Genomic DNA, 144,179 nt, shown 5'->3' with positions numbered 1-144,179 from the left:
TTTGAAAACGCCCCTTATTTACATGGATGTTGCAAAAAGGACACGGGCTTGCAAAACATAGTTGGAAACAAAGTGTACTTGTTTGTTCATGTGGGTGTGTACATGTGTATGGGAGATTGAGAAGTATATGTGTGGTAATCATTTCTTTAACAGACAACAGGTGCTCCTGGTTCTAACAGTTCTAATTATTCCATGTTCTTGTGCTATCTCCTGTCAAGTGGCTGCCACGTTATCTAGGGTAAAGCAAAGCATTTCTTTATTGGAAGCAGATTTATGATAATTATATTCACAATTATTCCTACACCGTGCCTGCATTGGTTATTTGTGCACACTCCGGTTTCCTCCCACATCCCAAAAACACGCACCATTAATTGGACACTCTAAATTGCCCCTGGGTGTGATTGTGAGTGCAGCTGTTTGTCTCGATATGCCCTGCAATTGGCTGGCAACCAGTTTTAGGTGTACCCTGCCTCCTGCCCGTTGCCAGCTGGAATAGGCTCCAGCACTCCTGGGCCCCTCGTGATGATAAGCAGCTAAGAAAATGTATGGATAGATTGAGCAGAAAACCTTTTGAAATTTTCCCATCGAGAAATATTTTCAGTGTGGCAATTTTAAATGAATAAAAATAAATACAACAAATTAGTCTGACTCGTTTTTGGTGAGTGTTTGAGTCCGCCAAGGCTACCCTTTGCCACAGATTTGGTTCATCACTTTTATGAACAGAATCTGTAGATGCAGTCAAAGCATATAGGGGGTTGGGTTTGCTGGGCAGAGTACTGCATTTCTGCTTTTTGCAAATATGGTTCTGTAGGCTTCATCAAGCTGTGATCTCCAACTCTCAGTGGAGCAGTTGCTGGGATGAGAATCAGCACCTCTAAATTTGAGACCATGGTCCACAGTCCGAAAAGGGTGGCATGTCCTCTCCAGGTCGTGGATGAGATCCTGCCCCAAGTAGAAGAGTTCAATTCTCTTGGTCTTGTTCACAAGTGAGGGAAGTAGGGGGCGGGAGATGGACAAGCAGATTGGTGCAGTGCTGTGTATGTATTGATCTGTTGTGGTAAAGAGTGAGCTTAGTCGAAAGGCAAAGCTCTCAATTTACTGGTCGATCTACGTTTCTTCCCTCACCTATGGTCACAAGCTGTGAGTTATGACCGAAAAAACGAGATCCTGTATACAAGCAGCTGAAAAGACTTTTCTCTGCAGCTGGAGCTGAGATTTGAGCTGCTGCTCCTCCACATTGAGAGGAGCCAGATGAGGTGGCTAGGGCATATGATTCAGATGCCTCCCTGGCGAGGTGTTCCGGGCATGTCCCATTGTAAAAAGACCCCAGGGACGACCAAGGGCACGCTCAACAGACTACATCTCTGGGCTGGCCTGGGAACGCCTTGTGATTCCCCCAAGAAGAGGTGGTCGAAGTGGCTGGGGAACGGGAAGTCTGGGCATCCCTGCTAAAGCCGCTGCCTCCGTGACCTGTGGAAGAAGATGGATGGATATTTGTTTTATACAATAAGCCTGCAAAACTACAAATGTCCTCTCTCTGGTCTCACTATGTCCCAAGGTATTTACAAAAGTGCCTTTCAGGAAAGAAAATGTTGTTGTGGAGTACAGAGAATTAATATTTTCTGATGAATTCCATAAGAGAAAGATACACCATGGAAGAGGCACTGTCTTTATGTTTGACTTCCACTGGCAAGAAAAAATTTGGTGGTGAGTCTGAGGTTGAATTATTGTCTTTTAATTAAAGCTTTTTCAAATTGCATACAAATGTGATTGAATAATACTTCTTCAAGCAAAAAGTAACGATTACTTTTGATGCGTTCAGTTTTGCATCTGTACAAGTGAAAATATATGGAATAAGGTCTATAACACACAAGATATCAATAAGGTCTGTTTATGAAAGAAAATTGTTGATCAAAAGATGCATTAATTTTGCATTTCTTTTTAAAATGTTGTATGTAGTTTTAAAGTAATATAAAATGTGACATTCTATAACTGTTTTTAAAATATATTTTTAAGTGTTGATGGAACTCCAGAAGATGGCACTTTCAGAAGACCCAACTGAAACCCAACTGTAAAATGAAGAAGATAGTGACAGCGGGCAAGCCACACCTTTGTCTGTTTGCTCTTCGAGACAATATATATATATATATATATATATATATAATATATATATATATTATATATATATATATATATATATATATATATATATAAAACTTGTGATTATGGACCAGCTGAGTGGCCTTGGAGAGCGCAGGTTCGTCAATACTTTTAAAAAGGAAGACGATAGAGATCACCTGGGGTGTTCTGGTGATGTGGGTTCCAGCCATGTTATTAGTTTAGTTATCTAAAAAATGGGCTTGTATGGTTTATCTACCAGTCAAGAATGTTGTCTGGGAGACTTAAGTCTACGGCATTCTCTCAGGTTCTTTATTATCCATCTTAATTATTAATCATTTCCACCAACTCATTGTTGAGTGTAGTCCTAACTAATCTTATTTAATCTAATCTGTCTAATGAAACTTGTCAGATGAGAAGCAAAGCATATTCTAAGAGAAAAAGAAAACACCAGTAATGTAAAAATACCATAAGTGGCATGTGTCCTTACTGTGTTATTCAAGAATCTAATAGCCACTTCATCTGTCGAAAGGGGAGACTTTGGGGTATCTTGTGCTGCATTACCCGCTTTGTTTTTTGGTAGAAACCATATACTTTATTTTCAATACCATAAGGCGCACCGCATTAAAAGGTGCAACCTCAGTTACGGGGGCTATTTCTGTATTTAACAGATACATAAGTCACACTGTATTATTGGGTGCGGCCATGGTAAAACATAGTATATTAAGCTACACCAAATGGGTTCATCTGGTTTCTGAAACTTGTTTTGGTATGGGGACCAAATTTTTAAAATGTGAAAATGCAGATTCGTTTTGTGTAGCTGAATAAATGCTCAACTTATTAGGATGGAGGACTATCGATTCTGACTCAATCTTCTGAGGTTGAGATCCCCAGGACCACTGAAGAGCCTCCTCACGGTTCTACAGACTCAGATCTGGAGGTACACATCCTGTGTGATCATCCTGTCTGGTTTATGAGTTGAAGCTTTAGTTTCATAGACCTGTGATGATAATTTAGCAGATAGGGTCGTCAGTTAAGGTGTGTGTCTGCTTTAAGGCTCTGTCAAGGTTTTCTTGGTGTTGCTGTCCACTTCAGTGTTTCGCCATCTGATAACAAACATACTTGTCAGGTTTACAGTGTTTGTGGGGTCCCCGTAAAATAATTTAAGTTGTTGATTAAAAAAAATTATGCCTTATAACCTAACCCTAACCCTAACCCTTTTCATATTTATCATGTAAAAATACCACGAAAGCTGTATGTGTCCTCACTGCATGAAGATTGAAGAATCTACCACTGGCTCCAGCTGTCTGACTCGGAGACTTTACGCTGTCCTCTGCACTAGTGCCCCTGTCGTAGCTTTTAATAGACACCATGTAAATTCATTTTTGAAATTGCTTTTGGTGTCAAAGTTTTAAAATTTGTAAAAATCTAATGATTATCATTTAATCTCATAAATCCATTCTCTACTTGTTTATCAAGACAGATGGACATCGACTGTGATGGAATCTTCTGAGGTTGAGCTCTCCAGGACCACTGAGGAGCCTCCTTGTGGATCTAGACTCAGATCTGGAGGTACACATCCTGTGTGATAATCCTGTCTGGTTTAAGTGTTGAAGCTGCAGTTTCATAGACCTGTGATGATGATGTAAGTTGTAGGGTAGTTAAGGTGTGTCTGCTTTAAGGCTATGTCAGTTTTTTTCTGGTGTTGTTGTCCACTTCAGTGTTTCGCCATCTGACAAACATACTTGCCAGGTTTAGAGTGTTTGTGGGGTACCCATAAAGTCGTTTAAGTTGTTTACAAAAATTATGCTTTATATCCTTTTTCATCTTTATCATGTAAAAACACCATGAAACCTGTATGTGTCCTCACTGTATGAAGATTGAAGAATCCACCTCTTGCTTTAACACTTCAGGTTACGCTAAGCTGTCCTGTGCTCCGTTGCCCCGTTGTGGTTTTCAATTTCATTACGTGACTGAATTGGCATGTTGTTTCGAGTACATGATTTAGCATAAGCTAAACGAAGTGTATTGTTTAGTGTGCCTTTTTTTTTCAACCAACTTATCAGGTTTTCAAAATGTTTTTGTGGTGATTGTCAATGCGGAATTGGACCATTGAGCTGATTTTCTTGGCCACGACGTCAGGGTACATCGGCAGTACTTCCCGAGGGTACCCTCCGGCTTGCTAAAATAAGTAAAGTTCTTATAGCCCTGAGAAGGGTTGCGTCAGGAAGGGCATCCGGCGTAAAAATTGTGCCAAACATATGTGCGTTCATCTGAGATGACACGCTGTGGCGACCCCGAAAGGGACAAGCCGAAAGAAACTTACTTTTTCTTATAGCATTGGAGAAAGAAGGTCTGTTAGAGTTCAAAGGAAAGAAGTTGGATGAAATCAGCATTGACCCTGAGGGTACTATTACTTTGTCTAGTCTCAATAAATTAAAAAAAAAAATCTCTAAGTGCACTTTTCTAGAATTATAATTTTAAGGCATTTTTCAACATCAAAATCAGATGACGGTGAAGTCATTTTCCATCATTTTCATACAGTGTGTGTGGACCCTGACAATGAAACTGACGAAGTGTGTGAGTCAATCTGAAGGTTAGAATTTACTTAACATTTTAAATTTGGCCTCTGCTGCATATATGACAAAAGGCAACCATTTAATTATGATAAAATTAACAACAGGGTTGATAGCTGGTGTGACATGCCATACAATCCGCGAGAAACAATGACAGTGGCCACAATAGTAAACTGTTTTTTTTTTTTTTTTTTCAATCAAATGCAGAGGATGTCTAGTGACCTTTGGTAGACTTCCATGGTTTTACGTATATATTTTTATGCTCCGTTCTAGGGAGTAAAGTTACATCTATTCAGAGAGAAGACAATTCATTGTATGCCCCTTGATGATGCATCACCACAGCAGAGCGCATCACAACAGAATATACATAAACAAAGGCCACTCAAAAAGGAAAGAGGGTCAGGAGAGTGTTCTTAAATCAGCTTTATATATGCTTTGGTTGTCAGTGTGTTTTCTTGGCATGTGCCGTCAATTGGATTGTGGAGTGGACACACACGTTTGTGATTTTTTTTTATTTTTTTTGGGGGGGGGGAATTCGGGAACAGTGTTCATGCACTTTTGTTACTCAGTTTATTTAAATGTCTTCTAAACACCTTTAACATTTCTTTGGAATGTGCGACACACACAACAGATTAGAACTCAAGATGACGCAAGCTCGACTGCATACTGTATATGATGCAAGTATGTTCAAATACAGTATGCTTGCTAATGATTACATTGTGATTTAACAGGAATTACCCTGTAGCTTATTTACGCTAGTTTGTGTCATTAAAGGGGAAATCCACTGGTTTGCATTAACAATGTATCCAATAGGTCATGTAATATGTACTCTACTTTGCCAATGTGATGTTAAATCTTCTCTCATTTAATAATGTTTCAATGAGATTTTTATCGGCAATTAATGAGATTTTTATCGGCAATTACGTCCCCGAGCAACAAGATGGGCACTACACCCGCAGCGTGCACCACTGTGGCATGGCGCTAGATTCTCGCGTAGCAATAGCACGTATACAATGAATGTGTTGGGTGATGGTGGACTGCGCCAATCTCAGTACAGTGTGAAAAGGCCTTGGATAACTTCTTGCATTTGAAATGATTTATTTTGTGTTTTTTAAAGGTCGTCAGCCTGTTAAAAAGAGGCCTTGGGGATAAAGAGATCCATGTCGTTGAGAAAGATATGATGTCCTTCATCACCAGATGCTGTGTTCCATGGAAGAGCGACTGTGATAAATACCTTGAACAGGAAAAAGCACTCAGCAAAAGGAATTGGGCTGCTATTAAATTTTACGTTCTAAACCGAATCGCAGCTCTCAAGAAGAACATTTTGAAGGATCAGAAGTTGTCTGTTGACAGTTGGAGGAGGGGTGCATCATTTTTGACATCTTTTACTGTACTAGTTAATCTGTTTGACAGAGTTCAGGCTGTTTGGATTTGGCTATGATATTCAGCCCTGATGTAGCTCTTTGCTCCCCCTCTATTGTGTTCTTATTAGCATAATCCATTCTGGTCATCTTGTTCCCATCTCACAATTTCTGTTTTGTTTTTTTTCCCCCATTGGATCCTCTTTTAGGTGTACCGGGCATTAAAAAGGTACCATCATTTCCGGCCAATAAATCGAGACTTTTTTCACACGCTCTCAACCCTGCGGTTTACGCGGTGATGCGGCTAATTTGTGCATTTTTTTCTTACGGCCGCAAGGGATCACTTGAGCGAAAAAGGCAAGAGTGAGACCAGTGGAATGTATGTGCCGAGGAAGTGACTTTTACCGGCATGCTTTTTTTAAACCAGCCTTGTTAGCGCTGCGCTAGCGTTACCGCTGTGCTACTGTCTTTCTACTGTGTCTCTGATATTTACCGGTATGTTTTTTTTGTTTTTTTAACCGCTGTGCAAGCATGTTGCTACTGTGTTACTGCTGCGTCTCTGTGATTTTTACTGGTATGTTTTTGTTTTTTGTCTTGTTTTTTTTCAAACCTGCCCTGTTCATCCTACCGTGTTGTTGCTATGTTAAGGTAAGATAAGGTATTAAAACTTTGAAAACTCTCTTTGTATACCGTCTTTCTTTGTAAATATCTTGTGTTTCAATGTGGGTTTCAATGTGGGCACTTGCGGCTTATTTATGTACCAAATGGTATTTCTTTTACAAATGTACTGGGTGAGGCTGAGCGCTGTGCGCTCTGCAGGATGGAAATTATGGTAATTGAAGCAAACCAAGGCTGCCATAATCTTTTTTTTTTTTTTTAACAATACTCAACTCTGTTATAATGTCTTGAGCCGAAGCTGGTGTTGTTAAATACCGATAAAGTAAGTAATCTATTGATTGTCCATGCAAACTTAATTTTACTGTACTGAAGTTAATTGGTTCACAGTAATTTCTTGGAGTGACAAGTGTGGAGTGGTTCCACAATGCAGGTCAAATCTGATGTTGTGTATGTAGTACCCAGTAAGAGGAAAGAACCAGAATTTGTGCTTGGCTAATGACCCCAGAAATGACAAAAACCAGACAAAGTCACCAGAAAATGGTCTGTAGTCAGGTCAAGACCTTATACTTAGTCTAATGGGTAAATTGATGTGATTTTTGGATTTACCGAAATTCCAGGGTATTTCTATAATTTTTTTTAGGGCTGGATGACTTTCAGAAAGGTTGGTTCCCACAATGTATGTTCTAGTCAGGTGGCCAAACAATTGCATAAAAACAAGGCTGTGTGTGTGTCTTGTTTGTTTATGTGGTTTATGGGGAAATTGCACCTGAATACACACCACACTATAAGAACATTTTGAATTATGAGGACATGCCAATAGTCCTCATGATTCGGACAATGCAGAAGTGTTGGTCGGTCCTCAGAATGCTAAAAGTCTAAATTTCAGAACGCCCTCATAAACCAAATAACCCTGAATACTGCGTATTGCAGTTTATTTGACAACTGCCCCTGTAGCCATGAAGTGGTATTGCACCCCGAATTAAATATTCACAACAGTGGAAATCTTACAGCTTCTGATTGGCTGACAGTCAACTGTCCCTATAATTACAACTTATCCCCATAATGTAGGTTTTTGTCTTGCTTGGTGTAAAATAGTGATACCGGTCTCATAAATTTCACAGCTTCTGGTTGGCTGACTGTCAACTGTCCCCATAATTACGACATGTCTCCATAATTTATTTTTTTGTCTAGCTTTGTGTAAAATTGACCAACCTATTTCACTATTGAGTAAGAAAAGTGTATTTTTATATAAAAAATGGTGTACAAAAACAATCAAAATAGAAATCCTACAAATTCCCTTTCAAACATTGCCTGATGCCACAGATTCTTCCATGCCGAGGTTAAAGTCCATATTGACCACCCTACTATGCCATATCAATAAAGGCATGTCATGATATTATACTGGTTCTTGCAGAATTCACGAAGGGTATGGTTAGTGTTTTCAGTCACCTCAAAGCAGCATTCGAACAGGTGCTTGGTGAACAACCTTTTGAAAATAGATATGACCTGTTGGTCCATCGGCTGGAAGATAGATATTGAACCTGAATGAATTTAAATTATACGGAAATGTCTTCTTTCATGTCCGGTGGGTCAGCCGGGGCGTTGTCAAGAACAAGAAGGACTTGCAGAGGCAGACTTTTCTTGCGAACGTATTTCTTGACGGCAGGACCAAAGACCAGGTTTACCCTGTCCACAAAAAATCTGCCTGGTGACCCACACCCTTGGGTTTGCCCTGCACTTAATCTATGTCTTTCTTTTGAAATTTTATGTGTTTTGAAGTTTCTGGGATTTTCCAGGTGATATACGAGCAGTGGTTTCATTTTGAAATCGCGACTCGCATTCGCAAACAACATGAGAGTTACAGTAATTGGTCTTTCATGGGCCTGTGGACTATCATCTTTGTCTCCTCGGCTTTGTATGTCCTCCACGGCGTTCTCTTCCAAAACAACCCAATTTCTTTGCAATTGAAGACTTACTGGGGAATGTATCCTTTGGCTTTGAGTTCTGAAAAATTTGTCTCTGTCATGACCACAACACGAGGCTGAAGAGGCAGGGTCATCAATGACGCAGGGTTCAGTACACAGACCATCAAGGAGTTGCAGGAACGTGACATGAAAGTACAACGATCTGGCAAGGACCAGACCACATGCGTGGCAATATATCCAGATCGTAATTAACGAGATGAAAACAAAGTGGGCGCATCTGCAGGTGCGCACTGGGCAGAGGGTGGACACACCCATGACAGTCACTTATTCCTCAGCTGCATTTACATCAGCGCAAGCAGCCTCACCATATCTGCAGATGGAGTGTATCCAGGTGTTTTTTCTAAAATTTTCAAACCATCCTTTAAAAGGTTCACGAGATGCCTCCAGAATGTCCATTGATGTGCCTGGGCTCTGCTGCACCAAATCCAAGTAGATCAGGGGTGTCAAATTGAAATTCCCAGAGGACCAAAATTAAAAACTCAAAATAAGTGGCGGCCAAACTTTCTTGAATATGATCAACATTTGCATGTTTTCTCTTCTTTTAACAGATGTAAGGTTGAACTTTTTCTTATGATAATACATTTTTAATAACTTTGGTTGGACTCATTCTAGAAGAAGCATTAACAAATAATAAAGTAAAATATTCAATACATTATTTCTCTACAGTTTTAAATTTTTTTCACAAGCTAACTAGTCAAAAAAATAACTTGCTTCAGTGAAAATCCAATGTTTCGACTACAAACAATCCAAAATTAACCAAAGAAAATAATCCACATTAAGCTTGCTACAGGCTAAACAAATCATACGGATTCTGAAACTGCAGACCAAATTCCCTTCTCCCGAAAGAGTTCTTGTGGTTTTGCAACAGGTGTTCGTTGCGGTCGGTCGAGTTCACTAGTGGAGCGTTTGCGGTCGACTTGCTGGTGTTCTGGCTCGCACATCGGCAGGGTTCACCTTCCTCCTCCTCCAAAGTGCTTCCTCAAAATAGTCGATGACACATTTTTCCTCCCCGCAGTGTCACCAGGAGTCCTCCGTGAGTTTGGGTACGTTAGACCGACACCTTGAGTTGTGTTACCTCTACAGGAACAATTAAATCCATTTATTCACACTTGTTAAGTCATATAAAATAGTGTGATTTCTTGTCATTGAACCAGCAATCATTCGCTGAATTTCGGGTGTGGTTTGGACTCAAGTTTCCCAATTTTCACTGCGCACTTTGACGTCATCACGAGGCGACCAAACTGGCTTCTCTGGCCAGCATTAGCATAGTTTACTGTCCACACCGCTATACAGTATAGAGAGCAGAGAAAAGAGAAAGCAGGCAAAGTCAAAAGGATACATGAACAATTGTCCTCACCTCTCACAAAATTAACTCTTTAATTCTTGGAGTTCATTCTGCCCTTCCTGAACGATTTCAACATATTATTTCATTCAGGAGAAACAAATATTGTTATGATGGCAGATGAAATGGTCAGACTGTTGGGAAATTAATGGTTAAATGTGTCAAAATGTGCCATGTTCGAGGTCAGAGTTTGCAGCAAATTCAATTTCAGGACCGAAGCTTACAACATGACAACCAATTGATTGCTGTTGGTATGAAAACTAGACAGACACTTTGTCAGCTGGAGGAAAATGGGATAGACCTTCAAGTCAAAGCCACATTCTTTCAAAGCATCCAAAGTTTTTATGCGGCACTGTTGAAAAAAATGATCACAAAGTTTCCCTGGGAAAACCAAACCATCAAGGACCTTATAGTGTTGAATCCAAGAAAAAGACATGATCTCAACTACACTGTCATAACAAGATTGGGAGAAAAATTTGTCCAAGACCATGACTCAGGAGAACTCAAGGATGAATTTGAGGAGTTTCAACTTTTGAATGATGAGGACATCAAATGTACAAATGATGATAGCACAGCAAAGGCAGTGGATCAAATTTGGTTATCTGTTATTTTGACATACAATTTGCTTCGGTATGTTACAAGGATTTTTTGCTCTCTATTAGGATTTTTTTTGGTAGTTTATACAGGTTGGCGCTCTGAAAAGTTGACCAGTATGGAGTTCAATCCCAGCCCTCCCTGTGTGGGGTTTACATGTTCTCCCTGTGCCTGCATGGATTTTCTACAGGCACTCAGGTTTCCTCCCACATCCCAAAAACATGCAACATGAATTGGACACTCTAAATTGCCCCTAGGTGTGATTGTGAGTGCGTCTGTTTGTCTCAATGTGCCCTGCAATTGGCTGGCAACCAGTTCAGGGTGTACCTTACCTCATGCCTGTTGACAGGTGGGATAGGTTCCAGCACTCCCGTGACCCTTGTGAAGAAAAGCGGCTAAGAAAATGGATAGATAGATATCTAGCTACACTGTGATTTACTCTGATGCATCTGAGTGTAAACAAGATACTTGGCACCTCTTCTTAGATCCAAGTTAATCAAACTCTGGGGTCAGACTTCTTTTCCTTTTGGCTTGTCCCGTTAGCCTATCTCATGCATTTTCCTCTCTAACACCCACTGTCCTCATGTCTTCCGTCACGACATCCATCAACCTTTTGTTTGGTCTTCTTCTCGCTCTTTTGCCTGGCAGTTCCATCCTCAGCACCCTTCTACCAATATACTCACTAAACTCTGGGGATGGACTAAGCTGAAGAAATCCTCATTACTAAATTAAGGTTCTTGTCACTAAAACTACTCCTGTATAGGGTTTTGCTTTTCTTCATCAATGATAAAGTTGTTTGCAGAGATACATGTTGCCGAACATTGACAGCATTTCAGCAGCCTGTGCAGAGTTGGAGCCGTGTGTCGGATTTGTGTGACCTGCACAGCACCGACAGAGTCATACTTTGACTTGAGAGTGTCATTACACTGGAGCTCAATAAGCTCCACTTGGAGGTTGGTTTGAGCGCTTGTCACGTCAACTGCAAATGAATTGCTGAGTTGTTCAAATCTGCATTTCTTGGCTTTAAAGTCTGACAATCATCGGGAAACGTCTGCACAAAGTACGCTTAGTTTTTCACTCTGCACTGGGCAACATGGGAGGTGAGATCTGTGCTTTCATAATTTGGCTACACAGAAAATGAGCCACGTTTCCCTGCCGAATCTGAGTGACCCACAAGAACAACTTGGTTCTAAAACCCCACACCACACTTTACATGTCTGTGATGACGTGCCCCATCCCTGAAGCTGCAGGTATAGCGCATCAAGATGGCTCACAATGTCACACAAGAATGACAACTTAGAGTGAAACTTTAAATACCTCTGAAAGCTCTGTTGTTTTTCTGCCTTTGCTCTCCCTAAAAAGAAATATTTCAAAACACACCTCAAAGCATCTTTTAAGTACTTTTCCTCGGCTAACCCATCGTACCCATGTGTGATCGGGCACGCCTCCATATTCAGAGCCTAACTCCTCCACAAAGGACTTGAAGTGGTGGTGATTTAAACCTTATGAAGTTAACTACAGTACTCGAGTGACATTGTTCATAATATGTTCCATTTTCAAGGCTTTGCCACGCAACACTTCCTGGTGGATTATGCAGTGGTAAACTGTAAACTTCCCTGCATGATTCTCCTGCATCTTCTCCCGAACGCTGCCCACCAGTCCAGTTTTCTGACCACACGCCACAGATGCACAATCTGTCATTAGTCCTGCCAGTTTATCCTAAGGCAGCATCATTTCATTGAGACATTTGGACACCTTGAAGATTTATTTTTCTTTGGTTGTGCCATATATGGATTTAAATCTTAAAAGTTCCTCTGTAACAGTTTCATGTCCATTCCAAGGATGAATATTGATAGCTGGGCAGTATCTGAAGTGTCACTGCTGTCGTCTATAACAAGTATGCCATAAAATCTTTCCCCTTGTCCTTCAGTTGTTCTTATACATTAGTAGCAAAATCACAAGTATGCACAACCACAGTGTTTCTGCTCAAGCTTACATTTAAAAGTGCTTGTTTTTTATCTAGGCAAATGACTTTGCAAACTTTGAGCAGGCATTTTTTTTTAACAAACTGGGCATCCATAAAGGGCCTTGTTAATTTGGCGATCTCTGTGGGCACAATAAAACTAGCCTTTACAGCAGCCTCAATTTGGGATGTTACTTCGGTGAACATAGTTTGCTGTGAAACCAGATTTCATGTCCTCCAACTTCTGGAGGTTTTGCCTCGTGTTCAGATCCTCATACCTGTCCTCATGTTTTGTTTCATAGTGGTGTCGTATGTTATATTCTTTAACTACAGACGCTGGCTCCACATACAAGAGAAACAGGTTAGTCTTCTGAAATGATCAACATTTAGTCTGCCTCTCAGCTGTCTTGAAAGGTCCTGTTTTTTGTCTTTTGTTTGGTTGTTTTCCGCCAGTGTCATGAGTGTGTCCTTCTTCTAGCTGGCTCTGCTTCTAGCTGCCGTTAAGGCTCTTGAAAAAAAAAAAAAAACAGGGCCGGATGCTTCTATGCTACCAAGCTATATAGAATATAGACCCATCTCAAATCTCCTTTTCATAGCCAAAATTGTTGAGAAAGCTATTCTGATCAAGTAAATGTTAGGTTTAAACCTAACCACTGGATGAATTATGCAAATGAAGGGACAAGAGAGGTCTTCAATTTGGCTTTAAGAAAAGGGTTTGACTGACCAGCTGCAACTCCAAACCACTTTCTGAGTCAGCCTCACCGGCATCCCCCTTTTTATTAGTTTCTCAGAACAAAAGGTCACCAGATTACAAAACAAATGGAGGAACAGATGGCAATACCAACACAATGATGAATACTTAAGTAAACATTTCTTCAAAGCTACAGCAATGTCCTGATAAAAGATATCAGCAGGTTTCTGATTTACTGCGTATTTATGGTGTTGAGGAGCATCTGCTTTGAAGTCAGCAAGGAGGTGCATAACGCCCCAGATGTCACTGGGTCACACTTCGGGTCACACAGCCACTCGGAAGGAGAATGATTCGGGCAAGGATGATACAAACAAATGCATGACAAAATAACAAATCTAATATTTCCCTCCAGTTTATAATGCATTTGCACAAATTCTCTATCATCTATTATCTATCATCATTCGCTATCATATAGTATGAAAATCTTTTTTTTTTCCTGAAAACAATTACACATACACAGAGGAAAAAGGGTTTTACTCAATCTAGATCTACAAACAAGTTTAATGGAAAATTATCAACATTGTCACTCCATCAACATTCTTCATCATTAAAGGATACATCTCCACCACCTGTTCCTTTGTGGGAAACTGTTGAGTTTTACAAATGAGAACACAAAGAATACAACAGCATGTGGATGCTGTTGTATTCTTTGTGTCCTCATGGTCAAGGTCAATATTGCTGCAAAAACAGTGACATACCAAATTGAGGACACCAGGGATTTGTATTTTCCACAGGCACTCATCCAGGAGTCCCACACGGAATCATCAACACCAAAATGTTTTTGACATTTCACCATTAAGGGTTCGGAGACTCTCTAATGGTGTTGGTGTGTGACTTCAGCTGTAATGTTTGGCGAGAAGTGCAACATTGTTCTCCGAACATAGCACAGAGTTCCCCTCTTTCAGCCAACATGTCAACAGCGACTCCACTTTGGAATGCCAGAAATTAAGTAGCAGATAACTGCTTGTGCACAGATTCAAATCCTCTTTGTGTCCTATTGCCCAATTTTATTTTTTTTTTGTATGTTGTAATGAATGTAGTTGATTCGATCTACATTTTTGTCCTTAGGACTCAAATCCTGCAACCAATTCATCAGCCAATTTATACTTACTTGGAACATCGGTGGCTTTGATCTATGTTGAAACACTTTTGTTGTTCCCATTCCTCTGCTCTTTCGCCTATGCCAGTGTTTGGTAAACTGCATGTACAGTAGATGTTAATTCATAAACAGATATCATATGAACAGATAAGACAATAGTGTTATCAACACACAACAACCTATCTCTTTCTTATTCCAATTTCTCCCAAAGCCTGTTACCTCTGCATCAACAACAGATGTCCTGACGCGACAATGACTTAAATTTACACCTCAAAGTTGATACATTTCTTAATTTGCTTCCAGTTCTTATCAATTTCATGCATGTGAAATTACCCAGTGCTATGTCATTAGAAAACATGTTTTTTTTTTTAATTCTCAAAAGAAGTTAGTGAAAATGAAATCCCATTTTTTACATTCATTATCAGGTAGTGTTCCACTCCAAATTTAAAGGTACAATCATTTGGTAATAGTAATAGAGTAGAATCTGTAAAAAATGTCATGCAAACACAATCTTTTGATAAGGATTTTCTGCTCATTCTAATATCTATCCATTCATTTTCTTAGCCGCTCATCCTCAAAAGAGTCACGGGAGTGCTGGAGCCCATCCCTGCCACCACCAGGCAGGAGGCAAGGCACCCTCAAACCAGCTTCCAGTCAACTGCAGGGAACATAGAGACAGACAACAGCCACACTCACAATCACACTTAGGGGTAATTTAAAGTGTCCAATTAATGTTGCCTGTTTTTGGGATGCAGGAGGAAACCGGAGTGCCTGGAGAAAACTCACCCAGGCACTGGGTCAACATGCAACTCCACACAGGCGGGGCCGGGATTTGAACCCCAGTCCTCAGAACTGTGAGACCAACACTCTACAACTGTCCCACTGTGCCAACTTTGTTTTACCATAGGAAAACAATTATTATTTTTTCCAAAAATGCCTGTCCCAATTTAAAACTAGACACCAGCCTCTAGTTTTTGGATCACTTTTACTTTGGTTAATTTTGATTTAGAAGAAGGTGTACTAGTAGTTATCTCTGTGGCCTTGAGACTATTCTTGCCTTCGCAAAGAAGCAAGGTGCAGTACGTATATTTGCTTCTTCATAAGAAGCTGGGTTCAAAGGTACTTTGGTGGTGCTCAAAATGATTTGGAGTGTCAAAGGTTTTTCATAGGAGGACAGCCTTCTGATAATGCACAGATGTGTTATAAGCAGGAAGAATGCTATCATGGTTGCGACCACACCACTGCATCCTAAATTGTGACTTACTCACTTTTAGGGTAGGCATTTCATCTAGGTTTCCCTAATAGGTTAGTTCTCTTTTAATGTCTTCTCTGACTTTTGGCTATTTTTAGACACTATAAGTCTACACCCAGCCTCGAGTCAGCTTTCCGCTCAACTAAACAAATGGATCCTAGATTGAAATGACCTTTTTACAATGTGCCATATTAACCTAAATGTAGTTTTCTATTTTATTTATTTTTTAAGCTGTTGACATTGTCGGTAAATTAAGAGCGCCAATGCTCCTTCCTCACACCTCTCACAAGCACCCAGCCTCACATCTCCACTAATTTGGCCTCCTGCTGAGAACTTGGAAGATGCTTATCACTTGGTGCTTGTGTGTGTCCCTATCCTTTTAACATGTTTTCCTCATATAGTCAACAAAATTCAAATCATCATTAGTTTCATATTGGCTTTCTAAACAATGTTTCATGCAGTTTTTTAGGCCTGAAATAGTCGTAATGTTGATGTAGCATTTAACAAAATGTAAACTTTGTCTGTTTCCTCCATACACTTTTTAATCTGTTTGCAGATAAGTGCAATGATGTTTTAAATCAATATGAAACATTTTTCCCTATTTGTCAATGTGTTTTTTTTTTTTTTATTTACAAAACGCGTTCCATTGTCACTGTTAATTTGCTTTTGGAATACCATAGCATGTATTATGTCCTAATACATTACAGTAATACATTTGTTACTGCTAGACCATCAAAGTGTTTTGTTGGAAATAACTATTCATTTGGAGAATGTTTCTGTAATGGCCAAACAGTATTTTTTTCTTCACTTCAATCAAATTCAATAAAATCTATATATATTCTTTGAAAGGGATAAGTAAGTGTCGGAAATCTCCCCCTTTTTGGTCTGTTTAGCACAGATCAAACATGCTTAATATTTTTTTTTCCATAAATTGGATAATGTATCTCTTCATTTCCCTCCTGTTGAGGCATGTAAAAAGCATGGCTCAAAATGGCCTCCCATTTATATAATGTTTTTTGTACAATGGGTTTTTGTTCTGTGCTAACATAAACTCCATCTTTTTTATTTATTTATTCCCCCTCATTTGTGTCAATTTTCCTGTTCTTGCATTGAGCTTTGTTGTTGCATAACCATAGGTGTTTGGTTATCTAAATGTTGTTGTGACACTGTCTCTTTTAGTCCCAGAAACGGTGTTGAAGACTTCTTCCTTGACCTTTCTATCTGAAAAATAATTTCCTCTTGAGACTAAGTCTATTTACTGTGTGTGCGTAGGACATTTGCATACAACTGAGGTCTGTGGCCGCTGCACTGGTCCTAGTGTTTCTGATAGTTCTGCATGTGGAGCTGATTTGCCTGTTATCATACTTCTATTCTTTCAATATTGCGCAAAGGTGTGTACTGTAGCAAATACAGATTATTTGTGTAAACAGCAACATTCTTAGTTCATGATTTTACACATTTCTTTTAATACTACAAATGCTGCTGGCTAAACAGTTTAATGTTCACAGCTCATCTTTTTATTGCAGTGTCTCTATGTTAAGATGAGGTCGTAAATTGACCTCTACAACCATCTAGATAAGTTGTTTGGTGTTATCTGGCAAGGTTCCTGCCGTGATTGACACTAAAACTTATATTTCACAAAGGACTTTTTCCCGCTCCAGCTTTTTTTTTTTTAACAATTATCTCACTTTTAAGTCTATATATATACATATATTATTAAACTCAGTGCATAATTTGGAACTCAGATTATGGAATAACTTGTTAGGGCTAAAAATGACATCTTTTCTATGCAGCTTCCTTTAGTATTCTATCAGCGAAAGCATTTCCCAATGAAATCATATATTTATTGGATGTATGTGCTAGGCACCTGCATACAGTAACAGTTTTTGATTTTTGTTTGTTTTTGGCAGTTGTATTGCATTTAGTAAATCAACTAACAATTTTGGATGTGTTACTTTTGTTTTGGATTAAATCCTCCCCGTATTTTTACCAGCACTGTGCAAAAACGTGCACTGTTGCAAAGCCATATTGGCTGTCTATACCATGCATTTCTTAGATGAGCCATCTACAAATAACACCTCTTCTTTCGAAAGGCTGAACTCTCAGGCCACTTCTGCTTTTGGCTCATATTTCTGCTAACTTTTGACAATCATATTTTGCACCATCCTTATGACATGATCTTAAAATGAGAGGATGGATTAAAACTATGGTTGAACTTGTTTCTTACAGCAATACATGTCACAAAAACTGCTCTTACACACTGGGGTAATGCACACGCTACGCTGAGTCTCTATGTTGTTGCACTTAAAACTTGGGCCATAAAATGACCTTTACAATCTACTATCTGCATAAAGGATTTTGCAATAATTTGACACTAGTTCCTCCTTTATCTCACAGAAAGCTTTTTCTGAGTCTTCTGTCCATTTTAACAATGACGTCCTTTTGAGGTCTTCCTCATAAATTAATTTGGACAAAAGTGCATTTGAAGAGTTTGTTTTCAAAACGAGACATAGGCATTTTTTTCAGATTTACGAAACTCGCGCCAAAATTATCCAGCTCCGAATGGAAAATTTTGGCGTGAGTTTCGTAAATCTGAAAAAAATGCCTAAGTCTCGTTTTGAAAACAAACTCTTCATTTATTGTTGCATAATTTGTTTGTGGTTTTGGTGCATTAAGTACAAATAGTTTTCGATCTAAAAATTGCTTCCTGCGCTAAGGTTGTGTCCCAAGTTCTTGACTTGTTTACACATTTGTAGCTTATTTTCACTCACTTTGTGCCCTTGTTCAACCAGATGTCAATTATGCTACTTATGCTCAGTGAGCGTTTAAGTCTCAGCTTTGCTGAGAATCCACCTTGGTAAACCCCTCCTGTCCTTCATCTTGATAAAAGTTAACTGTAGACCTCTGTTTCTCTTTTTTTTCCCTTTTATTATTTTGCTTGTTTTTCTCTTTTTAGTATGCAGGATGTGATTTACATACTCCTCCAATGTGCCTGCCACCTGCTGTTAGTCTTTAATACAGTGATCATTTTCACTCTGTATTCCTCAAAAGGCTCATCTTTTTGTTTTACTATTCTTGTTTAATTTGCTTAATTTGCTCTATGTCTAAAATGCTTAGTTCCTCTGAATTTTCAAATTTACTGCAGATTTATTTTTGTCGGCTTTGTGTGAAGTAATGACTTACACACCATTTTTGACATAATTCTTAGTTCAAGCCTTATATACTAAAATAGTCAAGTCGGCACCATTTCAAGTCAGTCCCGTTTGATCTAGTCATTCTGTGTGGTGTTGCCTCATAATGTGAAGGCAGTAGTAAGTCAGTGTTTTTTTTTTCTTTTTTTTCTACTACCTCTCATCTTTTTGTGTCCACTGTCCTTTATACTGGTCCTGTCTCATCGTCTTCCTTTCTATGGAACAACAGATCTTTATGCCTAACACTTTGTTCTTCCTGTCCACTTTCTTGATCTTTCTTTTTCTGACTCCTTCTGAACATTTTATTATCTCACTGATCTGTACTGCTACATGGATCATCTCTCCTGAGGTCAAAGGGAGTATTTGCGAGGGCAGCAGCCGCTGCCCCACATGCTGAGAGAGCTTTTTGTCATTTACATTACTAGTAATCACTAGTAATCTCTCTGCCCTGGGCACTTTTCTTCCAATTCAAATTATCAATTTTCTTTTCCCCCATTGAATTTTATCCCTTTAACACATTACATGTTTGGCAACCCTTTTAACCCATTTGCTAAATTCAGGAGAAGAGTGAACCACATACAATACTACTTTTAAATCTCTTTCTCTCTCTTTCTATTTATCTACTTTTTTTTCTTTTGCATTCATCATTGGGTATCGTCATACCCATCTTAGGCCATTTAATTAACGTCACCTATTATTTCTACAATTTATTTCATCTCTCAGATGGATTATTATTATTATCATCATGTCTTTTATTTTAGTTATTTGCTTATTTATATAGATTACTTTCCAAATTAGGCTGGCCAGCAAAATTGTATTTTTCTAATCCATTTATCTAAATATTTTAGCTTATCTGGGCTTTGTGCCTCAACAAGTTTCCAATCCTTGCAAGTTAATTTATTTCTTCCTTTTCTGTACTGCTATTATTCCCCATTTTGAGAATTTGAACCCAACACACTACACCTATCGTGTACTAAGGTCGGCTTTTGTATTAGAGAGGGTGACTGTTGAAAATTCTCACTTGGTATTTCTCAAGCTTCTACCCAGCAGGGCGGAGAAATCTTGCCTGTGCTTCCAAACGAGCTGTCACTTTAAATCCTGTCTCTCACTCAATCATTTAAACCAGACATGTCCAAAGTCCGGCCCACGGGCCGTCCGGCCCCCGGGCCAATTGCGGCCCGTGGACAAATTTTTACCGGCCCGCGGCCTCTATCATGAAATCAATAATATGCGGCCCGCCAGCACTGTTGACCACACTATAAAATACATGTGTACAAAAAGCTATTTTTCATATTTTTCATTTCACCAGAAGATGGCAGTAGCCCTGTGGCCGCACTCTGGCCGCCGTGACCCTTGACCTTGCGTGATCGTTTCAGCCCAGCCCATTTCTGACATGGCGTCTGTAAACAAAAAAAGGAAAGTTGACCGCGAGGGCCGCCGCTTCCAGGACAAGTGGAAATTTGAGTATTTTTTCACTGAAATACGAAACAACTGTGTCTGCCTAATTTGCCAAGAGACTGTGGCTGTTTTCAAGGAATTCAACATCAAGAGGCACTACCAGACGAAACATGCTAGCTACGACAAGCTAACTGGGAACAAACGCGGTGAAAAAGTGAAGCAACTGGAAGCTGTTTTAACGGCAGAGCAAAGCTTTTTCACAAGAGTCCGTGAGTCAAATGAAAATGCCACAAAGGCAAGCTACGAAGTGGCAACGCTGATTGCAAAGCACTGCAAACCTTTCACTGAGGGTGAATTTATTAAAGACTGTGTAATGAAAATGGTTGAGAAAATTTGTCCCGCGAAGAAGCAAGAGTTTGCCAATATTTGCCTGGCTCGTAATACTGTGGTACGGAGAATTGAAGACGTTTCATTAGATATTAAGAGACAGTTAGAGGCAAAAGGAACTGAGTTTGACTTTTTCTCGTTAGCGTGCGATGAAAGCACGGATGCGTCCGACACCGCTCAGTTACTGATCTTTTTAAGAGGAGTGGACAATGACATGAACGTGAGTGAAGAGCTTCTGGACCTCCAGAGTCTGAAGGGCCAAACAAGAGGAACGGATTTATTTGTTTCTGTTTGTTCCACCGTAGATGACATGAAACTACAGTGGAATAAAGTCACCGGGATTATTACGGACGGCGCACCTGCCATGGCTGGCGAGCGGAGTGGATTATCAAGCCTTGTCTGTAACAAAGTCAGCGAAGAAGGAGGCAGTGCTATTAAACTCCATTGTATTATTCATCAAGAAGTTCTCTGTGCCAAATATATGAAATATGATAATGTTATGAAACCGGTGATAAAGACTATTAATTATATTTGCTCCAAAGCGCTGTGCCACCGCCAGTTTCAACAGTTTCTTCTCGACATCCAGGCTGAATACGGAGATGTTTTGTATCACACCGACGTAAGGTGGCTCAGTCGGGGGTCTGCGCTGCAGCGCTTCTTCTCTCTCAGGGAGGAAATTGGACAATTCTTGACTAAAAAGGGACAACCCATGCCACAATGAAATGATCCTGTTTGGCTGGCTGATTTGGGATTTTTAGTTGACATAACGCGACATCTGAATGCGCTGAACACAAGCCTTCAAGGGCAAAATGCAGTGGTAAGCCAACTGTATTCACACATCAAAGCCTTTCGGACCAAGCTGCTACTTTTCCAAAGACACCTGTCACAGGCGCAGCCCAATACCGCACATTTCCCGTCGCTGCAGGAAATTGTGACCAGTTTCCCACAGATCAATATCAGTGCGCAAATGACAAAGTATGCAGCAGACATCTCATCTCTGGTTGAGGAGTTTCAGCAGCGCTTTCGGGACTTTGCAGCTATTGAAAAGGAGATCACGCTTTTTTCCTCTCCTTTCTCCGTGGACCCTGATGACGCTCCAGACCACCTGCAACTGGAGCTCATTGAGCTGCAGTGTGACGCCGAGCATCGCAGTCGGCACCAACAGCTCCCTCTTGTCAACTTCTACCGCCAGCTGGATGAAGGCAGGTTCCAAGCAATTCGGACATTTGCTAAGAAAATGCTGAGCTTGTTTGGCTCCACATACATGTGCGAGAAGACATTCTCCGTTATGAACATTAACAAGAGCCGCATGAGGACGAGACTGAGTGACTCTCACCTGCGTGACGTCTTGCGCATCAAAACCACTGCTCTTGAGCCAGACATGGACTACATATACTGCAGTCAAGATCCCAGTATCACCCTTCACATTAGTGCAGGCAAGACATTTGTTAAGTCCTCTGAGTTGAATAAATTCTTAAATCTCAGTTAATTAATTTTTTTGTGATGGTCAAAATCACAGTTTGAATATGCAGTGATCATTGTTTTGTTTTCAGCACTTTTCCTACAGTGAGCATATAATAGTGAATAATATGTAATGTTTCACATGAACTTAGATATCCTTTATAGTTTTCTTAATTTTTTGTGGTTTGTGATTTCGGTAAAAACCTAAATGTAAAAAAAAATATAAAAGTAAAAGTATGCCATTTGTAATTAAATTAAAAAAAATCCCAAAAAGTTAATTTGTATTTAATGTTAATGGTTCAAAGAATGTCAGGCTAAATAGTCGGCCCCCACACATTTTCACTTACCAAATCTGGCCCTCTTTGCAAAAAGTTTGGACACCCCTGATTTAAACAGACACACGTGCTTCTTTTTGTTTCTCTTTTCTTTTCTGTTACGGCAGTTTTATTTGATGTTATTGTGTGTGTGTTTCTTTCGGCTTGTCCCTTTCGGGGTCGCCACAGCACATATATATGTTTGGCACAATTTTTACGCCGGATGCCCTTCCTGACGCAACCCTTCTCAGGGAGTGGAGGCCCCAGTGGGATACGAACCCACAACCCCTGGTTTACCAAACGCTCTAACCACTGAGCTACGGGGCCTCCATGATTTGATGTTATTGTATTGTATCGAATTATTATTGACGTACTAAAGTATTGTTTAACATGGCATTTAACTCTGCAACCCGAGTCCTTCCTTGCATATTTCTTTGCTGTTTTGTTGGATGTTATGAAATTAGATCGATGTGTTATGTACGTATTGAATTATTGTTTAATACGGAATTTAAGTGCGCACCCCAAGTCCGTCCTCCCATATTTCCACAGAATTTGTCGGACTCCGCCGTCCATCAGCTTGCAATTGACTAGTATTCCCAAGGCTTCTCCTACACAGCACCTTTGTGTAGACTGCGACAGTGCCTTCGCGTAGATTTTATGTCGACACTCACTCGTTCAAACCCCACAAGGAAAATTATTCTTACCAAGACGTATTCTTGTCCCTCGGATTTCCGCCAACCTTCAGATCCCAGTTTGAGAGCTCAGGGACCAGTCCCTTAACGGGTCTGTGTTGTCGTGGCCGTGGTCTTCCTGGAGGTCGACTCTGCAGCTGGGATCCTCAGGTATGTTGGAATTTGGCTCGAAGGAGCAAGTAAATGTTGAGTTTAAACCCAACCGCTGGATGAATTATGCAAATTAAGGGACAAGAGAGGTCTTCAAATTGGCTCTAGAGGAGAAACGAGTTTCACTGACCAGCTGCAACTCCAAACCACGTTCAGAGTCAGCCTTACCGGTGTCCCCCTTTTTATTAGTTTCTCAAAACAAAGGGTCACAAGATTACAAAAAAAATGAAGGAACAGATGGCAATACCAACACAAAGATGAAGACTTAAGTAAACATTTCTTCAAAGCTGCAACATTGTCCTGATAAAACTGCTAGGGATCAGCAGGTTTCTGATTTACAGCATGTTGATGGTGTTGGGGAACATCTGCTTTGAAGTCAGCATGGGGGTGCATCACCCCCCCAGATGTCGCTGCATCACACTTCGGGTCACACAGCTGCTCGACAGGAGAATGATTCGGGCAAGGATGATATAAACAAAGGCATGATAAAATAATAAATCTAACACAAAGCTATTTCTTGAAATTAGTCTACTTTGTGAAAATTTTTTACCGGCTTCCGAACTCATCACAGAACAGATACAATACTATTGAACAGGTTGAATACAACGAAGTCTGGAACCTTGGTGTTCTGATAGATTCAGAGCTGCGTTTCAAGAGTTATACCCAATGCCGGTCCAGAGCAAGGTACTTGGCCGAGCAGTTCAGGAGGTCGGCTAGGGCGCCGAGCACCAGAGACCACTCAGGCGGATGTCTACGAGAATAATCCCATAGGCCAAGCAAGATCCAGTAACCAGGAACAGATGAATGGTGGTGGTTAACGGCCAACCCAGGAGTGTGAAGACTCCACCGCAGTTAAAGCTCCGCTAGGGCAGGAGCAAGATGCGGTGGATGCAAAGCCTGCACCACCTGAACAGGAGGCAGACATGGAGCACACCACCAGGGCAAGAGCAGGATCCAGGTGGTGCGCCAGTACAAGTGTGGAAGACTGCAATGAGTCAGGTGCCTCCAGAACATGAGCAGGCATGAAAGGCGGCGATGATAGGTCAGTAAATCTCAACCATCTGAACATTTTTATGAGATCCGTCATCGCATGAGCAGATTTGGAAGGCAGATGCACATCACACATCGCCCTGGCATGAGCACACTTAGAGGTCGGCCACGGGTCACGCATTACTGTAGCAAGAGTAGGCTTGGAAGGCAGACGCAGATCGAGCGCCGCCAGAACTGTAGGCATGGTGGCATGAGGCCGCTGCCAGGGAGCCGCCACGGGGGCATGAGTTCATTGAGTTGTGGGAGTGGAAAGGACAGAAGGACAGAGTGCATGGGGACTGAGAAGAATGGGACGAGGTGGCTTGGGAGCCAGGTTGTCTTTGTGTGACTTAAGAGTGGAGCGTTAGGATGAAAACTGGGCTCTACTGGAGCACCTTTGCTGGCCACCATGCAGAGGACCCGAACAGATGACCAACCAGTTGCTCTGGAACATGGCGGAAGTAAACGACTTAGGCTATGGGTCATGGGAGCCACAGAAAGGGAGACATGACCAAAAAAAAAAATCTAGGGCTGGCTAACGTAACTATGGAAGGGGTAAAAAAAAAATAAATTATCATCTCGGTCAAGAGGAATCGGCAAGAATTGTCAAATCTGGGACGGTGATTCACACTAAATGATGACAAAGAAAATGAGCTTTTTTGTTGCACATCTCCAGTACATTGACCTTTGCAACTTTTTCTGTCAGGACAGAGACAACCTGGCAACTTAAGGAACCCGCTGTGGCCACACATGGTATGGTCCTCTATCCCACCACACAAGCAAATTATTTTGGGTGAAAACACTGCCACTGATTGTTGGATAACTTTAAAATAATTCCATTCACAGATGATCCTGCAGAGGAATGAACATCTAGAGGTATGATGAGGAATGTCCTTGTCAGGACAGTGCTGTTTGGCAATATGAACACTAAAGGAATATAAGAGTTTGAGCTTAAAGTAGTTCATTAGATGTTGCTGCATCCTGTGTATGAAAGTATGAGACTGTAAAGTGCTGAGCGTGTGACTGGTGGAACGAAACAGGGTATGTGGTGCAAGAATGGAATGTTTTAGAACAGACGGTGCTAACTGCAAGGAGGATGCGGAGAGAGAGGACTCAGAGGCAGTTGGTGGAAAAACTACTGTCAGGAAACCACCACCAGGAGGAGCCAGCACGCGAGTCTGCAGGGGAGGAGTCGGGCGAACATCCTGCGGGCCAAAGGAGACCAATGAGAGAGCGCCAAGGATACGTGAAGGAGACACAGAACCAATAGTGAATCAGTAGATTGTACTTTAAAATTGTTCTGGGAAACTCGGATGTAGGGTACGTCTGCTGGTGGCAACAGAGACGTACAGGGTTGTAATGAGAGGGACCCGAGACCCAGGTGTGTGTTGAAGGAATAAATCCACTCGTGTGTGAAAATGCCGGCTTCCTGATACCTTTCTAATGCAGAACGAGCGCGCATATTGTTGGATGAGTGGCAGTTGGGTAAGGTCACAAATTGGAGTCAGATTACTAACTTAAGTTTATGATGATTTAGAAATAAAATATCCAACAACACTAATGCTTAAAACTAAGCCTGAACCTGAAGCGCAAGATTTGCTGTTCAAGCATGCCAGTTTTAAACAAGCCAATTATTATTATTATTATTATTCTCATCCACCTGCTTCTGAAAGAAAAAAAAAATGATTTGCTTTGAGTGTTGTTTTTCAGTGTAGGAAAATTGAATATATTGGATGTCCAGGTTACATCAATGTTGATACTGCCCACCCTCCTTTTTCCAGCAAAACAGTTAAGTGAGGAGTTAGGGCGAGATAAACCAATATCAAAGATGTATACATGACAAATACACATTCAGGTAAATCTTATATTCAATTAGATGTCGGGTCAAATAATTGTCATTTACACATACATTAACATTTTATTAAGCAATGAAGAATGTATTTTGGGGCTTGTTGTTGGTATTTCAAATGTATTGCTTTTGTTTACTTTTACAGAGAACAACAAGGCCAAAAAGCCCAGAAGGAAACCAAAGCCACAAGGACATGGCAAGTCACACAAAGAGAATACCACTTATTTATGCCGTAACAAGGGTGAGGAAGTATAGTAATTCTAATGCGGCATTTGCTTTGTGTATATTACCCGCCTTAATAATTCCCAGTTAAATGCTGAATTAAGCAGAAGATATATTGTCAAATCTCAGGGTCAAAGTTCTAAGTACCATTTTAAATGTGAAAAAAATCAATTGCTGTTGTACAGTTTGTATATCTATTAACTCTGCTTTCTCTAAAATTTAGTTCCAGATCTTTGGAGACAACAAAAACAACCTTGGTCTCCTGCTGAAGTTGCTGCTGTCATGAGACATTTTCAAGGGTTGACCAGCAACAAAATTGCAGTGTGATCAGTGTAAGACTGCTGAGCATCCTACTTTAGCAAATCGCACGACACAGAACATCAGAGACTTTGTCAGGAATTGTGGCATTTCTTTAAAAAATGAAATGCAACAACTGAACATGTCATTTTTGTTAGGAGGTTCAAGAGTTCATGAACATTTCAAGTTTGTAAGTGCGTCAGGAAGGGCATCCGGCGTAAAAATTGTGCCAAACATATGTGCGTTCATCTGAGATGACACGCTGTGGCGACCCCGAAAGGGACAAGCCGAAAGAAACTTACTTTTTACAGGTTGTAGTTATCTTGGTCAAAGCATGAAAATAAAAATTATGTGTTCAATGACAGGTCTACATCTTTTTTTCTATTATCCATTTTAGAGCTGTTACTTAATGTAGGTATCGCGTGCAAATAATAGTATTATTTTAGTCATTAGCCTTTATCAGCCAAGTGTCATCCTCAAGGATCACGTGCGGCTTTGGATTTCACGGGATTGTTTTCTAAAACAGTTTGTCCTCATATGAGGTGAGTCTTTTAATTTACAATGTATTTTTATTGTAGGTGAAAAGCCAAGTCACACGAAATCATGTTGAGACTCTTATCACTTAAATGACATGTTTGTGTTTGGAAAACCACTGTCCCTATAATCCAATCCTGTCGGGCCTTACAATTACTATTTTTCTCATCGGTGTGGCTTATGCAGCTCATTATCTGTTCCTAAGAATTAAGCATTTTGTCAGTTGTTTATATATTTGTTTGTGTTACGTGTATTGAAGTTCTGAAGCCAGATTGTTAAAGTAGAATTTAAAACAAAATTTTTGATCTACACCACGTCTTTGTAGGGCTAACGGAAAGGGCTGTCCATCTAATACACCATAATGCAGATCATGAGCTGAATGTCCTTATAGTACACATCGGGAAGTATGTGTGTGTGTGTGTGTGTGTGTGTGTGTGTGTGTGTGTGTGTGTGTGTGTGTGTGTGTTAGGGTTAGAAAGTGGTACTACAGACACACACAGTTACACAGTTGACTCAATTTCCAAGGGAGTCCCCACAATGCACGAAAACTAACGTTTTAGTGTACGCTCAGTGCTACGACCTTTGAGAGAAATAGTACTGCAGCCACAGACACTTATATCCCTCTCAACCAACAGCTTTCACTTGTGGCGCCACTGACAACAAAATATACACTTCAAAATGGGTATTATTGTCACAAGTAAATATTATATTAATCACTTTGATTATAATACGAGTTGGAAAAAGTGAGCTGGGAGCATTTTATTAAAGCGCAAAATTGCCAAAGTATCACTCGACATCCTAGTTGTGGCATACTGTCTGTTATGTCCTGTGAGGTCTCGTGCAGGCATCACATTGGGGCAGTTGCCATTGACAACACGCTGCACCAAATGCAATGGCAGATGAACAAGAGCGATTTTCGGATTTTTCTGACACACCATTGGCGATACGTGCACCAAATTGCGAACACGTATGACCTTCCCAAGTATGAAAGGTCACCGACATTATGGCCATTTTAAAGATTAATTCTCAATATCTCATGAATGCATTGAGCCAGAGGCCTGAAAATGGAGATTGTGCATCGACACATCATTTGCGATACGTGTTCCGAATTGCAAATGGGTGCGACTTTCACAAGTATGAAGGTCAACGCCACTAGTCACGATTTTTAAGCAGAATTCTCAATATCTCATGAAACTATTGAGCTATAGAGGCCTGAAAATGGAGATCGTGCACTGACACATCATGTGCGATAAGCGTTCCGAATTGTGAACGCATCTGATCTTCCCAAGTATGAAAGGTCACCGCCATTAAGACCCTGTTTTTAAGCATAATTCTCAATATCTCATGAACACATTGAGCTAGAGGCCTGAAAATGGAGATTGTGTATTGACACATCATCCACAATGAGTGTTCCAAATCGCAAGCATGTGTGATTTTCTCAAGTATGAAGGTCAACGCCACTAGGCCCTTTTTTTCAGCATAATTCTCAATATCTGATGAACGCATTGAGCTAGAGGCCTGAAAATGGAGATTGTGCACTGACACATCATGCGCGATAAGCGTTCCGAATTGTGAATGCACGTGACCTTCCCAAGTATGAGAGTTCACCGCCATTAAGACCCTGTTTTTAAGCATAATACTCAATATCTCATGAACACATTGAGCTAGAGGCCTGAAAACGGAGATTGTGTATAGACACATCATGTGCAATAAGTGTTCTGAATTGCGAATGCGTCTGACCTTCCCAAGTGTAAAGGTCAACGCCACAAGGACTGTTTTTTAAGCGTAATTCTCAATATCTCATAATTGCATTGAGGTACAAGCCTGAATTGCTAATGCGTCTGACCTTCCCAAGTATGAAAGTCAATGCCACTAGATCCATTTATTTAAGCGTAATTCTCAATAACTCATGAACATATTGATTTTGAGGTCTGAAAGAGATTGTGCATTGACGCATCATGCGCAATAAGAGTTCCAAATTCCAAAACGCACCAGATATCCTACCAGTAATCTCTCTAGATAGCGCTCGTCTCCATTACACGTTCCCCAGCCACATCGAAGCACCATATTTCATATTTGGACAGCATGGGCGGCGTTCAAAAAATAACGCTCACTGATTGGTCAAAATGGAGCTGTCAATCATTCTCATGGATGAGATTTTGATTTGCAACCTCACAAAACAAGTCATCATGACCTTGCGGACTACAACATTATCGACAAGATCAAGCCACCCATACTAAACATGAAACTCAGTTTTCGCCTCAAAGTCACAAAGTTCACAATGTGATGAATCAAGGAAACAGTAGAGCTCTGACAAATAATAGATCTTGAGTGGAGATGAAACTCGGAATGAAGACTAGGGACGTAAGGGAGACCAATGACTTATATGGCAGACTGATGGTCCTGAATAGGTCCGGTAGAGACAAAGAGCCCACTACGAACCAAAAATTACTCCAACAACAAGAGCCCTATTTCGCCCAGATGACTGGGATTTGTGCCAATACCCCCACGACCCTTGGGAGGATAGGCGGCTCATAAAATGGATGGATGGATGGAATCCCATAAATGAGCAGATAACTGTTCACGCAGAGTTACAAACCCTCTCTGTGTCCAGTTGCCCAATTCTTGTACGTTGTGATGAATGGAGTTGGTTCTGTTTATGCTTTCGTTGGTTGTAAGCCAACAAACTGAAGACTTAAATCCTGCTGCCAAATTGATCAGCCAATTTATACTCACTTGGAACATCAGTGGCGTCGATGTATGTTAAAACACTTGTCGTTCCCATACCGCTTCTCCTCCGACCAAGGGTAAAACTGCATGTACAGTAGATGTTAATTCATTAACAGACATAGGATGAACAGACAAATGGCAATAATCTAGTTATAGAAACACAGTAACCTGTTGCTTTTTTTTTTGTTTTTTTTTTTCAAATTATACCTCCGCATCACCATCAGATGTCTGTGTGTAGCAATTACTTAGACAACAGTCGCACTCATAATCACACCTAGGGACACTCCAAAGTGTTCAATCAATGTTGCACGCTCCTGGGACGTGGGAGGGAACTGGAGCACTCGAAGGAAACCTACACAGGCATTGGGGAAACATGCAATTCCATACAGGAATCACTGTGACACCTTTTTTCTACCATGAGAACCCAATTATTATTTTGAAATGCCTGTTGCAATTTGAAACCAATTTTCTACATCTAACTTACTATGTATTTGAATTAACTCAAATTCCCTTTTTTTCCTATGCAGTTATCAAATTTGTTTTCTAGGACCTTGGGTGGTTCCCACAGGTACCACTCGAGCAGAAAAAATTAAATCCAACACCCAAGAAAAAATTTAACTGTTTAGTTGCCATTATGATATCAGACTCAATCCCCTAAATGCCTCAGTCGGGGTGTTTTCTTCACCGGAGTTGAGACGGAAGGGTTCTAAATACCAGGACCCCCTTTGTAACCGGACTACAGCGACTTTCGCAGTGGGAATGAGAACAGCTATCTTACAAATGGTCAACAAACAATTTAGTCTTTGGTATTAACAAAGTTTTCAAAATCAAAAACCTTCTTAGAATGAGACAAATTAACTCAAGTATTCCTTACTGCTATTTTTAAAGCTGTTGGCATGTTTGGTTGGAAAGAGTTCTATCTATTTTGAAAAGGTATCTATAATGACCAAACCCTTTTTTCCCCTTCACTTTTAATTCAATAGACTCATGGATAGTTTTTAAACAGATATTGTGGTGAAAGGAACAGTCCTCTACTTTGGCTCAAATCACCTTGTGGATTATGTCTTGCACATGTCAAACATGTCCTACATTTTTTTTAAATACAAATTGAATCCATAAATTGTGTTATGTTGATTGTATAGACTCATATCCCTCCTGTTTGAGATATGTGACAAAATCTTAGCTCAAAATGGTCGCCTATTTATAGGATAGGTTTGTTGTTTGGTCTTACACAGATGTCTTTTAGTAATGTTGCACTTCTTCTTTTCCTTTCGGCTTGTCCCGTTAGGGGTTGCCACAGCGTGCCATCTTTTTCCATCTGAGCCCATCTCATGCATCCTCCTCTCTAACACCCACTGTCTTCATGTCCTCCCTCAGCACATCCTCAGCACCCTTCTACTTGCACATATGTACTTAATGTGTCCTTTATCTAAATTTGTTATTTATCTTTGTTTTTTTTAATGCAGCTTCCGTTAGTATTCTATCAGCAAAAGCATTTCCCAATGAAATCATATCTTTGTTTCATGTATGTGTAAGGCATTTGCATACAGTAACAATTTTTTGGCATTTGCAGTGCAACAATTAAATCAACTAACAATTTCGCATGTGTTACTTTGGCTGTGGATGAATTCATCCCCCTATTTTTTTTCTTCCCGTGCTGCGCAAAAACATGCACTGTTGCAAATGCATATTGGCTGTCTATACCATGCATTTCATTGATGAGCCATCTACAAATAGCACTTCTTTCTAAAAGCTGATCTCTCAGGCCACTTCTATCTTTGGCTCATATTTCCGCTAACTTTTGACAATCATGTTTTGCACTATCCTCATGACTTTCTCATGACGTGGTAAAAAATTGTTGCTGGGTTGGACGTTGCTTTTTTGTTTCAGTACGCAGTGCAGTGACTTCATGTGGTACTCTTTAGAATCAGAGGAGAGCAAAACTATGGTTGAACTTGTTTCTACAGCAATAGATGTAACAATAACTGGTCTTACATACTGGGGTAATGCACATGCTACGCTGAGTCTCTATGTTGCACTAAAACAGAGGTCATAAAATGACCTTTACAATCTAGTATCTACACAAAGGATGTGCTATAATCTGACATTAGTTCCTTCTTTATCTCACAGAAAATTTTTTTGATTCTTCTGTCCATTTTAACAATGATGTCATTTTGAGGTCTTCCTCATACATTAATTTGGACAAAGGTGCAGTTATTGCTGCATAGTTGGTTTGAGGTTTTGGTACATTAAGTACAACTTTTTTTCTGTCACCCATATTTGTTGAACGAGGGCTGGCAGTAGGCACAAGTTTAGCCAACAGTTCCATTAATGCATAAAACTGAATAATGCTTTTTTTTTTTCTTTATACAATCAATAAAGCCTTCCCTGAGACACAGGAAATCCCCAAGACAGGATGCAATTGAGCATGCTATCAATGGTCTAGACAAGACAGTAGAGTTGGAAGTGAAATTGATCAACTCTTTCAAAGGTATGTAGTGAAAAATGAAAATAGTTACAATTTAAATATTTTAGTATTACTGTATTCAACATGACATGTTTTAAGTGTTCAAGTGTTGTCTCCAAACCAACATTTTTACTACACACCCTGAACTGTTTGCCAGCCAATCGCGGGACACATGGAGACAGACAACAGTTACACTCACAATCACAATCACACTGACGAGCAATTTAGAGTGTCCAATTAATGCATGTTTTTGGAGATGTGGGAGGGAACCGGAGTTCCTGGAGAAAACCCACGCAGGCACGGGGAGGACATGAAAACTCTACATAGGTGGACCCGGGATCTCAGTACTGTGAGGACAATGCTTTACAGCTGCACCAGAAATAAACATAAACTAAACAATTGAGGCGGCACGGTGGCTCAGTCATTTGAGGAACTAGGGACCTCTTTGGCACACCCTTTGCAGCAAAGCATGCTGGGAGTACTTTAATAGTGCATATTTTGTGTCAATTACTACTTCAATTAATCTTTATTTGTTGTATTATTTGGTAGTTATGCTATTCTGCTTGCTGTGGTGTGATCATTTTAGTTTTGATGTGACACCATGAATGTAAACCTCTTGTTTCACGACTTCCCCCACACTGGCTGCATGTGGTAAGCTTATGCTTACAAATGTGAAGTTGCAATAGTTTCTCACTCCTTTGAGAGCACTATTTATATGGCAACTTGCATACATGCTAACAAAGTGACTAGTTGTTTGAGGTGTACAGTACTTTATTGCCACACAACTTTTGCAGATTTTGAAACACTGAAAATGTGGCATCCTGTTTATTACAGGAAATAAGACTTTGAAGTGCACCTTATGGTTGCAAAAATATGGTTCAGATTGTACATTGGTACTTGAATAGTTTGTCCATTTTTCACGGATTTTCAGTATATGCGGGTTGGGTAATGAATGTAATCCCCGCATGTAACAGGAGAACACTGTAGTTTTGGTTCTTCTGTGAGCTACAGGGCCTTGAAGACCACTGTGGTGTACATTAGGCTGACCAAGGACCAGTTTGCTATCCTGTGCTATGCTGTATCATTTTTGATGTAACTTTTTTGTTAAAAATGCTCATTTCTAACCACGTCACACTATAGCTTACATGTCACTCCACCACAGTTTTTAGAGAGAAATAGTCCGGCACTAGCTCTCCAATGGGACCCGGCAAGATATCACAGCAGTCTAGGCCAGAAATGTTTCAATTCTTGCATGCCAAGCTGCAGGTGTAGTGCCCATCTTGTGCACCACAGACTCCAGTGACATACGCTATATTCTCGCGCTGAAGTAGCACATGAACGATGAATATGTTGGGTGACGGCGGACTGCGCCAATCTCAGTACAGTGTGAAAAGGCCTTGAATAACTTTATTATTATTTTTATTTTGTGTTTTGTAAAGGTTGTGAGCCTGTTAAAAAGAGGCCTTGGAATAAAGAGGAGATCCAGGCTTTTGAAAAACACATGATGTCCTTCATTACCAGATGCCGTGTTAGGAAGAGCGACTGTGATAAGTGCCTTGAACAGGAAAAAGCACTGGGAAACAGGAATTGGTCTGCCATTAAATTTTATGTTAAAAACCATATCACAGCTCTCAAGAATAAAATTTAGCAGGATCAGAAGTTGTCTGACAGTTGGAGGAGGGGCACATCATATTGGACATTTTACTGTACTTGTTAATCTGTTTTTAGAGTTCAGGCTGTTTCCAATAGGCTGCGATATTCAGCCCTGATGTAGCTCCTTGTTCCCCCTATATTGTGTTCATTATTATTAGCATAATCCATTCTGGTCCTCTTGTGTCATCTTTCCCATCTCAACTTCCGTTTGGAGTATTTTTTTTCTCCTTTGGATCCCCTTTTTATTTGTACTGAGTATTAAAAAGGTAATTGAAGCAAACGAGGCTGGCAAATATTATAATTTTTTTTTACAGTACTCAAGTCTGATATAATATCTTGAGCCAAAGCTTGTGCTTTTTAATACTGATAAAGTAATCTACTGATTGTCCACGCAAAGTTAATTTTACTGTACTGAAGTTAATTGGTTCACAGTACTTTGAGTGACAAGTGTGGAGTGGGTCCACAATGTCGGAAAAATCTGAAGTTGTGTATGTGGTACCCAGGAAGAGGGAAAAACCAAAATCTGTGCTTAGATACTGACCCCAGAACTGATGAAAACCAGACAAAGTCCACACAAGATGGTCTCTAGTCAGGTGAAGAACCTATACTTCCTCTAATGGGTAAGTTGATGTGATTTTTGTATTTACCTTAATTCCAGGATATTTCAAAAAATAAAAATTTCAGGGCTGTACGACCTTCATAAAGGCTGGTTCCCACAATGCATGTTCTGGTCAGGTGGCCCAACAAAGGTGGAAAAACAAGGAGGTGTGTGTGTGTGTGAGAGAGAGAGGGTGGGAGGGGAGGCAGACGGTGCAAGAAGATGGTTTCGTTGTGGAAAGAAGGGACATTTGGTAGACATCAGATCAGAGACTGTGCGGGGAGAATAGGGGAAAAAGGCTGGGAGTGGGGGACCCATTTCGTCTGACCTGTGGCTGACTTCTGGCGGCCTCAAAGACAGAGCTACGCTTTACTGGTGATTTGCATACACTCATCCAACATCGCTGTTTTTTTTTCTTTGTTGTTGTCTGCAATGAAGGTGCGCTTGGCACTGACAACACTGCTTTGCTTAGGCTAATTCTTTATTGGTGGTCACCACCAGACATTGGAAACACATGGACTGAATGAATGCAACTATGAAGTATAATTAGTAGATCCCTTTGAATTACAAAGATGCCCGCCCTCCCCTGCCCGCAGTCCAAAATCTCTCGTTTTTGTTCGTTTGTTCTGTTGCCATGAAAACATAAGCGATAACAAAGATAAAGGGAAAATTGAAAGTATTTGAAATGTAGATTAACACTTTGTCTTGTGTAGAGCTCGTGCACGTGACATCACCATTTTCACTGACCATATTGCCGGTCAAACAGAGCTGCTCGACATTGTGTGAGACATTGAACCAGAAGAGAATATTAACAATACCCGAGACCGGTTGTGCTGTTGGTTGTCAAAACAGACGGGACAGATATTCAGAGATCATTCTATGGAATACCATCTGAAAAGACCAGAAAATATTTGATGGATTTCGGCAATTAAAGATGATGGATGGTGCCCAACCAAAATACACACTCACACACACACACACACACACACACACACACACACACACACACACACACACACACACCTGTGTAGCCTTCACTTCAGGTAGGAATTATTCTTATCAATCTCTAATTACCAAAAAGTATTTATAATGCCAAAACTGCCGCACAGGTTTTCGGAGGTTAAGTGTGGCCGCAATCGCTTCCATGTACACTCCACAGAGATGACTGTTTCCCCCCCCCCCATTATACTTAATGAATGAGAGTTTGTGTAAAACCAGGGGTCATTTTGTATTAAATACTAGCGGAAAAGATAGATGGATTCCGGCAAATGTTAATGTGTCGTCAAACACACATCTCCGTTCACAAGCCGTCAAAAACGTCACTATGTGGGATTTATTCCTGATGAGAAAGGATCCAGAAACAAAGTATTCGCATGAGTCCTGACTTTCACACTCTTTCAAACTTCTGTGTAAATCTTGACGACTTACTCATCAGCTCCATGTCTATATCCAAGACAAGCAGAAACAAATTAACAGTCCAATTTCTTATTGGCAAAGACATGGACTTCAGCAATAAATACTGGTCCTCTTTGCCGAGTTTATCAAATTTTTCCACGTACCGTCGTTTATTTTCACCTTCTAAATGTCTGACGGTATCGGACAAGACTCTGGGTATCATGCTACAAGACATATTTCTGTGTCGTCTCCAACAGATTTAGCATTGAGCAATGCTTAGCTTGACCGGCAATATGGAGAGGTAAACAAAAGTCACGTGATTTTATGACATAGGTGCACGAGCTCTATTGTCTGAGGATTTATTCTCCATGTTAAACATTGTTGATGTGTGTGGGATCTAAACTGTTGCAATCAGGGAAGTGTGAGGAAACCGGACTGCCCGAAGAAAACCCACACAGCCACGGGGACAACATGCAAACTCCACACAGGCGGGTCCGGGATTGAACCCGGGACCTCAGAACTGTGAGGCCAAGGCTTTCCAGCTGCTCCACCGTGCTGCCCTTAGTCATTTTGATAGTAGGCTAATATAGCAACATACTGTATGTGTTGCCTTCATTATAAGGCTTATATTGGGCTTTTAATCATTTGCGGCTCCAAACATATTTGTTTTTTGTTGGTCCAATATGGCTCTTTCAACATTTTGAGTTGCCGACACCAGGGTTAGACTCAGGTACTGAGAAATGCTGTAGCAGGAAAAAATGAAATGCAAACTTGCAAAAAGTGTGAACATCTGCAAACTGTTGTAGACTTGACGTGAAGTGAACAAGAAGTTTCACATGGAGGGTCATCAGGTTCTCTAACATATGGTCTGATCATTCTCCATTAGAAACTTACCTGTAAACATAAATACCTGATGTTATACAGTGAAGAAAATGAGTATTTGAACATCCTGCTATATTGCAAGTTCTCCCACTTAGAAATTATGGAGGGGTCTGTCTGATATGAATGTCCGTTGTGAGAAACATAATCTAAAAAGAAAAATCCAGAAATTTCAATGTATGATTTTTTTTAATGATTTGTGTGATACAGCTGTAAATAAGTATTTGAACACTTGTCTATCACAGCCACTCACATTTGACCAAACCTGGTGAACAACTACAGGAAACGTTTGACCTCTGTAATAGCAAACAAAGATTACTGTGACAAATATTAACTGGGTTTCTCAGGTGTTCAAATACGTATTTGCAGCCGTATCACACAAATAAATCGTTTAAAAAAAAATCATACATTGTAATTTCTGGATTTTTCTTTTTAGATTATCTCTCTCAGTGGACATGCACTTCCGATGAAAATTTCAGACCCCTCCATGATTTTTAAGTGGGAGATCTTGCAATATAGCAGGGTGTTCAAATCCTTATTTTCTTCACTGTATAAGCGCAGTCACATCATTGCCGGCTTCAAAATCCATTTTTTTTTTTATTGTCATAGACTGTCTATTGTGTTATCATCTGCATTTGGCATTTGTAATTTGTTGTCTCAGCATGAAAAAGAGATTTAAATAATCTTAGAGACAATATTTTTTTCATTATGTCTAATGTCTTTTTAAATGTAAAAACTGTTGGATAATTAGGGGAATAGATGCTGCTGTTTTACATTCCAGCCTATGGTCAAAAATAGAGAAGAGATGGAGATGATACAAATGGACTTTCCTCATTTAAAAAAAAAAAACTTACAAAGAATGAGCACAGTGGGCAACAAAACCTGTGATCATGGTTTTGAGGGAGAGAATACTGTGATGCCAACAAATATGTACCTAACAAATAAAGCCTGGAAGACAACCAGAAAAACAGAATTAGGGTGTTTACATGACAACAAGCAAGTCAGAAAGTGCAACAGTGGAGCTAAAACTGAGATTCTGCCTGAAGCAAAATAACTTTTTATCTGAATGAGAAGTCATCAATGGGGAAATACAACTGTAAGGTTTACATCTAACATCCCACGAGACTTCTATGAGGCTGCACTGATTCCCCTTTTCAACTCTGTGGGGCAACTGTGGGAGTTCAGAATGATGAAGAACGTCACCGGGCAAAACTGGATTTGCCTATGCAGAATACAGATCAACGCATGTAGCTAAAAATGCTATATGTCAGAGGCATGGCCAAGCCACTGCCCTGGGCAGAGCTGCCTCTGGCAGCAGCCCCACATCTGCGCCATATGGACACCAATTAGGCCAAGCACAAAAGCCTTGAGTTTGTCACTTTCAGAGCCAGTTCGTTCTGTCACGAGCACGCAGCAAGGGATAGAACTCAAATGCAGGACTCCAAAGCAGGGACATGATTTGCGAGTGTAGTTATATTCACGCAGAGGTCATACACAAGTAAGCAATCCAAAAAGGCAGAAGCACAAAAACAAGTGTAAAAAAAGTCAAAGGGAGACCACTTGGGTATATCAGGTGCTGTGACCCCCTATCCCTGGCTCAAATGCAGAGGAGTTGCGTCAGGAAGGGCATCCGGTGTAAAAAAAAAAAAAAAAAAACATGTCAAACAAAGTATCTATTTATCTGAGATGACACGCTGTGACGACCCCTAACAGAACAACCTGAAAGGAAAAGAAGAATGTGGACTGTAGAACTTGCTAGCAGGTATTTGTTGCTTAAACATTTCAGGGACGCACATGGGAATCTGATGAGAAGTTTTCCATGTCAATATATCAATTGTCCCTGTAGGTTTGGTACATGGAGTAAGCTTGTAAATCACATGAAAATCATTCCAAACCAACAACTCCAAAGCCATTTTAAGAATAAACCTTCCAAGATCATGTGTGCGCTTGCAGAGAACTAGCAACACTAAGGGATGTTTTTCAACACTTAAATGGACATCTCAAGCATAAGGAAAACAGTTTCATGTATTTGTAGGCTGTGCATCCAAAACCAGTAAATTTAACCCATACAAAAACAGGAAACATAACCAATATTCATTAAAAGATTTTCAACCAATTGTCATCAGTTAAAAGCACAGATTTACAACAGTTGGACAATTTTACAGATGGGCAAACAGAATCTATAGAGACTTCTTCTTCTTCTTTTCAATCTATTTCATGGTGCACAAATTATTTTTGATAAATTGCAAACAGGTTTCCCGTGAGTCACTAGTATCTAATACTGGTTGTTTTGATACTACGTAATATTTTTTATTAAAATTAAAAACCCTGCACAAATAAAAAAAAATAAAAGGTTTGTATACATACATCAATTTTCAAATCTTTTTTTCTCATTTTATAAAGTTTGAACCTTATTTTTCTAGATTAATTACAGATGTTGCAGGAAGCATCTTCTGCACAAGAGGTTGACATCAAACCAGTAGATGCTGAATCTCCATATTTGGTCCATTCCAAAAGTTGCCAGACTGATGAAGTGCCTGTTCATGAAAATGTAACACATATCTTTCCGACAGTAGAGAGAATACTGCAACATGTATTCCAACCTCAAATGTTCTCAAAGTACTGTTATTGAAAGACCAAATAATCATTCTGTGCAAATGTTATGTAACATATTTATACAAAATATAAGCATACAGTTCAATAAAAATGTTTTGATTCTATTTCTGTTTATTTCATATACAAACATATACATCAACATTTACAGAAAGACAAAATGAAAAAAAATCTGGATTTAGACCATTTAAATCCCGTGTACTCTTGTCCCTCAGGATTAGGAAAGGTGCCACAAATCTTTGATACAAGCAGGATGGAAGTGGCACACGGTTTTCTGCCAAAAATTCCCCAACACCATCTCACAAGCTGTCAATGAGCATTATGTTGCATTAACCTGAAAATATGACAATTTTCCAGAATGGGACTTTGTTTGAACGAGCATTGATTGGACAAATGCTGCTTTAGCAGGGCGACACAGAGCTGCAGCTGTAAAGCGTTGGCCTCACAATTATGAAAACAAAATGGGCAAAAGAGCGAGAAGAAGATCAAAGAAAAGGTTGATGGATATTGTGAGAGAGGACATGAGGACAGTGAGTGTCAGAGAGCAAGATGCACAAGATTGGGTTGGATGGAAAAAGACGACATGCTGTGGCGACCCCTAACAGGACAAGCCCAAAGGAAAAGAAGAAAAAGAAGGCTCAATCCCGGCCCCACCTGTGGGGAGTCTGCATGTTCTCCCCGTGCATTTGTGCGTTTTCTCCGGGATCTCGTGTTCCTTCTGCCTGATGACAGCTGGGATAGGTTCAGCGCTCTCGGGACCCTTGTGAGGATAAGCGATGAAGAAAATGGATGGATGAATGGAAATGTCAAAAAACTGGGCTGGTGAGGAGAAATAATTTTTAAATTAGCTCTTACTTGTGCTGTGGAAAAGCTAGTCGCTGCCGATACTGTTGCCTGAATTGTAAAAAGGCAACCTTAAGTATCGATGTGTCCAGACAGCTGTCAAGAAATACTGGGTGCTCCATTATGCGCTGTTGATGGTCTGGATAATTGCCATTTTCTGGTGAATATGTTGACTCATGGCAACAAAAGCTCTCCTGCTGTTTGCATAGGTCGAAGCATTTACTATTTATGACTAACTAAAGCAAACAAGGACTTCACAAACGCTTACCAGTCTTTGTTTCCAACATGAGAAATATCCTACTTCCTGCGTGCTCTGCACTTTCTTCATGGCCAGCTATGTAGTCTACTTTCAAACCTGTATGCTGTCTAACTGGCTAAAATTGATAACCTTTAATGCCTTTATACAGCTCGTATTCTTCACCGTCTTCGTGGGACCCTTCAGAATAGTGTTCATCGCTCGAAATATCGGAAAATCCATCGTTGTTCAATTACAATGTATGCTTGCCATTTTTGTTACCGGTTCTGATGTCACATTCTTACTCGGCTGTATCCGCTTCGTTTCCGTCTTTTTCCGGCGAATGCAGCAATGTGCCATTGTTTTTTGCCGATAATTGAAAAATAAAATGTTTCCTTCATAACGGATTTGAGATTGTAATTCACCATAACAAAACCCATCAAAGGGTGCATTGAGGACCTTCCATACACTTTAAATCTGAGTTCTAGTCCCCAATCTGTCCACCGTGCACTTTAAAGTCTCTCCGCTGTAGGTTGGGTAAGGCCCTTAGGGATACTGACCCCTCCGATTGCCTCTGTGATACATGCTGTTGCCTTGCTTCACTTTGGTATGGGTCAGTGGCAGTTGACAAAGTTGCTGTGGGTGTACACCGCCATAACTTATCACTCAGCTCCTCACATAACTGTCTCAACTCTTCTACTGTCTGCCCTGTAGAAATTGAATGTGTATTGAGATCGTATTGTGAATGTGTGTTGGTGTGTTCACGGTGAGGATGAGGTTATGACTCACCATTTAGATCGCATGTGAAATGTGATGAGTTTTATCAGAAATGCTTTCTCCCATAGGCGCACTAACAGGAATATTACTTGAGACACCAGCATTAATTAATTTACCAATCAAATCTTTTAAAACCAACAATTGACTCACCCCTTCGTTTTCAAGTTTTAGGAAGGTTTCACACTATGCAAGCGTGCACATATTCAATACAACTTTCCTCATCATTCAAGTTCAAGCCCCCGTCATGTGGACGGTTAATTGAAATATCTTTTGCCAACTGAGAAAGGTCACTATTTTAGAGTCTAAATAGCAGTTTCTTGATACTCGACACGCACGCTCTTCGTGCTGTTGACATTGTGTAGTTCTGTTGTCACGTCAGTGATTCCACAATATAGTTGATGATGCATGTGTCAATGGGTAACCTCTGGGCTGGGTGTGCGAAGACCCCAGGATGCAAGCCTGTGGTGATAGCGTGTGTTGACCACTGGATCAGCAGAGTGGCTCCTGGCGAAAAGGGGCCCAATTATGGCTCGACGGCTCGACCTCCCTTGCTGGACACCCTCTGGTTTGTTCTTGGCCAGCAGCAACGTCTCGTCGCCTCAGTTATGTGGTTCTGGTTATCTTTGGATCTGCTCCTCCGATGCTTATGGTGATGAGAGATCCCGGACAAGCCCCCACAATTTGTGACGGGCCTCATGTTGTGAGGCCGGCATCACAAAGTTTAATATTTTATTTGTTGCTCTGGATGGACTGATCTCTCCTACCTATCCTCTTGGAACCCTGGAACCAGAAGTGATGAGAAGGAGAGTCAGTTGTTACTTCTACTATGATGGTGACCAATCCTAATAAACTTTTGGCTCCTCCCCCCATCACAGTAGCCCTTTAGATCAAAATTTGTGCACATCCTACTCAAGTTGCACATTTGTGTATATCACACCTGCGTGAGTTTTCTCCGGGCACTCCGGTTTCCTCCCACATCTCAAAAACATGCATAAATTGGAGACTGTAAATTGCCCCTCGGTAAGATTTTGAGTACGACTGTTGTCTGTATTTGCCCTGTGATTGGCTGGTACCCAGTTCAGGGTGTACCCTGCCTCCTGCCCGATGACTGGTGGGATAGGCTCCAGCACTCCTGCGACCCTGGTGAGGATAAGCTGTTCAGAAAATGGATGGATGGATTTTCACGGCAGTCTTGATCTCAATCAGCACACCACCCACTAGCAAAGACTTACTATGGTACTGCACCTCCAGTTAACTCAGCAGAGTGCCCTCCAACAGCAGGTAGTCAATGGTACATCGCGTTTCTATACTTCTAGTGTTAGAGGTAGGGTTAAGGGCTAGGCTGATGTACGCATACCACTGCGGTACCTTTTGGTACACTGGTCAACTCTTTTGTGTCGTGTTTCTCAGTGTTCCCGTGTTCTCCTGTGTTCCTGGTCCACGTCATTCCTCCTACCTAGCCAGCTGCCTGTCCTCTCCAGTGCCTGTCTTCAGTCCAGCTCCCCTCTACTCTGTAGTCTGCCTCCTGGGCGAAGATAGCTGAGATAGGCTCCAGCCCTACCGCATCCCTTGATGGATGTGATCAATGAGCAAAGGGGGCAAAGCAGAGAGAAATCTGAGAATTTTTTAACCCTTGACTGTATTGGTGTCATCCCAAGCATTTTGTTTCAATTGTTTGTCACCACAATCCTTTCTGTGAACAGATAAAGCCATCTAAACATACCATGTGTCTTATGCTCATTATATGGAATTTTGTGTCACATTTTAAACCCTTTATTGAAGGTGAAAACTTTTCAAGCTCAGACATCTTCACCTTGATCAATTTCCATCTATCCAGGCAGCCAGCTGCTTGTCCTCAGAATGGACATGGGAGGGCTGGAAGTCCATCCCAGATATATTCGGGCAGGCCAGCGTCTATTTTCAATTTATTTTCAAACTTTGCAAGTACAGTAAAGACACAATTTGGAAGCCTCTTCCAGCCACATCCATAATCAGGAATAGCACGTAGCTCGGAAGCAACCGGTTTTGGGAGGTGAAAATACGTCCCACATTGTCGACCAGCTCTTGTAATAACTTCGCCGTTCAAGTTGTTCATTTATATTTCTTTTCAAATTATGCACGGACACCTATCTTACCCATATCAATTATAGGGGTAAAAAGGACAATTACCAAGATGCTTTCCGCTGATGCGGCTTTCAAGAACAATCACAAGTCTTACACATGCAAATGTTGTGTGCTTTGCAATGTTTACGTTAAAATGGAACTGACAATCGAGCAAACAACCTTGCCAATACAAAGCAAAAATGAAAAATTGCTCAATCTCCGTTGAGCCTCAATTTTCTTTTACATCAAGATGTAAAAATGTTAGTGTTTTTCGTGCAGTGCAACAAAGATGAAAATTTGTTTTTAAAAAAAAAATGGAGATTTATTTAACACCTTATGTGTTGTCATACTTTTTTTGACCCATCCAATCTTGACAAGGACCGCGGGAGTGCTGGACCTTATCACAGGGAACATTTGGCGAAAGACAAAGATAGAAAGCTAAAAATGTGTTGCCCACAAATATGGAGATTACCTTTTCACACAAGTAGAAAGTTGATCAACTCCCTGTTGTGAATTTTAAACTTTAAAATAATTCATACAAAAGTTGGCGCTAGCTCTGCTTCTCAGCTCCCCTCCCCTTCACCCTTGTTTTTTTACCCAGAAGTATTTAGGACTTCTGTGGTGCTCTTGCTTCTCAGCCCCCCTCACATTTTGTCAGGGAGCTCCTTGGATGCAGAGCCCCTCAACGACGCGCATCTTCCCGAGGAGGAATCGTATGTGGTGCATCCCCTCGACTCATGGAGTAACGGTCAGGACCAGTCCCAGATATATGAGGATGAATGGGCGCCCACAGATACCAGCAGGCTGTGTGATTCAAATGATGTGAGTGAAAAGTGTGCAGCCAGCGAAGCGCTCTCATCGCCATACGACATGCTTGTTGAACACCCCGCTCTTCTTTCTCTTTCAGGAAGAGTCTCGCCCCAGGGAGACAGCCTAAGCTGCGTGTGTTATTATCTTGCACGTGACACTTTGTAGTAACAATAATAGACATTTTGCACATCATTATCCACCCAAAACCGAGGAGCTTGGCTGGGCAGTTTGGGAGGTTGGCCAGGACGCCAAGCACCAGGGTCCCTTACGAGACGACTCAGGCGGACGCCCGTGAGAGGGTTCCAATGGCAATGCAGGACCCAAACAGGAGGAGGTGACAGTTGTGGATAAAACACTGCTAGGGCGTGGTCTAGAGGGAGCAGCTGCAGACATTGGTGATGGTCGAGCACCGCCAAAGCATGGTCGAGATGCAACGACTGCAGGTTGAGGGCTGCCGAAGTGTGGGCGAGAGGCGGCTGCTGGTCGAGCGCCGGGGTGGGGTTGGTGAGAGGTGGATGCTGGTCGGGCACTGCTGAGGATTTGGTGAGAGGTGGCTGCTGATGTTGCTAGTGGAGCGCCACCAAAGCGTGGGAAAGAGGCGGCTGCTGGTCGATCACCGCTGAGGTGTTGGTGAGAGGCAGTTGCTGGTCGGGCACTGCTGAGGGTTTGGTGAGAGCCGGGTGCCGATACTGCTGATGGAGCGCCGCTGAAGTGTGGGTGAGAGGGGGCTGCTGATGAAGCACCACCGAAGTGTGGGCGGGAGGCGGCTGCTGGTCGAGCACCGCTGAGACGTTGGCGAGAGGCGGTTGCTGGTCGGGCACTGCTGAGGGTTTGGCGAGAGGCAGCTGCTGATGCGGCTGGTGGAGCGCTACCGAAGTGTGGGCAAGAGGTGGCTGCTGGTCGAGCACCGCTGAGGTGTTGGCAAGAGGCACTCCCAACGCTCCATTTGAACCTTGAAACGGAACTGGAAGGCAAGAAATTCTTCAACCCGCTGCGCCTCTCTCAGACACTCCACCAGCAGCCGCCTCTCGCCCACACTTCGGCTGGGCTACACCAGCAACATCACAGCCGCCGCCTGATCAACTGTGCCCCAAAAACGAACCCTGGCAATTTTCATCATTATTATCAATGACAGGGGCGGCACAGTGGAGCTGCTTCAATTCAGTTACTGTTCCTGCCTGCAATGAAGAAATGCTTTGCTCTGCTCCAATTCAGTTACTGTTCCTGCCTGCAATGAAAAATGCTTTGCTCTGCCTGCAATGAAGAATGATTTTCTCTGCTCTAGAAAACGTGGTAGCAAATGTAGGATAAACAGTGGGGGGAAATGTAGGAATAATTGTTATAATAATTATCATATATCTGCTTCCAATAAAGAAATGCTTTGCTCTGCTCTAGATAACGTGGCAGCCTCCTAGCAGGAGATAGCAAAGAACAAAAACGTTTAATCATCAGAACTGTTAGAACTGCTGCCTGTTAAAGAAATGATGACCACACATGTATTCAGCAATCTTCATTAAAACATGAACAAACATGTACACCTTGTTTCCAACTGTTTTGCTTCCAGTCTCCTTTTTGCAACATCCATGTAAATAAGGGGCGTCTTAAAACTAAATAAATAGAGGTGCTGAGGAGAGGATAACCAGAGAGTGCAGTGGTGAATTGTACAAGACAGTTCCTCTCCTCTCTCCTCGCGAGACTTGAACTGGTGTCTTTGCTTCCTTTTTTGTCCTGTTTAATGAATGTCTGATTGGTGAACCCGACAGTTAGCCTCACAGCCCCCACAGGACATGACTGTGGGGAGTTTGCATGTTCTTCCCGTGCCCGAGTACGTTTTTTACGGGCACTGTGGTTTCCTCCCATATCCCAAAACCACGAGACATTAATTGGACACTCTCAATTGCCCCTGGGTGTGATTGTCAGAATCAGAATCAGCTTGATTTGGCCAAGTGTGTAAAAAAGACAAACAAACAAAAAAAAAAACACCCAAGGAAATTTTCTCCAGCAGATGGTGATGCCCTGGTACGACATACAGAACAAAGGACAACAACGCAGTAAGACCAAAAAACAAGAGACATTTCTATTTATAGAAACTATTCCTTATAAAAATCGTGCAAGATGTAAAATCTTCATTTAGAACAGGTAGGAGATAAGTGTCTTAACATCCCACATTGTGTAAAACTTGTACAAAAGTCTTTTTACCCGTTCGCGGTTCCTGTGATAGACCAGTGCAATGACAATTGTGCAAACGGATCAGGTTAAAATGACGAATCGTGCGATAGTCTACAAAATAAATTACTAATACTGTTATTGATTGGACCAACAGAATGTGAGTGTCCCAACAATGCCACAAGGTAGAAAATAGTTAATATGCATAGAATGTAATGACTTGACTGCAAGGGGAAAAAACAGTTTGAATGCCTGCTAGTTTTGACTTTCATTGATCTGTAGAGCATTTCCAACGAAAGGAGCTGGAAGAGCTGGTGGCCAGGATGTGGAGGATCAGAAAGAATCCTGCCTGCTCTGGACCTAGTTCGCATTGCGTGTAAGTCCTCAATAGTGGGTAGAGTGGTGCCGATAATCCATTCAGCTGTTTTGATTGTTCGTTGCAGTCGGAATTTGTCCTTTTTTTGTGGCGGCCCCAATCCAGACTGTGATGGAGGTACAAAGTACTGATTGGATGACCGCTGTGTCAAACTGTCTCAGCAGCTCTTGTGACAGACAGTGCTTCCTCAGAAGCCACAAGAAATACATCCTTTGCTGGGCTTTTTTGAGGATGGAGTTGATGTTCGTTTCCCACCTCAGGTCCTTTGAGACTGCAATTCCCAAGAACTTGAAGGTTTCCACAGTTGCCACAAGACAGTTGGACAGTGTCAGGGGCAGCTGTGGTGAAGGTTGCCTCCTAAAGTCCACAATCATCTCTACAATCTTTAGAGTGTTCAACGCCAGGTTGTGTTGACCACACAAAAAGCTCCAGTCTCACCAATTCCTGTCGATATGCAGATTCGTCGCCGTCTTTGATGAGGCAGCTAACCGTGGTGTCATCTGCAAACTTCAGGAGTTTGACAGTCGGATGTTACGAGGTGCAGAGCGAGAAGAGCAAAGAGCAGAAGTGAGAGGACACAACCTTGGGGTGCTCTGGTGCTGATGGTGCGTGTGGATGAGGTGGTGTCACCCAGCCTCACCTGTTGTGTCCTGCCCGTCAGGAAGTTGTAGATCCAACGGGAGATGGCAGGTGAGACGTCGAGCTGGAGAGGTTTGGAGGAGAGGAGTTCAGGGATGATGGAGTTGAACGCAGAGCTGAAGTCCACAAACAGGATCCTCGCAAAGGTGCCCTTGCTGTCGAGATGTTGAAGGATGAAGTGCTGACCCATCTTGACTGCATCATCCGCAGACCTGTTAGCTCAATAGGCAAACTGCAGTGGGTCCAGGACAAGGTGTTCAAAGGATTTCATGACAACAGATGTCAAGGCAACAGGCCTGTAGTCATTAAGACCTGAGACTGCTGTTTTTTGGGGGACCGGTATAATGGTGTAGCGTTTGAAGCAGGCTGGTACTTCACACAGTTCTAGAGACCTGTTGAAGATCTTTGTGAAGAGAGGAGCAAGTTGATCTGTGCAGACTTTGAGGCAGGATGCGGACGCAAGGTCTGGGCTCAGTGCTTTGTTGATATTTTGTTGCTTGAAGATCTGTCTAACGTCCCCTTCATGGATGCTAAACAGTGGAGAGGATCGTGAAGTGGAAGGTGGAGCGGAGGTGTCTATTTTGAATCTGCAGCAAAAGCTATTTAGGTCGTCAGCTAGCCCAACCTTGTTTTCTAAATGGTGGTGAACGTCACTTGTAGTTAGCGAGCGATTGTAGACCGTCAAACTGATTTGGAGTCATTAGCGCCGAGATATTTTTCCAGTTTGACTGTATAGTCTCTCTGCAATGTTATTTTCTTTAGTCAGCTGATTTCTAGTGCGATTGTAGAGTGCGATCGTTGTCTGTCTCCATGTGCCCTGCGATAGCTGACAAGTTTAGTGTCCCCTGCCTCCTGCCCGTTAATAGCTAGGATAGGCTCCAGCATGCCGCAAGCCTTGTGAGGATAAGCAGCAAATAGGAAATAGATGTGATGAAGTGCAGGGTAAGTACTACATCCAGGAAATGAATTTGGAGGGACAGATGGTGGTAGACTTTGCAAAAAGTTAATGGTTGTGGTGAACATTTTTTTCCAGAAGGGCAAAAATATACAGTGACATGCAAGCACAGTGATAGAAGCACGTAGGTAGAATACATCTTGTGCAGATGATGTCATATGAAAGAGGTTACTGACTGTAAAGGAATGGTAGGGGAGCGTGTAGCTCAATTGCATAGAATGTTGGTGTGTAGGATGACTCTGGTGGGGGGAAGGAAGATTAAGAAGACAAAGGTAGAGCAGAGAACCATGTGGTGGATATTAAGAAGGGATGAATGTTGTGCGGCCTTTCGGAAAGAGGTGAGACAGGCTCTTGATGGACAGGAGGAGCTCTCGGAAGACTGGACTACTACAGACAAGGTGATCACAGAGACAGGGAGGCGAGTACTTGACGTGTCCTCTGGTAAGAAAGGAGAGAAGGAGACTTGGTGGTGGAACCCAAAAATACAGGAAGTCATATAAGGAATGAGATTAGTGAAGAAGAAGTGGGACACTGAGAGGACTGAGGAGATGTGAAAGGAATACATTGAGATGCAATGTAGGGCAAAGGTAGTGGAAGCGAAGGCTAAAAAAAGAGGCCTATAACAACATGTACACCAGGTTGACAAAAGTCCAGTAACAGAATACCAGTCAGGTGCCGAATGGGGTGGGGTGGGGTGGGGGGTGGGTTCTTCCCAATCACGCCCTTACAGGTCACACTGCCATTGCCCACGTGGGCGTTGAAGTCACCCAGCAGCATGACGGAGTCCCCAGAGGGAGCGCGCTCTAGCACTCCCTTCTAACGACTCCAAAAAGGTGGGTACTAGGAACTGCTGTTTGGTGCATAGACACAAATAACAGTCAGGACCCACCCCCCCCTACCTGAAGGCGGAGGAAGGCTACCTTCTCATCCACCGGGGTAAACCCCAACGTACAGGCCCCCGAGCCAGGGAGCAATATGTATACCTACACCTGCTCGGCATCTCTCACCGTGGGGAACTCCAGAGTGGAACAGAGTCCAACCCCTCTCAAGAGGCGTGGTACCAGAGCCCAAGCGCTGCGGAGAGGTGAGTCTGACTATATCTACTCAGAACTTCTTGATCTCACGGCACAACTTGGGGTCCTTCACTGCCAAAGAGATGACATTCCATAACGGCCATGAATATTTGTAATTACCGATAAAAACACCATCGGATTACCCTCAAATTTTCAAGGTACAGTACATGTAACATGACCTATCGGATTAAGGCTTTTCATTGTTCAGCAGACTATTCCTTTAAGGTCGAGGGGGGACTGCATCAGGGATCAGTTCTGAGCCCCTTCCTGCTCGCCGTGGTAATGGATAGGATGACAGATGAGGTTAGACTGGATTCCCCTTGGACGATGATGTTCGCAGATGACATTGGAATCTGCAGTGAAAGCAGGGAGCAGGTGGAGAAACAATTAGAAAGTTGGAGACATGCACCGGAAAGGAGACGAATGAAGATCAGATGGAGTAAAACAGAATATATATGAGAGGGGTGATGGAGGAAGAGTGAGGCTCCAGGGAAAAAAGATAGGAAGGGTGGACGAATTAAAATACTTGGGATCAACACTCCAGAGCAATGGTGAATGTGGTAAGGAAGTGAAGAAATAGGTTCAAGCAGTTTGGAACAGCTGGTGGAAGGTGTCTGGTGTGTTATCTGACAGAAGAGATTCTGCTAGGATGAAGGGCAAAGTTTATAGAACAGTGGTAAGGCTAGCCATGATGTCCGGATTAGAGATGGTGGCATTGAAGAGACAACAAAAAGCAGAACTGGAAGTGGCAGAAATGAAGATGTTGAGGTTCTCTCTCAGAGTGAGCAGGTTGGATAGGATTCGAAATGAGCTCATTAGAGGGACAACCAAAGTTGGATGTTTTGGAGACCAGGTTTGAGAGAGCAAACTTTGTTGGTTTGGACATGTCCAGAGGGAAGAGAGTGAGTATATTGGAAGAAGGGTGCTGAGGATGGCGCTGCCAGCCAAAAGAGCGAGGAAGCACAAGGAATAGATTGATGAATGTTGTGCGGGAAGACATGAGGGAAGTTGATGTTAGAGAGGAAGATGCAGGAGATAGGCTAACATGGAAAAGATGACATGCTGCGTCGATCCCTCATGGGACAAGCCGAAAGGAAAAAGAGACACTAGCATGCAGAGACAGAGCGAGAGCGTGCGCTCTGGTGAATATTACTGCAGTGAGCATAGCAACGGCACACTCTCCCTGAACTTGCAACACATGTGGCATTGTACTGTGTGATAATACTGCACATTTCAGAGTTGCCTTTTATTGTGGTCAGCCTTTGGCACATCTGTGCAATAATCATGTCGTCTAATCAGCATTTTAATATGCCACAGCCGTGAGTTGGGCTGGATTATCTCGACAAGGGATAAATGCCCACTAATGTAAATTCAAACAGATTTGTGAAGAATGCTTGAAACTGCCTTCTAAGTGTGGAGAAAAAGTTTTAGATCTTTTGAGTCCAGCTCACGAAAAATGTGGGCAAAAAAAAGTTCAGTATTGCATTTATGTACAGTATGTCACACACAAAATCATGAAATATTTCGACATGCAGTGCATCTCGCTGAATTTCAGTTTTTGAAATGAACTACCTAAATTAAACTTTGAGCCTATTCTTATTTGATATATACCTGTATATAAATGTAATTTCCACTCTTACACATTTAACTTGTATGTGAAGCAGTAGTAATAGTAGTAGTTTTTGAAGAGCATTGTTCTACCATCCCTTCAAAAACTATTAATTCAATTATTAGATGGTCACAAATAGTTGACAGATAATCATCTTGAGGATGAATGCTTGACAAGCTTTTGAAACTACTGTAATTGAAAATAGGCAACAATACATTGATGTAACGCCTTGAAATCAAACCATTTACTGCCACATAGTGGACAGAACAGGACACAATCATACCCACGCTCTTTCCCCAAAATCTATTGATTTTATTTTATTTTCTTTAAACAAATAACTTATCTGATACAGAGAGTTTTCCCAGATAAAAACAAAGATATTGAATTGTTTTTCTCCATTTGATAAATCCCAAATAAAATACCTCTTCAAAAAAGTTCCAGATCAAGCTGAATTTTTTTTGGCCTGCAAAAAAAGACAAACGTTTCACATCAAATCTTTCAGAGATTTTTTTTCATTTTCTGACTTTTGATGGATTTAAAATTTGTTTGTAAAATAATTCTCAAGGAACAAATGCAAATCTATTTCCTTTTTAAACGAGTTGGGGAAAAAACTGAAAATTAAAAACTCCAAATTAAGGTCCTTAGGTCTAAGCACCCTCACCAATAAAAGATGAACCAAAAAGTAGTGAAATTGTGCTTATTTTTAGATTCACTCAAAGTAAAAATTCTGACCTTTATTAAGGACCCTTTAGACATATTCACGATGAACCTCAGTACCACAAAGAAAAAAGGAAACTTTTTTTTTGAAGAACAATGGACGCACAATAACAAATAGGATCTTTTCCTCAGCACTTGGAGGAGCACTCAGGTGTTGAAGATTGGACTGGAAATGTCTTTTTGCATCGAGGTCCTGCTGTCCCCAAAATATTAAACCTACATTCCAGTTGTCAGATAAAAAAAAGGCAGATTGTAATTATTTCTGGCATTTTTGGTGTCCTGGGGAAAAAAAAATCCTGCTTTGCTTCCTCTGCAAATGGTCCACAGAACAGCAAACAGTGACACGAGCGACAGCACGTGGAGCTTTGTGATGACTGCGAGATTTTATTTACTTTCTCTCCTGCTCCTGCAGAACTCAACTAAGAAGCTTACAAAGGAGGAGGGTAAGGGGGGGTCGTTTCACTTACTGGTTTAATAAGAGGGAAAACTAAAAATGTCTATAAAGCTATACTTACAGGAAATACACAATTCATAGTGTGAGGAAGAAGGCACATTCTGAACTTATGTACAGTAAAAAGGGACTTTCTGTACACGAAGCATGCAATTTTTCATTTTTTAAGTCAAAACGAAGCGAGATTGGAAAAAGGGGCCAGGGTGTGAGGCACATTTCAAAGGCAGTGGTGCTGCCAGCTTCCCCTTTAACATCCTCTAGAAACAGCAAACCAAGTCTATGAGGAGTAGTCCTAGTTTTCCCTTCAGATAGAGAGCAGCGGCCCAACATTCCCAAATCCCCTCAACGAACCACTGCAGGAGAAAAAACTGCAAAAGGCACGTTGGCACTTGTGTTGTGTACATGTGACATTGCGAGGGGAGGCAATTGTAATACTGGAAGTGGGAGCAGCGAGGTAACCCCCCCACTCCCGGAGGGAGGGTCGAAGTTGAGCGGAAAAAAAAGGACCCCACACAATCTTGAGTGTCTAACGTGAGGTATTATCCAACTGTGCCTGCCTTAATTATGGAAGAAACACAAGCTGTAAACAGTATCCAGTCAAACCTTCAGGAGGACAGCATTCAGCAAAAACAAAGGGAGGAAAGAGGCTCCATGATTACACCCCATTAGGGATGTCATAGGAAAAGAATCACATAGCCTAAATCCCCCCTCCCCCTAATTCAAGCGTGGTAGAAAGCAGATAGAGGGGCGCATCACAGCCTCTCTGGCTCAGAAGTCCCGAAGGAGGTCACACTCTTCACAGCGGTTGAGGGCCGGGTGGTTGAGGAAAGTGCAGCCGGTGCAGCTCCACTGCGTCCCCTCGTCTTCCTCCTGCTCTGCCACACTCTTACTGTCTGCAATGGAGAGGAAGACAGCATGAGTGCACTTCATCTGGACAGTGGACTCGCCAAAGTTTGGGATCATGCTCTCGTTTTATGACACACCATCAAACTGGTCAGCAGTGTTTGAAAATGGAGTTGCTCACAATTACAAATTACACTGTTAAAAATAAAAAAGGAGTACAGGTTCCTTCATTTAACACGGGGGTTACATTCCCGCAAATACCCATTAAGTAAAATCTGTGTTGTGAAATTAAGATTTTTTTTTCATTATATATACATATATATATTACCATTTATAGGATGTTTTTTCGTTTTGTTTTTTGTTTAAAGGTTGTTCTTTCATTTACAACATGTTTTTTATTCAAAGAATGTTTTTTCTCATTTACAGTAAATTTTTTGTTTACAGTAGTTTTTTTCCATTTCTTAGCTGCTTATCCTCACAAAGGTCACGGGGGTGCTGGAGCCAATACCAGCTGTCATTGGGCAGGAGGCAGGGTACACCTGCAACTGGTCGCCAGCCAATTACAAGGCACATGGAAACAGTGACAGTTGCACTCACAATCACGCCTATGGGCAATTTAGAGTGACCAATTAATGTTGCTTTTTTTGGGATGTGGAAGGAAACCAGAGTGCCTGGTGGAAACCCACACAAGCACGAGGAGAACATGCAAGCTCCACACAGGCGGGGCCCTGATTAAACCCGGATCCTTAGAACTGCGCCACCACGCCAGCCTCTTATATTTTAGGTTAAGTGAAAACTCTAAATTGCTTGTAGATGTGACTGTAAGTGCTTGTTTGTTTATATCTGCCCTGTGATTGGCATTTGGCCGATTCAGGATATATGCTGCGCCTTTTGCCCAGAATCAGCAGGGATATCCTCCAGCTCACCTGTGACAAAAGTGAGGATAAGCTGTATAGAAAATGGAAAGATGGATTGATAGTGCCAACATCAAGATAGGAGACTGCTCAACAATATGACAGTGCTAAGATCTTTGCACAGCGTGATAACGTAGACTTGCTTTAGCATATGAACTAACCACTTTATACCTGTATGTCTCAAAAACTAAATTCAGACTTTACAAAACTATTGAGAATCAATTTTCATTGACAATCTCAGGGAGGTATGAGTGTTACAATTTTTGATCATTGTATCAGTCAATCGTAAACAAGTACTTTATATAAAACATTTTAAACTAGGTAGGCAGACCAAGCAATCCTCCTAAACTTACCAATTGTTAAAGTACTTTTCGGTTTTGATGGTACAGGACCAATGAATCCAATGTTGTCATAGAAATTATGGATTGCACTGGGATTGAAGTGTGGTCCTGTAAATAGATAAAGAGAAAATGTTCGAGGTTTAAACTGCATTTATGAGTGGATTTATAATTTTAACAAGAAATAAATTTAAGGTATTAATTATCTAAGTGCAGATAAAATTGCCTGAAGTTGTTTTGTCTGCTCTAATGATGCGGCACCTCAATCAAACTTAACTAATTGATTATTTAAATAACTGACTCACCTAAAAAATGTAGAAACTTCCTTGTAACCAATCAGGAAAAAATCTAAACTTGAGGTCTTACAAGGGGATGTTCGATACAACTTTTTTTTTTTTTTTTTTTACACACCAATACCAGTAATATTTGCTCTTTTTTGAGTATCAATACCATTTGTCCTACTGATACACAAAAGTTAAAAATGAACACTGACACGTAATTGTGACCAAAAACCTTTGTTTCTGATGCACATGATAATTTACTGGTGTCGAACTTTCGCACTGTTAGTGCCAAACACTGGCAAGGAGGACTTGTCTATGTAATAGTTTTTTTGCCTGAAATATCGGGGAATGGTTTTGGCAGTTTTCACCAATACCTGATGTCTTAAACGGTGTCTGGTATTGGCCCAGATACTACAATCTGGTATTGTTATTCAGCTATCCCTAACCTTCACTTTAGTTTCAACCAAGCAGTACATAATATTTGACTTGGGCATGGTTCAGGAAATTATATTCTGCATTTTCACCTCAGGTGTCCTCATCAAAGTCATTTTGTCAACCCATGCAACTAATGCACATTTAACAGTTGAGACTCTTAATGCACCGATCTGCTGAGGTTATGGAATCACAAAATGAACAATTAGAATACTGAAGGATATAAAAAAATCTATTAGTTGATCATGATCTTCTTTTCTCTTCAGCTTGTCCCGTTAGGGGTCGCCACAGCGTGTAATATTTTTCCATCTAAGCCTAATTCCTGCCTCCTCTCGAACACCAACTGTCCTCGATGTCTTCCTTCACAACATCCATCAACATTCTCTTTGGTCTTTCTCACAAACTTTTGGCTGAGCGCTCCATCCTCAGCACCCTTCTCTCGCCTCTGGACCATCGAAGTCTACTCTCTCGAACCTTCTCTTCAAAACCTCCAACTTTGGCTGTCCCTCTAATGACCTCATTTCTAATTCTGTCCAACCTGCTCACTCCTAGAGACAACCTGTACATCTTCATTTCTGCTACCTCTAGCTCAGTTTCCTGTTGTCTCTTCAGTGCCACCGTCCCTAATCTGTACATCATGGCTGGCCTCACCACTGTTTTAGAAACTTTGCCCTTCATCCTAGCAGAGAATCTTCTGTCAAATAACAGACCGGAGACCTTCCGCGAGCTTTTCTAACCTGCTTGGACCCGTTTCTTCACTTCCTTACCACACACACCATTGCTCTGGATTGTTGACCCCAAGTATTTGAAGTCGTCCACCCTCACTATCTCTTCTACCTGGGGCCTCACTCTTCTCCCTCCACACCTCTCATTCACGCACATATATTCTGTTTCTTTTTAATTCTTCCTCCACCTACTCCCTGCTTTCATTGAAAATCACAATGCCATCTGCAAACATCATGGTCCAAGGGAATTCTAGTCTAACCTCACCTGCAAACAGGAAGGAGCTCAGAGCTGATCCCTGATGCAATCCCACCTCCACCACACCTCACCACTGTTCTGCTGCCCACACACATGTCCTGTACTATTTTTACGTATTTCTCTGCCACAATAGACTTATGCATGCTGTACCACAGTTCCTCTCTTGGTACTCTCTCATAGGCTTTCTCGAGAGCCACAAAGACAATGTAACCCCTTTTGACCTCTGTACCTTTCCACCAGCATTGTCAAGGCAAATAATGCATGTGTGGTACTCTTTTTAGGCATGAACCCATACTGTTGCTCGCAGATATTTACTTCTGTCCTCAGTTTAGCCTCCACTACTCTTTCCCATAACTTCATTGTGTGGCTCATCAACTTTATTCCTATCGTTCCCAGTTCTGCAAATCACCTTTGTTCTTAAAAATGGGAATGAGCACATTTTCATCTATATCATTAATCAACCTACTCTGTTGCACATCCTTCCCATTTCTATCCCTCTGTTGGGCCAACCTGGAGAGATCCTCTTCTTCTTTCGTGTCAAACCTGGTATACCTATCATCGTATGCCTCGTTTAGCCTTCGCCACTGTACCTTTGCCCTCCGTCACATCTCAATGTATTCCTTTCGCCTCTCCTCAGTCCTCTCAGTGTCCCACTTCTTCTTCGCTAACCTCTTTCCTTGTATGACTTCCTGTGTTTTGGGGTTTGTTCTACCTTTTCCTACCAGAAGACAAACCAAGCACTCTCCTGCCTATCTCACTGATCACATTGGCTGTAATAGTCCAGTCTTCCAGAAGCTCCTCCTGTACACGGAAAGCCTGTCTCACCTCTTTCCAAAAGGTCGCTAACATTTTTGCTTTTTTCGGTTCCACCACATGGTTCTCTGCTCTACCTTTGTCTTATTAATCTTTGTCCTCACCACCATCCAATGCTGTCGAGCTACACTCTCCCCTACCACTACCTTACAGTCAGTAACCTCCTTCAGATTACATCGTCTGCAATCCTCCTCATCTTCTTGGTTTTCCACCCACAGTAGCTGAGTTTACACTGACGTCCTGCAGGTTAATGGTGCCGGGGGCAGATGTTGTAAACCTGGGCCATGACCGATTTGGTATGGGATTCTTTAAATGAATGCTCATATTTGTTTGGCAAAGTATTGGTGGTATTCTAAGTGAAAATTACACAAGTACAGTAATATGTATGTATATGCAGGGGTTGACAACATTTTTTTGTTCACCAGCCACTATGGCTAGTGGCTTCCCAGTCACTACTAGCAATTTTGCATTTTTACTACCTTCCATTTTTTTTTGCTTGATAATTATCTTTAAGTTGATTAAAAGTACTTGAGTTTTTCTCCTACATTCAAAAAACATGCAAGATAGAATAACTAAAGATTCTAAATTGCCTGTATATATCTCGGGACAGGCCACAGGACATGCTTGTCCTGGTCCCTGTAATAGTCAGAACAGAATCCCTCAACCAACTAAAATAAATGCCGAATGGTGGCACATTTTATTAATACTGTTGATAACATTTATTATTCCTAAATAAATAAACAATGTTTCTTTTTCTTTTAAAGGTGGCTTCGTAACTAGCCCTTGTAATCGACATTTTTTGGCTTAGTGTAATTTACCCCATTTGTGGGCAGTGTACCATTTTTGGGACATCATGATTTTCAAGCATTATAGCCTTCAGTATATCAAAATATTTAAGTGTTTTAATCTGATTCTGATTCTGGTTTTTGGGACGATCTAGTAAGAAAACCCAAGTACCCTCTTGTGGGCAGCGTCCCATTTTTGGGATGAGATTATAAATTAGTAAAGTTATCATATAATTTAACCATAAATGAAAAAGAAGTATTTCCATGATTGTGGCCTGTTAGGAGACTTTTATCTCAATAAGGCAAAAAATTGCCACCCTGCCATGAATGGGCTAAACTAAAACAAACTCACGGGCAGCCGTTTCTGAGGTTTGGTGCAGTAGCAACAAATATGCTTGATCGTAAAATCCCAAACTCCCACAAGCAGGTCAGGAATCTGAGATTGGTGGTGCACATTACAGTAATACATATAAACATGTAACATAAGACATTGAATACCATATTGAAATGTACATGTATACCTTTTTACCAGCCCATCTACCTGTATATGACTGTACAACGTGATTTTATTTTTATTTTTAATCTATACCTAAATATAATGCGCTCTATTGACTTTTGAAAAATATTTTGGGAAAATTGCGCAGTACACACGAGACATTACGGTAACTACCGATTGAAAAACAACTCAAAAGTAAATGCTGATGTAGACAGTGTATCACTTGACAATTTTTAATAATCCAATCAAAAATAAGCTTATTTTTTACTAAATACAAGGGACTATAGCTTTTAACAGAGGAGCCGCTTTCAAAATATACAATAATTCAAATTATTACTAAATACATTAGTGAGAAGTTTTTTTTTTTTTTTTCCAAATGATGGCATTAACCTGTGAATTTATGGCCCTCATCAAATCCTGCATGGCAGTATGAAGTAAAGTGGTATACTCCATAGTAGTCATATTAATAGTGGAGTTGATATGGGGTCTATGTCAGAGACATGACGATTCAGAAAATATTGTGGTTGTACTCTTCATAGTTGTGAAAATTACACAATGAAAAATACTGTAAGATGCTCCCTAAAACCTCCCTGGGAAAAAAAAGAAAACAAGTAGCTGATGCAACAAATGCATGTTCACTGAGGGGTGTGTACTCAACAAGGAAGGGGAGGAGTAAGGTGGCAGCTGCTTAGGCAGAGTGTAAAAGAGACAGATGACAGCATTGCAACAGAAAATGTGTGCTAAGAGAATACAATTCAACCCGCCCAAGTGGCTCCTGTGTGTTGCTGTGCTTCCCGTCACAGTGGAAACGGACCCACAACTGGCAGCTTGGTCGTCAACCTCGAGCATGTATGCATTTTCATGCACACATAACAGGCAAGCATTAACAAGCAAGTCAGTATGGGAACCACTGCACAAACAAGTTATTGGAGTGAATAACTCACTTCCTGTACTGTATATAAACATTAAAAACACAAGAATGGGACATAAATCACATGCATGTTTTGACATGCACTCAGAGGTTGCAGAGCTTCTCTTACTAGCACAATGAATCCATATTTATGTGTTACCGGGATCATGTGATGCAAAACCCAAAGTCCTCTTGCTAGCACAATGAATACATATTTATGTTTTGCAACAGTATCATGTGATGCAAAACCCAAACTAGCTAAACAAGAAAATATGTGAACCTTTCTCAAGTTTGGTTGTTCTGCGGCTTTGAGAAAGGCGACACCAGCCTCACGCGTTAGTGAAGGGGTAAGGGGAGGCCAAATCTCATTAACTTGCAACATTGTCAGTCCTTGATCTTGTTACAAGACAACACCTACCATTATGGAGAGAACAACAGGACCAAGGAGGGAATATGTTTGGACAAATTTTGAAAAATTCTTTCACTGACTGTTTCACAAATCAAGGTTCTCCATGAATGAGTTATTAACCAGAGGTGTGTAATGTGCCACATTTACTCAAGTTTCATTTACTTAAGTAGTATTTTGGATCAATTGTACTTGTCAGAATAGTTTGCATGCATGATACTTTTTACTTCTACTTGAGTATTTAAGCCTTGTCAATATATTTACTCTGTTACAAAATATTAACATGCCACTCATTACTTTTATACATCCATTATCGCTGAAGCTATCTGTTTTTAGACTTCGTCAACTTCCACATAAGGCACTGTTGCGCCAATCCAAAAAGGCACCGTTGTGCCAGTCCAACATGAACACTAGTATCATTTGAGTTCAATTCACCAGTTTGACAACTTTTATTATGAGAGTATGAATCAAAAGGTTTTGGTTGGGAACTTTTTTGTGTATGAATTTAAAAGATGTGAGCACAGTCTTGCAAACATAACTAATTTCTATGACTATATATCTCTGGTGTGGACAAAAATCTACTCTGGTATTGCGAATCACAAAATGACCAAATGACATCACATTAGAGGGGAAGTAAATGAACTACGATTCTGCACACTTGCAAAACCTCAATTTGATGTTTGGGATCAATAGTGACTTAGTTAGAGCTCCCAGCTAATGTGAAGAATCATAGCTGAAGTAAGTAACATGTATATCTAATATTTTTATTGTATTTTATGAAAATCAATTGACTTGCAGGCTAACGACATGCCTCATGCTAGCATTTACCCGTGACCTATGTTACATCATTTCAACATTTTTGTATTCGAACTCACAGAAGTGGATTCGTGTACAAAGCAGATTTGGAGTCGTGCAAGTCAGTTACGTTCACAAAACTCTGCTCACATCTTTTAAAATCAAACTCACAAAAACAATTCTTAAACCAAAGGTTTTTTATTCATATACAAGTTTGTAAAAGTTTTGATGTATATATTTGCATAAAAAAATTCAAATTAAATAATTTTGATTCACAAGTACATTTTATGAATCCGAATTGCAAGAATCACGTATCCCCCTTTTTGACAACTATTTTACTCTTGCTCAGAGGGCAGATAAATCAGATGTTACCAAACAGCTACAGGATGCAATCCAGGAAGAACCAGTAGTTATAATTACAATAGAACCTTGTGCCCATGTGCAAGGAGGATGTGACAAGGCCCTGGGGTTGTGCCATAGTTGACCAACACTCAAGACTTATTTTCAGCACATCGACCAAAAGTGACACACCAAGAAAAACCTGCACATAATAATTGTCTCTTACCTCTTTTTTGAAAGAGATCAATTTCTTTGGTGAGGCAGTCAATGTCAATTTGTAGCAATCTGTTCTTGCACCGCAACTGTTTCATCTCCTCAAGCTGAGAGAATGAGAAAGGATCAGGGAGTTAGACATGGGAAAACTCTACGACGCCTAGGGTTGCAGTAATGCTTCAGTTTCTTCTGTGACAATTTCCTGAACGAGAAACTCACTACATAACTGCAAGCGAATTAACTGCAAGTATCCTTTGCTTACTTACTCATGTGCAAAAGTTGAAGAAAAACATATATTCAAGAAAAAGCTATTAAACCTAAAATGGACTAAGAACTTTACAGGTACTATGAATTTTATCATTTAACTGTTGGAAGGCCAAATTAAGTTTACCTGGAAATGTTATAGTGCTTTTTAAATTCATCCTGAAATATGACACGAGATTATATATATATATATATACAGTACTTAATTTTTCGTGAGTAATGTATGTGGAGTGATACCTTAACTTAGTGGTTTTATTTGTTCCATGACCGAACTCGAATGATGTATTGTACCTCAAATGATCCTGAATTAAATCCAAATAATTTGATCCAACCCACCCAGTCTTTAAATTAAAAATAGCACTGCATTGCATAAAAAAACCCATCCATAAATTATCCCAACTGGTTTTCCTCACAAGGGTCACGGGAGAGCCGGAGCCTATCCCAGCTAGCTTTGGGTGAAAGACTGACTACACCCTGAACTGGTCACCAGTCAGTCCTGGTCCCAAGTGCACATGTGGACACTTTTATGCTTGAACATGGTGTTTGTTATGGACAATATGTGATGAGCACAGAAGTCCAGGAATGAACACCGCTTGGGTTCTGATTGGGAGGGCAGTACCTCCCAGTCACGGCCTTCCATGTCTCAATGGTATTAAACTTTTTGAAGTCCTTAGAGGGGGTGTTGCAGAGCGCTGGAGAGTCCATCTTTCTACTGAGGGACTTCAATGCTCTTGTAGCTAATATTTGTGAGACCTGGAAGGCTGTGATTAGGACGAACTGCCCCCCGATCAGAACTCAAGCAGTGTTCCGTTACTGGTCTGCTCATCCCATATTGTCCGTAACAAACACCATGTTCAAGCATAAAGGTGTCCACATGTGAAATTGGGACCAGGACACCCTGGGGCGCAGTTCGATGACGACTTTGTGGTCGTGTCATTGGACGCATATCTTGGACAGTTGGTGAAAAGAGCGGCGGAGCTGTCAACTGATTACCACCTAGTGGTGAGTTGGCTCTGATGGTGGGGTAAGATGCCAGTTTGACCTGTGAGGCCTTAACATATTGTGAGAGTCTTCTGGGAACGTCTGGCAGAATCCCCTGTCAGAACGAGTTTTAAGTCCTACCTCAGACGGATCTTTTTTCTTTCTTTCTTTTAATTGGACCATGTTCTGCACCTCCATTCTGAGGCAGCCAACCGGCACTTCAGTCATAATGTGGTCGGTCCCTGTCGTGGCGCCAATCCCTGAACCTGTTGGTGGACTGGACACCAAAGTTGAGGGATGCCAGCTAACTGAAGAAGGAGTTCGATCGGGCCTTTTTGGCCTGTGGGACTCCTGGGCAGCTTCATGGTCGAGCAGAATCCAGCATTGGTGGTCGCTGAAGCAAAAACTCAGGCATGGGAGATGATCGGTGAGACCATGGAGGCTTCCGGATTGTTTGATGGAAATTCTGATCTGTCATCTGGTGTCTCAGGAGGGAGAAGCCGTGGTCCATTAACAATGTGTATCATGGGGATGGCGCGCTACTGACCTCGACTCAGTTTCGTGTGAGTTGGTGAGAAGAATATTCAAAGACCTCCTCAATTCCACTGACACGCCTTCCTATGAGGAAGCAGAGTCTGGGTTCTCTCGCCCGGAGTTCCCTCAGGCTCTGGGTGTTAAGGGTTGACCGCTTCTGCAACATTGCATGGACATCGGGACAGTGGCTCTGAATTGGCAGGCTGGCGTGGTGGTCTCCCTCTTTAAGAAGGACAGTGTGTTCCAACTACAGAAGGAATCAGACTTTTCAGCCTCCCTGGAAAGGTCTATTCATGGGTGCTGAAGAGGAGGGTCTGCTGGGAAGTCTAATCTAGACTCAAGAGAAGCAGTGTGGTTTTCATCTTGGCCATCAAACAGTGAACCAGCGCTATACCCTCTGCAAGTTCCTTGAGCTACGGGAGTTCATCCAACACCGCTACATGTATTTTGTGGACTTGGAGAAGGCGTTCGACTGTTTCCTTTGAGAAGTCCTTTGGGAGGTGCTTTGGGAGGATGGGGAAGCAGAACCTGATACGGAGTATTGGTCACTGTACAACCGTTGTGAGAGTTTGGTCCTCATTGCTGGGAGTAAGTTGGGCTTGTTTCTGGTGAGGGTTGGACTCCGTAAAAGTTGCCGGACGCCTTCCGCGTAAAGTGTTCCAGAGACGACCCAGGGCACGGGAGGGAGACTGTGTCTCTCGGCTGGCCTGGGAACGCCTTGGGATTCCCTCGCCTTGGGATTCCCTCGGAAGAGTTGGATGTAAAAGCTGCCAGATGGCTTCTGCGTAAGGTGTTCCAGAGACGACCCAGGGGACTGGAGGGAGACTATGTCTCTCGGCTGGCCTGGGAACGCCTTGGGATTCCCTTGGAAAAGCTGGATGAAGTGGCTGGAGAGAGGGAAGTCTGGGTGTCCCTATTAAAGCTACCACCACCTCGACCCATACTCAGATAAGCAGTAGAAAATAGATAGATGGAAGTCCAATCAGCACTCTTAAGGCCTGGCCAATGGACCCCTGCATACATCAATCCCCATGATTTTGTGATTAAAATTTCTGGCAGAAAACATGGAGACATCAGTGGTGACTGGGGCCTTTCTCAGTCTTTCATTTGACTCACAGAGCAGTGGAAGTTATTGAAGGAGCTGTGAGGGTCCATCCGTCACACTGGAAGAAGGTCCCAGCACTTCCTGTGGTCCAGACTGCTCCCCTTTCCTCACCTTCTACGATGGATGACCGTGAATATTGGTCTAATGAGGCTAAATAGTCTCTAGGAAAGGGGATTAACTTTAATTCATTCGTGGGCAGCGTCCTGTTTTTGGGACATCATGATTTTCACGCATTATATCCTTGAGTAAATCAAAATATTTAAGTGATTTAATCTGAAACCATAATTTGGTATCTAAGAAAACCCAAGTACCCTCTAGCGGGCAGGGTCCCATTTTTGGGAGGAGATTTTAAATTAGTAAAGTTATCATATAACTTAATCATAAACGAAAAAGAAGTGTTATTTCCTTGATTGTGGCTTGTTAGGAGACTTTTATCTCAATAAGACAAAAAATTGCCACCCTGCCCATGAATGGGTTAAGCATACACTTTTAGTTACAATCAGTACTAGCAACTCATTGCCTGTTGATGAATCATAGAGGAACAGAAGACCCATACTCAGGTCATAAAAGCTGAGTAACAACCAACCTTTTTGGGCGGGGAGTTGGGGGATGGGGGTGGTGAGATGTCAGCATCAGACTGGTTATGCACATTGACTTTTGAGGGTGCGTATTGGCTTTGTGGACACAATGTCTACATCAGGCTCATTCCCGATTGGTCATGTAGGTGGGCTCGTATTATCTTTTTCATGTCCTGTTGTTTGGTCCCTTTGATGAAATCTTTAGTTGCTCCCATGTATGCCACAGTGCTTGTTCACAATGCATTGATCCATCCATTTTCCAAGATGCTTATTCTCACAAGGGTCACAGGAGTGCCAGAGCATATCCGAGCTAACTTCGTGCGTAAGGCGGACTACACCCTGAACTGGTCGCCAGCCAGTCACAAGGCACATATCAACACCATGACTGAGCCGGAATCGATCCCACACTGCCCACTAAAGTCGGGCGTGTGGACCATTACACCATGGGTCAGGAAGCTATGGCTTGCGAGCCATACCTAGCTCTTTTGGTGGTTGCATATGGCTCGCGGAGCCCTCATAACGACATACTGTACATGTGATTGCTGTCGTGCAGAGGTTTGTCCTAGTGGGGTTGCCGTAGTCTGGTTGTGGAGGTAATACAAATGACGCAGAGACTGTTTGGCCTAGTGGGGTTGCCATAGTTTTTGGGTGGTAGTCGTTGCCCACAGGTGCAGAAGGGTCTAATGCCGATCGTGTCGGAACAACTAATGCTTTTGACAAAGGTCGTTCAAAGTTTTCAACAAGAATGGACATTGTCCGCCTTTGTGGAGGTTTCTGCTGTGTTTAAATTCACAGATGGGGACTATGCCAATAAGCATTTTGCCAACTTCGCATAAAGACATATGTATGAATGTCAACAACATGCAGCACTAGCTGTCGCATTAATGGTAAGAAACACTTTTGCCATCATTGGTGAGCAACAGCGTAACAATTTTATTTAAAATAATTCAGACTCATTGTACTGTAAAAGTGTCGGTCTTACATAAATGGGCAAATACACCTGTACTTAGTTTTTAAAATACTATATGGCTCTTTTGAAATTACATTTTAAAATATTTGGCCTTTATGGCTTTCTCAGTCAAAAAGATTCCCAACCTTTTCACGACACCATCAGTGACTGTTCACAACGCACGGTTTCACTATTCAGTCTATGAGAAAGATTTTCCTGACCTCTTCCCTCAATGTGGCTCCCTGGATGACAATGGCAACGCAAATCATGATTATGATTCAAATTCGTCAGTCTAACTCTCTCTCATGACTACAACGCTGATGAGGGATTTCCCTAAACCAGAGGTGTGGAATTCTGGATGACTGTAGGGTTTTTTGGTTCTTCTTCTTCTTTTCCTTTCGGCTTGTCCCGTTAGGGGTCGCCACAGCGTGTCATCTTCTTCCATCTAAGCCTATCTCATCCATCTTCCTCTCTAGCACCCACTGTCCTTATGTCCTCCCTCACATCATCCATCAACCTTTTCTTTAGTCTTCCTCTCGCTCTTTTGCCTGGCAGCTCCATCCTCAACACCCTTCTACCAATATACTCACTCTCTCACCACTGAACATGTCCAAACCATCGAAGTCTGCTCTCTCTAACCTTGTCTCCAAAACATCCAACTTTGGCTGTGCCTCTAATGAGCTGTTTTCTAATCCTATCCAACCTGTTCACTCCAAGCGAGAACCTCAGCATCTTCATTTCTGCAACCTCCAGTTCTGCTTCCTATTGTTTCTTCATCTCTAATCTGTATAACATGGCCGGCTTCACCACTGTTTTATAAACTTTGGTAGGGTTGTTTATTTAATGCATTTTAATTTTTAGTTTCATTTTTGAGTTTGTTAGTTTTAATTAATTTTCATCATCAGTGTTTAACAGTATGTAACATGTAATAAATGATTGATTTATATGAACAAAAGGGGGGAGTTGTGTGTGAAAATGTGTTTAATATATTTATAAAATATTACATTCATTAGTTTTAGACAATGTTCACATGCAATATGTTATGATTAGCTGTGTGCACAGTACTTGTTCCTAGTTATGTGAGACAACCTTCACATGCTTTATTGTTATGTTGTGACGACTAGCTCTGTGTGCGTAACAGTTGTTGGAGCTGGACATAGATAATTGTTTGTTTCTTTTCTCTCTCTTTCATTTTGAAATAAGAGGGATTTCAGTCTGGGCTTCCGTAAGGGGTCATAATATGTAAGAAGATTTCCCGAAACATGGCTAAATATCGAGCAGTTAAAAAAAAAAAAAAGAAAAAAAAAAATCAACCAGCAGTTTGTAAATTAAAGACCTTTGTTAGTTTGAGTATTTGTAAGTCAAGGTACCACTCGTATAATATTCTCTTGAGGATACAAAGCACCCCACAATTTTTTTTTTTATACCTACGTAAAAAGTGCACCCAAAACTTCATATACATTCATATATTTACAGGCAATAAATGATGTTCCCATTTCACATTTAATTTATACTTCTTATAACTTCTAATAAAATAAATTAATGTTGCCATCAAATGATTAATGTATTTGATATTATGCCTGTGAGGACCTCTAGAGTTTAGTTTTGAAACTGCGGCCTTACGGTGGGGGGCTAACACCTCTCCCCTGTGCATTGACACATCAGCTAGTTTTCACGCCATTGCGATTGACCAAAACTACCTGATCATGATCGACGCATTGAGCACCCCTGATTTAGAGCATTAGGGTACTAACTTCTATCACCACTGTACAGTGACATGCTGGGACTTTGACGCTATGCTGTGATGTCACATTAAAACGTGACTGCTGCTGCCTGAGTATTTCACATCTTAAACTGTGATCATAGCTTTCGACAGAAGCAGTCACTCTTGGCCTGGAACGGTGAAGGAGCCCTAATTTAGTGTCACCCGCCTTACTGTATACCAGGTGTAATAACAAAGATGGAAAAAAAAGGTGTTGATTTTCCCATGTTGTACTGTTAATTTCTCATTATGATATTTATAACAATCTAGATGCCAAATGTGTCGCTCGAGAGCTTGAGAAAGTTTTGGTCAATATCTGTGCGAACTGCATTGAATTTCTATGTAATCACATTGCATGATAAGCCCGAAGCGTGTCCGTTGGGTACATAACATCCACCAGCATCGGGCATCATTGGTGAAAATCTGGCAATCTTCTTCCACAACCTCAGCCTATATCATCTTTGCCCGTTTTCCTATATGAAAAACAAAAAAAACTTACTGAAGGAATTTGGGAGGCAGAGTTTGATCTCTGCAGTCGCCTCCTTGTCAGGTCATTCTCCATCTCATTGACTTCCTCTTTTAGCTTCTCCAGCTTCTTCTTTTTTAGCTCCAGTTCATGCCACAGCCTCTCCATGCGGGCCTTCTGATGGACCAACAACGCTGAGAACAAGAAGCATATTTGGTTTCCACAGTGTCAAAATCTTAGGTTAATAAGAATATCATTAAATTATGTGTTCGAAATGTTTTTTTTACTGATTCTTTGGTTCAACAACTTTCAAAATTCATACACAATTTCAGAATATATATATAGACGTTAATTCCCCTGAATTTGAAACTAGGCCTGACAAAAGGATGTTGATCCCCTTCAAAGCACACATTTTTTGCCCCAAATGGTTGGTTGGCTGACTACTGGTTGAGAAGGTTCTTGAATATGTTAGTGTCCGCATTTTAATACTAAATATCACCGACGATCAGGATAATTTAATTGTGGCTGCCAATATTGTGATCACAATTAAAATTTTAATTGTGGAACCTATTTAAAATATTTTGACAATAGCTGTGTAATGGCTAACTGGAAAGTGTTGAACTACTATTAAAAAGGGTCAGATTTAACTAAACACGCAATTCCCTTTATTTAGTTTTTGAAAAGCTCGACTGTATTTTTATTTTGAATTGTAGTTAAATATGATTTAAGAAAAGGAAACAAAATGATACAATACAACACAGAAAAAGCACAACATATTTGAGCCAGTGAATATCCTTGCATTTGAGTGGTCAGAACGCTACCATGTCAGGCAAAACAAGTTAAGCAATGGCACTTTTGGCCCAATATATTTTAATTAATGATTTCAATGGCAGGGGTTGCCTTTGTTCTATAATGTACTTGACAGTGGTGGTGTCGTGTCACAGTACCAAAATTGGGGCAACTATACTATAACTCTATATCTGAATAAAGTAACTCATTGCTGGTACTGAAATTAAACCTCAGCAAAAAAGTAAAACATCAGTAAAAGCAATAGACTGAAAACAGACAAAACAACTTCAAATACTTTTTTTGGTTAATTAAAAACATTATGATAAACTTGAAAAAAATCTGTAATAATGGAATTAGCCCCGAAACTGCGATCTGATTTGCAGGAACCAATCAATAGCTCACTTCAGTCTGGCCAGTTTCCTAAAGCTCTTAAAGTATTATATATAGTATAGTATAGGATGAATATGTATACACATATTTGTTTGTATGTGTATATAATTGTACATCTACATACATTGTTTTTTTTTTTTTGCATATCTATCACAGGTTTCAAATCAAACCAATTTTAATATCGCTCAGAGACAACCCAAGGAAATACAAAACGCAGTTTTCAAATGACAATTCAACTTATCAAGGCACCAAAAAAAATCTAAATCTTTCTGATCCTCTGTGAAAAAATAATCGCTACATGAACCTAATAATGTGTTGCGCCATCCTGAGCAGCAATAACTGCAATCAATTGTTTGCAATAATTGGTGATGAGCCTTTCACATCTTCACATCGCTCTGAAGGAATTTTGACCCACTCTTCTTTGCAGAATTGTCTCAACTCCACCATATTGGAGGGTTTTCTAGCGTGAACTGTCTATTTAAAGTCACACCACAGCATCTCAATTGTATTTAAATCCAGACTTTGATTTGGCCACAGCCATTCAGAGGCTGACTTGCTGGTGTGTTTCGGATAGTTGTCCTGCAAAATAAGCGGTATGTGTGGAGAAAACCAGGTATTGCTCATCATCTCTCTAATACAATCCAAACAGTGAAGCATGGTGGTGGCAGCATCCTGCTCTGGGGGTGTTTCTCAGCTGCAGGGACAGGACCACTGGTGGCAATTGAAGGAAAGAACGAATGCGTCTAAGTACAGAGATATCATAGACCAAAACCTCCAGGGTTCTCAGGACCTCAGACTGGGCTGAATGTTCACCTTCAACCAGATAATGACCTAAGCACACAGCTAAAATAATGAGGGTTGACTTGAGAGAACAACTCTGTGACTGTTCGAGAATGGCCCAGTCAGAGGTCTGACTTAAACCTAATTGATCATCGCTAGAGAAATCAGAAAATGGCTGTCTATCAATGTTCACCACCTGACTTGACAGGACTGGATAGGATCTCCAAGGAGGAATGGCTAATCCAAATCCAGGTGTGAAAAACATGTTGGATCATTCCCCAAAACACTAACTGCTGTATTAACTCAAAAGGATGCTACTTCTAAATAGTAGTTTTTTTGCTTTTTTCATAAATTTCAACAATTTCGTTTTTCTTTTCTGTCAATTGGTGTGTACATTAATGAGGTTAAAAAAGTGAACTTAAAATGAGTTGGAATGAATGCAACATTAAGACACGACTAATGGGGTATGAATACTTTCCATTACGTATGTATATGTATAATGCATTTTTACACAGCATCATTTTGCTTCTACCCACATGAAATATTATTTGTATTTTGTTAGGGTTTTTTTCTCCCCAAATAATCAGTATGAGGTTAAGCACTTTATCGGAACACAAAATTTTATTTACTTGCTCTTATTTTGAAATTCACAGCCCTGCTTTTATTTAATAAATGACGAAACACACAGTTGTGCTCATATGTTTGATTACGTAGGCAGAATTTGTAAGATGGGTATAATTCTTTAAAAAGAAAACATGAAGGGTCAGGCGAAACATTTAATTGTATTTTGATGCGATACACATTAAACTGTGAAGGCTTTCAGAAAGGCAGAATGTTCTCCGCATTTCTGTCTGAGTTTTTCTCCAGGTACTCCTCCTCCCACATCAACAAAACATGCATGGTATGTTAAATGAAAACTATAAATTGCCGATATACGTGAATGTGAGTGCGAATGGTTGTTTATTTGTATGTGCCCTGCGATTGGCTGGCAACGAGTTCAGGGTGTGGCCCGTGTCCTGCTCAAATATAGCTTGGATAGGCGCCAGCACTCCGCTGACATTTGTGAGGATAAGAGGGTGAGATAATGTGTTGAGTTTGCATGTTCTTCTCGTGCCTGCGTGGGTTTTCTTGGGGCACTCCGGTTTCCTCCCAAATAGCAAAAACATGCATTAATTGGAGAGTCAAAATTGCCCCTAGGTGTGATTGTGAGTGTAACTGTTGCCTGTCTCCATGTGCCCTGCAATTGCCTGGCAACCAGTTCCAGGTTTACGATGCCTCCTGCCTAATGGCAGCTGAGATTGGCTTCAGCACTCCTGTGACCCGAGTGATGATAAGCGGTTCAGAAAATGGATGGACGAATGTATACTCTATATATTACACAGTCATACGTACCATCCCTGTCATACTGGAATGAAAATGTAGGCTACACCTTTTTCATAACCTCAAGGTGACCGTGGGATATTGGACTATTTGGGTACTGCTTATTCATAACCTCTAGATGGCGGATGTGTGTTTTATCATGTGGTTCTTTGGAGTGATTGTGGGAGCCTGAATTTTTCATTACTGGAGAATTTCGTAAGTAGAGGTACCACTCTGTCTATGTATATACTACATGGGAAATTATGGTGTGTAATAGAGCCTGGAAAGTTTGCAAACTACGAAGTGATAAGGTGACAAGCACTACCTTTGACAGAGTGTATAACACAGCCAAACGACTCACTGATTCCAAGGGGATTTTGCAGCAGCAGGTATTCTTTGTTTGGGAAATTATCCAATTCAACACAAATTACTTTCATGGTGTGACCACATTTGAAAAGGTCTCTCATCACTAGGAAGAACATGACCTTAAAAATATCTATGTCATTTCAGGAACTCCTCCTGTTCCCCTGCCAAATGTAGACAGAAATTATACATATAATTAACAGATATGTGGTAGTGATTTGAATTTGAATGAGTAACATTCAAATAAGGTAATAACAACACAGTGATCAGCTGGAATAATTATAAAGGAAAATCAGAGAGCATGGGGCTGATGAGGGTCAGGATAAGAGGCCCATTTTGAAGACCCTCCTGTTGGGAGTGATTGCAATTTAAGAATCACCGCCAGAGACTCTCATCAAATTTACTCAAAAGCCTTAAAAAGGAAACACTTGTGTGCTCCAACACATTTGACTCACTATAGGATCTGCTTCACTCCGGCAGATGCATCAAACAGCATTTACTGGAGATAGATCACATTTGAGTCATTCGGAACTCAGTAAATAAGTCACCTTTTTTTTTTTTTAATAAATTGAAATACTTTTTAAATTTGGCTGTGCACTTACAACACCAAATATAAAAGACTTTAATCTTTTGTAAAATGAGATTCTTGACAGTAACAAATGGAAAAAGAATCTGGGCTTGTCAGGAATATAGAAAAAAATGTAAGGTTTGAAAAACAATCCTTTTTTTTCCCTAAAAACTAATCTGCACGTTGTATAAAGAAGAGTTCAGTATTAAGGTCCTAAGGTCACAAGCCATTTACTTAGGTAATAAAGGAACCAAAGTCATATCTTTCATAAGATTGCGCTTATGCGACAATGTCCAAGTAAAGATTTTTTTTTTTGCTTTTTTTGTTTTAATGTTCCATGCGCAGATGATAACGTCAAAAGATTCCAGTATACTATGACCTACAAAATTTTTTTAAAAATGATAAACCACTTGTACTGGAGGTAATTTTAATAATCATTTGAGTTTTGGTAAATTCAGATTTTGAAGTATGTACTTAATCTGAATGTATTACCTATACCAGGGGTCGGGAACCTTTTTAACTGAGAGAGCCATAATGGCCAAATATTTTAAAATCTATATTCAAAAGAGCCATACAGTATTTTAAGTACAGGTGTATTTGCGCATTTATGTAAGACCGACACTTTTAGAGTACAATAAGTCTCAGAATTATTTTAAATAACCTTCCTACGCTGTTGCTAATCAATGATGACAAATGTATTTCTCACCATTAATGAAACTTCTGGTGGTGCATGGTTTTGCTGATGGCTTTATAGTCTGTTTCATATGTCGTTAGATTAAGCTTCATACAAGCATTGAGACTTCCATCCATTAATCGTGAACGTAATTCAATTTGATTTGCCATCATGCTGCTACGATGGTGAACAGTTTTTGCTGACATTGGCATGTCTTTTATTAGTTTGATTATCTTGTCTTTATGCAAAGTTGGCAAAATGTTTATTGGCAACATCGAGGACAAATGCTTTGGGATACTCCCTATCTGTGAATTTAGACACACTGCAGAACCCTCCCTCTCCACAAAGGCTGTCTATTCTTGTTGAAAACTTCGGGTACTCATATTTTTTTCTTTGAGTAACATTTGTCAAAAGCGTTTTCAAAATTAGTTGTTCCGACACGATCGGCGTTCGACCCTTCTGCGCCTGTGGACATTGACTACCACACTAAACTACGCAAACCCCACTAGGACAAACTGTCTCTGCATCATTTGCATTGCCTCCTACACCAAATTACGGCAACCCCACTAGGACAAACCTTCTCTGCGTCATTTGCGTTGCCTGCACGACATAATTCACATGTACAGTATTTCGTAATTAGGGATTCGCGTGCCACCAAAACAGCCAGGTATGGCTCGCAAGCCATAGGTTCCCGACCCCTTTAATCTGAGAGTAGTAAATGTATTTACTGGAGTGTGTAAACAAAACAAATACTACAACAGCAGTCGTTGCCCTGTCCTGACCTGAACAATTAACATGGATGTCTTCAAAAAACATCCAAGTTTTTAAGATCCAAAACAAAATTGATGTAAATCATCCACAGCAGCGGTCCCCATGGGCAGGTTTCGAGTAGGCATTGTTTTTCATGGACCGGCTGTCAATGTGTAGCATAATATACACACATACACACGCATGCACACCCACGCACGCACGCAAGCACACATGCACACCCACGGCAAAAATAAATTCACACAATTGCCTTAAAAATTAATGTTAAATCCATAAAAACTTAAACTCACCATAACGTATAACCATCATGCATTATTCTCTCAAGTAACTGTGCCTCAATGTCCCCTGCTATTTCATTTCATTCATTCATTTTATTCAGTTCTTCCCCAATAGTAGATGGCTTGTTAGCTTTAGCAATGTCATCCGCGACCAGGAACGAGGCTTTTAGCGCGGACATATTTGTGTAAGTAGTAGCCTTTCTTTCTGTCATTCATGTTACCGTTTAATTTTTTCAAAATTTTCTAAGGGCTTTTTGTCTCCATGTGGCGGCACAGTTTTGATGGTTTCATTAGCAAGTTGGTCACTACATATTAGAAAAAGTGGGTGTTATTATTCATTTTTTGCAGACTGGTACAAAATGGTCGACGGACGGGTACCAGTCTGGGGCCTGGTGATTGGGACCACTGATCTAGAGTTCTTCAGTTCCCAAATCGCCGGGGTTTAATGATTTTTTTTATTCTTTTACTTACTGTAATCATGAATCAGTCTGAGGTCACGATTAAACAACACTGCTTGGATTGTTTTTATGCCAATTGACCATGATGAAAACTGAAATTAAATACATTTTGTTAGTTTGTATTCATAAAGTGAAGGGCTAATCTGTTTTTTTTTTTTTTTAATCCTGAGCAAAATAATGCTCCTCAAAACAGTTGTGGAATACCAGAGGTTTTCATTAGTGATGTCATGGTGTTAGTTTTTAAACTAGTTGAGACAGAATCAGGGGCACCTTTAGCAGAGGTTTTCATAAGTGATGTCATGTTGTTGCTTTTTAAACTAGTTGAGACCTTTTATAATCGCAGCTACATTTTGCCTGCATTTATCAAGTTAATTAATCCAAAAAGAATTGTGTTCAAATCTATTCCATAGTTCATTGCAATTAACGGTTTTTCTTTTTAGTACAAAACAGCTGAGGCCAAATCTGCTTATTCATCAGTTTTCAGCAATATGTTCATTCATGAGGCTCATTCCTGTCCTAATTTTTCCTAATATGTGAGTAAACAAACAGTGGCTTACCTTGTGTGTATGCAGCATCATCAGAGCCCATGCTGAGTCTGCGAGGCTCGCTGGGTCTCTCCTTGTGTGGTGAAAGTGGGTCTGAGAAATGGAGGGGGTCTGGCTCTGCAAAGTGATGGTCTGGCGGTAAACTGAGGAGTTTGTTGGGCTCAAATGTAGGTGACACCACCCCAGGAGACACTGCTGGGGGCTTGTTGGGGGACACAGTGATTTTGAAAGTATATTTTGTGTTAGGTTGAGTCACCACCACACGTGGCGAGGAAGCAGTATTTCCCACTCCCATTGAAGCCCGAGATTTAGGTGGATGGTGGTGGATATAGGCGGGGCCCATGCTCACCTGGCCCCCAATGTTCCTTGCACCTGATGGACCCTGCAATGGAGGGTTAGCTGAAATGTAGACTGTGGGAGGGTTCCTACCCCCACTGTCATCGCTGGAGGCATTTGCTGAAATGTAAAACTTGGGTTGTGAACGGGATCCCGTTGAGGCCAGGATTGCCTCCTCAGAAAGCGTGGTAGCAGCAGTGGGTGGGCTAGCAGAAATGTAAACAGTGGGCTGGCTACGGCTCAGACCGGAGCCTCCAATGGAGAGAGGGGTGGCAGGGACTGTAGAAACCCCAGTTGAGGAGGAGGAGGATGGGCAGGAGGAAGAGGTGGAGGAGGAACGGGACCCACCACCTGTTCGCAGCACAGCTGTCGTGGTAGAGTTACTCCTCTGAGGAGATTCAAGTTTGATCTCGATCTGATTCTTCCGTGGGCCAGTGGAGATGTTCTGGATGTTGTACTGGCTGATAGCAGAGAGCGAGGTGGGCATGACAGAGGATGATGAGGACGAGGAGGAAGACGAGCTAGAAGAAGATACACCAGATGAAGACACCTGGCTTCCAGTGGGAAGGATGGAGGGAGCCTGGGAATTTGTTGGGGAGCTAATTGGCATATAGACATGAGATGTCTGGTGGCCCTGGATCTGATGTTGTGAGGTATGTGAAGAAGAGGATTGCTGAGGGCCGGACCATGACCCCGACAAGGATGAAGGATGAGAGATCTGATATATCTGCTGCTGAGGCTGAGAAGTGGGACTATACTGGGCCCTGCCTCCCTGCTGCTGATTCTGTCGAGTTGTACCGCATTGACTGACATAGGGCCTAATGTAGATAGCGTTACCCTGTGGACTGCTGAGACCTGACTGTGGCCCACCATGTATATGTAAAGACGTAGGAGTGTTACGGCCTGTCTGAATATGAGGAGCTAGCGTCACGGTTATAGGATTGAAACGTGTCGTTTGCTGGAGACCCATTGTCGCTCCTTTGACACCCAGAGGGTAGAGTCCAAGGTGTTGTGGAGGCTGTGGTTTGCGTGAGGGCTCCATTGCACTAAACACATTGAGACTGGGGGGCCCTTCAACTGGAGCAGACTGCGGCTCCTGCTGAAAAAAATTACTGTTTGACACCTGGCCTGTCTGTAGGGGCCCTTCACTCAGGCTATGGGCCAGAGTCCGGCTGCCATTCATTCTCAGGCTGTCTTGCACTGGGGCCACAAGCACATTCTGAGACTGCAGGCCCAGGTTCAGCTGGGTCATGTGATTACGGAGCCTGGTCAAATTGGGGTCGTTAGAAAAGTTGAGGTTTCCTTCTTCACCGTACAAGTAGCCTGGACTGACCTGGGACAAGTATTCACAGCACGCATCTACGTTGTTGTTATTCTGAGAGGGACAAAAGGAGAGCGAGATTGAAAGAGAAAGAATGCGATACAAAGGTTAGTTTATCCATTGTGAAAATTATTAAATATTCCATTCATCCTTCCTCCCATTTTCTCCATCACTCATCCTGTTAAGATTCCTGCCAGAAATTTGAGTACCAGAGATGACATAAAAAGGTAAGAGGGATTCTTGCACCCTGGAGTGGTTCCCAGTCACTCACAGGGAAATTAAGAGCAGTACACTTGTGAATTTTTTTAAATCTTTTTTGTGTGTGGGGGACGCGCGGTAATAAACAGAAAAGATAAGCAGAATCATCTTGACAGTGTCTCTCACAGTTCTGTGAAAAAGTATTCGCCCCTTCCTGATTTCAGTTTTTTTCCATATCACACATAAAAGTTCCACACCATCAAACCAATTATAATATCCCTCTGAAACAACCCTAGGAAATACAAAATGCAGTTTTCAAATGACGATTGAATTTATTAAGGCTCCAAAAAAATCCAAACTTTTATGACCTTTTGTTGAAAACGTAATTGCCCCCTAAACCTTTTTGCGGGTTGTTCCACCCATTGTAGCAATAATTGAAATCAAGCTTTTGTGATAATTGGGGATGAGTCTTTCACATTGGTCTTGAGGAATTTTGTCCCATTAATCTTTAAAGAATTGTTTCAACTTCGCCATATTGGAGGGTTTTCTTGCATGAACTGCCTGTTTAAGGTCACACAAAAGCATCTCAGATTTAAATCCGGAGTTTGACTTGACCACTTCAAAACCTTAAAGGGCCATTGTCATGAAATGCATGATTTTTAGTATGTTATTAATGAAAAAACGGCAGCCGACATGGACCCATGTGTTTTTTCACCACAAAACATGATTTTGACATATACAGCTTTTTGTAACTCCTGCCATGAAAATCCTCTCGAGGGATTAGTTTTCGAGAAGAAGCAGGAAGTGACATAAAAGACAGGACCGCCCTCAAATGGACTCATTTGTTTCTATTAGTTTTACCTCCAGGAAGGTAGCTTGTTGTTCCTTTGTGTTAGCCAAAATGGCGGCGCGTTGCATTGCTGGACATTCCTTGAACAATCAGGAGGATGGATTGCCCATCATAAGTTTGCAAGAGACCCGGTTCATCGTGAAAAATGGATTACATGGGTGCACAGTGCAATGGACAAGAGCTTTGTGGGTTCCAAATGACAGGTATGTGTGTGTACAGCTACTAAAAAAAAAATAATACTTTGGGGCAGACGACGTAATCAGTTTCTCATAACGTAACAAAAGATCCGCGTACGTATGACAGGCGTGCTAAATGCATTGATGTACGCGTCGGACAGCGTCGGCCTTGCCGGCGAAGGCATCCTGGATGAGTCGTCGTAGCACTTGGAGTAATTTTAGTTGGTTGTCCACTCCTGGGAAGGTTTGCCACTCTTCCCACTTTTCTGCATTTGTGGGAAATGGCTCCAACAATGATTCACTAGAGCCCCCAAGCCTTGGAAATGGCTTTGTAACCTACTCCAGACTGATGGATTTCAATCACTTTTTTCCCAAATTTCTTCTTGAATTTCTTTGTATCATGGCATGATGCATTGGTTCTTGAGATGTTGTAGCCTACTTTATGTTCTGACAGATTATATTTAAGTAATTTCTTGTTTCAAGTATGGTGGCAATTAGGTTTGGTGTGGTTTGTGAAATTGAACTCACGTTTCCCAAATTTGTGGTTAGCCACAGTGATTTTGTAATTTTACTTTTTCACATTGTGTCAGAAATGTTTGGGTTTTTTTGGCGCCTTAAAAGAAGTGGCATTTGAAAGCTGCACTTTGTATTTCCTTGGTTTGTCTCTGAGTGACATTAAAATTGCTTTGATGATTTGAATCCTTTGTGTGAAATAGATATGCAAAAGCAAAAACCCAGAAAACAGGGGGTGGGGGGCAAATACATTTTCACGGCACTGTATAGTCGTCAGTGGAAGGCAGCCATGCTTAAAAATGCCAAAGATTTTCTCTATCCATTTTCTGAAGCCTATAGCGTGTATCATATTGCAAGCCACATAGAGACAGACAACAGTTGCACTCACAATCACACGTAAGGGCAAGTTAAATTCCCCAATTAATGCATGTTTTTGGAATGTGGGAGGAAATCGGCGTGCCCGAAGAAAACCCACATAGACACAGGGATAACATGCAAATTCCACACAGGCAGAGCCGGTATTCAAACCTCGGTCCTCATAACCGTGAGGCCAACAAAGTCAATCTGTTGGAGTGGCTATCACAAAGCCCTTATCTGAATCCACTTGAAAATTTCTGGGCAGATCTGAAAAGGCGTCTGCGAGCAAGGCAACCGACAAACCTGACTCACTATACCAGTTCTGTCAGAAGGAATGAGCCAGGATTCCATCACAGTACTATCAGAAGAAAATGAAATGTGTGTTTTTGCACAGTTTATGTAAACATCTGGTTTCAACTGTGTATGTGTATGTATGTATATTACATATAGGGCGACACGGTGGATCAGCTGCAGAGTGCTGGCCTCACAGTTCTGAGGACCAGGGTTCAAGTCCTGGCCCCCCCTGTATGGAGTTTGCATGTTCTCCCTGTGCCTGCACGTTTTCTCTGGGCATTCTAGTTTTGTCCCACTTCCCAAAAACATGCATTAATTGGACACTCTAAATTGCCCCTAGGTGTGATTGTGAGTGCGACTGTTGTCTGTCTCCATGTGCCCTGTGATTGGCTAGCAATCAGTACAGGGTGTGTTGTCTCTCAAAGCCACCTTTTTGTCATTTTAGAGCAGTTTTTACATCTGCTGGAAATCATGCTACAGTCTCAGTAAATCATGTGCACCTCCCAAACATGGGGTCACAAACATGGTGCCTGTGGGGTATAAGTAGCCTCTAATGACTACACGTATTTGTGGCGTGTTTTAAAAAAACACTAAGAATGGGACGTGGTGATTTCTTGGGAATGCTGTGGAAATTATCATTTGAAAATCTAGACATAGATGTATGGTAAGACTAGTTCATCAGCTTTTGCATTAGTTTCCATAAGCAATCACGTTTGGCTCCATTTTTGCATGCACAACCCTCAAAAAAGAAAAAAAAAGGCTCTCCACTATCCATACTTGAGGTAATGTGACTTTGCTGTTCGACAATTGACAAATGGTAAGGATTACATTCAGACAAACATCACCAAATGTCCGATGCAAAACCATTTTTTGTTTAAGTGTAAATGCATGAATATTGCTTGTACGAAGTATTGGAAATATGCTTACTTGCAGAACACACTGGGACACAACACCCTCTGGGACTTCAGGAAACTTCTGGCGCAGGTAATGCAAAACCTGAATATCAATATGGTGGCTTCCCTGGGCCATTCGTATGGTGCCAGGTCAGGACTGCTTGTTTGAGATGGCGTACTTTGGCATTAGTTGTGGAAGCAATAAGCCTTCATTTTGAACCTCTTCTGGAAGGAGTGGGAGGGGTGGGGGGAAGGGAGTAAAAAAGGAGGATGTCCGCTCTGAAAGAAACAAAGACAATCTCTTCTTAGTCCACTGTTATATAATCTTGAGATGTGGATTTTGCTAACATTTGAACAAAAGACAAAAATGTGAGTCCAAGGTGCAGAAAAGGTGCATGCCCATGGTAAAAAGCAAGTCCAGTCAAATTATATCAACTAGACATTTCGGGTTGGTTGCTTCATTACGCCAGGGTACTTTTAAAAATCGGAACCACTGAACATGGTAAAAAGAAAAGGAGAGGGAGGAAGCCAGCTACGAAATAACACAATACTAAACGGAACCTATAAATTCCACAGTGTTCTACCTGAATGGGACAACAGTTAACAGAAAAATGTATTCAAACTAATTGGGAGAGGTTTCATCATTCAACAAAGACAATGACCCCAAACACTGCGTACAAAGTGCTTCATTATGGTGAAAAATTAGAAGGTCTAAGACTGGTCAAGTCAATCATCGGACCTTAACCAAATGCAACATGCATTTTATTTCCTGAAGAGGAGACTGAAGGGAGAATCCCCCAGAAACAAACAAGAATGGAAAGAGGCTGCAATAAAGGCCTGTAAAAGCATTTCAAATAAAGAATGCAACAGTTTAGTGAAGTCAATGGGTCGCAGGCTTGATTCAGTAATTGCAAAGAAGCAGTCACTGTGATTTCACGGGTGCGTATCCGTCCACGCCCCATTGCATTCACAAATCTGCACAGTCAAGCACGAAAAATCACACGTGTAAAATTTGTTAAGAATAGAAATACATAGATATTGAAAGAGCTCAAAATCAACACCACCAGCTGATTCAACAGTGCACATTTTACGACGGATAGTTTTGCAAACTTTCACCAGAAACAACATGGCTTTGTGATTAACTTGATAATAAAATATGCAACAGTGGCGACTGTCTAACCTCTTCTTTGACCTAACATACCTCTTTCGTTAGGTGCAATGTTTGGCTGTGACATTATCTCACAAAAAAAAAAAATTAATTAAAAAAAAAAAAAAAAAAAAAGAGTACGTTGACTTGTACTTGTTTTTTTAGTATAGTCCACATTAACCATTCACTTTTGAAGTTGAGTCTCATAATGTGATTGTACATCGTATAAGCTATCGAGGCCTCAGTATGTTTGATTCCTTTTGGCGCATCAATTTGACAGGACCACAGCGTCTTAAAGGAGGACATTATTCAAGTTTTGAAACCTGATTTTATAAACTTTGTTTTTTTCAAGTTGATTCAAATTTGGTAGGTTTATGAATAACATTACTCCTATGTCACGTTTAATTTACATGGCATTTTGGGGCCTGCTTAGTCTCATTTAATGTCCAAATGTGAATGAAAATGACAAAATAGAAGTTTACCTTTAATAGAGGAGATCGAAATTTTTCGTGTACATGAGCATTCGCAGCTACGAACTAACTTCGTTGGGTGAGCAAGCGCTGACCACGCAATTAGTTTGATTGGGCGGTGGCTGTCACTGTCTAAGCAAACTGTTCCAGACACTTGGGTTTGCAATGTATGGCAATAATCAGTCTTGCATTTCGTTAATTCAATTCATTTGTATTATGCAGATTTATTTTTATCCTAATATATTGCACGGCTTTACGCCAACCAGTCAGAGATCACGAGTCACACTTTTTACTGTGTTATGGCATAGGTCCACATCATATACATGAAAGAGCCAGAATATACACATAAACATCATTTAATCCTCTATACACATGAACATCATTGAATCCTCAATACAAAATGCAGTATTCGGGTGACAATTCAATTTACTGAGGCACAAACAAAATCCTCCTCCTAGAGCCGTCACCTTATCGTAGTGGAGGGGTTTGTGTGTCTCGGTGATCCTAGGAGCTAAGTTGTCTGGGGGTCCATGCCCCTGGTAGGGTCACCCATGGCAAACAGGTCCTAGGTGAGGGACCAGGTATAGTAAGACTCCAAAACCCCCAAAAAATTGGATCTTGGTACCCTTGCCCAGACGCGAGTCACAGAGGCCACCCTCTGGAGGCAGGCCTAGAGGTAGGGCTCGAAGGCGAGCGCCTGGTGGCTGGGCCTGCACCCATGGGGCTCGGCCCGGCACAGCCCGAAAGGGTAACATGGGTCCCCCTTCCCATGGTCTCACCACCTGTGAAAGGGGCCATAGGGGGTCGGGTGCAATGTGAGCTGGGCGGTGGCCAAAGCCGGGCACCGTGGCGATCCGATCCCCGGCTACAGAAACTAGTTCTAGGGACATGGAATGTCACCTCTTTGGTAGGGAAGAAGCCCGAATTGGTGAGTGTGGGCTGAGAAGTTCCGACTACATATAGTTGGACTCACCTCTACGCACCACGCCTCTTGAGAGGGGTTGGACTCTGTTCCAGTCTGGAGATGTCCACGATGAGAGACGTTGAGCAGGTGTGGGTATACTTATTGCCCCCCAGCTCGGGGCCTTTATGTTGGGGTTTACCACAGTGGATAAGAGGGTAGACTCCCTCCGCCTGCAGGTAGGGACAGGTCCTGACAGTTGTTTGTGCTTATGCACCAAACAGCAGTGCAGAGTACCCACCCTTTTTGGAGTCCTTAGAGGGAGTGCTTGAGAGCACCCCCTTTAACGACTCCATCATTCTGCTGGGAGACTTCAATGCCCACGTGGGCATGACATTGAGACCTGGAAGAGCGTGGTTGGGAAGAACAGCCCCCCCAATCAGAACTCGAATGGTGTTCTGTGCTCATCATAGATTGTCCATAACAAACAATGTTCAGGCATAAGGGTGTTCACATGTCCATTTGGCACCAGGACACCCAAGGTCGCAGTTCGATCCACTTTGTGGTTGTGTCATTGGACTTGCGACTGCATGGCTGGCACACTCGGGTGAAGAAGGTGGCGGAAGTGTCAACTGATCACCACATGGTGGTGAGTTGGATCCGATGGTGGGGGAAGATGCCAGTCCGAGGTGGCAGGCCAAAACGTATTGTGAGGGTCTGCTGGGAATGGCTGGCAGATTCCCCTGTCAGAAGGAATTTCACACCTCCGAAAGAACTTTGCTCACGTCCCAGAGGAGGCAGTGTACACGGAATCCGAGTGGCTGGTCTTCCACGCCTCCATTGCTGAGGCGTACGACCTGAGCTGTGGCGGCAATCCACGAACACGGTGGTCGACACCAACAGTGAGGGATGCTGTCAAGCTGAAGAAGGAGTCCTATCAGGCATTTCGGGGCAGTGGGACTCCTGAGGCAGCTGATAGGTATCGGCTGGCCAAGCGGAATGCAGCTTCGGTGGTCGCTGAGGCAAAAACCCTGGCATGAGAGGAGTTCCGTGAGCCCATGGAGAAAGACGTCGGACGGAGGCTCCAGATGTTGTGGGGCTGTCCTGGTTGACACCCCTCTGCAACATCGCGTAGACATCGGGGACAGTGCCTCTGGATTGGCAGACTGGGGTGGTGGTCCCCCTTTTCAAGAAGGGTGACCGGAGGGTGTGTTCCAACCATAGAGGGATCACACTCCTCAGCGTCCCTGGTAAGTTCTACTCAGGGGTACTGGAGAGGAGTCGGAAAGTCGAGTCTCGGATTCAGGAGGAGCAATGTGTTTTTCGTCCTGTCCTCGACAGGATCCTCGAGGGTGCATGGGAGTTCGCCCAACCAGTCTACATGTGTTTTGTGGACTTGGAGAAGGCATTCGACCGTGTCCCTCGATTAGTCCTGTGGAAGGGTTCCTTGGGAGTATGGGGTACTGAATCCCCTGATACAAGCTTTTCGGTCCCTGTATGACACCTGTCGGAGTTTGGTCCGCATTGCCCGCAATAAGTCGGACTCGTTTCCGGTGAGAGTTGGACTCCGCTAAGGCTGCCCTTTGCCACCGATTTTGTTCATAACTTTTATGCGCAGAATTTCTAGGCGAAGCCGAGGCATAGAGGTTGTCTGGTTTGGTGGCCTCAGCATCGCATCTCTGCTCTTTGCAGGTGATGTGATTCTGTTGGCTTCATCAAGCCGTGATCTACAGCTGTCCCTAGAGCGATTTGCAGCCGAGAGTGAAGCAGCTGGGATGACAATCAGCACCTCCAAATCTGAGACTATGGTCCTCAGTCAGAAAAGGGAGGCATTCCCTCTCCAGGTCGGGGATGAGATCATTCCTCGAGTGGAGGAGTTAATGTAGATTGGGGTCTTGCTCATGGGTGAGGGAAGAATGGAGAGGGAGATTGACATACGGATCGGTGCAGCATCTGCAGTGATTCAGACTTTTTATCGGTCCTTTGTGGTAAAGAGGGAGCTAAGTTGAAAGGCAAAGCTCTCAATTTACCAGTCTACATTCCTACCCTCACCTATGGGCATGAGCTGTGGGTTGTGACCAAAAGAACAAAATCCTGGATACAAACGATCGAAATGAGTTTCCTCTGCAGAGTGTCCAGGATTTCCCTTAGAGATAGGGTGAGAAGCTCGGTCATCTGGGAGGGGCTCAGTGTCGAGCCACTACTCCTCCGCATTGAGAGGAGCCAGATGACGTGGCTGGGCATCTGATTCAGATGCCTGCTGGACGCTTCCCTGGTGAGGTGCTCTGGGCATGTCCCACCGGAAAGAGACCCCGAGGACAACCCAGGACACGCTGGAGAGACTATGTCTCTCGGCTGGCTTGGGAACGCCACAGGATCCCTCTGGAAGAGCTGGAAGAAGTGCCTGGGGAAAGGGAAGTCTGGGGTATCCCTGCTGAAGCTACTTCCCCCGCAACCCTACCCGGAAAAGCGGTAGATGATGGATGGATGGATGGATGGATGGATGGATGGATGGATGGATGGATGGATGGATGGATGGGTGGATGGATGGGTGGATGGATGGATGGATGGATAAACAAAATCTAAACATTTCTGACCCTCTGTGAAAAGGTAATCAAGGCCCCCTTGTTGAATTACAAAGTCACTGTGACTCGTCACAAATTTGGGAAAGGTGAGTCGGGAAATGATTACAAAGCCATTTCTAAGGCTTTGGGGCTCCAACTAACAACATCTAAAGACCTGCAGGCCTCTATGGCCTCAGTTAAGGTCAGTATTCGTGATTCTACTATAACAAAGACACTGGCCAAAAATGGGATCCTTGGGAGAGTTTCCAGAAGAAAACCCCTGGTGTCAGCAAAGACTCATCTCATATTTGCCAAAAAGCATCTTGATGATCCTCCAGGAATTTGAGAAACATTCTATGAACTTTTTGGAAGGTGAGCGGCCATTACATTTGGTGTAAAAATGGCACAGCATTTGATAAAAAGACTATGCCAACAGTGAAGCATGGTGGTGACAGTGTGATAGTCTGGGGCTGCTTTGGTACCTCAGGACCAGGACAACTTGCTGCATTTGATGAAAAAAATAACTCTGCTGTGTATCACAAAATCCAGGAGAACGCCCGGCCATTAGTTCGTGCCCTCAAACTCAGTGGCTCTCGGATCATTGAGCAGAACAACGATCCAGGACACACCAGCAAGTCCACCTAGTAAGTAAGTCAGTAAGTCTCTCTGACACAGACAAACTACCAGTTCAACCAAGTCTCATGTTGTATGTCACAACTCTCATCGAATGGAACATTAAAATACTCACACGAATAGAGGTTTGAGTGCAATAGTGAATCATTACAACACAGTTCTCTTCCTGGGAAAGTGATATCACTACAGTTACTTCTTCAATTGAACAGTTAGTTTTGGATTTTCAATGTCTTGCAAAAGACAGTACTTTGTAGGTGAGGATTCGAACAAAGAGCAATCCATGTGTGCAGCAGCATTTAATCAAAACCGGCCTTTTTTTTTTTCAAACAAATTGAAGAAAGTGATTGGGAAGTATTTGTGGATTCTACACTGCACAGTAATGGTGCAGTTGTATAAAAGTACAAAGAAATGCACGATTTCACTGTCACCACACTATTTTTACTTTTCCCTCGGTAAAAAGTGTGTAGTTGGTGTTTATTTTATTTATTCATTGAGAATAGTTTTATTGGTGTGTTAAATGTGCAATGAACTGTGCGTTAAATATTTATACCAAGTGTGTAATCATCAATTGGTCATGGAAGGCAAGGACTGACTCGTGGAAGGTAAAGACTGAGTCAATGGAGAACTTACAATACTTATTTTAATCTTTACAATGACCCTCTACGCTAACGACAGACATCACATAAGTAAGCAAAAAAGTTCTCTCACTCTTTGCATCAAAATTACTGTGGCAGGAGCAATAGTGTGTGTGTGTGTATGTGTGTGGGGTGTGTGAAACACCCCCCCCCCACACACACACACACACACACATTAAGTTGTCTGCATAGACCACAATTGGCAGTGTACTGTGAAAGGTGAGCTTGTTTACATTTAAGAAGTTGCTGTATTGTGTTGGTATGTCAAGTCTACACAAAGTTGCTGATTTAACGTGGAATTTGTGTGTGCGCGTTTTCGCCTGTAAGTTTTATTAAAGATCAGTCAAACAGAACAGAATGTCCAGAGGGGTGAGAGAAAGAGGGGAAGAAAAGATAAAGTGTTTACCGTAAAAATGAATCAAGTAAATCATTCCATATCTCGAATAAAGAAACATGAAATATGGATATCTGTGACTGTAGCAATACACCCTGTGAAGGAAGAACAGAACAAGATGGGACAAAGACGGCAGAAAAAGTACACAAGACTAGGATCGTGAACTCGGCCCCCCCCAAGGCGCCCGACAACCGGCCATCAGGCAGTGGCGACACGAACACAATACCACCCTCCAGCCACCTGCCGTTCACCACCGCAGTACACGCCCCACAATCCCCCACCCCCAGAAGAAATCTGTAGGGACACTGAGCCGAGAGGGGGAAAGGGAGGGGTGCCGGACACTACTGCCCAACAGCCAAACCCGCCTATCTACGACACACTGCCCCCCCCAGACATGGGTGTACAGTGAAGAAAATAAGTATTTAAACACCCTGCTATAATTGCAAGCTAGAAATCATGGAGAAATTCTCATCGTAGGTGCAAGACCACTATGAGAGAGATAATCTAAAAAGAAAAATACAGTATTTGAATACCTGAGAAAACCAATGTTAATATTTGAAACTATAACCTTTGTTTGCAATTACAGAGGTCATACGTGTCCGTTAGTTGTACACCAGGTTTGCACACACTGCGGGAGGGATTTTGGCCCACTCCTCCACACCGATCTTCTCTAGATCAGACAGGTTTCTGAGCTGTCACTGAGAAACACGGAGTTTCAACTCCCTCCAAAGATTTTCTAATGTGTTTAGGTCTGGAGAATGGCTAGGCCAGGCCAGAACCTTGATATGCTTCTTACGGAACCACTCCTTGGTTTTCCCGGCTGTGTGCTTTGGGTCAATGTCATGTTGAAAGACCCAGCCACGACCCATCTTCAACGCTCTGACTGAGGGAAAGAGGTTGTTCCCAAAAATCTCACAATACATAGCCGCGGTCATCCTCTCCTTAATACAATGCAGTCGTCCTGTCCCATGTGCGTGTCCCATGAAATAAACACGTAAATTAATGTCAAGACCACAGAAAATGAGCGACGTCTTTCAATATCTATTTTTTTTTTACTCATAACAAATTTTACGCACGTGATTTTTCATGCTCGACTGTGCAGTTTTGCGAGCGCGCGTCAAATGTGAGTGGCTGTGTTAGACAGCTGTTCAAATACTTATTTCCAGCTGTATCACATAAATAAATTGTTAAAAAAAAAATCATACATTGTAATTTCAGGATTTTTCTTTTGAGATGAGCTCTCTCACAGAGGACATGCACCTACGCTGGAAATTTCAGACGCCTCTGTGATTTCTAAGTGGGAGAACTTGCAATATAGCAGGGTGTTCAAATACTTATTTTCTTTACTTTATTTGGTGCATTAAAAGAAAAGGAGATGAATGTGTGTACTGCATTTAAAATCCAGGGGGGCAAGCAGAGCAGAGGGGCAGGGCACTCAGATCAGGAAACATAGTGGAGCCCGGTTTGACACTCGCAGACCCCCCATCCAATCCCCATCAGCCCCCAGGAACCTTTTGAGTCGTGTGACATTGTGTGAGTCTGAATGAGAAGACTCCCTGCCCCCCCCATCAGAGTTAATGAATGCGAGTTTGTGAAAAACCAGGGGTCATTTATTTAAATATTGGTATTTGTATTGAAAAAATCTGAGTGGGTCCATCACTATGTGGGATGTATTCCTGATTGAGAACAGATTCAGCAATAAAGTAGTACACTTTCAAGCCTTTCTGTGTAAATCTCAACGACTTACTCATCAGACGTGTATATCCAGTTGTCCAAGACAAGCGGAAGCAAATTAACAGTCCAATTTCTTATCGGCAAAAACATCGGATTTGGCATTAAATATGGGTCCTCTATGCCAAGTGTCTCTCATTTTTCCATGTACCTTCGTTTCTTATCACCTTCTAAATGTTTAACGGTATCAGACAAAACTTTGGATGTCATGCTATAAGACGTATTTTCGTTCGGGTTAGGGTCCAACCCTAAACCCTAACCCTAACCCTAACCTGCAAGAATGCTTTGTTTGACCGGCAATATGGCGATGTCACGTGATTTTATGACGAAGGTGCATGAGCGCTATCGATAGCGTGGCAACCTGATCATTGCACAGCTCTAACAAATCTATTACAGCACTACTATAACAAACCTTATGTGCAGTTAAAAAAAAAAAAAAAAAACCTTACCTTTATCTTATTATTTCCAAATTTGGCTCGTAGTGTAGTGTGTATTGCAACCAGACACAATGAGATGGGTTGCACTGGGGCGCTTAGTGATAACTTTCCAATCATGCACCAGTCCACTCTTCAACCTTTGTTTGACTTCTCAAAAAGCACTTATACTATGTCATCATGCTCTCTCAAGCACAGAGACCATAGGACATTACCTAACTTCTGTTTGCATCAACTCATTCAATCAGTTCACTCCACCACTTGTGTAATTAAGTCATATCACATTTAAATGCATTTTGTGACACTGTATTTTAAAGGTCTAGTGTCATCCCTATAAACATTCTAAAATAGATATTGAAATGAAAAACACATATAAGATTATTCACTTCAATGACTACACGAAAAAATTAATGAATGATGACATGCAGATCATGGCCAAACCACCTCCCTGCCCAATGCACCTCCACGTGGCGGTGATAAACGGACATTAGCCACTGCGGCGATTAGCCACCCCGGCCGACAAGGCTCCTCCTCGAGAGGATTTTCATGGCGGGAGTTACAAAAAGCTGTATACGTCAAAATCATATTTTGTGGTGAAAAAAACGCATGGGTCCATGTCGGCTGCCGTTTTTTCCACTAATCACGTACTAAAAATCATGCATTTCATGACTTGTGTTCGCTTGTCCAGTGTTTACAATTAGTAAAAATGCTTGATGTGGAGAAGATAAAACCTTCAACTAAAATGGTATTCGTTTCACATTAATAATAACTCCATCTTGATAAAAGTCTGTATTTATGGGATATTACGGTATATATACTACAGTGACAGAATAGTTATTGATGTATCGCTTCTATTGCCGTGACCTGGAAGTGGTTGGCTGAGAAGAAAACAGAGATGAAGCAGCTGGAAATGCTTCCTGCAGCTGCCCGAGGTATCATTCCCCACCTTGAAGAGAACCAAAAGACAAACAGCAGCCAAATCATATAAGTCTTCTTTCTGCTGAGATGCAAATATGCTTATATCCAGCTCCCAAGTCATTCAACTCACACTTGTCTTTCACAGTCAGTGGGCCCTTTTCACCTCAGATCAAATCAAAAAAGATATATAGCTGCCTCATATCCTAAAATTTTTATGTGGGGTTTTTTCATCAATTTTTTAAGTTATATTTATGGTTGGTTTTAATTTATTTAATTTTATATTTTGTCTGCCTGCTGCTGTTTACTATTTCGAATGTGTATTTTTTTAAATATATTTTGTATTCAAAGTAAAACAAAGGTCAAAATGCTATTATGATTTATAGTGGAACCTCAGTTTTTATGTCCTACAGATACATTTAATATGATTCAGTTACTGGTGATTTTTTTTGGGCGCAAATTTTGTTCTCATATAGCCACTTGGTTTTCATACAGTTGATAATTGTCAGTACCAAGCAATTCCATCTGCTTGTGTGACAACTTAATTGTTTTCTTGAGTCAGTGTCACCATGCAGTTCATCAAAAGCAAGTTTTTATTCTTACTTATTCATGAAAGAATGCAATAAGCCACAATAGTGCCCAAAAAAGTTGCAGGTGCAAAAGACAAACAAATTCAAGAAATAAATTGGAGTAAATCACAAAAGCAGTGGGTATTAGAGAGAAAGATGCAGGAGATGGGCTTGGATGTAAAAAGATGACACACTATGCTGACCCCTAACGGGACAAGCCGAAAGGAAAAGAAGTTCAATCTACATTTAACTGAAAAAACTACAAAGTCAAGATATTTTATTTTCAAACAAACTTTTTTGTTTTTGGAAAATAATCATTGATTAAGAATTTTATAGCGGCAAAACCTTCCCAAAAAGCTGAGACAAGATCACGTTTACCACCTTTGCTTTTAACATTTAGTCAACGTTTGGGAACTGAGGACACTAATTGTTGAAGTTTTGTGGGTGGAATTCTTTCCCATCCCTGCTTGATGAACAGCGTCTGCTGTTACACAGTCCGGGGTCTCCGTTGACGTATTTTACGCTTCATAATGCACCACCCATATTCAATGGAAGACAGGTCTAGAGTGCAGGCAAGCCAATCTACTCTTTTACGCTCCGCAGTTATAACATGTACCGAATGTGGTTTGGCCTTATCTTGCGAAAAAAAGCAGGGGTATACATGAAAAAAAAAATGCTGTATGAAAGGCAGCATATGTTTCGCCAAAACCTGTATGTACATTTCAGCATTAATGGTCCCTTCACAGATGTGGAAGTTACCCACGCCATTGGTATTGGCATTGGCTTTGTTAATGAAGGCCCATACCATCATATTTTGAACTTTGCACCAATAAGAGTCCGGATGGTTGTTTTCCTCTTAGGCCCAGAAGACACGACGTCCACAATTTCCAAAAACAATTTGAAATGTGGACTCGTTGGACCACAGAACACTTTTTCCACTTTGCATCAGTCCATCTTAGATGAGCTCAGGCCCAGAGGAGCTGGCGGTATTGCTGGATGTTTTAATAAATAGTTGCCGCCACTACTAGTAGTTTTAAGTTGCACTTATAGATATAGCACTGAACTGTATTTATTTGTGTACATTGCATATTGCACATTTCATTTGTTTTCTGAAATGTTCCTGACCCCATGTGGTGATATCCTTGACACATTGATGTTGGTTTTTCATGTGGTGCTGCTGGTAACAGGCATTCATTGTTTCCGCCATGACACTAATATGCCTGTGTTTTCTCCAGTTTCTTTGGACCTTTTGATAATATTATGGACCTTAGATGGTTAAATTCCTAAATGTCTTGCAAATGTAGAGTGATGAAGGAGCCAGCTAACTAGCTGTAAGAACTGATGTGAATTGCAGGATACGGACACTTCAAGTGTACATCGCAATCATAAATATGCATGATTCAACTGGTGCCAAGCACCCACAGCTGTGAGAGCCCATGAGCCTGACTGATCCGGAAGCGGCTGGACGGCAGATTAGATTTTATGAAGCGGGGGAAAACTAAACCACAAAAACCATTCATACACAGCAGAATGAGCGCACTCACTGTAACTTTTATCAGGAAGGGCTTTTGAGTTCTGACGCAAACACTTCTAATTCGTCAGCATGGCAAACGTGGGTAATATTCACTTGGCTACATCCTGTTTCAATTAGCCACTGGCATGGTGGCAAACAGGCTATTCAAACCCTGTTTTTCACTAAATTTAGAAACAAGCTTGACACTATGTTCTGACATGAAATGAAACCGCATAGAAGAACAATGCTTTTTCCTTTTTGTTTCACATAAGCGATAGGAAGAGAAGTAGGTCAATCCTTTTTGGTAGCAATGTGACAAATAGCGACATCTTGGTTGAATTTGTCCAAAAACCTTGGAAAAAAATTCTAAAATTCATCCATCCATCCATCCATCCATCCATTTTCTGAGCCGAGTATCCTCACAAAGATCTCGGGAGTGTTGGAACCTATCCCAGCTATCATCTGGCAGAAGGTAGGGTACACCTTGACGTGGTTGCCGGCCAATTCCAGGGCGCATAGAGAAAGACAACAGTCGCACTAACAACCAGACCTATGAGCAATTTAGAGTCTCCAATTAATGCATGTTTGTGTGATGTGGGAGGAAAACGGATTGCCTGAGAAAACCCACGCAGGCAGGGGAAGAACGTCCAAACTCCACACAGGCAGGGCCAGGATTTTAACCCTTGTCCTCAGAACTGTGAGGCCAACACCCTAACCGTTTATTCCACCATGCTGCCAAATCCATCCATCAATCCGTCCATCCATCCATTTTGTGAGCCGCTTATCTTCACAAGGGTCGCCGGAGTGCTAGAGCCAATCCCAGCTATCATCGGGCAGAAGGGCAGGGTACACCCTGATTTGGTTGCCAGCTAATTGCAGGACACATAGAAACAAACCTTTTAAATCCTCCAGATGTAATTTCACCCAAAAAAAATTCATGATGAAAGCATATGACCTATTGTACTGCCCACACTGCTCTTATCATAAAAAATGTTCAATCTGAGCTATTTAACTCGAGTTTTTTTTAGGATGCCTATGCTGTGAAATGGTAATATGGAATGATGGTTGCTTGTTTGATAATGTTTACATTCACGCTCCAGTAGGAGCGCCTTACACAAGTATTTGTAGGTGATACAGAAATGCTACCAAAAACGTAGGTACATGGTGACAGTTACATGAAACTTCATTCAGTGGTGATACAAGGTAGTGGTTTCATACGAGGTGGAGGATGTATCAAGTCAGTCATCACGTGAATGCCAGAAACTCATCCTGTCTTGAAGCACATCCAAACTCCAGTTTAATAAATTCGGCTGACATGAACACCATAACAAAAGTTGGAGTAAAGTGTGCAAAAGTCCTTATAAAACTCTCAATGGCAACGCTGCTGTCACTCCTGAAAAAATGTTTCTCGACTTGCATGAAGCACCAACCGTGCACGACCATAGCTGTCAAATGGTACAATTGTGGCGTAATTTGTACAACTGAAAGCTTATTTTAAAATATGTACGGTGTACACTGTAAATTGTTGTCAAACTACAGTCTTTAGAGAAAAAAAAATTTTTTTTGGGGGGGGTATTAAGATGATTTCAATTTTTCGTCATGCCGGCTCCTTGTCAGAAGGCAATGTCTGCCAAGCTTTACATGCTTGATGCTGCTGATTGGCTGATTAGAATTATCGCAAGTCATTTTCTACTCGAGAATTTTCCATCTTGTTTCCAGTCACATTATTTTCGATTCTCCAGTTGAAAAAGTAGAAACATTTCGAGAGGTCGTATTGTTTAAGCTACAAGTAATCATATAAAAAAATGGCAGAACTATCAAGAAAGAAAAGGAAAGTGTATGGATGGTATCTACCAGAGCGGAAACGCAGACAGGAGAAAATGCATGTTGGATTCAATCATTTTTAAAATGAAGACTGCACTTGACATAACTAGTTTTCCTTTGTTATAAAAACTGTTCACTCTTTCGTTATGCTTACCACAGGAGCAATGCTGAATGTGAACAAGCATTTACACATGAAAAAGATTAACATTGAATACAGAAAGACTTTGGGAATAGATACACTGACCAACTGCAATGAAGAAAATAAGTATTTGAACACCCTGATATATTCAAGTTCTCCCACTTAGAAACCATGGAGGGGTCTGACATTTTATCGTAGGTGCATGTCCACTGAGAGACAGATAATCTAAAAAGAAAAATCCAGGTATTTTTTCTTTACGATTTATTTGTGTGATACAGCTGCAAATAAGTATTTGAACACCTGAGAAAACCAATGGTAATATTTGGTACAGTGGCCTTTGTTTGCAATTACAGAGGTCAAATGTGTCCTGTAATTGTTCACCAGGTTTGCACACACTGCAGGAGGGATTTTGCGCCAATCCTCCACACAGATCTTCTCTAGATCAGACAGGTTTCTGGGCTGTCGCTGAGAAACACTGAGTTTCAGATCACTCCAAAGATTTTCTATTGGGTTTAGGTCTGGAGAATGGCTAGGCCGGGCCAGAACCTTGATGTGCTTTTTACGGAGCCACTCCTTGGTTTTCCTGGCTGTGTGCTTCGGGTCATTGTCATGTTGAAAGACCCAGCCATGACTTACCTTCAATGCTCTGTGACGGAAAGAAGTTGTTCCCCCAAAATCTCACAATGCATGTGCAGTCGTCCTGTCCCATGTGCAAAAAAAACATTACCAAAGCATGATGCTACCACCCCTATGCTTCACAGTAGGGATGGTGTTTCTTGGGATGGAACTCATCATTCGTCTTCCTCCAAACACAATTAGAGGAATTATGACCAAAAAGTTCCATTTTGGTCTCATCTGACCACAAAACTTTCTCCAACGACTCCTCTGTATCATCCAAATGGTCATTGGCAAACCTAAGACGGGCCTTGACGTGTTGGTTTAAGCAGGGGAACATTCCGTGCTACGCATGACTTCAAACCATGACGTCTTAGTGTATTACCAACAGTCACCTTGGAAATGGTGGTCCCAGCTCTTTTCAGGTTATTGACCAAGTCGTGTCGTGTAATCCTGGGCTGATTCCTCACCTTTCTATGGATCATTGAGACCCCACAAGGTTATATCTTGCATGGGGCTCCACTCCGATTGAGATTGACCGTCATGTTTAGCTTCTTCCATTTTCTAATGATTGCTCCAACAGTGGACTATTTTTCATCCAAGCTGCTTGGCAATTTCTCCATAGCCCTTTAAAGCAGTGTGGAGTTGTGCACTTTTGTCTCTGGTGTCTTTGGACAGCTCTTTGGTCTTGGCCATGTTACAAGTTTGAGTTTTACTGATTGTATGGGGTGGACCGTTGTCTTTATGCAGTTAACGATCTCACACACACGTATCTGATTCAGGATAATACATGGAGTGAAGGTGGACTTTTAAAGGTGGACTAACAGGTTTTTGAGGGTCAGAATTCTAGCTCATAGACAGGTGATCAAATACTTATTTGTAGCTGTATCACACAAATCGTTAAAAAGTCATACATTGTGATTCCTGGATTTTCTTTTTAGATTATCTCTCTCAGAGTGGACATGCACCTACGATGAAAATTTCAGACCCTTCCATGATTTCTAAGTGGGAGAACTTGCAATATAGCAGGGTGTTCAAATACTTTTCTTCTTCATTGTATATGCAAGTGAAAATGAACTATGATGTCAACCATTGGTTTGGTTGACATCATAGTTGTCAGAGGTGATAGAAATGGCAAAATCAGCTACTGCAAATAATAGCATAAGTAGAAAGGCTGCTACCAAACTTTTTTTTACCTGATATTATTTCATGCAAGTATTGTATTTGATTAATATCATGACTTTAAGAAACCAATAAAGCTTTATGATTTTTAAAAAGAAAATTGCTTTGACACTTGCGGTAAAATAGGTCATAGTTTTATAAGTGTAAATTTAATGAATTTTTTCAAGATTGTGTCGGCTTTGGGGTTGACAGGACTGAGCACGGTCGATCTGACGCCCCCAAAAGCCATGTACCCTCCATGATTGCCAGGTTAGCCAGCTCTGCGCACAACACTGTAAAAGTGCCTGTCAAATAAAATTCGAAGGCAGCACTAACAAGTTTTCCTTCTCAGGTGGGGGCGACAAAATATTGTCTCAAGGGCAAATGGCCCGCAGGCCACCAGTTTGAGAGCCCAGCTCTGAGTGCACGAGTCACCCAATTTCTGGCGCAGAAACAGCTTCACAGCATGATGCTGCCACCACTGTGATTCACAAATTTTATTACGGTTTCATCAGACCAGAGAGGTCCTGATGGTTTCAAACATCTTCCATTTCCAAATCTAAACCACAGTGCTTTTCGAGGCCTTCAATATTGCTGAAATTCTTTTGTATCCTTTACCAGATTTGTGCCTTTACACAAAGCGGTCGAGGAGGTCTGCAGACAATTGCTTAGATTTCATTGATTGGTTTCTGATGTGCTCAGCCAACTACGAGACCTTATATAAACTAGAGATGAAAATGGTCTTTTGTGAAATTTCCTAAAAATACAAATGCGAGCACTCGGGGGGTTTTCAAAAAAATGGATGGCTGTGGTGCATTCTAGCGATATCTATGAACAAAATCCAGACAAAAATTGAAAGTAAAATTTGTAAGTCCTAACCCCCAAAAAATTGGGCAGAAGTTCCCCAAGGGCCAAGCCCAGATTTTTCCCCCCCATACCCCTATTACTGGATAGCACAAAATCACATTTCTTCAACAAGAAGTTGATCTGTAGTAAATAGTATTAACGTTTGAGTCTCAAACGTGTTACGTCGCGTTGTACTGATACACTTGACCACATTGCTCACTATCTTAGATATAGATCTAGTAATAGTATAATGAGTTGCCTTTAATATTTTGACATATATATATATCCATACACACACATGCACACGCACGCACACACACACACACAGTCGAAAAATATATGGGTGTGGTCGGTCACGCTCGCAGATATAGTTGCGGGTGTAATTAGGGATGGCCTGAAAATAACTTGAGTAATATAACATAACTGTAAATTAAAAATAAAATAAATACAATTCTAAAATAGAAAACTAAAATTTAAAACTCAGAAATGATCATTTCCAATTTCATCTGATATTAGTCGAACATGATGTAAAACGGTATTTAAAAATTGTCATCAATAAAAATTCTTGATCTGACAAACTTTATCTGAAGAAAAGTTAAATCCACTTGCCTGTCAAGGAATAAACACGAATGGTCTATACCCGCAATATTTTGAAAATGCTGAAAGTTTAGTTCAAAATAATCGGCGTTAGTGTAGCTTGTTGCCACGAAACATTGGAAAAAACATTCCTGTCGGCAATCGTGATGTATTGTTTGGGGCACCACGGGACTGCCGTAAATAGGAGGCCGGCTTGCTGGAACGCGCCTTTATGTGCATGCGCTCGACTTATTGGCCACACTTGAATCAAGTGATGAGATGGATGATAGTCTTTTTTTTTTTTTTTTAAAACACACACCGTCACACAGCCTCGCGATCTATGCAATAAGCACCCCTGGTGTAACTGAATTTCCTTTGACATGGCTTATGATGTTGATGACTTTCGATGTAAATGCGCTCGCATTACATACAGTTCTGAACATGCGCTTTAGTACATGCTCCGTACATGCTCAGTGGGTTTAACTTGTATTTCCTGTATCCGGGTGAATACCGGTTGTTTTGGAGTAGGCTTGTTTAGTTTATGAAATAAACACGTAAATTAATGTCAAGACCACACAAAATAAGCGATGTCTTGAGAGAATGCGAGGGAAGGGGTGTTATTGTTACTAGTGTTAGTGCCTCAACATCGCTACGCTCGTGAAAGCAAAACAACGAACTCAAACGCATGTTCGTCCAATGTTGTCAACTAATATCCGGATTAATTTTAGGCAATTTTTCCTCAATTTTCCGGAGCAATTTTCATGAAAATTTAAAAATCCGGAATTCCAGGAAAATCCGGAGGACTTTCATCACTGATAAACAGGTGTGTGCCATTCCAAATGATGCTCAATCAACAGAGTATACCACATGTGAACTCCATTCAAGTTGGAGAAACAGCTCAAGGATGATCAGTGGAAATCAGATGCACCCAAGCTTAAAACCCAAGTGTCATCCCTTTAAACATTCTAAAATAAGATATTGAAATGAAAAATACATATAACATTATTCACTTCAATGTCTATAAGAAAAAATAAATATCAGCAAAGAGCGCGTCATCCATGCGCAAAGTTGTGAAAGTGTCATTCGACATCCAAGTGGTCGCCATATTGGCTGCATCTACTGTCGTTACGTCACCCTGGACATTCGCCATTGAACACACGCTGTGGACCCTACTATGGGACACGCCCCATCAGACACGGAAGCTCTTTTCGAAGAAGAGAACATCTTACAATCGAGGTAAGTATCCGAGGCAATATTACCATATTGTTTCGAGCCATATTTAGATGATATGCAGATCACTTCTAACTAACAACAGACTCCCAGACAGTATGTATGAGCCAGCCTGGCCGAAGCCGTGCACATTTAGCATCTCTGACTTACGGACAGGGATCTTTTATGTTCTGAAAGGATTACGTCATCCCCCCCAATTATTGTTTTTATTTTTAGTAGCTCTATACACACACCTACCTGTCATTTGGAACCCACGAAGCTCTCATCCTTTGCACCCGTGCAATTCATTTTTCACGACTAACCGGGTCTCTTGGAATCTTATGGATAACTATTATCTGCAGGGGGGGAAGCTCCTATCTCCTCCCGCACGTGGCCAAACCACCTCCACCTTGGGGCCGACACGGAAACCTTCGCTGACGAGGCCGACGCGGAAGCCTTTGCGGGCAACCTTGACGCGGAAGCCTTTGCCGGCCACGCCGACGCAGAAGCCTTCGCCAGCCAGCCCGATGCAAAAGCCATCCGACGCGCACTTCCAACAAATTTAGCACCCCTGTAATACGTACGCGCATCTTTTGTCACGTTATGAGAGTCAGATTACGTGGTCCCCCCCAAACTATTACTTTTTTTTTTTTTAGTAGCTGTATACACACCTACCTGTCATTTGGAACCCACGAAGCTCTCGTCCATTGCACCCGTGCAATCCATTTCTTACGACGAACCGGGTCTCTAGGAATCTTATGGATTACCCCCCGCCCAAAAAAAAAAAAAATATATATATATATATATATATATATATATATATATATATTATTTGCAGGGGGGGAAGCTCATATCTCCAATCATCCAGTCTCTGGAGCTGAAAAACATACGATGCTGCCACCACCATGCTTCACTCTTGGGGCTGTGTTGAACAGGGCCAAAATGTTCCATCTTGATCTGATGAAACCACAGTATCTAATTTCTCACCATCTTGGTTTCTCGGGCTTTCATGTGTCTTGCACTGAGAAGAGGCTTCAGTCATGCCGCTCTGCCATAAAGCCCCAACTGGTGGAGGGCCGTAGTGATGGTTGACATTCTAAAGCTATCATCTCCCAATGATGTCTCTGGAGCCAGGGATGTTTGGATTCTTCTTTACCTCTCTTACCAAGGCTCTTCTACCCCGATTGCTGTTTGGCCAGATGGACAGAAATCTTGTAACCTTGGCAAGATCTGTGCCTTGCCACAATTCTGTCTCTGAGCTCTTCATGCAGTTCCTTTCATGTCATGATTCTCATTTGCTCTGACATGCACTGTGAGCTATTAGGTCTTATATAGACAGGTATGTGGCTTTCCTAATCAAGTCCAGTCAGTATAATCAAACATATCTGGATTCCAATGAAGGGGTAGAACATCCTCAAGAATGATCAGGAGAAATGGGGAGGACCAGTTAAACATATGTCACAGCAAAGGCTCTGAATACTTTTGGTTCTGTGATATCTCAGCTTTCTTTTTCAATAAATATGCAAAAATGTCAACAATTCAGATTTTTTTCCATCAATCTTTGGTGCTGTGTGTATATTAAGAGAAAAAAAATATTTAGCAAATGGCTGAAATATCTAATATTTTTGTTGTTGATGATGTATTTTGTCCAACAACGTTTAATTAAAGGACAGAGTTCCACCAACAATATTGAGCAAAGGGGATGGTGGTCTAGTACATGTGCCCCCACCCTTTGGAACTGGTCAGGGCGCTTTCGGGACCTACTTGGGTCCTGCCGGGGTCAGTGGTGTACCCTTGGTTGGGTCCCCTGCTGGATGTGCTTGTTGGCTTGGCCCTCCTCCTGTGGGTGGAAGGAGGGGCATGGGCCACTCTTCTTCAAAGTTCCGGGTCAGCAACTCTGTACACCAATTGACTAACACCCATGTGATAGTGTTCATTCACTCATAAGTTTGATAGACATTATTTGCTTTAATTGCTTGTGCTGGGACCACTAATAACACAGGTTATACGAAGATATCAACTCACAGGCTCTTACAGGTGTTTAGACACCAAAAAATTGCACCGCATGTCAGTAGCACTGCTTTGCTAATTTTCCCACTTCCTGTCCTGACCTTTTCTGTGAGGTCTAATCTTGTTACCACTACTATATGGTTTTGGTGACTTTATTAGCTTTAAAAACATTAACAGTTGTATAAGAAATTAAATACTGTATGGTGAAACAAAAAAAATAAAAACCCTGAATCAAACAAATCCATCCAACACATGGTCATTTTTGGCCTCTGTGGGAGGTTTCTTACAAGATGAGGTGGTAGCCCACAGTCAATACATCTGTCAGGCACAAATACACCGTTGGTATTTCTACAGCCAGTTCTCAACTTTGCAGGGGTTGGTAAATGACAGGAGGAACATAACTTTGATTCTGCCCTGACAGGCACCAACAGGTGTAAATACGAGATTGCCAGTATTTCACATGGCTTGATCCACAACACACATGGCTAGCAGAGCAGTACAAAGGGAAATGCACCAAGCAAAAATAGAAATATCCTGACAACACCCTGAGAAAGATAAAGCTGGGGATAGGTGGGCTTGTGCATATATTGCTCGTGCAGGTATAGCAGACAATCTTAAAGATATAAAAACAGACAAATGTTAATGTATAGGCAGGTTAACCAAACTTACCTTCAAATTTTCTGCTGCAAAAGTGTTCACACCTAAAGGATCAACTTCACTGTATATTGTTGTTCCGCACTGATCATATTTATTACGTATTGTGCAGATTTCAAACAATTACTACCTGAAAACGCAAATTGAGAATTGGACATTTCCACAAGATGTGGACACAGAATGGCAATGGTATTAAAAAAAAATACTGCTTTCCTATTGATGAGCAGTGCCTAAAGGAGACATCTGCATAAAAGTAAGTAACAATGCACTTCACAATAGGTTTTACATACTGTTGATCGACTTTATGGAGGTACAGAGAGCAAAACACATTGAGAAATGTTATTGTAACTATGATAACAGAGTTGTGTAGAACCAAAATATTTGACGTGCCAGTAATTTATGTTGTTGTTGCTTTCCTTTCGGCTTGTCCCTTTCGGGGTCACCACAGCGTATCATCTCAGATGAACGCATATATATGTTTGGCACAATTTTTACGCCGGATGCCCTTCCTGACGCAACCCTTCTCAGGGAGTGGAGGCCCCAGTGGGATACGAACACACAACCCCTGGTTTACCAGACCAGTGCTCTAACCACTGAGCTACGGGGCATCGTGCCAGTAATTTATATGATGCTCATAAAAAACTGTCAAAAACTGAATATCACCAATTTTTGGTTCTGGGGCTCTCCTACATGGGAGGAATTTATCATAGGATCTCATTATTCTAATCCGAATAATTCTTGTACCTACCACCTGCACACACCTAGGGCTTGCCAACGATATGATTGAACATCGTGTAAAATTTCTGCTCGATCTCTGGGGTCAGATGTGTATTTCCTCAATCTCATACAGTAGGAATGTGTGTGACAACGCACATCAAAATCATCCTTTTCCTGCTCCAGTTCAGGTTGCCAGTTGTGGGAGGAGTCTTGGGCATCGTTTGAATTTGAGTGATTCTGGTCCCAATTCCTAACTTCAATTCTGTTTCCAAACGTTTCTCATTTTCTATTCTTTTAGGGGACTGAGTAAACAAATTTTGCATAATGTAAACAGAGGGTGTCAAAATTATGAACATCTATTTTCTTAGCAGCCCCCAAATAAAATGAACATTTGACTCAGAGATCTTTATAACCACTATCAATATTAAACTTATGAATGGCAATGGGTGTGGAATTAATCCATTTGACTTAATAATCATAACCATTACACCTAAAATTTAAATATTGCATTATTAGAGTTAACACCGATTTGATGGGCCTTTTGGGACTGGCCGATAATTGGCATTTTTTGGCAATCAACTGATCAGGTTTGTCATTTCGCCTACCCAATCAATGAAGTTATTGATTGGCTCTGAGAAAGACATTTACTCCGCATTTCCATCATGCCCAGTACAGCTGAATCTAAAAGATAGTTGTTTTTATATAGGAGTATTTATATAGTTTTTTTCATGTCTTATGACATACTATAAATATCTGACAGGTAATAAAGTTATTAAAAAAATCGGCGCAATGGGAGAGACAAGGGAATGAGAGACGGCACATAATGCGCGAATCAGACCAAGAAATTTTCTCTTTCACGATTGCACTATGTCAGACTATTGCAATCAAATCATGCTTTCCGAGACCACCACATTCCATTTTCTTAATGATCATTCGGTTTTAAACTTAAATGCGACACGAATTGACTCATTACAGTGAGGACGACACAAGTGGATCGCGTCGACTGTATTATCAAAAAAGTAGGGGGAAAAATATGCGTTGGTAATCACCGGTGCTTAGGAAAGGAGAGGACTTCATGAATCGCAAGGGTTGCTTGACGTATGTTCACATACTTTCAATGCGATACAGTTGTCAAACCATCAATGCTAGCGCTCGTGGTTGTTTGTAAACATACTGCAATTCTGTTGAATACATATTGACCAGACCAGTAAATTACAACCGTTTTGGAGGCAAGAGACAGACTTTACAGTTGAAAATTCACACAGCACAACAACAAACAAAAATGTCACAAAAAGAAGACCCATTAACTGCTTTATGTACTTATTGCCATCTAATAGAAGACCATTAATTTGTTCTGTCTGTCACTATACCTCACTGTCAAACTAGATGAACCAAGATATATTATTTATCCATCCATCAATCTTCTTAGCCACTTATAGGGTTATAGGGTTGCGGGAGTGCTGGAGCCGATCCCAGCTTTCAACGGGCAGGAGGCAGAGTACATGGAGACAGACAACAATCACAGTCACAATCACACCTAGCAGCATTTTTGAGCCTTCAATTATTGTAATATGTCTTTGGGATGTGGGAGGAAACTGGAGTGCCTGGAGAAAACCCACAAATCCACGGGAATAACATGCAAACTCCACACAGGTAGGGCTGAGATTTAACCTTGGACCTAAGTACTGTGAGGTCAATGCTTTACAGGTGCTCCACTGTGCAGTCACATTGTTATTGAAAAATTTGTTTTTCCAAACAATAGTAAATGAACACGTCATTTTCCATAACGGAACTCATAATTTTGGCAGGGATCAATAACTTTACACAACATCGGTAAAAACAATAGTAAAATGAGATGCAACAAAAGAAGCCATGTATTGAACCACATAATCTGTAAAACTGATTCTTTTACCTACCCACACATGAGACAAGGTGAGTGACTGTGATACTGTGAGACCTTTTTGTGAACTTTGTCCCAATTAATTGTGATATATGTTGCTAGTTCGACCTTGGGTAAAGTTTTAGCTCAATATTAAACTTGTAATGCGACTGTTTCTGCTTTCTTTCGAGTATGGAAAAGTAATCGTTAGCTGCCTCACTTTATATATATGTGTATTTGATTTTTTTCACTCACCCAATTTGACTGAACCTCGGAGCGGGAGCGAGCATCATGAAAACCTCCTTTGCATTATCATATTATTCCAAGTGTTACACTGAGGTGACTAGTCATTATTATTAATATTATTTATTAATTCATTTTAATGTAGTTAAGACACTTTTATAGCCTCGTTGGGCACAAACGTGTCTCAGTGCATGTTCTTCGTTGCTTTTTGCCACTTTCTTTCTCTGGGGTCAGGAGACTGTAGGCATCCAAACTGGGAACCAAAATTTTTAGATTTGAACGATTCCTGGAGAATGTTAGTCCCAATTCCATTCAGTTTTCAAATCCCTAACCCTATGTTGGTGTGTGAACAAACCAACTTTTTTTTAAAAATTTTAAAAATGGCAGCATGGTGGACGACTGGTTAGATCGTCTGTCTCACAGTTCTAAGGACTGGGGTTCAAATTCCAGCCCCGCCTGTGTGGACTTTGCATCTTCTCACCGTGCCTGTGTGAATTTTCTCCTGGCACTCCGGTTTCCTCCCACATCCCCAAAACATGCATTAATTTGAAGAATTGCCCATATGTGTGATTGTGAGGGACACTGATTGTTTGTGTATGACGCCTCCTGGCCAAAGATAGCTGGGATGGACTCCAGCATTCCTGCAACCCTTGTGAGGATAAGCAGCTCAGAAAATGGATGGATGGATAATTAAAAAAAAAAAAATCATAATAATTGAGATCATAGGTTATGAAAAAAAATGTGACCTTTTTGCCTGATTTCCCAGGCCTTTGTACACCATAGAAATTACTGCTTAAAGGTATGCACAATTAAAAAAAAATGAAAAAAAAAAAAATCAGACCCCAAAAAATTTACTCACTTTTTACCATTTCCACTACTACCAGACATTGAACTTGTGAGGCCCTGATATGCTACAGCAAACTTTTCTTTGGAGGAACATATGTTTCCACACTGCATTTACAAAGATTCTTCCATAATCTGTCACTCACATTTGAAAAATGTACGGGTGTGGTCAGTCATGCTCGCAGATAAAGTTACAGGTGTGATTAGGGATGGACTCTCAAGACCTTAAAATAACTTACTGGATTAATATAACATACCTGTTAATTAAAAATAAAATAAACAAATACATAACTAAGATTTCAAACTAAAATTTCAAACTCAGAAATGATAATTTCCAATTTTAACTGATATTAGTAGAACATAATATAAAACGGTATTTAAAAATTTTCATCAATAAAAATTCTTGATCTGACAAATTTTATCTAAAGTTAAATGCACTGGCCTGCCACTGAATAAACACGAACGGTCTGTACCCGCAATGTTTTGAAAATGCTGAAAGTTTTGTTCAACATAATCGGCATTAGTGGCAACAAGCTAGTGATACATTGGAACAAATATTCCTGTCGGCAATCGTGATGTATTGTTGTGGGGGGCGGCGGGGGGGGGGGCACACGTCGCGGGACTACCGTAAATAGAAGGCAGGCTTGCTAGAACGCGCCTTTATGTGCATGCGCTCGACATATTGGCCACACCTGAATCAAGCGACGAGGTAGATAATAGTCTTAACTAACTAACTTGCATTTCCTGTTTCCAGGTGAATACTGGTTGTTTTGGCGCAGGCTTGAAATAAACACGTAAATTAAGAGTACACAAAACAAGTGAGGTCTTTCAATGTCTATTTTTTCTACTCGTAACAAATTTTACGAGCGGAGGCGCGCGTGAACGTGCTCGTCAAATGTGAGTGACTGTAATCTTAAGTGGGGAAATCAGGTCACTTTAATTGATAATGGTTATTGTTCAATGTTTACATTGTGCAATGTCAATTAAGATTGCAATTTTATTTTCTGTAGTCCCTTTACTTACAGTATACAGTTTTTCTGGGATGCAAAATGGTGCAAAAGATTGGCATGTATTACACACATTACCACTACCATAACAAAAATTTTACAAAAACCCACAAAGGTCAGTTTCCCTTGGCAAAGATGAACAACAAAAAAAGGCATGGAAGTAAGTTGACTGTTGACTGTTCTGTTCTGTTTTTGAATGAATCTGTTTTTAGAGTGAGACAGAAAGGGAGCAAGGGAGTATGGGAGCCCAAGAGCCACACTTTTCCTGATAGATCAAAGCCCTTTCTCATGGTTCGCCGGCACAACAACCTATGAGATGAAATACTATGGCCAGACTGTGAGAGAAATGAAGGACAGACCAGACTCTACATGACATTTACAAACAGCTCAGAATAAGTCAGGGACTCTGTGATGCATCGAGGAGGAAAGGTTTGTGAAAGGCTGTGAGACGTCATGATGCCTGAATTAAGCAACAGGATAAGAAGCACAGTGATAAGGCTGTTGATTGCATCTTATCTGGAAAAAAGCAAGAGATGTAGCTTGTAAATACTGATTCTTAGTTTTTATCAATCTTCCGATCGATGTAATTGAATTAAAACCATTGGGGCTTTGGCAAATGTGCGTAAATATAAAGACGGGATTCTGAATAATACTTTCTTTGTTCTTATCAAACAATATAAGACAGAATATGTATAGTCTCACAGCTGTAGTATCACATATTGATGCACTGAAATTTAAGTCACTGATTCGTTCTGCCAACAAACAACAAAATCTGAATTTCTGGTTTCAGACCAAAAGACTTTAGGGACCCAAATAAAACTACCAAAGTATCATCACTCATGCATACATGTGATGGTCACTAAAAGCTGGTGTGTGAGTAGGTACACATCAGAGAAAAGAATCACTTACTTTAACAAGCAATTACCAATAGAACATTGCTGAACCTCCAGTTGAATTGACTGGGAGGTCACTTTAATACACGCAGCCTACACTCACAGCTTAGTGCCCTGGATAGACTTCAAATCAAATCAAATGTATGTATGCAGTCTGTCACATTTGAAAAATGTATGGGTGTGGTCAATCATGCCCGCAGATATAGTTACAGGTGTGATCCACCAGTCATGTCCACAGATATAAAGTTACGGGTGTGATTAGGGATGGAAACTCAAGACCTTAAAATAACTTAAAATGATTTTCGACGTAAATGCTAGCAGGATGCAGTCACTCACGTTTGAAAAATGTACAGATGTCGTCAGTCATGCCCGCAGATATAAAGTTACAGGTGTGGTCCACTAGTCATGCCGGCAGATATAAAGTTGCGGGTGTGAATTTGGATGGAATCTCAAGACTTTAAAATAACTTACTGAGTTGTTATACCCAAGTATGTAGTTGTTACCTAATACCATAATCATAATTTATTGACACTGCACAGACTGAGACAGACATTTTTAAAGAGGTCAATAGACATTCAATTTCAAAACTAAGTATTCATATAATCAAAATTTCATTTCATCATGATGTATTGTTATAATCTAACGTAATTTACGGCCGTATCTATTGTCAATCTATTGATGAAAGCTAGCAGTAGATGATCTATATCTTCCTAAAGCATGTAGAGGGGAAAGGTTTTCAACTTCAAGATAATCTGGCACCACGGTGGAAAATGACCGTTCGCATTTGGCTATATGGACAGACTAGTCGAGGGGTGCTCAATGCGTCGATCACGACCGACCAGTCGATCGCGGGACGGCGTGCCCCCAAAAAAAAAAAAAAAAAAAAGTCAGCCAATGTTCCCTCTTAACTGCGCGCATGCGCAATTGTCCATGGCTGATGCAGTCTCTTCGCAGATATTCTGTGTTGTGTGCAAAAAAAAAAAAAATATCCAATGTAAATTGAAAGTATATTATACAGCTGTTCAGTTTGTGGCATTTTGGAATGTGATTCAATGAGTGAGGAATGACTGGTTGTTACATGCAATGGCACAATTCACATACGTACTGTAAAAAAATGAAAAGAAGCCTGGTTTCTTTTAGGCAGCGCACGGAACTTTCTCTAACAACAACCGGTGCTCCGCCCCACTTTCTTTTTCCTAGTTTACCTTAGACCTGCCCCCCATCCCCGCTCTTAAATACGTACACTTAAAATTACAAATGTTACAGTACTCACGCAGCCCATCAATGTGTTTTATAATGACAGCATCTGCAACCGATGCTTTAGTTTGTAACACAGTCTGGGAAATGTAGAGGAAAGACGAGTAAGACATGCTGCTTATGTTTACTTTCAATATTAATGGAGAAAGTTAAAAAAGATATGCTGTTGTTTTAAGATGCAATGACGGTCGGAGTATGTGAATAATCAAAGAAAAACTAGTTAAACTGGACGAGATTTTTTTCTTTTCGAGTGGGGAAGGTCTGGTCTGAAGCCAGTGAAAGTAGAAAGTGCAGAATGAGATGGTGTGTAATTTTAAAATTCCACCTTGGCACAGCCTGATCCAGTAGCTCTTGGGGTAAAAAAAAAGTCTGGGCACCCCTGGACTAGTCGAACAAATATTAAAATTAAAATTGCACTTCCCGGTTTCAATGCCTAGTCCGTCAGCACTGAATAAGTGGCAAAAAACAACGAAGAACACCCACAAAGACATATTTGTGCCCAATGGTGACAGATGGGAACAAAGATGTATCCTAACTTTGTTAAAACTAATAACTAGTTGCCTCAGTGCAACACTTGGAATGAAATTATATTGTGCAAAGAAGGCGTTCATGATGTATCGCGTCTGACGCGTTCCAAGACTCATCCTACACCGCGTGCAGCTTTAGTGAAGTCAACTCCCAGTCAATTGGGTGAGTGAAACAATAAAATATGTCCATGACAATATTGAGATTGCTAAAAAGTAGGCTTTACACGAACAGGATTTTTGGGTTCGAACAACGATCACTGATAAGCAAGTTTAAAAAAAGGATAAGAGCTCACTGTAAATATGTGACAGCCAGTTTAATTGGGGGGGGGGGGGGTGGTACATTAAGAGAGACATGTGGTGCGCGGATCACACTTCATAAATTTGATCTCACGATTGCACTGACTACTGGAATAAAATCTTGTATTTCGATACCACCGCATCTCATTTTTTGACGTCAAAAGACACGGAAAAAAACTATATAAATACTACAACAGAATATATAAATAAACTAGGTTTGAGTTTCACATATACTGTGGACGATGGCGACATCATTGATCGAATCAGCGAATTATGACATCAAAACCGATCAGCGGATCTGCAAAAGTATACCAATTATCGGCCAATCCGATCAGCCGGAAAAATCGGTGTAACGTCTACTAAAAGGTAGGCTTTCCACGACTAGAATTTTTGGGGCCAGTCATCAATCAAGTTTTACATAAATAACTGACCACAGATCCAATCACATGAGGAATGTCTCTATTTAAATGACTTGTGACCCAAAATGTATTATAAGCTATAAAATGTGTTATTCTGTTTAATTATAAACAGTCTAACTGATCACTTATGTCATAATAGATAAATCACTGGGCTTGGATCCTTCTTCCTTCTTTTGATAAGTTCATTAAATTCATTACCAATGCAGCCCTATGGGGGCACAAACCAGTACAATCTGTAGGCCGGTCCCAAGCCCGGATAAATGCAGAGGGTTGCGTCAGGAAGGGCATCCGGCGTAAAAACTGTGCCAAACAAATATGAGCGTTCATCTAAAGAATCCCATACCGGATCGGTCGTGGCCCGGGTTAACAACGCCCGCCCCCGGCACTGCTAACCTGCAGGGCGTCGGTGGAAATTCAGCTACTGTGGGTCGAAGACAAAGAAGAGGAGGAAACCGGATCCAGCGTCAGAAGAAAAAGAGGAATGCACAGAGCCTACAACTGAGTGTAGGGACTTTGAATGTTGGGACTATGACAGGAAAAGCACAGGAGTTGGTTGACATGATGATTAGGAGAAAGGTTGATATTCTGTGCATCCAAGAGAGCAGGTGGAAAGGTAGTAAGGCTAGAAGTTTGGGAGCAGGGTTTAAATTATTCTACCACGGAGTAGATGGGAAGAGAAATGGAGTAGGGGTTATTTTAAAGGAAGAGCTGGCTAAGAATGTCTTGGAGGTGAAAAGAGTATCAGATGCTTGTTTTGCAAGGTGTAATTAGAGATTAAAAAGAAAAGCCACAAATGGAGTACCTTACCTTTGTATTAATAGAACACTGAGTATCTTATGTTGACAAACGCCACAACACTATTTTACCAGACAGAAGAAGCTGAATGTAAAAATGCATACTCTGGTGTTTGTAAGAACATTCTTATCAAAAGAAGTGTTTGTCAGTGTCTCTATCTGCATCTTTAAGGAACAAACAGGCCAAAGAAGGCCTTAACCATATTCTTCTTTGCTATCACTCACTTTGTAACTAGTGTTCCCATGGATGTAGGACTTGCGACATTACAAGATGCAGTGGACTTTTGAATAAAAGAGAAGGCTTATGGGCTATCATATTTTATAATATTTGAACATTTGTTTGTGAAAATAAAGCCGCAATGAATATTGTTGAAAATGGGCATAGGACTAGGAAAAGTTACACTCAGACAGTGTGAAATCCGAGCAATGTCTTTGCTTATAAATTCAAAACAACCATCAAGTGATGTCGGAGAACATGACACTGCGGGTGGCTTGACGTTTTTCTTTAAAAAAAAAAAAAACAAAAAACTCATCTTCATCATCTCAGTACAGCAATATGAGTAAGTGGTGACCCCAGAATGACCAAACATAAAAACAGTAAATGACATTTTGTGATTCATGCCACCCGTACTGGTTTTAAATGGTAGTGCGCTAAAATCCATTTAAGCTAAAACTTGTCCCAGTACAAAACGCGTAATTGAGGGCGGATAGATGTTGCTTTTTCTATTGTCAAATAAATCTTGAAAAATCTATGGTGGGAATCAATGCTCCAATCAGAACACTCTCACTAACAAAGCCAAAATGTCTTCAGCACTGCAGTCTCTCAAAATACGCCATTTAACACACCATGTACTCTGGTTCCAATTAGGTAAAGTGCTACATCCAAAGCAAGCCAGCAGAGATTCCACTATATTCATTTAATTGACGGTTGTGCTACTATCCTATTTCATAGCAGAGGGTCTCTAATGCAAACTTAAAAAACACTTCATTAGCTTGAGAAGTTGTCGCTTTAATCATTCCACCATGTCTGATTAACAGACAGGCCTATTTTGAATTTATTGAGCTGAAAAACTCAAGTGTAGAAGAAAGTGAAATGAAATAAAATTTAGTTTTTCCTCGTATTTGAAGGTAATTAATATTACAAATCCCACCTATTGGCAATTGAAGAGAAATGTAAGGTGAGAGCCCATGAAGTGTAAGGTTGTAACACGGACTTCTTTCTCGCTGCCAAAGAAGCAGAGCATGATGGCTGAATCCTGGCTTAACGTACTATATACAAGTCTTCATATGTCGGGGATATCACAACATCAGTCAGTTATTTACTGAGATGGCCTGTTATGTTGGTGCAGTGGTGCCCATACTAATACAGTTTGGTGCTCCTCTCCTCGCAAACATGTTGTAGCTTGACTGTTTGTTATGCGCATACTAGAATGTATACGGAGCAGGACCTTGACTTAGTGTAGTTGCTGCATAAAATTAATTCTTTCTTTGAATAAACTCCAAAGTCAAATCATTAATATCTCAAAACATCTCTTCTCACTCAAATGAACAATTTCTCTGGTGCAACACCAAATACCCCAACAAAAAAGGTAATGTTTTTAACAAAACAGGATTCAACAGTATTCATCCATCCATCCATTTTCTTCACCGCTTATCCTCACGAGGGTCGCGGGGAGTGCTGGAGCCTATCCCACCTGTCAACAGCAGGGTAAACCCTGAACTGGTTGCCAGCCAATTGCAGGGCACAAGGAGACAGACAACAGTCGGAGTCACAATCACACCTAGGGGCAATTCAGAGTGTCCAATTAATGTTGCATGTTTTTGGAATGTTGGAGGAAACCTGAGTGCCCGGAAGAAACCTATGCAGGCACAGGGAGAACATGCAAACTCCACAGGCGGGTCCGGGATTGAACCCGGGACCTCAGAACTGTGAGGCCAACGCTTTACCATCTGATCCACCGTACTGCCTCAACAGTATTTAATTCGATAAAAACTTATAATAATAAACAGGATGTGAATATTTTAAAAAGAATTTTTTTTGCCATAATTTCCTTTAAGACAGGAAAGAAAAGGTTTTCATATAATTTCATTTAAAAGCTTCTGCTAAAAAGCAGGAAAAAAACAAAGAAGGAAAAGCCTGCTTAAACAGCTTAATTTTATTAGGGGTAAATCAGAGGCATTTTTCATGTTGGCAGATGTGTGCTGACATTTATTTAATGTATATTGCAGTCACATTTGAAAAATGTAAGGGTGTGGTCAGTCACGCCCGCAGATATAAAGTTGCGGGCGTGTGTCCTGTTTGTAATTATGAGTGTAGTCCTTTGAGGTTTTAAAGTAGCGGGGGATGCATGTTCATGTAAGCACCAGAATGTTTAAAATATGTAAATGTTTTTTGTACTTTGCATATTTGAGACAAAAAGTGGTATTTAGTTAAATCTTTGATGATAAAAACTTATATCAAATGTACCATATTATGAATGTATAATTATACATTATAAAACACTTACTGTATTATATCACTGTATATTTACCATTCATCACTAAAAATGTCTGCAGGAGCTGCCGTGTGGGTACCAGGGTATTTAATCAACAATACAGCATTTATACTTTGCCCACTTAAAACAAAAATTACACTACAAGTTTCTAGTTAAACAATAATAAAATGAAATTTTTATTGAAGTACACAAAGTCACAAAGCAAACACGAGGTCTTCTCATCTAGCACCGAATGGCCGCGACGCTTTGTTTTGACATCACTTCTTCTGTTCTGCTGGGGCTGCCATGCGGGTACCAGAATGTTTAATCAACAGGACAGCTTTTATACATTGCCCACTTTAGACAAAAATTACAACACTACAAGTGTCTCATTAAACAATAACAATAAAATGAAATTTTTATTGCAGTACAGAAAGTCACAATGCAAACGCATGGTCTTCTCGTGTAGCACCGAATGCCTGTGGCGCGTTGTTGTGACATCACCTCGGGCCCGCCGCTGTCGCATCACTTCCATTTTGCCACTGTGGCACCCCTCCTAACTAGAGGAACTTTTGCTCGCGAGGAGAATGTTGGATGTCTCTCTCTCACCATCTCCAGCCTGTTTTGGCCAAATCGCCACAAATCCTTTTTTATTTCATTAGGGCGGTCCAAAATGTAACAAACACAAACATATGATAAATAAAGCAGCCGTGATTCGTTAAACAAACAACTGTAGGCAAACAAAGCCAACGCGGGTCAATAGAAGCATATTCAGCATTGCAAAAGAGCATTCAAAGCAAAACAGGAGAGCAAATATGAAATAATTTTATTAATTTATTTTATTAATTTTTTTATTTTAATTTTATTTTATTTTAATTTTATTAATCCAACACCCTGTACAAGGACATAACGCCGTCAACACAATTCCTAACCTCGAAGGCTCATACCATATTGTCGCACACTTTTGAAAGTTTTCAAACCAACTTTTGCCTTGTCCTCGAGGGGTTAAATGCTTCATTGCACCTTCAGGTTGATGTTTATCACATCATTCTTTATGTGGCTCGCCGCTGATTCATTCACACCATCATGGCGGCACAAAAGTGTAACTCCTGTGGTCTTTGATCAGATCTAAAAGTTTCACTTTTTTTGCCGATCCGTCAGCCCCCTCCCCTCCACTTCCTCCTCATTGTGACCAGGCCATTTTTTTTGCAAGCCGCTGTCCACAAAACGAAAGCAGCTTCATTTTCCTCTGAACTGAAGGGACAGACAGGGAGCACAAAACTCCATCGGTCATGATTGCTACTTTCAGGTATTTATTGTGGAAGGTTTTGTAACTGTAATAGGAGTAGCACTCCAGAAAAGCAGCGAGTTCTGCCGGGATGACTAAGCACTTTCTATACCCTGGTATGTACTCAATAATATGTTGTAATGTCTAAGTCAATCGAGATGCAGATGTGCACATGAAGTAGTTAATTTAAAATCACAGAATAATAATTGTTGAGACTTTAACAGGATTAAGCAGATCTTGGGGGACTTAAATCAAATGACTTGAGTTGATTTAAGTTGCCAGTTGACTTGAGATTTGTTTTTTGGACAGTATTTAAGACAAACTTGACTTTGTTGTTGGTAGCCAAGGGACTTGACTTGATTTTGACTTGAAATACATGGCTTGACAAGTCATCTCATAGACAGAAATCTGAATTTTGAAACAGTTTTTTTTTTTTTTGAAGAAACAAATGTGTCAGAGGTCATTCTCGCTATCCTGGCAACACAGTTTATATTGTTGCTCACTTGCCAATGTGAAGTAGCCACTAGCATGAACAAAGCAAAGCAAATTTATTTCATACACAAGGTAACAATAAAAATGATAAACAAAATATTTGTAAAAAAGAATTAAAACCACATACAGTGCAAGTAATATAATCAAAAAGTGGATATATTCTAAAAAGCATGACAAAAAAAGAAGAGTTTTCAACCTGGATTTAAAAACATTCACACTGGGCTGACCTCTCCTCCATTGGCAACGTATTCCATTTCTGTGCAACATAATAGCTAAAAGCTGCTTCACCATGTTTGCTTTGGACTCTGCGCTCCACTATCTGACCTGAGTCAGTCCATCTCAGAGCTCTACTGGGTTTACAAGAATACAGTAATTCCTCTCTACTTCGCAGATCACCTACAGCTGGGGTGTTCAATGCGCCTCGCGATCCCTTGGTCGATCGCGGGACAGCATGCCTGGTGACAATGAAGAGGGGAGAGTGTTGATGGATTGGCAAGAAAGTGAAACTTTTGGATATGATCAAAGACTGCAGAAGTTACGCTTTTGTGGTGCCATTATGGCGTGAATGAATCAGCGGCGCCTCACATAAAGAATGATGTGGTAAACAACTTCAAGCTGCAATGAAGCATTCAATCCCTCGAGGATGATGCTTTTAGGCAAGGAAAGGTTGGTTTGAAAAATTTCAAAAGCGTGAGACAATATTGTCCAAGCTGTCAAGTTTAGCAATTGTGTTGACGGCGTTATGTCCTTTTATAGGGTGTTGAATTACATAAATTGTACATAAAAGTTCTCATCTTTGCTCTCTTGTTTTGCTTTTAATGTTCTTTAAGTATGCTTAATATGCGTACATTAACTGGCATTTTCTTATTGACACATGGTGACTATCATGTTTGCTGTGTAAAAAAAGAGGATGCGTGGAGATGGGCTGGAGACTGTCAGAGAGACACATCACGCATTTTCCTTGTGAGCAAAAGGGGGGGGGCCACACCAGCGAAATGGAAGTTGCGTCATAACAATGCGCCTTGGACATTCAGTGCTACACTAGAAGACATCATGCGTTTGATTTGTCTGTGACTTTCTATACTGCAATAAAAATGTTAAAGTATAAATCCTCTACTCTTGATTACACATTCTGGTGCACATGCGGCAGCTCCAGCAGAGGTCTCCGAGTGATGAATGGTAACTTATACAGTGATATAATACTGTATATATTTAGAAAGTTTTGTAATCAAAGATAGAACTAAATACCTCTTTTTGTCTCAAATATGCAAACTACAAATACTGTTTACATATTTTAAACATTCTGGTACTTACATAAACATACATCCCCCGCTACTTCGCGTTTTTTCACTTTTCGCGGGTGGTTCCGATACCAATTAACCGCGAAAAGTGAGGGATTACTGTATACGGAGCGCCAAAGATAATGAAATTAGGATTTAAGGATTACGTTGTCAATGAAAAAGGAAAACTCGACCATGGAAGACAGAACAGTGACATCGAACTTCATCCGTTACAACAAAACTGGCTAGACAGTAAAATTACTTTAACAGTTTATCTAGCCGGTCCAAAACCAACTTTTATAGACTGGTTTGTGACGGTAAACCATAAAAATGATGTGATTGCAAACATTATAGAACGGCTAAGTACTGTTAGTAGGGGTCGGATGGTTTATAGCAATTGTCCAAACCTTTCCTTTCATAGGCACACAAAATTATTATTTTTTTTTTAACTTTCTCTATCATTTACTAATGAGGTGAAGCAGTGTAAACTGAGCACAAAGTAGCGCCTGAAATATGTCAACTGCTGAATGCAGAAGAAGTTAAGCGCCATTTTACGCAAACAGCTGTGATTAAAAAGAAAAAGTTTCTGTGAGCCATATTTTCAGGACCATAGGACACACTTAAAAGTCTTAAATCTTTACGGGGGGCCTTGTAATACAGCCTGCCTGATGTGTGACTTTGATGATCGGTACGCCTGACTGACTGGGAGCATTCCCTGCCGACACACTGCTTATATAGAGGAAAGGCAGACGTGACTGAGGACAGCATGCAGCTGTTAAAGAGTGAAGGGTAGGCGTGGACGAGGACGTGAGAAAATGACAGAAGGAAGAATAGAAGAGGCAAGTGTGATGGACCAGAAAGTGGCAATGATGAGTAAGGGCCAAATTAGCCACTTTATTCAACAGAATACTTGCAGGTGAGAAGATGCCCGAAAAATGGAGGGAAAGTGGGCTACTTCCTATTTTTAAGAACAAGGGTGATGTTCAGAGCTGTGGGTACTATATAGGAATAAAATTGAGCCACACAATGAAGTTATGGGAAAGAGTAGTGAAGGCTAGACTCAAGAGAAGTATTTGCGAGCAGCAGTATGGTTTCATGCCTAGAAAGAGTACCATGGATGGCGGGGAGCAGAGGAGGAACCGTTAGCGTTCACTGAAAAGAAGAGGAAGTAAGATTAGTTTAAGTAAAACATAATATATGTGGATGAATGAGAGGGAGAAAAGATAGTAAGAGTGGATGACTTCAAATACTTGAGGTCAACAATCCAGCGCAATAGTCAGTGTGGTTAGGAAGTGAAGATATGGGTCCAAACAGGTTGGAACAGTTGGTAGGAGGTGTCTAGTGTGTTATGTAACAGAAGAGTCTTCTAGGATGAAGGGCAAAGTTTATAGAACAGTGGTAAGGCCAGCCATGATGTCCAGATTAGAGAGAGTGGGACTGAAGAGAAAGCAGAAAGCATAGCTGGAGGGTGTGGAAATGAGGATGTTGAGGTTCTATCGAGGAGTGAGCAGGTTGGATAGGATTCCAAATCAATTCACGGAACAGTCAAACATAGTTGTTTTGGAGACAATGTTAGAGAGAGCAGACTTCGATGATTTGGACATATTCAGAGGAGAGAGACTGAATATATTGGTAGAAGGGTGAAGATGGAACTGGCAGACAAAAGAATGAGAGGAACACCAGAGAGCGGGTTGATGGAGGTTGTGAGGGAAGACGAGGGCTTCTGCTGTTAGAGAGGACGATGCAGGAGATAGGCTTACATGGAAAAAGATGACACTCTCTCTTTCTCTCTGTCTGTCTGTCTGACGTCACCTCTGTTGGCAACTTATTCCATTAATATGCCGCATCATAGCTAAATGCTGCTTCACCATGTTTTGCTTTGGAAGTTTGGAAGGCAGTTTTAATAATTTATTTTATTTGAATGTTGAAAGTCAGGTTGGAATTTATCATAAAACCAAGGTTTCGGACCCGGTCTTTGCTTTTTAAAGAGAGTGAGTCCTGGTATTTACGAACAGCAAACCTCTTTTCTTTATTTATAAAAAACAATTCTCAGGTTTGTTGCGGTTTAGTTTAAGGAAATTTTGGTTCATTCAGGTACTTATCTGCTTTAGACAGTGGCATAACATCTGAAATGAACTGTGGTCATATGGACACTGCTAAATATAACGTTGTCATCTGCATAACTGTGATAGTCAAAACACAAATTCTGGAAATTTTGGCCGATGGTTATCATATACAGGCTGAACAGGAGCGTTCCAAGAACTGCCCCTTGGGGTTACTGCATTGGTCATTGCTATTTGTTGAAATTGAGCACTTCCAATGGCAACAAAGTAGCTCCTTTCCTCCAGGTAAAACCTGAACCATTCATGGACCGCTCTATTTAGTCCTACCCACAACTCTAACCAGTTCAGCAGCATATTATGATCACCCGTATCAAAAGCTGCACTGAGATCCACCAAAACCAAAATTGACACATTTTCTAAGTCATTATTTAGCCTTATATCATTTAGCACTTTGATAAGTGCATATTCTGTACTGTGATGAGTTCAGAAGCCTGATTGAAATTCGTCAAATAGTCCATTTAAATTCAAGAAACTCACGAGTTGATTAAAAATAACTCAACAATCTTGGGTATGTAAGGGCAATCAAAGATGGGTCTGTAGCTTGCTAACATAGAAGCGTCCAGTGTTTTTATGAGAGGCCTAACAGCAGCAACTTTAAGAGCTTTAGGAAACTCGCCAGACTGAAGTGAGCAATTGACTGACTTCATAATAGTTTTGAAAAAGTCAGATGGTTTCAGCTGCTGAAGAGTTTTCTCTACAGTTTTTTTGCTCAACTCCATCCAATTCTGACATGGTAAAAGAGTTTTCCCTGGGTTGCTTCAGATGTAGCATCATTTTTGCTGATTTGTGCTGATATTTAACCTGATGGATTGTATTCTTTCACAAAAATGACAGGCAAACTCATTGCATTTATCATATTGTTCTGAGTTCTGGCACTGATTTGGGGGAGGGGGTTGTGAGCTTGTCAACCACAGCAAATAGAGTGCAACTATTGTTCAGGTTCTTACTGATGATTTCACAAAAGTGTTGCTGCCAAGCCCCAATGAACTCTTGATTAAAATGACAAAGATACGGTAGAGGTCATAGTCAATTTGGAAATACGTTTTTCTCCAACTTATGTTCTGCTTTCCTACACTTTGATTTAGCGCTCTTGACCATCATTGTGCTCCTCCGTGGTGTTTTAGGTTGCCTCAAGATGGTCTTGGTTTTAAATGGAGCAACTGCATTCATGGCATTTGAAACTTTCCAATTGAAATTGTCCAAACGTTCATCAACTGCCTCAGCTTTAACTCTGTTAACAATCTCCATAAACTTAGTGGCAGTACTCTCATTTATGTACCTGTCTAAACTGTGGAAGAGTCTGTAGTTCAGAAAATTTTAAAAAAGTGTCAGAAATAGCCCTATCCTTAATGTCATTTGTTAGAATCTCAACATCCTTATGAGATGATCAGGTCTAAGATATGACCTTCAGTGTGAGTTGGACTCTGGACTCGACAGTGAAGAAAATGGGTATTTGAACACCATACTATATTGCAAGTTCTCCCACTTAGAAATCATGGAGGGGTCTGAAATTTTCATCATAGGTGCATGACCTCTGTAAGAGAGATAATCTAAAAAGAAAAATTCGTAAATCACAATGTATGATTTTTTTTATTGATTAATTGTGTGATACAGCTGGAAATAAGTATTTGAACAACTGAGAAAACTAATGTTAATATTTGGTGCAGCAGCCTTTGTTTGCAATTACAGAGGTCAAGCGTTTCTTGTAGTTGTTCACCAGGTTTGCGCACACTGCAGGAGGGATTTTGGCCTACTCCTCCACCCAGATCTTCTCTAGATCAGACAGGTTTCTGGGCTGTCGCTGATAAACACCAAAGATTTTCTATTGGATTTAGGTCTAAAGATTGGCTCAGCCACGCCAGAACCTTGATATGCTTCTTATGGAGCCACACCTTGGTTTTCCTGGCTGTGTGCTTCTGGCCATTGTCATGTTGAAAGACCCAGCCACAACCCATCTTCAATGCTCTGATTGAGCGAAAGAGGGTGTTCCCCAAAATCTTACAATAGATGCCCACAGTGATCCTCTCCTTAATGCAGTGCAGTCGTCCTGTCCCATGTGCCACCACCCTCATGCTTCACAGTAGAGATGGTGTTCTTGAGGTGGAACTCATAATTCGTCTTCCTCCAAACACGGTTAGTGGAATTATGACCAAAAAGTTCCATTTTGGACTCATCTGACCACAAAACTTTCTCCCATGACTCCCCTGTATCATTCAAATGGTCATTGGCAAACTCAAGACGGGCCTTGACATGTCCTGGTTTAAGCAGGGGAACCTTCCGTGCCATGCATGATTTCAAACCATTACGTCTTACAGTGGTCCCAGCTCTTTTCAGGTCGTTGACCAAGTCCTGTCGTGTAGTCCTGGGTTGATTCCTCACCTTTCTAAGGATCATTCTTGCATGGGGCTCCACACCGATTGAGATCGACTGTCATGCTTAGCTTCTTCCATTTTCTAATGATTCCGCCAACAGTGGACCTTTTTTCACCAAGCTGCTTGGCAATTTCTTCGTAGCCCTTTCCAGCCGTGAGGAGTTGTCTCTTGTGTCTTTGGACAGCTCTTTGGTCTTGGCCACGTTTCAAGTTTGAGTCTTACTGATTGTATGGGATGGACAGGTGTCTTTATGCAGCTAACGACCTCCCACAGGTGCATCTGATTCAGGATAATACCTGGACTGGAGGTGGACTTTTAAAGGCGGAGTAACAGGTCTTTGAGGGTCAGATTTCTACCTGCTAGACAGGTGTTCAAATACTTATATGCCGCTGTATCACACAAATCGTTAAAAAAAAAAAAAAAAAAAAATCATACATTATGATTTCTGGATTTTTGTTTTACTGTGGTGTGGCGGAGGAATTTGTTAGAATAATACAGGACATGTACGAGGGCAGCAGAACAGCAGCAATGTGTGCCGTTGGTGTGTCAGAAGAATTTAGGGTGGAGGTGGGACTGCATCAGGGTTCCGTGCTGAGCCCCTTGCTGTTTGCAGTAGTTATGGATAGGCTGACAGACGAGGTAAGACTGGATTCCCATTGGACCATGACGTTCGCAGATGATATTGTGATCTGCAGTGAAAGCAGGGAACAGCCGGAGGAACAGTTAGAACAATGGAGGTACACACTGGAAAGGAGAGGAATGAAGATTAGCCAAAGTAAAACATAATATATGTCCGTGAATGAGAGGGGCCGAGGAGAAAGAGTGAAGCTCCAGGTTGAAGAGACAGCGAAGGTGGACTTCAAATACTTGGGGACAGTGTGGTAAGGAAGTGAAGAAACGGGTCTAAGCGGGGTGGAACAGTTGGCGGAAGGTGAGGCCAGCCATGATGTGCAGATTAGAGAATGTGCCTCCGAAGAAACAACAGGAAGCAGAACTTGAGGTATCAGAAATGAAGATGCTGAGGTTCTCGCTTGGTATGAATAGGTTGGAGAGGATTAGAAATGAGCTCATTAGAGGGACAGACAAAGTTGGATATTTTGAAGACAAGGTGAGAGAGAGCAGACTTCAATGGTTTGGACATCTTCAGAGGCGAGAGAGTGAGTGTGTTGGTAAAAGGGTGCTGAGGATGGAGCTGCCAGGCAAAAGAGCAAGAGGAAGACCCAAGAAAAAGGTTGATGGATGTTGTGAGAGAGTGCATGAGGACAGTGGGTGTTACAGAGGAGGATGCACGAGACAGGCTTAGATGGAAAAAGATGACACGCTGTGGCGATCCCTAACGGGACAAGCCAAAAGAAAAAGAACATGATCTCTCTCACAGTGGACATGCACCTATGATGAAAATTTCAGACCTCTCCATGATTTTTAAATGGGAGAACTTGCAATATAGCAGGTGTTCAAATACTTATTTTCTTCACTGTAATATGTTGAGGTCAAATGTGTCTCGTATGGCAAAGAGGTATTTGGATTATATTTCAATGTTATCAACATGAATGTCTCCTATGATGACAAAATAGTTGTAGACGACAGTTCAACAGTTTGATTGTGTCTATAAAAGTTATGAACAAAATCGGTGACAAAAGGCAGCCTTGGCGGAATCCAACTCTCAACAAAAACGAGTCCGACTATGCGGTCCAAAGGCTGACACCGGTCGTACCTGGGACCGAATAGCCCATATCAGGGGGTTCAGTACCCCATACTACCAAAGAACCCCCCACAGGACTTCCTGAGGGACACGGTTGAACGCCTTCTCCAAATGTAGACTAGTTGGGCAAACTACCATGCACCCTCGAGGACCCTGCTGAGGATGTAGAGGTGGTCAACTGTTTCACAGCCAGGACGAAAACCACATTGCTCCTCCTGAATCTGAGATTCGACTTCACGACAGACCCTCCTCTCCAGCACCCCTGAATAGGCCTTACCAGGGTTATACACCTATAGTTGGAACACACCCTCCGGTCCCCCTTCTTAAAAAGGGGGACCACCACCCCAGTCTGCCAATCCAGAGGCACTGTCCCCGATGTCCATGCGATGTGGACATCTGTCGGCATGAATCTCATGCACCCCCTGGGGACCTGCCAACAAGGAGCTTTTTAACCACCTCGGTGACCTCAACCCACCGGACAGTGGACCAGAATTTCCTCGAAGTCCCATGTTTTTGCCTCAGTGACCACCGAAGCTGCATTTCGCTCTGCCAGCTGGTACCTGTCAGCTGCCTCGGGAGTCCCACAGATCTTGACGAAAATGATAAAAATGACAAAATGCCTAATAGGACTCATTCTTCACCTTGACAGCATCCCTTACTGTTGGTGTCCACCAACGTGCTCTGGGGTTGCTGCCATGGCAGGCACCAACCAGCTTACGCCCACAGCTCCAGTTGGCCGCCTCAGCAATGGAGGCGCAAAACATCGTCCACTTGGACTCGATGTACCCCGCCTCCCGCGGGACATGTGCAAAGTTCTTTTGGAGGTGGGAGTTGATATTTCTTGTGAAAGGGGAATCTGCCTAAGTCTGATGACATGACCACAAAGTTGATTATCGAAATGCCACCTAGGGTGTCCTGGTGCCAAGTGCATATGTCGACACCCTTCTGCCTGAACACGGTGTTCGTTATGGACAATCCATGATGAGCACAGAAGTCCAGAAACAGAACACCACTCGGGTTCTGATCAGGGGGGCCGTTCTTCCCAATCACGGCATTCCAAGTCTCAGTTGTTGCTTACGTGGGCATTGAAGTCCCCCAGCAAAATGATGGGAGTCTCCAGAGGGAGCGCTCTCCACCACTCCCTCTAAGGACTCCAAAAAGGGTGGTTACTCTAAACTGCCGTTTGGTGTGTAGGCACAAACAACAGTCACGGCTGGTCCCCCTACCTGAAGATGAAGGGAGGGTACCTTCTCAACGATTGGGGTGAACCCCAATGTACAGGCCCCGAGCCGAGGGGCAACAAGTATACCCACACCTGCTCGGCGCCTCTCACCATGGGCAACTCCAGAGTAGAACAGAGTCCAACTATCTCAAGAGGAATGGTACTAGAGCCCAAACGGTGTGGAGAGGCGAGTCCGAGTCGGAACCTCATGCACCAACTCGGGCTCCTTCCCTGCCAAAGAGGTGACATTCCATGTCCCTAGAACTAGTTTCATTAGCTGGGGATCAGACCACCGGCCAGCTCACATCGCACCTGATCCCCCTATGGCCCCTCTCAGAGATGGTGAGCCCATGGGAAGGGGGACCCATGTTACTTTTTCGGGCTGTGCCCAGCCGAGCCCCATGCGTGCAGGCCCGGCCACCAGGCTTTCGACTTCGAGCCCCACCTCCAGGCCTGGATCCAGTCGGGGGCACCTGTGACCCGCATCTGAGCAAGGGAAACCGAGATCCAATATTTTTACTCGTCACAGGGGTTTTGGAGTCGTACTTTGTCTGGTCCCTCAGTATGCCAATTATGTGATTGTGGTAATGCTCAAAATTAAGTGAGTTTTCCAGGTGAAGAGGGTTAGTATAAAAACTAGGAGTTCTGATTGGAACAAATGAACAACTAAAGATAAAGCCTCATTTTTATTATCTATTATTAAATTTTAATTTATTTCCTTTGTTATTTCGGACAAACGTCTTGTTCACATTAACAGTTTGCAAATATATCTCAGTTCACCATCAATCGAAACTATGATATGACAGTCATGCTGTACCTCCTCAAAAATGATACAACCACATTGCAGGGTTGGATCTATTCTAAAGAGTTACCGGGCTGCGGGTCACCACAAATTTTGCTGTATCACCTTTGCCAGAAAGCTGTGATGTAGAGGTTTTTTTTTTAAAATAAGTACAATTTATAAACAAATTGCCGGTTCATGATTCAACCACGTTAATTAAAGTAGAAGAATTTCGAAGTCGCCCTTGCATTTTCCATTTTTTCTGTATGCAGCGGTCAAAGAAAAAAAAGTTTGGACACCCCTAAAGTATAGCATCAAAGTGCCCAAAAGCACATTCCAGAGGCTCACATTTACACACCAATGAATGGCTACTGCCACGGAAGGCGCTGCCAGGTTCACAGGGAGGAATTAAGTGTCGCACCCAAGGACACTTTGAGAGCAGACAGAGCGTTGGTCTTTGGTCACTGGAATGCCTGATTTACCTACTAAGCCACAGCCACCAGGGAATCTCACGCACAAATGCTTCCAGTATCTGTACAGACCTTGTGACAGATACCACTCATTCAGCTCAGTGTGTCAGCAATGTTTGAATAAACACAAGAGTGCCTCATTCTTTAACAAACATCTTTGGATTTTTACTGCTCGGGCTCAGCAGAACAGGTGACATTTACAGTTCACACATTAACATGAGCCTGATAAAACTTATTAAATTCAATTACCAGCACAGTCTTGTGATAAAAGTGCTTAATCCTCAATAAATACCTGATTTAGCGCTTAGTTAAAATACTAAGACCAATGCTGCAGAGTCTCTACAAGATTGACAAACTCAAAAGGCCTCCTAGCAAACATTTGCCGACCTAGAGGCACACATGCTTTTATTTAAAGCTCTGCACCTATAAACAGTTGGCCATGTAATCATATTGGTCAGGAAGTGCAATGTTAATTGCAAGTCAATACAGACGGAAGCTACTAATGAATGATTACAGTTACAACTTTGACAACAGAATGGAAGCTGTAGGTGTTTGTAAATTGACAGAGGAGCAATTGTGAGCGCGTTAGATTTTTTTGTTTTGCATTAAACTTCAGTGGCCTAAAGGAGTCTTAAAGTTTTTGGAGTTTTACAAAAATATATTAGGTATGCTTGTAAGTAGAGATGAAATGGTCCTAAAATTTCATATCACAATTCTAGTAACCAAAAGTATCACTAATAACAATATTAATGAATGAGGCAATAATTGGAGGCAAAAAAGTAACATCCCACTCTTCCGTCTGATACCCCAAAAAACTGGAAGACCCATTTCATCGATTGGGATGCTGGTTGCCACTCACTAGCTTGTTGCATTGCTTCCTAACAGTCATGGCTATTATGACCAAAATTCTTCATCAACGGTAGCAAAAAGTCAGTATCTGCAGTAATCAATCAATCTCCAGCAAACTCATCCAATCTCATCTACAGCAGTTGTTGAAGTTGATAATATATCGACTTTTTAGTTTGTAACTTTAACCTTAGTGAGGATAAGTGGCTCAGAAAATGGATGGATGGATAAACTCAACGATCCTATGCACTTTTTTCCAAATAACGTAAACTGCAGTGAAAATGAATTTCATGCATGCATGACCCAAAAGGTTGCTATGATTCGCCTTTTCTGGTAAAAAAAATAATTGCTGGTTCATTGTTTGTTTGATGTATTCACAAAAAGGGTACGTCACAAAGCAAGGTTTGCTGTTCAGACTAGCAAGTGATGAGCAAATCAAGCCACACTAAATAGATCCCAAGTGGAACAAAACTGGTATTTATCCTCACAGACATATCCATCAGGTCAATGGTCACTTTTGTTTAGATGTTGACATTTAAAGAGTATATCAATAGCACCTTGCTTTATCCTGTATGTGTCAAAGAAAAAAATGAAAAAGAAACAATACCATTCAGGTACCAAACTGACGGTATGCTATGAAATAGCATACATAAGAGAATGTTGCTACAGGGTCCTTGAGAGAAATACTCTTAGCAGACATGTTAAATTTGTACTAATGTTAAATCTGTTTTCAAACAAAGCTAACCGTTTGAAATTTAATCACGGTTTAATTGGTAAAACAAACCATATCATCCTTACTTGTATGCGGGGGGGAGGGTTACCTGGTGTAGCCATAAATCCACAGTCAAACTCAAAACCCAAAATATGCATTTTAAATACAATTTAGATCCTCCCAGCATGAATGAAAAAAAAAAATTCAGCCTTAGTAATCTGTTACATTGAGGTTCAACTGTATTGAATGGGTTCGTAACTGATATGTGGTCAAATATTTTTAGGACTTTTTTTTTATTGCACAAAAAAACGTTTGATTGATTGATTGATTGATTGATTGATTGAAATCTCCAGTGTGAATCAACTTTGTTGTCAAGGGAGATTTTTTTTCCCTGTTCGGCTGTCAGTTCAAACAGAATGAAGGATCTGTATCCCTATTCTGTCAGAACTGTTTTATTGTGTCACATTGGAGTTTCATGGCTTTCTCCATTTTTTAAAAATATTTTTAATATTACAACTGATGTTTATTGAGAGTTGATAAGTCAAACAGAACAGTTTCTTGGAGGAGGCAGAAAACAGACAAATGAAAAGGTGCCGGTTATAAACAGTGAAGGAAAAAAAGTCATTACATATCCACAGAAAAACAATATTATATGTCGATTTTGCCTGGGGCTGTAGCGCTACATCCTGTGAGGGAAGGACAGGACCAGATAGGGACAGGAAAAGAAGCATGCAGACAAAGGTCCTGAATCGAGGTATAACACTGAAGTTGTTAGGATCAAGTAACTATAGAAGTCTATAGCGCAAAAGTATACATGTGGGGGACACACAAACAATTTGCACAAACAGAAGTTATTTGTCGCAACAAGTGAGTGGCCCCACACCCAGTGAAAGAGTGCCAGGTGCGGACACATGCAAATGAATTGACACCGTTTTTCATGCACCGAGACTGACAGTAACGTCCCATGATTGCTGTGCCTGCCCCATGGAGGCCGAGGACACCATTCAATCATTTGAGGACAGGATCTAGCCCAGAGGCCCACCAGAGACAGTGGACGAGGATGTGTCCTACACCGTGGTGTCCTGCCAACTGGCCACTTTGTGTGAGCAAGGCCCCAGTGCCACTACCCGGCGGGGGCCTCAAAGCCCCAGTGCCACCACCTAGCCGTGCCACCACTTGGCAGGGGCCGCAAGGCGCAAGTGCCACCCTCTACCATTCCCAACCCACCACAGCTTCCCCAGATGCCCAACCTGACCTGCAGGACCCAAAGTGCGGCCAGTCCCCGCCCAGCGTGAGGATGGGAAAACATCTCCGCTTGTGGAAAAAGAGGGCTGATAAAGGCGCACAACAAGAAAATGATAAGTGGGTGGAACCGAGGGAAAAGCCGCAGGCGTTGAGAGGGGAGCCCCCACGCCACGCCGTCTTCCAGCCCAAGGGGGCTTGATCCCAGGAACACCGCCTTATAACCTGGTGAAGACCCACCTCCACCAGTCACTATGACTCCCAGATCCCCAACTGGCATCATATAAAATTGTTGTAAGACATTTCATAATCTTCACAATCATTTTTCATTTATAGTCGTTTGTGTTTGTCAAGTAATTTGTGTTTCTTTGGCTACATTCTATTTCACCTCAAAAGTCATGGCATCATGACTCAGGAGATGTCAATGACCCCCCCACGCATGAAGAGTTTTTGTCGTAAATATTGAACACATTAATTATTTAAGATTGTGGGACCCGACCTGTTTGGAACACTAAAATCAGGACGAATCCACTCTTTAACATACATGACACCTAACAACAACTTTATAGGATAATGTTATAAGACCGAAGACTGGCGTTTGACATTCTTGGTTGGGAAGGGGCAAAATCAACACAAAAACAGGCTGTGTGTGTGTACCTTCCTTAAATGTAGATAGGTGTGTTCGATCAATTCCATTTTCTTAGCCGCTTATCCTCACAAGGGTCGTGGGGCGTGCTGGAGCATATTCCAGCAGTCAGGAGGCGGGGTACACCCAGAACATCTTGCCAACCAGTCGCAGGGCACATCAAGACAAACAGCAACACTCACAATCACACTTGGGGGCAAATTAGAGTGTCCAATTAATGTTGCATGTTTTTGGGATGTGGCAGGAAACCGGAGTGCCCTGAGAAAACTCACCCAGGCACGGGGAGAACATGCAAACTCTACACAGGTGGGTCCAGAATTGAACCCGGGACCTCAGAACTGTGAGCCCTACGCTTTCCAGCTGCCCCAAAGTGCCACCTACATTGCTTATGTTTCCTTTAAAGTACTGGAAATGATTCAAGCAATGTTTAAAAAAAAAAAAGTTATGCCATGTAATGCCATGTTAAGTTACTTTTCAAATCAAAATGCTGAGTTCTGGTGCGTACCCCTCAAAATAATATGCTACAAAACTTAAAACAGAGTTAAGTCAAAAATTCGTGATGAAATATCCTAAATAATTTTAACAATGCTAGATTGAACTTTCAAGATGAAACAATTAATATTAAGTCAGTTGTGTTAGTTCCACACACATTGCCTTTTAGTTCATCTGTTTGATATTGATACTGGTTAAAACCTTAAAAGTCCGTTTTAGTCTATGCTGCAGGCTGCTAAGAAAATAAATGGTCATTATTTGAACATCATTTATTTAAATCATGCAAATATTTTTGACCAAAGCCCCTAAAAGAATCGAAATCAAGAATCGTTTGGAACTGGAATTGAAAAGAAGAACCTTAATCAGAACCGTAATCACTTAAATTCAAATGATGGTCAAGCCTAATGATGACTATAAGCACAGGAAACAATGGACACCTCCTGCAGTTCTTATTTTGCTCTTCAGAAAGAAACTACTGTGAGCAAACACTCCTTGATTCTTTTGTAATATGTAATGCTAGGAAAATTATTTGCATCAGAACGCTGTTAAAACACCATGATCACTCTTTTGTTTGTATAGCAAGCCAGCTGACTTCATATTAGTTATTCTCGCAATAAAACAGGTGAGAGCGTTGAGGACAAGTCTTGAGATGAATGTCATGCTGATTGAGTTAGAATAACAGCTTTAAATGTAGGGCGGTGCTTGAAACCCTTGGTCTTCCTCTGTTATCCATGGTTACCGGAAAGGAAACACATGCATCATTACAATGCACAAAAAGGGCTTGATAGGCAAAGAGGTTGGCGCTAAGAAGATTGCACCTAAATCATCCATTTATCCATCAAGAACTTCGAGAAGAGGATCAATTGCCATGATGAAGGCTTCAGGGCGCCCAAGTCCAGCAAACACCAGGACCAACTCCTAAAGTTCATTCAGCTATGGGATTGGGTCACCACGACCAGTGCAGCAGTTGCTCATGAATGGCAGCAAGCAGGAGTCAGTGCATCTTGACGCATCATGAGGTGAAGACTTTTGGAGGACGGTAAGAAGGGCAGCAAAGAAGCCAGTTCTCTTCAAGAAAAACATCAGGGACAGATTGATGTTCTGCAAAAGGCACAGGGATTTGACTCGGGCAAAATCATTTTCTCTGATTATTCCTCTTTCTGATTGTTTGTGGCATCTGTAAAAAAGCTTGTTCGGTGAAGAAATGGTGCGCGCAACCATCTGTCCTGTGTAATGCCAACAGTACAGCATCCTGAGACCATTCTTGCATGAAGTTGCATCTCAGCCATGGGATTGGGCTCACTCACAATTTCACCTCAAAAACAGCCATTAATAAAGGTACCAAAACATCCTCCAAGAACAACTTCTCCCAACCATTCACAAATACTTTGGTGACGAACAATTATTTTTCCAGCATGATGGAGCACCTTGCCAGAAAGCAATAGTGAGAACTTCATTGCTCAGAGAGTAAAACATAGAGATTTTGGGTCCATGGCCAGGAAACTCCCCAGACTTAAATCCCATCGAGAACTTGTGGTCCATCCTCAAGAGGCAGGTAGACAAAAAAATGACAAATTCTGACAAACTCCAAGCATTGATTATGCAAGAATGGGCTGCCATCAGTTAAGCCCGGAAGAGGTCTTGCAAAAGAAGGGTCAACACTCCAAATTACTCTCACAAATTACACTCTGCTATATGTCAATAAAAGCCTTTGACGCTTATGAAATTCTTGTAATTATACTTCAGAAAATCATCGTAACATCTGACAAAAAAAAGTTCTAAAAACACGAAAGCAGCAAACCTTTTGAAAAGCAATACTTGTGTCATTCTCAAAACCCTTGGTCACGTCTGTACAGTACCTCCCAGGCGGGGTGGGTTAGGAGCTATGTGGAGATTCTATCAGTAACCACCGATGACAACTCTGTTTTAACGGACTGTAAATTATAGTCTGAAAATAGGATGATAGACACTCTCCAACAACCCATCCAGCAAGTACTCATATTCTTAAGCACCATCACCTGCTCCGCTCCATGCTGCTCAGCTCTGGCCGAGCTAGTCACGCTCGTGTCACAAACCCCCAGAGTGGCACGACAAGTGAACAGAAGAAAGTGATTGTGTGATAAAGTATTGCTTTAGTTTTCCTGTCACAGTTTAATTTTATAAAGTGATATTTTTAAAAAGCGTGGCACGGTGGGGTAGCTGTAGAGGGTTGGCCTCACAGTTGAGAGGACCAGGATTCAAATCCCGGCTCACCTCTGTGGAGTGTGCATGTTCTTCCTGCCGCTGTGTGGGTTTCCTCCAGGAACTCTGGTTTCCTCCCACATCCCAAAAACATGCAACATTAATTGGACACTCTAAATTGTCCCTAGGTGTGATTGTGACTGCAACTGTTGTCTTTCTTCATGTGCCCTGCGTTTGGCTGGCAACCAGTTCAGGGTGTACCCTGCCTCCTGCCCGATGACAGCTTGGATTGGCTTCAGCACTACCGTGACCCTTTTGACGATAAGCGGCTCAGAAAATTGATGGATGGATGGATATTCTTAAGAAGCATTCTTTAATTTGTTTCAACTGACTTTATTTGGTACTTAACATGCAAAAGTAACATTGTATTTGTAGGCCTATTCCTACCTGTACTCTACGTCTCTTTTTATGTAGTCCTTTCACAGCGCCCCAAGTGCTCAAACTGTTTAGAAAGTACCACCGAAGTGTCTTGTGTTAACTACTTTAATTGTGTGTCAAGACGCTGAGGGGGGAAAAAAAGTATGTTAAAATATCAGCAATGCTTGGCTGCTAGTGAAAGCTGTGCAATGTTTAAGCAAGGTTTGTGATTTGTAATTATTAAAATTAGATTAAAATACAACATTTTCATCGCAACTGTAAGACAAAATGGGGTTATCAAGTATCAGTACTGGTATGGGTGAGTACTCAAATGCAAGTGCTTGTACTCATACTCTGTCTGAAAAAAAGTGGTAATGGTTCGTCACTGCTACAACTACTACTACTACTACTACTACTAATAATAATAATAATAATAATAGTAATAATAAATTGAGTTTGCAATCAACTTAACATAATTAATACAATTTTAAGAGATAAAAAAACAAGCCTTGTTTGAACATAAATGTCTTCAGAAAGTCTCCTCCAACTGTCTGACATGTGGCTACTTTTTCCAGTGAGTCATCAGACCGGAGTTCAAACTTTACATACCGCTAATGATTTCAATGTCAGCAGGATTGGACCATTTCAGATCCCATAGTGTTGAGAACAGTGATGGAAATCGTGTAGTCAACAACACTAACTACGACTGGGCGATAGGGCTTTGATATAAAATCCCTGATTTTCTTGGGATTCATATGTAACAGCAAAACTGAATAAAACATGAATAACAAATGCTGCTTACAAACTAAATTAACCATTGTTCCGAGCATAGACGAAAGTGATTGTTTGATAAAGTAATCCCTCCAAGCCAATGAGATGACAGGAAGACACTATGGCGATAGCCAAGGGGAGAGCAGCTCTATTGGGGCACACAGAAAGACATCCAAGATGTGCTTCATGGGTAAAGATTGATGTCCCTCCTTGCCAATTGGATGCCAGGAAGACGTTACAGCGGTAGCTAATGGTAGAGCAGTTCTATCGTGCCACACAAACCAAGATACGGGATGTTTACGTTCAGTGGAATTTGGGGGCTGTGAATCCTATTTTTTCCTATCGTATCCTGAATTTTCCTTTGTAACTAGACAATATTTTTCCAAGGAGGCGTTTTGTAACATGACTTTTTCATTACGAGAGACTTTCGTAAGTAGAGGTACCACTGTATATAGAATTCCAATACAAATATGTCAGGTCGGTTGCCTAGTTTTAATAACCATTTTTGGTCAAGGAAAATGAGGCTTTAGGCAGTATATTTTATTACAATATCACCCCTACACTGAAAAGCCTCTCTAATGGGGGTGGGGATGGCTTAGTAATAGAGAGGTACTTTCTAGCCTATATCAGCTGCGGGATGTTTATTTCAGGTTGCTGTAATTTTTGGTGAACTTCTGAACGTTCGTTTTATGAAGTCACACCACTGCAAAATGTGTAACGCATTCAAATAACAAAGTAGAGATTGTATGTCGTTTATTACAACAGCTGCGACTACCCTTGAAGTGTACAAGTGTGTGGATTTTGGAGCCTGTTTATACAGATTTAACAATGTTGACCGTAAGCAACTCTGTGATCCTGGTTCTTCTTTGTCATACGTAAAACAATGTGAAATAATTTGTCCCCTGTTGCGAGTTTCATAGGAGATTTTCCTTCCATACTACCTGCTTTGGTTTGAACAGTCTTTGATCATATTTTGGAGTACTGTTTAGTGTGGATTCTCCGACGTTGCAAAACGGAATTAATTTCAACATTTTGACAAAACAGTGTGTCGTAAACTAGCTCCTTTTTGTTGACCATCATGTCCTCACTGCAAACAGTTCATGTCACCAGGCTGTGGAAACCAAGTGGTAAAAATATTTTTGTGGACAAAAAATAAATATGATTTACTGCTTAGATTAATAAATCCGTTTGCCCTACGTACAACTTTCCAATATTAATTTAAGTGGGGCACAGAAGAAAACAGAGCCAGTATACTCTGACAATATCAATCTGGCGTGTGTGTGTGTGTGTGTGTACTCTTATGATTGAATTAATATAAATAATATGGGGCGGCATGGTGGCACAGATGTAGAGCGTTAACCTCAGAGTTCTGAGGCCCGGGGTTGAAATCTCAGCGGCACCTGTGTGGAGTTTGCATGTCCTCCCAGTGCCTGCGTGAGTTTTCTTGAAGCACTCCGGTTTCTTCCCACATTCCAAAAATATGATTTAACAAGACACTAACTTCCTCTTAGGTGTGATTGTAAGTTTAACTGTTGTTTCTCTTCATGTGCCCTGCGATTGGCGGGAAACAAGTTCAGAGTGTACATCGTCTCCTGTCTGATTATAGCTGGGATTTGAGTTCAGCACTCCCATGACCCTCGTGAAGATAAGCGGCAAAAAAATGGATGGATGGATATAATATGGTGAATTATCCATATCTTGACATATTTATAAGATTACATTTACTATATTGATTTCTTCAAAAAAATGATACTCATTACATTAATTCACTTACTGAAAATGAAATTAAATGTGGATCGTTCCATACGCCGGAAATCGAGATACAAATTCAGGCTTAACTTTGGTGTATCGTTATTACACTTTACATCGATTTTATTGGCCTGATCAACATCAGCCTATAAATTAGCATCTTATACATACATAAATCTTATACAACAACCATACAATCCGCAGTAGATGTTGGCTCCCTCTTCCTGCCTGAATGCAATGTTGGGTATGAGAGATAGGATGAAGACTATTGTCAACGATGGAGTCCAGCCCATACCACGCCTAGATCTTCGTCCCATCCCCCCTCGCCTGAAACCACCGTCCACGAAGAAGCGAAAGCCCCCTCCTCCACATATGAAGACAATTTGTAAATCTGACTGATATTTACCGGGTCTTTTCCAGAATAACTCAGACCCGTATGGAGATCAGGCATTTTTCGTCCCTGTAATTACAAGGGACAGAAAGTTGGTCAAAAAGATATGGCACCAAAAAAGTAGAGCTCCCAACTTAGTGAGGATAAAATGTGAGTCTATTGAACCATTCTCTCCAGCCATCTCTGCGAGACTAGCTCTTTTTAATATCAGGTCTTTGGGTAACAAATCAATGTTGATCAACGACATCATTACAACGTATGGTCTGGACTTTTTGTTATTAAATGAAACGTGGTTAACAGAAAGTAACTACTAGCATTTTAAATGAGGCAACAGCAACAGATTTTAATTTTATGAGCAAGTGTCGTACAGGGAAAAAAGGTGGTGGTATTGCTGTGATTTTAGATCATTATTTCAATATAAAGAAATTGTACTGGGTGATTTTAGCTCTTTTGAATATCTGTGTTTTTTAGTTAAGGGTGACCCAGAGGTTATAATTTTAATCATTTATAGACCTCCAAGATACAATGTAAAATTTATGGAGGGTTTTTCAGAACTGCTGTCAGTTATATGTACTGATGACAACTATACTGTCATAACAGGGAACTTTAACATTCACGTTGACAAAAACAGAAAAAACATCCAAAGAACTTTCTGCAATACGAGACACGGTTGACCTCTCTCAACATATTAAGAGTCCAACTCACACTCAAGGTCACATCTTAGACCTGGTCATCTCTCAGGATGTTGAAATTCTATCGATTGACATTAAGGATATGGCTATTTCTGACCATTTTTGTGTATTTTTTGAATTACAGATTCTTCCAAAAGTTCAGACAACCTCTATCTCTATTAGGAAAAGGTACGTAAATGACAGTACTGCCACAAAGTTTATGGAGACTGTGGCTGTGCCACAGACTATGAATGCTGAAACAGTTGATGAACTTTTGGACAATTTCACCTCGAAAATCACAAACGCCATGAATGCTGTCGCTCCTGTTAAAACTAAGACCATCCTGAGGTGACCTAGAACAACGTGGAGGAGCACAATGATGGTCAAGAGATCTAAATCAGAGTGTAGGAAAGCAAAACGCAAGTGGAGTAAAACTATACTCCAAATTGACGATGACATCTACAGACAGTGTCTTTGTAATTTTAACCAAGAGTTAGTTAGAGCTAGACAGCAACAATTTTCTGAAATCATCAGTAAGAACCTCAACAATACTTGTGCTTTCTTTGCTGTGGTTGACAAGCTTACAACCCCCCCCCCCCGAATCAGATAGATCCAGAGCTCGTAACAGCTGACAAATGCAATGAGTTTGCCTGTTATTTTAGTGAAAAAAAATACAATCCATCAGGTCAAATGTCAGCACAAATCATCAAAAAGATAGAATGATCACACAATTGAAGCCACCCAGAGAAAACTCTAACTTATCAGAATTTGATACAATTGACCAAAAAAAACTGTAGAAAAAACTGTTCAGCAGTTGAAACCATCAACGAGCTGTCTCGACTCAATACCATTGACTTTTTCAAAACTATTGTGAAGTCAGAGCTACCTGATTTGCAGCAAATAATCAATTGCTCACTTCAGTCTGGCGAGTTTCCCAAAGCTCTTAAAGTAGCTGCTGTTAAGCCCCTTAAATCCCCCGTTCATAGCCAAGATTCTTGAGAAAGTTATTTTTAATCAAATCAGCAATTTCTTGAATTTAAATGGATGTTTTGACAAATAATCAGTTTTCCAAACTCATCACAGTACAGAATCTGCTCTTATCAAAGTGCTCAATGATATAAGGTTGAATACTGACTCAGGAAAGGTGTCAATTTTGGTCTTGTTGGATCTCAGCGGGACTTTTGATACGGTAGATCACAATATACTGCTAAACAGGTTGAAAACATGGGTAGGACTAAATGGAACAGTCCTTAAATGGTTTATGTCCAACCTAGAGGAAAGGAGCTACTTTGTGACCATTGGAGGTGCTTGGTCTCAGCAATGACCTATGGGGTCCCTCAAAGGTCAGTTCTTGGACCGCTCCTGTTCAGCCTGTATATGCTACCCTTGGGTCAAATTTTTCAAAACGTTAATTTTGACTACCATAGCTATGCAGATGGCACACAGTTATATTTAGCATTGTCTCCAGATGACTACAGTTCAATTGAGGTCTTGTGCACCGGTTAAACCAGATAAATAACTGGTTGAGCCCAAATTTTCTTCAACTAAATCACAACAAAACAGACAATTGTTTTTGGCAATAAAGAAAAGAAAATTGCTTTTAGTAAACACCTGGACTCTGTATCTTTAAAAACCAAAGACCAATTTCGAAACCTTGGTGTTTTGATTGATTCCAACCTGACTTTTAACAATCATATCAAATCAATCACAAAAACTGCCTTCTACCATCTGAAAAACATATCGAGAGTCAAGTCTTGTATCTGTCAAGCAGACCACGAGAAGTTCATCCATGGTTTTATATCAAGTAGACTTGACTACTGTAACGGTCTTATGACTGAACTCCCCAAAATGGTCAGAGCATATAACGCCAATCCTAAAATCCTTGCACTTGCTTCCAGTCTGCTTTAAAATAAATTTTAAAGCTCTGCTACTGGTTTATAAATCACCAAATGATTTAGGTCCTGAATACATGAAAGAAATGCTTACAGAATACAAACCCAGTAGAGCTCTGAGATCAACTGACTCAGGTCAAATAGTGGAGTGCAGATTCCAAAGCAAACATGGTGAAGCAGCAATTAGCTATTACCCTGCACACAAATGGAATAAGTTGCCAACAGAGGTGTGGTCAGTCCCAATGAATGTTTTTAAATCCAGGTTGAAAACTCTTGTTTTTCCTCATGCTTTTTAGAATATATGAACTTTTTGATCTTATTATTTGCACTGTATGCGGTTTTAATTGTCTTTTTTTAATATTTTGATGGTCATTTTTATTGTTTTTAGCCCATTTTAAATGTTTTATCTCTTTGTTTTCAAATGCCTTCAATCATGTACAGCACATTGAGTTACCTCGAGTATGAAATGCGCTATACAAATAAATTTGCTTTGCTTATGCTCATCGGCCTTAATGTCATAGTTCCAAACAATAACATCATTGATCGGCTCCGCAAAAGACATCTACTTTGCGTTGCCACTGTGCACAGTATATTTGAATCCAAAAGCTACTTTATTTTTAGCCTTGTCGTGTGTCTTTTGACGTAGCGCTATAAATATCTGACCGCCAATGAAGTTATTAAAAAAAAAAAATGTCAGCGCCACGGGACAGAGAACACATCTGAAACAGACAACAGAAAATGCCTGGATCGGACTATAAGGCAAATCTGGTCTGTCACAATTGTACTGGTAGACTACTGCAATAAAATCTTGTATTCCAATACCACTGCATCGCATTTTTTAAGATAACTGGATTTTATCTTGTCAACTCAAATACGACCAGATACACTTGTTACCGTGGTGACGACAATAAGAGTGGATCACTCCGACTGTATTATTAGGACTATATGGGGAAAAACGCATATTAGTGGTCAAACATCCTCAGAACAAGGAGAAGACGTCCGTATGATCCTGGCTTGAGGTAAGTTTATGTACTTTTAATACAATACGGCTCACAAGGAGCCAACGAAACGTTATGTAACCTAGCAAGCCAGTGCCAGCTCTAACGTGTGTGTGTGTGTATGTGGGTGTGCGTGGGTGTGCGTGCGTGCGTGTGCGTGTAAACGTGGTGCTATTCTGTCAAATCATATTTTCAAGTTTCGGTGTGTGTAAAGTCATTTAATTACAATAAAGAATTACAGTACAGCAAGTCAGCACCCCTTATTTCTGTCATGGTGTAATGTTGGTTTGACCTGACTGATTAGAATACATGACCTAACGAGAGGAGTGATTTCCAACCTCTATGAAGCCAAAGCACATACCTTACAATTAAAAATCTCAGAGCACATCAAAAAACAAAAATATCACAAAAAGTAGATACATTAATTACTGTACGTACTTCCCACTCTCTAATAAAAGACCATTAATTTGTTTTTTCTGTCACTATGCCTCACTTGCATAAATAGATAAAGCTAGATTATTTATTTTAAATATATTTTTGAGCAACTAAGTACACAAGTCCATTGTCCATTTCCAAGCCGCACAGCCTCACAAGGGTCACAGAGCCTATACAAGCTAACTTTAAGCGAAAGGTGGATTACAACCTGAACTGGTCACCAGTCAGTCGTGGGGCACATATCAACACTATCACTGAGCGGGAATCGATCCCTCGCTGCTTGCACCAAAGTCAGGTGTGGGTAACACTGCACCATCAGTGACCAAGTACACAAGTATATACAGTAAAAGAACAGGTCATTTAAATAGAGAAATTGCTTCATCGTGATCGGATTAGTGATTGTTTTTTAAGCTCGCTGATCGGTGATCATTATAGTGCTATTGTCAATGTTTATCCACATGTGCCCTTCAATTAGCTATCCACCTGTCCATGGTGTACAATGCCTCTCTCCTGGCATCTGTTGGGATAAGGCCACACCCACAACGCTTACAATGATAAGTGTTATAGAAAATGGAAGGATGGGTTTCAAATAGATTTTCTATATTTGGAAAAATGCAAATAAATTATTTATGACTAAAATGTAGATTTTTTTAAATATTTTCCCATAATGGCCCTTTGATAATTCAGTAACAGTGGGAAATACCATTAACCGAGATTGTTTGCTCCACTTTTCATTCAGTGTCAAGGTCAGCTGAGTACAGATTGTTCTTGTTTTAGTTCTGAATGTGAAGATGTGATTTTTCTGCTGCTCAGTACAGGGGTGATTCTATTCTAGTGGAATACAGGGACGCTGTCCATCCCTGACTTGCTTTTAAAAACAAAGAAAAAATCATGGCTAGTCACTTGGCACAAAAGTTAAATACATGTATACAACGCATTTATACAAGTATGATATATCCATCCATCCATTTTCTTTGCCGCTTATCCTCATGAGGGTCACGGGGAGGGCTGGAGCCTATCCAGCTGTCAACGGGCAGGAACCTTGAACTGGTTACCAGCCAATTGCAGGGCACATGGGGACAAACAGCCGTACTCACAATCACACCTAGGGGTAATTTAGAGTGTCCAATTAATATTGCATGTTTTTGACGTGTAGGAGAAAACCGGAGTACCCGGAGAAAACCCACACAAGCACAGGGAGAAAATGCAAACTTAAAATAGGCGGGTCCGGGATTGAACCTGGGACCTCAGAACTGTGAGGGCAACGCTTTATCAGCTGATCCACCATGCTGCCTACAAATATGATATATGTAAATATAAATGAAATCCAAATGTGATCTAGTCATCTTTGGTGGCTCCATGATGACATTCTGTGTAAAAAAAAAAAAAAAAAAAAAAACACCCACACACACATTGTAGACGTTTTCACGAGTTTCTGTCCTTTTCACCATTCATTTGAGCCAGAATGAAGTGCTTTGACCTATTTTGCCATAGTAGGATACACAATAAACCACATTATTTTTACCGATGAATTGATTTTCGTGAGTTAACTAAATAAAAGGTGAAGTGTAACCAGGTGACCCTTGCATTTTGGGATTTTTCAATATGGTACCCTTGAAACAAAAAGTTTGGACACCCATGAGCTAAATTTTTATGCTTATGTCATGTGTGACACTTTTAGTGTAGATAAATTACAAGGAGCCAAAGAAAAGGGGAAACATTGACACGTGACAAACATTTGATCCAAGAAGGCAAATTCGAACCAAACAAGTGAGCAACAAAACTAACTAATGGAACCTCATTTTTCGCAAATAAAAACAAAGTTTAATCCAAACACAGCGTTTAAAACGCATTGCAACGTCTCTTCAAATGTGTTGAGATGTGTATGTGACAAACATCATACAGTACTGCCCAAACAGGTAAGTAGACCATTCAAGACAACCATAGCGTACACTTAATAGAACAACGAGTGTAGCAGCAAATAAATGACTAATGAATTACAGAGGAGTAGCTTGATTTAAAGCCTTGTTAAACAGTGGGCACGAATTAATTTTCTAACCTTTCCATCCATTCAGACGGTGCAGACTAAACTCAATGGAAAAAGTAGCCAGCCCAACATGTCGTCCCTGACAGTCTGTAATCTAGGTTTTATTTGAAAAGATAACGGGACAACGCGAAAGGTAAAGAAGAGGATGCGAGATGTAGAGTTAACAACTCTGTCTTGACTCTGTGTGAGAGCCTCCCACTTAGAAAAGTTAGTTGGCTAACAAAGCTAGCCGACTGCTGTAAAGTTGCAGAAACTTTATCCACACTTTCACAGTTTATTTTTTAGTAGTTAGTAGTGAAATTATCAGTGAAATTGAATGTAAACTTCACACAACAGAATAGCATTATTGTTAGATAATACTAAAGGACAGTACGTTAACAGGTAAAAAGTTATTGTGGCCAACTTACTTTCCCCGTCTCCCCGCTGCCGCTCCTCCGGCCGCCTACGACACCTCAGAACGCCGCCGGACCACCGGAGGGCCGCAGAGCTGGCACAGGAGAAGCCGAGAAAGCTCCAGCTAGTATCGGGCAGACGAAAAGCTAAGTTGCACCACCGAGGCCCCGGGCCTGTATATGTCCTCGAAAGAACGCTCGGGGGAGGGATAGCGGGCCCCAGCACTCCGCTTTTAGACAGACTCTGGAATACCTTTTTGACAGCTCTTCTTCTTCAGCCCCCCTCCCCTCAGCAGCCCTTCACTTTTCTCTTTTTCCTCACTTCCAGTACATACGAATCAAAATACTGTCACACAATATGGCGGCTGCATGAGCAAGGTACTATCGCGAGAGGTTTTTTTTCTCTACTTTCCAAAAGTTGTGCTCATAGTGGGAGGAGACTTTGCGGTTTAATTTACTTGAACCTTCCTGTTGATGAAAATGCAAATGACACCATTCATCCACTTCCAGGATCATTGAAATACTACAGTTATACCTGTGGATATATTACATAAACAAATCAATCGGGAAAGCTAATATGTATGCTAATATCAACAACAAGTATTTTTTTAATCACTCTTAATAAAATTTGTTGAAAACAATCTACCTATAAATTAACACGGTTCTTATTTTTTTATCTTTATTCTGTCTACTTGCATTCATTCATCCATCCAGCCTTCATCTGAGCCACTTATCCTCACAAAGGTCACGAGAGTGCTGCAGCCAATACTCCTGTCTTTGGGCAGGAGTTGGGGTTACATCCTGAACTGGTTGCCACCCAATCACAAGGCGCATAGAAACAAACAACCATTCCCACTCACATTCACACTTCAGAGCAATTTAGCATCAATTAATGCATGTTTTTGGAATGTGGGGGGGAAACCGGAGTGCCCAGAGAAAACCAACGCAGGCACGTGGAGAACATGCAAACTTCACACAGGCGGGGACGTGATTTGAACCCCGAAAGGCTTTGTCACTTAACAACCAGGAAGAGCACATTACCATCATATATGCAAAGTATGACACCAATTAATGTTTTGCCCATCTTAATTTGGCACGCAATAAAGCTTACCGTTAGGTTATATACAAATTGCAACATAAATGTAGGCAGATAGTTAATTCATTCATTCATTCGACAAACAACTTCAACAAAGCAGAATGGACTGTACTGCAACGTGAGTAGGCATCATAATTCAGTGATTTTGAATGACATGCAGATCAAACACTATGTTAAAATGTTGAGTGAGTTGATTTTTATGAAATAAATACATAAAATTAGTTCTTACACTTGATGTTGCTCGATTGTTTAGCAGCAAACTTCTATCCTTGAATTTTTTATGTAAGAGAGCCCTTTGCACGGATAAAAAAAAAATCTGAGAATGTTTTTTTTTTTTACTTCTAAAAACCTTGTCTTTGAAGAGTGGATATTGAAGAGTGGTTAAATATAAATTAAAATTAAATATTCAAAATGGCATTTTTGTCACATATCTGGTTAGGAAGTGCACAATGGTATGTGGCCCCCTGGAGGCATCCATCCATTTTCTGAGCTGGTTATCCTCACAATCCCAGCTATCATCAGGCAGAAGTTGGGGTATACCCTGAACTCGCATGACACATGGAGAAAGACAACAGTTACGTTCACAATCACTCCTAGGGGCAATTTAGAGTCTCCAAACTGCATGTTTTTGGGATGTGGGAGGAAACCGGACTGCCCGGAGAAAACCCTCGCAGGGACAAGGAGAACATGCAATCTCCACACAGGCGTGGCCGGGATTTAAACCCCTACCCTCAGAACTGTTTGGCTGAAGTGATAACCAGTTCTGCAATGTGCCGCCATGCATCCATTTTCCAAGCCGCTTATGCTCACATTGGTCGCATGAGTGCTGGAGCCTATCCCTGCTAACTACACACTGAACTGGTCGCCAGTCAGTCGCAGGGCACATATCAACATCATCAATGAGTGGGAATCACTCTCACACACCAAAGTAAGTCATGTGTACCACCACACCGTCAGTGACTCCACCATGCATTAATTGTTCTTAGTTATACTGTAACTATTTTTAGTTTTATCATTGCCTCCATAGATTGTTTGACAGAAATCATAAGGTTCTATGGCCTTTAGAGCCTGTTTTGTCAATTTTATTTAACATTTCCTTGCTTCACAATGGGCTACTTCAAATTCAGGTAAATCATACACTTCTCACTTGAAATAATTGTCGAAATGTATAATATTTGGATTTCAGCGATAATGGAGTCACTTTTTCAAGCAGCAAAACTTTTATTCAGCATGGACACCATAGACAGGTGTCCCTTCTCAGTGTCCTGCAATAATTTATGTTGCGCAAGTCTCCCGGTCACTGCCCTCATAGCCTAAGTGAGCGAAGCAACTGACGCTTACGAGAGCTCTCCTGAAAAGATGCTACACTTGTTCCTCAGTCAAGCGCGTGGAATCATAGAGTATGGTGTCTCAAGTGTCGCCATGGCGGAGTGACTCACAAACACTCACACAAATTGCTGCTATCTCACACACACGGTGACCCTTTGACTGCAGAGCTGAAATCTTCCTCTGTGTGAATAGAAAGCTAACAGCACAGTGGAGCCACTTATCCACAATGAGTATTCATTGCTTTACACAATGCCTTGACACACAGAACTGCCAGCAGGGGGGGATTGTGATGTCTCAATACATGACTGGGTCCATCCATCCATTTTATGTACCGCTTATCCCCACCAGGGTCCCGGTTGTACTGGAGCCTAACCCAGGTATCTTCAGACGAGAGGCGCTGTACACCTTGAAGTGGTCGCCAGCCATTTGCAATACACACAAATAAACACTCGCACTGATATTCAGAACTATAGGCACTAATATATTTTAAACTTTTAATGCCAAAATATCTTCGCCATTAGTTATCCAAGATGAAGTTGAAGATGCTAATTACATGATGAATAGATTAGATGAATAGCAAATTTCTAGGAAAAACTTGAAAATATATATTATTGTCTTTGGAGTTATGTGTGGATTTTTTTTTTTGGGGGGGGGTTGTTTTTATATATAAATGGTCCCTCTTTGAGTCTCAAGCCATCTTTACTGTTAATCTCACTGGAGAGAGTCTCATTCTGTTGTTTCAGTACATTAGAGGGATCTGTGAGCAGAAGTGCCTGGATCAAGCAGACATTTTGCATTCACACAATAGCAGAGAGCAAAATAAATGTGATTTCTGAGCTATTACCCACATATGTCAGGCTTATGAGTCAGCTTTTCAGTATGTTGAAAACTTTGTAGAATTTCCATTGACCATACGACTATAGTGATGATTGTATCATCAGATGCCACAGTTTTTCTTTCTTTCTGATTGTCAATTAAATATGAATCAGTAATTTGCTGGAAAAATGAATCTATATCTGTTTTAGTACAAATTGAACCTCTGAGGGGCAACAGAGTCTTCTCTGGAGCACTTGTTGAACACCAATTTCTTTGGGTTTCAAAAGAACTTTTACCATGTGATATTAATGAGGCCCTGCATTATAGATTGACGACTAGGCCAGCATCCGTTGCTCAGATAGGTTACTATCTGTTCATATTCTCAGTCCCCCACGTATATACAGAGGCAACAAACTGTGTGTAAATGTGGATTAAGAGAATGAAAGACAGGTTAGTTACCCTTAAATTAGGGGAAAGTGCACAAAACAGCATCTTGAGAAAAATCTGTCATAAAAACTTTCTTGTTGGTGCCGCAACTGGTCACACTCCTGAGTTTGACTTTTTGGAGTTGCAGCCGCCCACCCACATTCTTGGCATGGACAGAGGCCCATTTCTCACGGTCTGAGAGCAGCTTGTCATGGGTCAGCAGTTTAGATTTGGTTTTGCAGAGGGTCTCCGGTCATTATTCGCCTCTTAAACAAACTCTTCTCCCTCTCAACTGGCCACTTGGAGTGCAGTTACGAAGCGTTAACAAGCACAACATCGTGTCATTAAGGACAGTAGAAACAGAGCGATGGGTACTCTTCCCATTTCAAATAAACAACTGCAAGTATGTGAATTCGGTGGAGTGCAAAAACAAAGAGGACAAGTCAGAATGGGAAGATCGTGTTAAAAAAAAAAGGTTTCTATTTTAGAGTTCATACATGTGCGGAAATTGTGAGTAGATGCTCAATAATGTCTCCATGGAAACATTAAAATGACTCTATGCTGGTTTTATGCTGTTTATGTAGATACCATACTAGTATTGTATTGGATGCCAACTTTAATGTCATTGTGCAGGTACAACCTGTTACACAGCAAATAATATGCAACTAACCTGTAAGCAGAATTGCAAATAGTTACAGGAATTATTCAACAGACAAGCCGAAAGGAAAAGAAAAAGATATTTGTCCTGTTATAACTATGTAATAAATAAGCACATTTATAGCCAGTTACATGGGGCTTGTCATCAAAATACTTAGAAATGTGTTACAGGTGCGTACAAAAGGATACCGTTTATGAAATGTGTATAATGCATGAGTATGGAGAGCGCAAAATGCAAAGAGTAAATTGATCAAAATATGTGCAATGAGGGCATTTATAATAATAAATAAGGATATACTGTATACACATAGTAAATAATCCATCGTTCAATTTTCTTTATTGCTTACCCTGTTCTGGGTCACAATGAGATGGAGCCATTCAGCCAACACCCCGGATTGGTCACCTGTCAATCAGTGACAACAATTCACACTCACATTTACACTGTCACTGAGTGAGATTTGAACCCATGCTGTCTCTAAAGAAGTCAGGTGAGTGAAGCACGACAGCATCAGTGACCATAAATAATCCATCCAACCATTTTCATTTGCCGCTTATCCTCAGGAGGATCGTGGGGAATGCTGGAGCCT

The 144,179-nt window shown here is 41.2% G+C and overlaps 2 protein-coding genes across 12 annotated transcripts; one reads left to right on the top strand and one right to left on the bottom strand.

The window, feature by feature from the left end:
- Nucleotides 1-21,602: 21,602 nt before the first annotated feature.
- Nucleotides 21,603-26,955, top strand: LOC133496562 (general transcription factor II-I repeat domain-containing protein 2B-like). 8 transcript variants are annotated; one of them, XM_061812302.1, is made up of 7 exons: nucleotides 21,603-22,071; nucleotides 24,988-25,034; nucleotides 25,128-25,157; nucleotides 25,276-25,550; nucleotides 26,063-26,136; nucleotides 26,276-26,371; nucleotides 26,576-26,955. In XM_061812302.1, the coding sequence occupies exons 1-4, from the start codon at nucleotides 21,603-21,605 to the stop codon at nucleotides 25,294-25,296; spliced, it is 567 nt and encodes a 188-aa protein (XP_061668286.1). In that variant the 3' UTR covers nucleotides 25,297-25,550; nucleotides 26,063-26,136; nucleotides 26,276-26,371; nucleotides 26,576-26,955. The 8 variants fall into 8 exon arrangements, 6 of the variants coding, with proteins under 6 accessions (XP_061668286.1, XP_061668284.1, XP_061668282.1 ...); XM_061812300.1 differs by having other exon boundaries at nucleotides 25,276-25,662; XM_061812298.1 differs by having other exon boundaries at nucleotides 25,276-25,766.
- Nucleotides 26,956-51,376: 24,421 nt separating this feature from the next.
- On the bottom strand, nucleotides 51,377-139,683 carry tab2 (TGF-beta activated kinase 1 (MAP3K7) binding protein 2). 4 transcript variants are annotated; one of them, XM_061812659.1, is made up of 8 exons: nucleotides 139,284-139,683; nucleotides 79,401-79,645; nucleotides 76,098-76,139; nucleotides 74,441-76,029; nucleotides 67,491-67,651; nucleotides 60,832-60,925; nucleotides 54,383-54,478; nucleotides 51,377-53,165 (listed from the first exon to the last, which is right to left on the bottom strand). In XM_061812659.1, exons 3-8 carry the CDS (start codon nucleotides 76,121-76,123, stop codon nucleotides 53,041-53,043), a joined length of 2,091 nt encoding a protein of 696 aa, XP_061668643.1. In that variant the 5' UTR covers nucleotides 76,124-76,139; nucleotides 79,401-79,645; nucleotides 139,284-139,683; the 3' UTR covers nucleotides 51,377-53,040. The 4 variants fall into 4 exon arrangements, with proteins under 4 accessions (XP_061668643.1, XP_061668642.1, XP_061668641.1 ...); XM_061812657.1 differs by having other exon boundaries at nucleotides 51,378-53,165; nucleotides 74,441-76,139; nucleotides 139,284-139,393; nucleotides 139,522-139,678; XM_061812656.1 differs by having other exon boundaries at nucleotides 51,378-53,165; nucleotides 74,441-76,139.
- Between the last annotated feature and the right edge of the window lie 4,496 nt (nucleotides 139,684-144,179).

Source organism: Syngnathoides biaculeatus, chromosome 23, assembly GCF_019802595.1.
Source record: "Syngnathoides biaculeatus isolate LvHL_M chromosome 23, ASM1980259v1, whole genome shotgun sequence".
Taxonomy (NCBI): Eukaryota; Metazoa; Chordata; class Actinopteri; order Syngnathiformes; family Syngnathidae; genus Syngnathoides; species Syngnathoides biaculeatus.
Note: the sequence above shows the minus strand (reverse complement) of the source record. Positions and strands in the feature narration are given on the sequence as shown.

Bases quoted from the DNA above. Each gene is read 5' to 3' on its own strand.
- LOC133496562 (XM_061812301.1), top strand. From the start codon at position 21,603: ATGACAAAGTATGCAGCAGACATCTCATCTCTGGTTGAGGAGTTTCAG. The intron at 22,072-24,987 runs GCAAGACATTTG...TTTTTCTGTCAG, and splicing joins CACCCTTCACATTAGTGCAG to GACAGAGACAACCTGGCAAC. The intron at 25,158-25,275 runs GTATGATGAGGA...TGTGTATGAAAG, and splicing joins AGAGGAATGAACATCTAGAG to TATGAGACTGTAAAGTGCTG.
- tab2 (XM_061812656.1), bottom strand. From the start codon at position 79,502: ATGGCCCAGGGAAGCCACCATATTGATATTCAGGTTTTGCATTACCTG. The intron at 76,140-79,400 runs GTAAGCATATTT...TGTCCCTCTCAG, and splicing joins TGTCCCAGTGTGTTCTGCAA to AATAACAACAACGTAGATGC. The intron at 60,926-67,490 runs GTAAGTTTTTTT...TCATTCTCTCAG, and splicing joins CTGCCTCCCAAATTCCTTCA to CTTGAGGAGATGAAACAGTT.